The sequence below is a fragment of the Sturnus vulgaris genome, unplaced genomic scaffold (assembly GCF_052056855.1).
Source record: "Sturnus vulgaris isolate bStuVul1 unplaced genomic scaffold, bStuVul1.hap1 Scaffold_195, whole genome shotgun sequence".
Lineage (NCBI taxonomy): Eukaryota > Metazoa > Chordata > Aves > Passeriformes > Sturnidae > Sturnus > Sturnus vulgaris.
Window position 1 is genome coordinate 17,182,016 of NW_028276170.1, and position 109,848 is coordinate 17,291,863.

Genomic DNA, 109,848 nt, shown 5'->3' on the forward strand with positions numbered 1-109,848 from the left:
ACCATGACCGTGACAAAACCATGACCGTTAGCATGAGATGTTGGAGATCAGGAGATGACCATGAGGTGACAACAATATGACCATGGCTGTGAAATAATTGTGGCCACAGGAAGACTACAACCATGAGATGATGGTGATAAGGAGATGACCATGATAATGAGATGATGGTGATAAGATGATTATGACCATGAGGTGACCATGAGGTGACCATGAGATGACCATTAGGCTGAGTTGACCATGAGCATAAGATGATGAAGGTCAGGAAATGACCATGGCTGTGATGATGACACAACTTTGATGGTGAGATAACCATGGGCATGAGATATTGAAACCAAGAGAGGACCATGACAGGGCTGTGACCATGAGATAGCCAACACACAGCCATGTGGTGCCCAGGATCATGATGCATCCCTACCATGACCATGAGACAACCATGGCCATGAGGTGATCAAGAAATGTCCATGACTGTGACCATGACATGATGACAACTGTGAGATGAAAATGGGCATGAGGTATTGTGACCAAGAGATGACCACGGCATGCCCATGACCATAACATGATCCTGGCCATGAGGTGACCATGAGCATGAGATGATGGTGATTGGGAGATGACCATAAGATGACCATGAGTGACCATGAGATGACCACGACCCGGCTGTGGTCTGGATCTCCTCAGATCCTGCCACTCTCCTCCCCTCCTGCTTGTTATGAATGAGAAACAACAGTCTCGATATTCAGCAAAATTTAGATTGCTTTATTTGATAGAGAAAGAGCAAACAGCGCTGGGAACCTGAGAGGTCACCGTCCACTCCACACTCCCTCCAACCTTGGTTTGCAGTCTCTACTTATACTGTGCTTTCTCGTTGTAATCAATAATTTTTGTTTTTTTCCTGTCATAATTTTGGCAGGTAAGCAGTGGTGGTCGAATAAGCATCTGCATCCAAACTCACAAAGCCTCTGGGCAATAGTCAGTCTCACAGATAACCATCTGGTCTTTGTAGACAACCACCAGGGAAATCTGCAAGTCTGGTCCTTGAGAGAGGCAGCAGTGATCAAACAAAGGCAGGAAGGACTATCCAAAAGTGTGATTTTGCAAGCTGGCAGTTGATGTAACTTATTTGGAAAACATAACATAACATAACATAACATAACATAACATAACATAACATAACATAACATAACATAACATAACATAAGAAACATAACATAACATAACAAACATGGTGATTTAAAACAGAATGATTTAATCATATATTTTTATTTATCTGGTGTCCATGCTTCACTTCAGAACATAGCATTCTGGCTCATTCAAATCCAAATTCTTTCGTGAGTAACACATATCTTTTATTAATTATCACAATTTCCCCACTTCTTTTCTTTTATCCCATTGATTCATGTGTTGGCTACAAATTTTGACAGGACTTCTTGTACCAGATTTAATTCATTCACTGCCATTAATTTTGTTGCCTTCTCAGGGTCTATTGGTATTGTAGCAACTTGCATTCCTTGAACCAACGACTGGATTAGTCGAATGAAGCATGGAACAAGACAAGGGATGAACAGTACTCCTAATAATGCACATGTTAACATAAAACCTAATTCCTTCCGCCAATCTCCCCCCAACAGGTTATTCCACCAATTATCATTAAACACAGAGTTCCAGGTTTGTACAGGTACATGGGCTATTTGTTTTATTTCTTCGGCAATTTTAGTAATTACTTCACCATTATCATCAATTTCTATGCAGCATTCAGAATTATTGAACTTCCCACACACTCCCCCTTCTTCAGCTAACAGATAGTCCAGGGCTCGTCGATTTTGATATACTGCTGCTCTAGTTTGGGTAAGTTGTTTAGCCATCAATTCCATTGCTCGGGCTGTGTGCTTGGAAGTAATTTCTACTAGGCCTTGTAGCCTGATAATTCTATTTATCATATAAATTGGAGTGAGATAGCCCCAGCTTCCATCTTGAGCCCCAGAGTACTCAGTAATTTGTTCTGGGGGCCATTCATCATCCTTCCAGATTTGTGTTCCCCCTATGGATGGGCTCTTTTTGTTTGCAGGCAAAGTTTCATACAAGGGAACTCCTAACACACGATTACCCTTTTCCTTTGGCAATGTAAAAAAGGCAGGCTGGATAATCCCTGAGGTACATGTCCCTCTCCATCTGTTTGGTAGGGTATTAGAAGCTCTTTTCCTGCAGATCCAAAATATTCCGTCTGGGACTTTCCAGCTTAGCTGAACTGATTCAGGTCGTTGCCAATAGATTCTTACACTATTCTTATTATACCAGCAGAGTCCTGTAAAATTGTTCTTTATACAATTACCCTTACTTAGCTTTCCTCGATATTTTTTTAGAGTTTTGGGCCACCAAGACTGATTGCTTGCATTTGTAGTCAGGAGAGTCTTACAGGGGGTGTGCCCCACATCTTGGGTAAAGTTACTTCCCTGACGTGTTATAGACGCTTCTCCTGTTACCTCATGACTTAGAACCCACCCTTCAGGTCTATTGATTCCCCTCAATATTTCTGTTTGATTCCACTGTAATAACTGATCTGGGCCTAATCCCTCCCCCCTCCATGGCCATTGCTCAGTCATCTGCATTCCTCCACAGTGATCCAACAGTGACTTCAGTTCAGTAGTAATTTCTCACATTAATTCCACAAATAAATTCTTTCCCAAGGGGGGTAAGTTCCGTTCACTGAGTTGTTGTTTTATTTTCTCATACAAGTTAAAGGTACCCCACGGTTTGTCTGACGTTTCTTCCACCCACTTCCCCCCTCACCTGGGCTAACAGCTCCTGGAAGCCTGCGTCGGTGAGTGGCCCCTCCCCGGCACCACTCTGGGAGCCGCAGAAGGGGCGTAGCAACAGCTACGCCTGGGCGAGTTGTCAGGGAGGGATAAAGAGGTGCAGGAGAGACTTTTTACGGTGCTGGGGGAAGGGATTTATTGAAGGAAAAGGTAACAGGTCCGGAGGTTGGGGGAAAACCTCAAAAGGCAGTTTGAGGGGGTTCTACACAGGCTTAAGTACAGGGGAGGAGCAAGGGGAAGGCACAAAACTCTGGCCAATAACGGGTAACGGGGGGAGGTACAGAAGGTGGGGAAAGGGGTACATTGAGCCAATAAGGCAAACCGAGGGTGGGGATACATACAAGATAACCAATCATGGATACAAGAGGGAATGCTTGACACAGAAACTTCTAGAAAAAATGGAGGGGCTACAAAGGATGGACATCCCGTGGGGCAGGGTTTAGGGTGAGGGACAGGGAAGGTTCCAGATAAAGAGGAGGGGTAGGCCCAAGGCATGAAAGGGAAAAACCATTATGTACTTAACTTAAGGGAAAGAAACTGGGACGAACCATCAACACAGAAGGAAAATTAACATTAAACAACACAACATTTGTCCTTGTTCCTTTCAACACTTTAGTTGTATGTTTTATCAATTCCTCCTTGTAGTGATCTCGCACTCCTCCCTGATCTGAATATCCCCACATACCTTCTTTTGGGAAGCAGAGCTGTGTCTCTCCTACTGGGCAACTTTGGTATGCTGATGGAGCCTACCCTCCTTTTCCCAAATTGGTGGCCACCCAATAACTTTTTCCCATAATAGTACACGTTTCCAACTTGTGCTGATTCTAGCAGAAATTGATGTGTGTGTGGAAGGCAAGGGTGGATACCGTGCATCCCCGTACCCAATTGTCTGGTGACACTTGGAACAAGCATCAGCATTATTTCCTTTTATCATCATTAGCAATAGGATGACTCCCATGACCATTTTCATCCCTCTGCCTCCCTCAAGGCCTACGGGGTTGCTGCCAGTAGCCGAGGTTTGTTTGATCTTCTCGGCAGCAGGGAATATGTCCTGGGCTCTCCCACTTTGTCTTTCTCTTTTGGTAGTGTTTCTTAATTTTGTCCCAAATTTAGCTTTAACATTCCAGTACGAGGTACAGCAGTAACAGCTCGGTATACACAACCCTTCTGACACTCTATTGCCAAAACCTCTGCTCTGGCTTTCTCTTTTCCTCTTGTTCCATTCTCAAATAACTCCCACCAGTTATGATCATCAATTTCGATTTTTCCTCGTGCTGATAGGGTATTTAGCACCTTAACAGCTTCCTTCTGTTCCTTTCTTCTACATTGGACACATAATGTGAATGGGAGATACCCACCATAGGGATGAGACCACCACAGCTCAGGACAATATGGACAACTCTTTTTGATGAACAGGTTACAATCACACCTGGCTTCAGGACAGGTGACTTTCAGTCCTGACTGGGAGACCTTCGAGACAAATTGATCCAGTGCCAACATCGAGAGCTCTGGATTCACCCTTTGAGGTCTCCAGGCTCGGATGTCACTGCCCAACCTGCAGTAGGAGGGGTTACAGGACCCTTGACTCTACTCACATGTGTCCATCCTTTTTCAGGTGTCCTCACAGCTGTTTCAGTTGTTAACAGAACCAAATACAGTCCTTCCCATTTTGGATCTAGATTTTCTTCTTTAATTAACACAGGTTGTCGTGGCCTAATCTTATCTATGGCAAATCTTAGAGGGATGGTTGGAGCCAAAATTCCCCTCTCCTTTAATACTTGTAAATTTTTATTGATTATTATTATGTAATTCTGGAGGGAAGGGTCCTGAACTAAAGCTGGATCAAGTTGTTCTCCTTTAGGGTCAGGCATACCATACAGCATTTCATATGGTGAAATCCCTGTTCTGGAATTTGGCATTGTTCCTATATTAGACAGGGCTAGTGGGAGGCACTTTGTCCATGGCATTTTAGTCTCAATCATTAATTTTTTACAGCTGTTGTTTTAATGTTTGATTCATCCTTTCAACCCTGCCAGAACTCTGAGGGTGCCAAGGTGTGTGATACTCCCAGCTGATGCCCAGGGCCGGGGTCAGTGACTGCAGCACCTTTGATGTAAAGTGCGTCCCCTGCTCTGAGTCTATGGCTCGAACCAGGCCATACCTTGGGATTATGTGTTCCAACAATATTTTGGCTACCACTTGTGATGTGGCTCTAGCTGCAGGGTATGCCTCGACCCAGTGGGTTAATTTGTCTATTTTCACCAGTGGATATTTCCATCTTCCTATTTTTCATAATTCTGTAAAATCTATTTCTATTCTTTCAAAGGGTCTGTAAGCAAATTTCCATTCTCCTTGGATGGACCTTGTAGCATATCTTTTTAATTAATTTTCTGAACAAGTTAACCAAGTCTGGATGCTCTGCTTTGCAATATCAAAAATGGCAATGCATCCAAAAAAATTTAAATATTGGTCTTCTAGCACTCTGGTTCCAAAATGAGTTCGTTGATGTAATTGTTCAGTAATTTGTCTGGCCTGGGTTTTGAGTAAACTTTCCCTGCAATCTGCTAAAACCTATTAATTCTCATGCAGTTCTGCCCTTAATTTCTTTATCGCTTATTTTTACTGAAGAGTAATTGTCCACACAATCACATTCTAAATTTTCATCCTGGTTCCTCATATAGGAATTGTCCAGGACTTTCAGCAGTTGCTGCTTTTAGCTCTAAGTCTGGGGAAGTGATTAGAATAGCTTCATATTTTAATATTCGGGTATCAGTTAGCCATTTCTTGGCTTTTTGATTCAGAATTCCCCTCACATTATGGGGGTGTGGACCACTAGGGTCACCCCAAAGGTGACTTTTCAGGCTTCTTCCATTAAAAGTGCTGTGGCCACTGGGGCCTGCAGACATGTGGGCCAAGCCCGACTGACAGGGTCGAGCAGTTTAGAATAAAATCCCACTGGCTTTCGACTGCCTGCCCATTCCTGGCTGAGCACCCCATGTGCTGTTTGATCAGAGGTGTTTACAAACAATTGAAATGGTCTCTCCAAATACGGGAGACTGAGTACAAGGGGCTTGAATTCAAGCATGTCTGACCTTTTCTAAACTTTTGTCATCCTCCTCTGCCCATTTCAGGCGATTACTGGTAAGTTTTTTATATAGAAATTTCACTTTCTCACTAAATCCCTCTATTCATTGATGACAGTATCCCAGCAGTCCCAACATTTTCCTCACTTCTTTTTTAGTCTTTGGAGTCCCAGGCTTAGTATTCCAGACACTCTGTTAGGATCCAATTTCTTTTTCCCTTTACTTAACCAATGACCTAAATATTCTACTTCTGGTTCTGTGAATTGCAATTTAGCTTTGCATACCTTCAAACCCTGCTGTGCCAAAAAGTTTAAAAGTCATATAGTCCCATTTCTAGTAGATTTCTGGTCTTTTTTCTGCTATTAATAGATCATCTACATATTGTAAGCATTTCACCCCTTCTGGTAGCTCAAAAGATTGCATTAATTCTTCTAGGGCTGCCCAAAGGCATTGGGGGAGTCTGTAAAGCCCTGAGGCAATACTGTCCAACGCAGTTGTCGTTTCCTGCCTTTATCAGGATATTCCCATTCAAAGGCAAAGCAATCTCTGCTACTTTCCTCTAACGGGCATGCCCAGAAGGCATCTTTTAGATCTATTACACTATACCAAGTGTAGCCAGGGGACAGCTGGCTTAAGAGGGTGTAAGGGTTTGCTCCTATAGGAAATTTGATGACAGTTCGCTGATTTATAGCCCTCAAATCCTGTACCCATCTGTAATTCCCGTCTGTCTTTTTGACAGGCAGAATAGGAGGATTATGTGGGGACATACATGGTTCTGAAATCTCTTGTTGCAAAAGGTTTTCTGTGACAGGCTGTGTCGAGAGCCTGGTGCAGGAATGGCTGGAAGAGAAAGGCCATAGTCAGATCAACTTGGTGAGGCTAGCAAAGTAGGCCTCGGCTTCAAGGACACAGTGTCCTTGAGATGAGGAAGGCACGTACAATTGAGAAAGACAGGACGCAGATGAAGAACTAAAAGAGCTCTACTAGCCACAGGAATGCAGAAGTGCTTGGCCAAGCAGCACAATTGACGCAGATAGCAGATAGACCAATGATGAGCTCAGATTCTGCACTATGCATGAGCTGATTAAGCACTGTATTTAATCAACACTCCATGTACCAATAAACGAGACTTTGTGGATGACCATCTGGTGTCCGCGTCTCCCTTCGCCGACAAATGGTGACCCCGACGTCCCCCCGTCGCTAAAGAAAACGGGGGAGAACGCGCCACGGTCGGTGAAGTAGAGTTGGGGCCTGCCGCAACCGGGTCGGTGTCAAACGACGTAGGGAAGACACCCCCAGGAGCTACAAAGGTGGTCTTGGGCCATACGTGCTGCCGAAGCCGGAGAGTTGCAACAGCGCTGACGACAAAAAATGTACAGGCAAGCAGCATATGATTTATTTATAGTGCATTTAGGAAAGTTGGGGATAAAAGAGATTAATCCCAGGAAGGACGTACCGGGGTTGTTAGCCTGGGGTTATGCTAAAGGCTTATTCTCTAACCCTCACACCGTGCATGATTTGAATGAGTGGCGTAAGCTAGGGGATGTGTTGTGGGAGGCGGTATTGGAGGATGATAAAACAGCGAAAAAGCTGGGGAAAATCTGGCGGGTAGTTCATAACGCACTACTAAAGCAGCAAGCTGAGAGAAGGGCGGCACAGGAGGCAGTTGAGGCATATAAAAGAAATGCTCAGTATGGCGATAATGAGCCCCGAGCACCTAGCACGACCAGGGTAGAAATACCTGTTGCTGGGGGGTCGGCAGGAATGGCAGACACGGCCAGCTGCGCTTGGCCCTCTGCACCTCCCTTGGAAGAACGAGAGGATGACGCCGCTGCGTCAGCGGAGGAAATTGCAGAGGGCGGGGTACCCCAACCTTACGGTGATAAGTCCCCTTGCCGGCCGGAGTTTAGCGCCCCCGAACCTACAGCTGAGCCAGACCCTGTCCCTGGGGCGGGAAGCGACCTGTGGGAGGAGATGGCTAAACAGCGAAGGGAGGCGTGGAACATGCTGGCCAGACATGGTCTGGAGACCGGGGACGAAGCCGCTGTTGGCGCAGCGAAAGCCTGGGCCTTTCCTGTAACGTACACCCAAGGGGTAAATCAACAGGGACAAGCTGTCCAAGTGGGAGCGTATTCACCTCCCGATTGGAAGCTGTTAGCCCAGCTAAGACAAACAGTGACTCAGTTCGGTTTCCGGAGCGAGCCAGCTAGGCAGATGCTAGATTTCTTGTTCGACACATACTTGTTATTGCCAAATGATTTAAGAAGCATAGTGAAGCTGATTTTCACGCAGCATCAACAGCTGCTGTTTAACGCACACTGGCAAGCCCTTGTTCATGAGGCAGTTGCGGTACAGAGGGGTGCTGGCGATCCGTTGGCTGGAATCACAATGGACGAGTTAATGGGACTGGGACAATACCGCAGGACAGAGGCTCAAATGATTTCGGGGCCCGATAAGGTTAGGGAAGCCATGCGTCTAGTGAGGAGTGCCATTGATCAGGTCAAGGATAGCTCAGGCATACCTATGTATATGGGAATAAAACAAGGAAGGGAGGAGTCCTTTGGAACTTTTGTAGACAAGGCCGCCGAAGCTATCGAGAAGGCAGGAGTCCCAGAGTATATGAGAGGGGCCCTACTTAAACAATGTGCGTTGCAGAATAGCAATGAGGCAACAAAGAGGGTATTGTCGACTTTAGGGGCCAATTGGACAATAGAAGAGGCGTTAGAACGAATGGCACTACAACCAACAGGGACGCAGGCCTTCTTGGTCAATGCGCTGAAGGAAATAGGTTTAGGGCTACAAAAACAGGCCGAGTCCACACAGTCGCAGGTGCTAGCCGCTCTTGCTCCGCTCCGTGCTTCTACAGCGGCTCCAGTCACCTCCACCGAGCACCGACCTCCAGCAGCGCGGTGCTATAGATGCGGAGGCGGAGGCCACTTTCGACGGGACTGTCGTGCCTCAGGAGTATGGTGCCAGAACTGCCAAAGCAACACGCATAACACATCAGCTTGCCGCCGCAAGTCGGGAAACTCCCGGCGGAGCGCGCCTGGCAGCCGCGCCCGGACACAAGTAGCCGCCGTGACATCAGCGCCATCTCCTGTCTACAGCCAGCCACAACAGGGAGTTTGGGACTCGACCTGGCAGCCACAGTAAGGACATCCTTGATAACAACACGCCCCGTCAAGGTCTCAACTGGAGTTCGTGGCCCAGTGATCATTAAAGTACAAGCCTGTGGAGGATTAATAGTGGGACGCTCCTCAAGCTCTATTGTAGGACTGTTTGTGCTGACAGGCGTCATCGATGCAGACTACACGGGAGAGATACAAGTAATGGTGTACACTCCCTTCCCTCCCCTTACGATTGAGGCAGGCCAGCGTATCGCCCAATTTATTCCGCTCCCACAAATGAGCCGGGGTATGCAACCGCTAAAACAGACCCCACGTGGAGACCAAGGGTTCGGATCCTCTGGTATTGCGATGCTCACAATGGACTTGCACAGTAGACCCAAAAAGAAAGTGAGATTAACCTATGCAGGACGCTCCATAGAAATGATGGGACTCTTGGATACTGGGGCAGATACCAGCATTGTTTCTCCAGAAAAATGGCCTCACGATTGGCCGTCACTGCAGACCACGGATACCGTAACGGGCGTAGGAGGGTTCACCCTCGCCAGAAAGACACCCGCAATAAAGGTCACCATAGATGGGCAGGATCTAGTGACTGTGTTATCGGTAGTCGCGTTACCACCATCAGTGCATTGTTTAATAGGAAGGGACATTCTAGCCCAGCTTGGGGTGGTGCTATCCAATGAGCACCCTTTGGGGTAATCGCCATTGCTTGGACTTTCCCGATCCCGATCACCTGGACTACCGATGAGCCAGTAATGGTTAAGCAATGGCCTCTAAAAAGGGAAAGTCTAATACAAGCACATCAACTCGTGGAGGAACAATTCCAACAAGGACACTTAAAACTCTCTACGAGCCCATGGAACACACCAATCTTTGTGATCAAAAAGAAGTCAGGAAAATATCGTCTTTTGCATGACCTAAGAGCAGTAAATGCGCAGATGGAGGCAATGAGGGCATTGCAGCCAGGCCTTCCCAATCCAGCAATGCTCCCGCAGCATTGGCCTCTTCTGATTATTGATCTAAAGGACTGCTTTTTTACTATAGCCTTGCACCCCCAGGACACTAAAAGATTTGCATTCACCTTGCCGGCAATAAACAGGGGGGAACCCGATAAGAGATATGAATGGACTGTTCTTCCACAAGGTATGAAAAATTCGCCTACTCTGTGCCAATTGTATGTTGATGCGGCCTTACAACCCCTGAGGCAAAAATGGCCCGACACAATCATCTACCATTACATGGATGACATCCTGTTTGCCCAGGAAACAGCATTCACGGATGCCCAAATGCAGGAGATTCAAGCTACTCTGGCGGAGGCATCCCTCGTGATAGCTCAAGAAAAGATACAGCGAACTACACCGTGGAAGTACCTAGGGTGGTCTATCACAAATCAAATCGTACAACCGCAAAAGCTCCAGCTCGCAACAAAAATCACCAGTCTCAATGAGGCCCAACGATTACTAGGAGATCTGCAGTGGCTCAAACCAATAGTTGGGATACCCAACTCCTTGCTAGACTCCCTTAGGCCACTGCTCAAGGGGACTGACCCAACCACACCTGTGACCATGACCCCACAACAAAAGGACGCTCTCGACGGCATTATACGCTGTGTCGATGAAGGGTTTGTCTCCCGCCGAGATGTATCCTCACCCATAGATCTTACCATTTGGAGTACTCCCGACCACCTACTCGGAGCACTCACACAGACTCAAAAGAAAACGGGGGAGATGCAGGTACTAGAGTGGATAACCCCACCTTTACAGGCAAAAAGGACAATCAGCACAAAAATCGAACAAATAGCTACCTTGATTCGTAAGGGTCGGGTAAGGATTATGGAAATCACCGGACTAAGCCCGACAGTAATCTATTTGCCCATGAAGAAGGAGGACTTAGATTGGTACCTCCTCAACTCAGGAGATCTACAAACAGCCTTGCTGGAAGTCGGAGCAGCCGTCCACACCGGACCGCTGACGCCACGACACCTTCAGTGGTTAGGAAACTGGGACTGGGTATCAAAGCCAATGCGCTCGGAGCAGCCGATAGCAGGCGCTGTCACAGCTTTCACAGATGCTGGGAAAAGGACAAGAAGAGCAGCTGTCACTTGGAAAGAAGGCCCTCGATGGAAAAGTCAGACAATGGATGCTACTCCGGAAGACAGCTTACAAACATTGGAGTTGCTTGCCGTTGTATGGGCATTAAGTGAACTGCAAGGGCCTCTGAATGTGGTTACTGACTCATTTTATGTAGCAGGAGTAGCACAGAGAATTGAGGACGCCTCGGTAAAAGAGGTGCAAAACAGAAGACTCTACGAGCTCTTATGCCAACTGAAGCGAGTAGTAGGGGCAAGAACGAAGCCCTACTGTATTATACATGTTAGAAGTCACAAGTGGGACGTAGGCTTGGGAGAGGGCAACGCTAGGGCGGATAGATTGGTCATGAATGTAGCAGATGACAGAGTGATTGAAGCGAGGGAGTCACATGCACGATTTCACCAAAATGCCAAAGGGATGGTGCGCAAGTTTAAAGTAAGCACACAAGAAGCAAAAGCCATAGTGAAAGCCTGCCCCATTTGCAGTCATCATAACAGTGGGATAGGCCTTGGGTGCGGAGTAAACCCTCGGGGCCTGGAGAGTAACGAAATTTGGCAGATGGACGTCACACACGTAGCAGAGTTTGGGAGGCTCAAGTATGTGCACGTTACGATAGATACTTATAGTAAGTATGTCTGGGCTACAGCGCAGACAGGGGAAAAGACAATCCATGTAATTAGACACCTGACAAGTTGCTTTGCAGTTATGGGAACGCCTAGGGAGGTAAAGACCGACAACGGGCCGGCGTATGTCAGCAGGAAAGTAAGTCAGTTTATGAGGTTCTGGGGAATTAAACACATCACAGGAGTACCACACTCGCCCACGGGACAGGCTATAGTAGAAAGAGCCAACGGGACACTCAAACAATATTTACTCAAACACAAGTCCATAGGTGATCCACAGGAAAGACTAGCCAAAGCTCTCTATGTGATGAATTATCTGTGTGTGTTTGGGGATGAGTCGGAGCCGCCTGCAATCAGGCATAGAGGGAAAAGGGAAGGCAACAAAGAAGAGCGTACGAAGGCATGGGTGAAGTACCGGGACCCAAAGACAGGGATATGGAACGGCCCTGCGGAAGTGGTATATTGGGGCAGAGGGTATGTTTGTGTTTCTACCCCCACAGGAACAGTTTGGGTCCCTGCTAGGTGGGTGAAGCCCATTCTAGATGACCGAACTGGTGGAAAGGTTCCTGCGGAGACCGTTGACCCCAGCCGACCAGGAGCGGGTTCAGCAGAAGTTGACGTCGATCTCACAGCCCTATTTGCGGGAGCTAGCACAGTATAACAGCGCTGCCCGTGAGGCACTGAGACAGACGCCACCGAACTGGGCCGATTGGATCGAGAGCCATGCCTACCAAGAAGACCAGCCTCTTAGCAGTCGTCCTTGTTACGCGTGTGGAGGGCAGCTGTGTGAGGCCTGGGTGGCTCTAAAGTGCGGGGGCTGTGGGGACTGTTCGTGGGTAGAACAGAGAACGGTGTTTAGATTGTGGTGCCGAAGGTGCCAGGGGGAAGACCTAAGAAACTCAGATTGGGGTTGGGCCCTAGAGAGAGAAGCAGGTGCGCCGTATGCACAGATTCGGAGCCTATACGAGACACCAGAGCAGCTCCTGTTAGCGTGGGCCCGGTGGGAATTTACCAACTGGATCACGAGGCAGCGAAGCAGCGCAGGCTCGCGCATCCTCGCCGGAAGGTGCAGACACAAGGTGCCGCACCTGCCTTGGTCCTGGATAGGGCCATTTAAGCCCGATACAGACCCAGAAGAGATATTAGATCAGTGCATAGAAAAAGTAAAGCAGTGGCAGATAGCAAAAGGCAACCCAAAGCACAAAAGAAGTCGGCTACCAAAGAATTCAAAACGAAAATGAGCATTGCACCGCTTATGCTTATTACGCTTGCTTACGCACAAGCTTCCCCAATGCAGCATGCGCCTCGAGAAAACGTATGGGTAACATTTGCCAACATAACAAAGCAAGAGTCAATCTGCCTAAGTTTGGGGGGAGTACAAAATCCATTCAGGACATGCCTGGTAGGGTTACCAGTCTGGAGACCAAGAGAGTTCACGGGATATGTCGCTAACGATACCTTAATTGCCCTAACTGATGGCAACCTAACCCAGTCCTGTGTAGTCGACACCTCCGAACCGGCACAGCACGATGGATGTTGGCAATGCCGAATTGTCTTATCCTTAAATCGCACCCTGGCTTCGCCTCCAGAGGAACTTGACCTCTTTGGGAGCACTAGCACCACTATAGGAAACAAAACAGGAGGGTGGTTCAGTTTCGAACCACTAAACCCCAGCCATCTCAATACACCAAGTGAGTTTTGGGCGACTCTCGACTCCGCCCTTCAGCCAAGCAGTATCCACCTACAACTTTACTCCCAGTGTAACGGCAGCAACATCACCGAGCCCAGAGCATTGCCCCCGGGAATATTCCTAATCTGTGGGGACCGCGCTTGGAATGGCATCCCCGTAAGACCACAAGGGGGGCCTTGCTACTTGGGGAAACTAAACATGTTTCACCCCAATGTAACTGCCCTCATGCAGCTCACAAATATAACATCTAGGAGAAAGCGTAGTTTACACGACCTCGACTGCACCGCCGTAGGGCCACCAAACTTTTGGAACGAGTTCACAGAGGTAGCGCTCGCCACCGTCCTCCCCGGGGCAGCGGCTCTCAAAGCTATGACCCTAGCCAGGAAATTAGGGTGTTGGGCTAAAGACGAACTCAACACCACCTCCCAGGTTCTAGACATGATGGCCAGGGACGTCTCGAGCGTGAACCACGCAGTCTTACAAAACAGAGCAGCCATTGATTTCCTACTCCTAGCTCAGGGGCATGGTTGCGAGGAGTTCGAGGGAATGTGCTGCATGAATTTATCTGACCACTCTGAGTCCATCCACAAAAAGATACGAGACATGCAGCAGAAATTACACAACCTAAAAGAAGAAGATGGTTGGGGCATCGACGAGTGGTTAAAAAGCCTAGGCCTTGGGGGATGGATTCGAACCGTCATTAAGTATGATGTTATGGTTTTAGGTATATTCTTGTGCTTAGCTTTGTTGCTACCTTGCTTAATAACTTGCTTACAAAATTTCATTCAAAAGACTGTTAGCAAAGCTTGGCAGGCCACTCTTCTAGCTCAAAAAGAAAACGGGGGAAGTGTAGAGAGCCTGGTGCAGGAATGGCTGGAAGAGAAAGGCCATAGTCAGATCAACTTGGTGAGGCTAGCAAAGTAGGCCTCGGCTTCAAGGACACAGTGTCCTTGAGATGAGGAAGGCACATACAATTGAGAAAGACAGGACGCAGATGAAGAACTAAAAGAGCTCTACTAGCCACAGGAATGCAGAAGTGCTTGGCCAAGCAGCACAATTGACGCAGATAGCAGATAGACCAGTGATGAGCTCAGATTCTGCACTATGCATGAGCTGATTAAGCACTGTATTTAATCAACACTCCATGTACCAATAAACGAGACTTTGTGGATGACCATCTGGTGTCCGCGTCTCCCTTCGCCGACAAGGCTGAAGGCCCGGGCTCCCTTCTAATGATATTGGATATTGACAAACTCGGATTGGCAAATCAGGATCAGTGATTTTCACTTTGATGGGTTTCATTTTTAACTTTCCTATTTCCCCAGGGGTGTGCCACACCTCAGCACATATTTGTTCCTCATCTTTTTGGTTAAGGCATAAATTTTAAGTTGCCCTTGGGATACTTCAATTTTCAAATCCAATGCTATTATTAAATCCTTCCCCAATAAATTATTTTTTGTCTCTGACAGTAACAGCAGATCATTTAATCGAATATTGCTTTGGTTCTCAATTTATACATTTTTAATAACAAGGATCCGAAACGGCTTACCCGGCGCTTTCTTAAGGGGGTCCCAGGTGGTTCTCAGAGGGCTCCGGGGGATCGCAGCGGGGATCCAGAGGGATCCAGAGGAATTCTGTGGAATTCCGCCGTCCCCTCCCCCACCGCGCTCCCTCGGTCTCTTTCGCTTTCGCGTCCCAACCTGAGAGGCCGGGATCTACCTGGCGCCGGGTGACGTCACTCAGATGTCGGGCTGCCATTGGCGGACAGGAAATATCGGCGCCAATGGCGGGGCAGGAGGCGGCTCCGGCGGCGGGGCCAGGCTGGGTCAGGTCCGGGCGGGCTCGAAGCGGAGCGGCGCCATGGCTGCAACGCTGGGGCTGCTCTTGGGGCTGCTCTTGGCGGGGCCGGGGGGCGCGACGAAAGGTGAGTGGGACCCTTGAAATGACGACCCCCCTGAACGTCCGTTTCCGGGCACCAGGAAACCCCTAAACCTTCATTCCCGGGTAGGGGAACGCCTGGAATCCGCATTTTGGGTCCTGTGACCCCCCCTTAATCCCCTTCCCCAGCACCAAGACCCCCCTGTACCCCCATTTCTGGGCATGGGGACTCTTTTGAGTACCAATTTCCGGGCACCGGGACACTCCTGAACCCCCTCATCTGGCCCCGGGACCCCCTTAAACCCTCATTCCTGGGGATCAGGATTCCTTTGAACCCCGAATCGCAGACCGGCAAACGCCCTGAACTTCCATTTCCGGGCACCGGGAACCCCCTTAACCTTCATCCTCGGGTACGGGACCCCACCCCCCCACCCCCCCGCCTATTTTGGGTCCTATGACCCCCCCATCCCCTTCCGCGGTTTCAGGACCCCCCTGTACCCCCATTCCTGGGCACGGGGACCCCCATGAGCACCAATTTCCGGGCACCGGGATCCCCCTGTTACCCCCTTATCTGGCACCGGCACCCCCATGAACCCCCATTCCTGGGGATCTGGATCCCTTTGAACCCCGAATCGCGGATCGGGAACCCCCCTGAACTTCCATTTCCAGGCACTGGGATCCCCCTAAACTTCATTCCCGGGTACGGGAAACACTCCATCGCCCCATTTTGGGACCTGTGACCCTCCCCCCAAGCCCTTTCCCGGTATGAGGACCCCCCTGTACCCCCTTAACTGGCACCAGCACTTCCCTGAACCATTCCTGGGGATCAGGATCCCTTTGAACCCCGAATTGCAGACCAGGAACCCCCCTGAACCCCCTTCCTGGGCACCAGAAACCCCTAAACTTTCATTCCCAGGCAGGAAAACTCCCCTGAATCCCCTGTTTGGGTCCTGTGATTCCCATACACTTCCCCAGCACCAGGACCCCCCTGGAACCCCTTATCTGGCCCCGGGACCCCCCTGAATCCTCATCCATGGGGATCAGGATCCTTTAAACCCCGAATCGCAGCATGGGAGCCCTTCTGACCCCCATTCCTGGGCACTGGGACATCCCTGAATCTCCATTTCCGGGCCTGGGACCCCCCTGCACCTCATTTTCCGGCATCCCGCTTTTCCCAGGCCCCATTCCCGCCCTTTTCCTTGATCTTTGGCCTCCTAGAATTCCCAACTTTCGTGTCCCCCCCCGTTTTCCACTCCCGCCGCTTCCCGAAATGGCGTCCCAGAGGGTCCCCGGCGTCCCAGGGGTCTCAACAGGGTCGCAGCGGGGATCCAATGGGATCCAGATGAACTCCCTGGAATTCCCCCTTTCCCGCATCCCCTCCCCCACCGCTCTCCCTCGGTCTCTTTCCTGTCTCCCAGGCTGAGCCTTCAGGATCCACTCGCCTCTCCCATCCCCAGACCCCCCTTTCCCGTGACCCAGGGAACCCCTGGCCCCCCATTCCTGCCTTTCCCAGCTCCCAGGGCCCCCATTCCCTCAACACCGGGGACCTCTGGACCCTCTTTCCTGGGCACAGGGACCCCCTGGACCCCCCATCCCACCTCTCCCAGACCTTTCCTTGAACCTTGGACCCTTCCCGGCTCTCCCCGTTCACCTTCCTGCCCCCCCAATCTCTGCATCCCCCCAGTTCTTCACCTCCTTCTCCTCCTGCAGGGGGTCCCAGGGCTCCAGGAAGGTCCCTGGGGGGTCGTGGAGGGTCCCAGGGAGGATTCTGGACTCTGGGATGTGCCTGAATTTCCTGTCCTGGGCACTGGTGCACCCTGCACTCCCTTATCCAGTACCAATCCCCACTACACTCCCTTTCCCATCTATCCCACCCTCTCCAGCCTCAGACTCCCCTTTTCCTTGACCCTGAGACCTCCTGGACCCCCATTCCTGCTTCTCTCAGTCCCAGCCCTGATTTCTGTCTGCATTAAGGACCTCTGAGCCCCCCATTCCAGCCATGCGAGGTGTGCCCACCTTGTGACCCCCTTTCCTTATCACTGGAGCCTCCTGGCCCCCCTTTCTTGGGCACAGGGATCCCCTGGAACCCCCATCCCACCTCTCCCAGTCTTTGTATCCCCCATTTTTTGACACTGGGAGTCCCCTGAGCACCCGTTCCTGGACACTGGGTCCCCATGCATCCCATTCCCGGCTCTCCCGGTTCCTCTTTCATTGATCCATGACCCCCTCAATCCCCCCAAATCTCTGTGTCCCCCCAGTTCTCCACTCTCTGCGTTACCTGTCTGTGGCGGTGTCAGAGCCCAGCCCGGGGATCCCTGAGTTCATGATGATTGGGTACCTGGATGGGATCCCCTTCGAGCGCTACGACAGCGAGCGGGGCCGGGCAGAGCCGCTGACACAGTGGATAAAGGATGGAGCCGAGCCGGGATATTGGGATAGGATGACTGAGACCTGCAAGAGGAATGAGCACTTGGATGCCTGGAACCTGGAGACACTGCGGGACCGGTACAACCAGAGCAGGGGTGAGTGGGGGGATCAGTGGGGCTGGGATGGGATCTGTGGGGCTGGGATAGATCTGTGGGTTGGGTTGTGGATCCGTGGGCCTGGGGTGTGGATCCATAGGGCCTGAATGTGGATTCACAGGGTGCCAAGGGGCTGAGATGAGGATCCATTAGGTTGGTATGGGATATCCTGTAATCCATGGGTGTGAGTGGGGATCCATGGGGTTGGGATGGGATCTGTGGGGTTGGTTTGGGATCCATGGGTTGGGATGTGGATCCATGGGGTTAGGATGAAGCTCTCTGGGTCTCCATCAGACTCTGAGGCTCCATAGGGTTTGAATGGGGCTCTGTGGGGCTGGGACACAATTCCATGGGTCTCTGTGGGTACAATCCCCGCAGGTCTCCACACATTGTTGGTAGTTTACGGCTGTGACCTCCTGTCTGACGGGAGCATCCGTGGATCCTACCAGGATGGCTACGACGGGTGGGATTTCCTCTCCTTTGACCTGGGATCCGGGAGATTCGTGGCGGCCGACAGCGCTGCTGAGATCACCAGGAGGCGCTGGGAACATGAGAACAAGGCTGAGAGGGAGATAATTACCTGGGGCACGAATGCCCGGAATGGCTCCAGAAATACGTCAGATATGGGCAGAAGGAGCTGGACCGCAAAGGTGGGAGCAGAATTCCTGTGGGAATGTGGGCTATGGAAGATTTGGGACCATGGGAATTCCAGGGAAAGATCTCACCCCCATTGCATTCCAGTGGGAATTCCATGGACAGGTCTCACCCCCATCCCATTCCAGTGGGAATTCCAGGGAAAGATCTCACCCCCATCCCATTCCAGTGGGAATTCCATGGACAGGTCTCACCCCCATCCCATTCCAGTGGGAATTCCAGGGAAAGATCTCACCCTCATTCCATTCCAGTGGGAATTCCACAGACAGGACTCACCCCCATTCCATTCCAGTGGGAATTCCATGGACAGATCTCACCCCCATTGCATTCAAGTGGGAATTCCAGGGAAAGATCTCACCCCCAACCCATTGCTGTGGGAATTCCATGGACAGGTCTCACCCCCATCCTATTCCAGTAGGAATTCCATGGTTGAATCTCACCCCTGTCCCATTCTCATGGAATTCCAGGGGCAGATTTTACCACCATCCCATTCCATCCCGAATTCCAGGGACAGATCTCACCCCCATCCCATTCCAGTGGGAATTCCATGGACAGATCTCACCCCTGTCCCATTCCCAAGGAATTCCATGGGTACATTTTAACCCCATGCCATTCCAATCTGAATTCCATGGGCAGTTCTCACCCACATCAATTTCCAGTGGGAATTCCATGGGCAGATGTGTCCTCTATCTCGTTTTACTGGGAATTCCATTTCCAGATCTCACCCCCATGCTATTGCAGTAGGAATTCCATGGACAGGTCTCACCCCCATCCCATTCAAGTGGGAAATCCATGGGCAGATCTCACCCCTGTCCCATTCCAGTGGGAATTCCATGGGCAGATTTAAACCCGTCCCATTCCAGTGGGAATTCGATGGGCAGTTCTCACCCATCCCATTCCAGTGGGAATTCCAGGGTGTCCTGGTTTTGGGCAAATTTGGGGGAAAACCTCCAGAAGGAGCCCCCAGACAGCAAACCCCACGACTCCTCCCCCCCACCCCACCGGGTTCGGGTAGAATTTCCTCGGAGAAGAGTGGGAGAAAAAACCTGTTTATTTAACAAGCAAGACACTCCCCAGCACAGGGAAAAAGACAACACCAGATGACAAAAAAACTCTTTCACCGTTCTGAAGGGATGACAAAGTCAGTCTCTCTGGCGAGTGGTCACTCAGTTATCAGTCTCCGGTGCTGGGGAATGACTGCTGCAGGTGACAGAGTGTAGACTCCCGGTGTTTCTTGGGGTTTCCCAGGTCCCCGTCCGGAACAGGTTCAGATGGTATCCAGGAGAGGGAGGGGACGGGGTGGAAGAGAAAACAGTCCAGGGAAAAAGTTGGACTGCCTAGCAGAACTAACTAATAAGAAAAAATCAAGGGCAAAGCGATGGAAAGAAAAAGAGGCAGAAGCGAGCAAGCAGGCAAGCAAGCAGAGCTAAAACCTCTCCTAAACATAGACCATGGGGGAGGTGAGCCGGCTGATAACAGGACAAAACAAAGCTTCACTCTCAGAGTCAGTCCTGGAAGCACAGGACATAATACCAAACATAAACAGGACACACGATTGGAGATAGGAACACCATAACATCACCCTAGGACACAGGGACAGATCTCACCCACATCCCATTCCACTGGGAACTCCATGGGTGAATCTCACCCCGTCCCATTTTCATGGATTTCCAGGGGCAGATTTTACCACCATCCCCTTCCAGTGGGAATTTGTGGGGCAGATCTCACCCCGTCCCATTCCCATGAATTTCCATGGGCAGATTTCAACCCCATCCCGTTCCAATCTGAATTCCATGGGCAGATCGCACCCCATCCATTTCCAGTGGGAATTCCAGGGGTAGATCTCTCCCCCGTCCCATTTTACTGGGAATTCCATGTCCGGATCTTACCCTTATCCCATTCCTGTGGGAATTCCATGAGTAGAGGTCACCCCATCCCATTCCCATAGAATTCCATTGGCAGATCTCTCTCTCATCCTAATATAGTGGGAATTCCATGGGCAGATGTCTTCTCCATCTGATTCCAGTGGAAATTCCATGGGGAGATGTCATCCCCATCCTATTCCAGTGGGAATTCCAGGGCCAGATATCACCCATGGACTCAATCGAATTCCATGGATATCTCTCACCGTTATCCCATTCCAGAGCCCCCTGATGTCCATGTGTCTGGAAAAGAGGAACACGGGACGCTGATCTTGTCCTGCCACGCGTACGGATTCTACCCCAGCTCCATCCAAGTCAACTGGATGAAGGGGGATGAAATCTGGGATCAGGAGACGGAGTGGGGCGGGATCGTCCCCAACAGTGACGGCACCTTCCACACCTGGGCCAGGATCGAGGCGCGGCCGGAGGAGCGGGAGCAGTACCGGTGCCGGGTGGAGCATCCCGGAATGTTGGAGCCTGGGATCTACGCTTGGGGTGAGGCTGGGAATGTGGAATGTGGGAATTGGGAATTGGGAATTCCCAAATGGGGATTTCCCTCCCTTTCCTCACCGTCCTGCATTTCCCAGATCCAACATCTGGTGGGAATCTCACCGTGGTGGTCGCCGTGTCCATCATCGCTGCCATCATCATCCTCATTGCCCTCATTGGATTCATTGTCTGGAAGCGCCAATCCGGTAACACACGGGATGGGGGCCGGGAAGGGGCACGGATCCACCCGGCACTGTTCTGGGAATCCTGTGCCACCAACACTGATCCCACTGTTTTTCCACAGGGAGGAGGGACAGGACTGGATACAACATAGCAGCTGGTGAGTACCAGTGGTGGATCCAGCTCTGGATCCCCTCTTTGTGGATCCTAGGATGGACCCTGGGGTTAATCCCAGTGTGTGATCCATGCTGGAATCTCATGGATCTTCTCTTTCTGCAGGACAAGATGTGGGAACCAACGGCTTGAATGCAGGTACAGAGTGGGATCAGGGTGAGATTCCAGAGGAGGACTGGGGCAGGATGGACTGATTGGGATCATGGAGGAATTCTGGATCAGAGCAGGATCAGATGGAATTGTGGAGTGGGATTGGGGCTGGATTCTGAAATAGGGATGGCGATGGATGGATGGATGGATGGATGGATGGATGGATGGATGGATGGATGGATGGGGCAGGATGAGGGAGGGATTCCAGAGGCCTACTCGGGCAGGATTGGAGGGGGATCAGGTAGAATTCTGGAGGAGCTCCTGCTCTCCATGGGCTCCAGCCAGGTCCATCCTGCCGGATGCAGACAGGGACAGGGTGGCACCGTGACACTTTCTCATCCCAGCAGGAATCACCGCCTGAGCGATCCATGGAGCTGGATCCAGCCCCTTCCCTCTTCCCAGGAAACCAAGGGCTGCCAGCAGAACTCATCCTGCTGCTCCCACACACCCACAGCTTTTGCTAATGGATCCATTTCTGATTTTCCAGTGTTTTGAAGCCTGGAAGCAGAAATATTCCCAATGTTTTAGTTCTGCTGTGAAATTATCCTGGTTTGGGGCTGTAAATCCTGCTTGGGGCAATACATCTGAGTTCCCTCCTCCAGTGTCTGGCAATTCCTCTCTGGGAGCCAGGAACGTGGATGGGGACACTGGGGATAGGGATGGGGACAGCAGGAATGAGAATGGGGACACCAGGAAGAGCATTCGGACACCAAGAATGGGAATGGGGACACCAGGAACAGGTTGGGAACAGCACGAGCAGGACCATGACAGCCGGATTGGAATTGGGACTTGCCAGCCACATCCAACTCCATCCCCCAGGATTCATTTCCTGCTCCGTGTCCCATGTCCCAGGTCTCCCCAGGAGGGTTTGGCCACGTTGGGCTCCTGGAGGGGCAGTGGGATGGGGGGAGGGGTCAGGCCAGGCCTCACTGTCCCCAAAGGTCCTTGAGTGTCCCAAAATCGGGGCTCAGGATCTTGGAGAAGTTCCCTGGCCATGACACGAGCACGAGATGGCCGTGAGATGAGAGTGACCATGACACAACCACGGCCCTGACCATGAAATGATTTGGACCAAGAGATGACCATTGGTTGGCCATGGCACAACCATGGCCTTGAGGTGACCCTGATGTGGTCATGGCCATGTGATGACCATGAGGTGACCATGACATGATCATGAGGTGACCATTACAGTGAGATGACCACATGCATAAGATGATGGTGATCAGCAAAGGACCATGACCATGAGATGGCCATGACCATGAGATGACCACAAGATGATGGTGACCATGAGATGACCACAAGATGTCCTTGACACCACAATGGCCATGAAATACTGAAGGCTGTGAGATGACCATGACAGGATCTTGACCTAGAGGTGGCCATGAGATGACCCCAACACACCACGGCTGTGTGCTGATCAAGACCATGAGATGATCATGACACAACCATGGCTGTGAGATGATTGTGACCATGAGGTGACTGTGAGAGGACCATTAGGTGACCATGACCATGGGATAATGGTGATGACCATAACTGTAGGAAAGAAGGAACGCCTTACAGAATAAGGACCTTTTCTATCTTTGTTAAATCCTGTGCACTTCCGTTCATTTTATCCACCAGCTGCGGGTCAGATGGCCAGAGAGTGGGGTGGTGGGCAGCTCGTGTGTGAGGGAGTGATGGGCTGGGAAGCTGCGTGGACACCACAGGATCAGAGAGCTGATTCTGTGAAGGGACTCGTCAACAGCGACACCGCAGTGACAGGCAGCCAATGCGGGCTTGCTTCAGACAAGTTTGGGTTAAGTTTCAGTTAAGTCTGAATGACACAGCCAGAGCAACATAAATGATGGACCTACCTAACTGGGAAAGGACAATTTAGCCAACCTGAGGAGCAAACAGCAGCAGTCCCCAGGCAAGTACTCAGTGAAGTTAAAAATTTTGGTTCAAAGCAATGGTCCATGTATCAGATGGCAGCAATCCTAACTCAGAGTATACTAATATTAGGCAAGAGCCAGGAGAGACATACATGGAATTTATAGAGCGGTTAAAACAAGCATTGGAAAAACCAATCCCTGATGCTAGGACCAGGAACAAGCTGTTAGAGACATTGGCAGTAGCTCATGGTAACTCCGAGTGTCCAAAGGTGTTGCACGCCCTGCCACGAGAACCACCACCAATGATCCTCCAGATGATCGAGGCGTGCAATCGTCTCGGGATGAATGTGGCAGCAGGACAGACCCAGGCCATGGGGCAGGGAGTTGCAAAAGCCCTGGTGGCTGTGCAGTTTCCTTTTAAAACACCACAATCACAATAACAACCCACTTGCTTTCGATGTGTTCCACAGGGACATTTCTGAAAAGACTGTCCACAGAGAAAAGGGAGACACCCAGTTCCTGGTCAAAACCAACCCCAGGCTAAACAGTTTTCTTCTAAAGGCAACTTCCCCAGGCTGCCATCAAAAAACTTGCACTGGAGCACGAGCCAGCCTCGCGCTGTGACAGAAATCCACAAGCTGATGATGCTGATGACCATCAGTGTTAGTAAAAGAGCCTGAAACAAATCAAATGTTAGGACCATTTCAGTTAATAACTGGGGGAGGGATACGGTTGTGTCTCCACAGATAGAGGACCTCGGTGGATACCAGCCAAAACCATCAAACCTTACCTACAGCCAATAAAGGACTGCCCACCAGAAAGTTCCAGTACTCCCAACTCCTAACAGCGAGCCTTTAGCGAACATAACACCCCAGGAGACTTTATCTTTATCTGTTCCCACCCCAAATAACCCCTTTTCAACATGGCTGGTAGGTCTGGCAATAGATGAGTGGCCAGTAAATAAAAAGGCCATCTGTAATATGCAAAGGAACAGTCCCATTGGTAAGCTGAAATACAATCCTGTAGATTTTTGGGACTCGTGGCCTCTCAGCCTTCCACATGCACCATTAGAGGCTCAAGAATTGGAACTGTTTGGCTCAATTCAAATGGATTACTGCAATAGCTTTCGTTATGGATAAAGAATTCAATTGGTAAGATGTAATGGTACTAAGTATTCAAGTCCTCAGAGAGAGAGTCAAAGAGTTACAAATTAATGATGACAAAGACTGGTTTGATGGAGTCTTTAAAAGTTGGGGAATCAAGGAGTGCGTGTTGTCCATAATGAAAACGGGGTTACTTATCTTCATAATTGTCATTTTGTAGTGTTAGTTTTTCCTTGTCTGTTAGAATGTTTCTACAGAGTTTTACAAAAATCTTTCAGTTCTATTTTTACTGTTAAGCAGAAAGGGGGAGATGTGGGGGTCAGCCTGACCAGTATCCCAGGACAGGCAACCATCACCAAAGAAGAATGATATCCCAACCCTAAACCTGGGGAGGCATTTGTTAAGTTGTGGTGACCCCAGAGGAATGTTAGGAAGAGTTATGGGATTGCCTATGTTAATACCTCATGCATATTCCTAACCCTCATTTCCCCGTTAATTATCACCTCTCCCAGTTCCAGAATGTTCTCCCTTCCTTGTATCCCCATTGGCCCTCAGCTGATGCAATGTTCCACCCAAGCTACCCCATTGGATCCTACCTTCCCTTACTCCACCTCTGCCCCACTTTCCCCTTTCCCCATTGGACCCTAAGCTCAACTCCACCCCCTCTCTTACCCCATATTTACACCTTGGACCTCCCTGTATCTTTGTCTTCAACCCCAGGCTCCTAAAGTTACCTTGTCCCCTTGGTTATTGTATTTGGATTTTTGGGCCTCATCCCACGTTTCCTTTCATTATTATTGAAGTGTTTTATGTTTCTGAGTCGTGGTTGTCGTTCCGCTCTTCTTTAATTTTTGCCATTTCTGCCCTGATATCTGCAAAGCCTAAAAAGGATTGTTGGGGACCACTGTCAACCCCTGATATGAGATGACCATGACAGAACTATGGCCATGAGGTGACCATGACACAACCATCACCTTGAGATGACCATTACAGTGAGATGACAATGGACATGAGATGATGGGGATCAGGAGATGACCATGAGGTGACCACAATATGACCACGGCTATGAAATAATTGTGGCCACAGGATGACCACGACCATGAGATGATGGTGATAAGGAGATGACCATGACCACGAGATGACCATGACGATGAGGTGACCATGAGATGCCCATTAGGGTGAGCTGACCATGAGCATGACATGATGGATATCAGGAAATAAACGACCATGACTGTGCTGATGACATGACTGTGACTGTGAGATGACCAAGAGATGACCATGAGATGATCATATCCATGACCATGAGAGGACTGTGACCATGAGATGACGATGACACAACCATAGTCATGAGGTGATCAAGAAATGTCCATGATTGTGACCATGACATGCTGACAACTGTGAGATGACCATGGGCATGAGGTATTGTGTCCAAGAGATGACCACGGCATGCCCATGACCATAACATGATCCTGGCCATGAGGTGACCATGAGCATGAGATGATGGTGCTTAGGAGATGACCATAAGATGACCATGAGTGACCATGAGTGAACATGAGCTGGCCTTGAAGATGACCATGAGATGACCATGACCCGGCCATGGTCTGGATCGCCTCAGATCCTGTCACTCACCTCCCACTTATTATGAATGAGAAACAACAGTCTCAATATTCAGCAAAATTTAGATTGCTTTATTTGATAGAGACGGAGCATGCAGCGATGGGGAATGTGAAGGGTCACCGTCCACTCCACGCTCCACCAAACCCTATTTTGTAGCGTCTTCTTATACTGTGGTTTCTCGTTGTAATCAATAATTTTTAGTATTTTGCTGTCATAATTTGGGCAGGTAAGCAGTGGTGGTCGAAGAAGCATCTGCATCCAAACTCACAAAGCCTCTGGGCGATAGTCAGTCTCACAGATAACCATCTGGTCTTTGTAGACAACCACCAGGGAAATCTGCAAGTCTGGTCCTTGAGAGAGGCAGCAGTGATCAAACAAAGGCAGGAAGGGCTATCCAAAAGTGTGATTTTGCAAGCTGGCAGTTGATGTAACTTATTTGGGAAACATAACATACGTAACATAACATAACATAACATAACATAACATAACATAACATAACATAACATAACATAACATAACATAACATAACATAACATAACATAACATAACATAACATAACATAACATGGTGATTTAAAACAGAATGATTTAATCATATATTTTTCTTTATCTATTGTCCATGCTTCACTTCAGACCTTAGTATTCTGGCTCATACAAATCGCAATACTTTTGTGAGTAACACAAATCTTTTATTAATTATCACAATTTCACCACTTCTTTTCTTTTATCCCATTGATTCATGTGTTGGCTACAAATTTTGACAGGACTTCTTGTACCAGATTTAATTCATTCACTGCCATTAGTTTTGTTGCCTTCTCAGGGTCTATTGGTATTGTAGCAACTTGCATTCCTTGAACCAACGACTGGATTAGTCGAATGAAGCGTGGAACAAGACAAGAGATGAACAGTACTCCTAATAATGCACATGTTAACATAAAACCTAATTCCTTCCACCAATCTCCCCCCAACAGGTTATTCCACCAATTATCATTAAACATAGAGTTCCAGGTTTGTACAGGTACATGGGCTATTTGTTATATTTCTTCGGCAATTTTAGTAATTACTTCACCATTATCATCAATTTCTATGCAGCATTCAGAATTATTGAACTTCCCACACACTCCCCCTTCTTCAGCTAACAGATAGTCCAGGGCTCGTCGATTTTGATATACTGCTGCTCTAGTTTGGGTAAGTTGTTTAGCCATCAATTCCATTGCTCAGGCTGTTTACTTGGAAGTAATTTCTACCAGGGCTTGTAGCCTGATAATTCTATTTATCATATAAATTGGAGTGAGATAGCCCCAGCTTCCATCTTGAGCCCCAGAGTACTCAGTAATTTGTTCTGGGGGCCATTCATCATCCTTCCAGATTTGTGTTCCCCCTATGGATGGGCTCTTTTTGTTTGGAGGCAAAGTTTCATACAAGGGAACTCCTAACACACGATTACCCTTTTCCTTTGGCAATGTAAAAAAGGCAGGCTGGATAATCCCTGAGGTACATGTCCCTCTCCATCTGTTTGGTAGGGTATTAGAAGCTCTTTTCCTGCAGATCCAAAATATTCCATCTGGGACTTTCCAGCTTAGCTGAACTCATTCAGGTCGTTGCCAATAGATTCTTACACTATTCTTATTATACCAGCAGAGTCCTGTAAAATTGTTCTTTATACAATTACCCTTACTTAGCTTTCCTCAGTATTTTTTTAGAGTTTTGGGCCACCAAGACTGATTGCTTGCATTTGTAGTCAGGAGAGTCTTACAGGGGGTGTGCCCCACATCTTGGGTAAAGTTACTTCCCTGACGTGTTATAGATGCTTCTCCTGTTACCTCATGACTCAGAACCCACCCTTCAGGTCTATTGATTCCCCTCAATATTTCTGTTTGATTCCACTGTAATAACTGATCTGGGCCTAATCCCTCCCCCCTCCATGGCCATTGCTCAGTCATCTGCATTCCTCCACAGTGATCCAACAGTGACTTCAGTTCAGTAGTAATTTCTCACATTAATTCCACAAATAAATTCTTTCCCAAGGGGGGTAAGTTCCGTTCACTGAGTTGTTGTTTTATTTTCTCATACAAGTTAAAGGTACCCCACGGTTTGTCTGACGTTTCTTCCACCCACTTCCCCCCTCACCTGGGCTAACAGCTCCTGGAAGCCTGCGTCGGTGAGTGGCCCCTCCCCGGCACCACTCTGGGAGCCGCAGAAGGGGCGTAGCAACAGCTACGCCTGGGCGAGTTGTCAGGGAGGGATAAAGAGGTGCAGGAGAGACCTTTTACGGTTCTGGGGGAAGGGATTTATTGAAGGAAAAGGTAACAGGTCCGGAGGTTGGGGGGGAACCGCAAAAGGCAGTTTGAGGGGGTTCTACACAGGCTTAAGTACGGGGGAGGAGCAAGGGGAAGGCACAAAACTCTGGCCAATAACGGGTAACGGGGGGAGGTACAGAAGGTGGGGAAAGGGGTACATTGAGCCAATAAGGCAAACCGAGGGTGGGGATACATACAAGATAACCAATCATGGATACAAGAGGGAATGCTTGACACAGAAACTTCTAGAACAAAGGAAGGGGCTACAAAGGATTGACATCCCGTGGGGCAGGGTTTAGGGGGAGGGACAGGGAAGGTTCCAGATAAAGAGGAGGGGTAGGCCCAAGGCATGAAAGGGAAAAACCATTATGTACTTAACTTAAGGGAAAGAAACTGGGACGAACCATCAACACAGAAGGAAAATTAACATTAAACAACACAACATTTGTCCTTGTTCCTTTCAACGCTTTAGTTGTATGTTTTATCAATTCCTCCTTGTAGTGATCTCGCACTCCTCCTTCATCTGAATATCCCCACATACCTTCTTTTGGGAAGCAGAGCTGTGTCTCTCCTACTGGGCAACTTTGGTATGCTGATGGAGCCCACCCTCCTTTTCCCAAATTCGTGGCCACCCAATAACTTCTTTCCATAATAGTACACGATTCCAGCTTGTGCTGATTCTAGCAGGAATTGATGTGTGTGTGGAAGGCAAGGGTGGATACCGTGCATCCCCGTACCCAATTGTCTGGTGACACTTGGAACAAGCATCAGCATTATTTCCTTTTATCATCATTAGCAATAGGATGACTCCCATGACCATTTTCATCCCTCTGCCTCCCTCAAGGCCTACGGGGTTGCTGCCAGTAGCCGAGGTTTGTTTGATCTTCTCAGCAGCAGGGAATATGTCCTGGGCTCTCCCACTTTGTCTTTCTCTTTTGGTAGTGTTTCTTAATTTTGTCCCAAATTTAGCTTTAACATTCCAGTGCGAGGTACAGCAGTAACAGCTCGGTATACACAACCCTTCTGACACTCTATTGCCAAAACCTCTGCTCTGGCTCTCTTTTCTCCTCTTGTTCCATTCTCAAATAACTCCCACCAGTTATGATCATCAATTTCGATTTTTCCTCGTGCTGATAGGGTATTTAGCACCTTAACAGTTTCCTTCTGTTCCTTTCTTCTACATTGGACACATAATGTGAATGGGAGATACCCACCATAGGGATGAGACCACCACAGCTCAGGACAATATGGACAACTCTTTTTGATGAAGGGGTTACAATCACACCTGGCTTCAGGACAGGTGACTTTCAGTCCTGACTGGGAGACCTTCGAGACAAATTGATCCGGTGCCAACATCGAGAGCTCTGGATTCGCCCTTTGAGGTCTCCAGGCTCGGATGTCACTGCCCAACCTGCAGTAGGAGGGGTTACAGGACCCTGGACTCTACTCACACGTGTCCATCCTTTTTCAGGTGTCCTCACAGCTGTTTCAGTTGTTAACAGAACCAAATACAGTCCTTCCCATTTTGGATCTAGATTTTCTTCTTTAATTAACACAGGTTGTCGTGGCCTAATCTTATCTATGGCAAATCTTAGAGGGATGGTTGGAGCCAAAATTCCCCTCTCCTTTAATACTTGTAAATTTTTATTGATTATTATTATGTAATTCTGGAGGGAAGGGTCCTGAAATAAAGCTGGATCAAGTTGTTCTCCTTTAGGGTCAGGCATACCATACAGCATTTCATATGGCGAAATCCCTGTTTTGGAATTTGGCATTGTTCGTATATTAGACAGGGCTGGTGGGAGGCACTTTGTCCATGGCATTTTAGTCTCAATCATTAATTTTGACAGCTGTTGTTTCAATGTTTGATCCATCCTTTCAACCCTGCCAGAACTCTGAGGGTGCCAAGGTGTGTGATACTCCCAGCTGATGCCCAGGGCCGGGGTCAGTGACTGCAGCACCTTTGATGTAAAGTGCGTCCCCTGCTCTGAGTCTATGGCTCGAACCAGGCCATACCTTGGGATTATGTGTTCCAACAATATTTTGGCTACCACTTGTGATGTGGCTCTAGCTGCAGGGTATGCCTCGACCCAGTGGGTTAATTTGTCTATTTTCACCAGTGGATATTTCCATCTTCCTATTTTTCATAATTCTGTAAAATCTATTTCTATTCTTTCAAAGGGTCTGTAAGCAAATTTCCATTCTCCTGATGGACCTTGTAGCATAACTTTTAATTAGTTTTGTGAACAAGTTAACTAAGTCTGGATGCTCTGCTTTGCAATATCAAAAATGCCAATGCATCCAAAAAAATGTAAAAATTGTTCTGCTAGCACTCTCGTTCGCCAAAGAGATCACTGATGTAATTGTTCAGTAATTTGTCTGGCCTGGGTTTTGAGTAAACTTTCCCTGCCATCTGCTAAAACCTATTAATTCTCATGCAGTTCTGCCCTGAACTTCTTTATCGTTTCTTTTTACTGAAGAGTAATTGTCCACACAATCACATTCTAAATTTTCTCCTGGTTCCTCATACAGGAATTGTGCAGGACTTTGAGCAGTTGCTGCTTTTAGCTCTAAGTCTGGGGAAGTGATTAGAATAGCTTCATATTTTAATATTCGGGCATCAGTTAACCATTTCTCGGCTTTTTGATTCAGAATTCCCCTCACATTATGGGGGTGTGGACCACTAGGGTCGCCCCAAAGGTGACTTTTCAGGCTTCTTCCATTAAAAGTGCTGTGGCCACTGGGGCCTGCAGACATGTGGGCCAAGCCCGACTGACAGGGTCGAGCAGTTTAGAATAAAATCCCACTGGCTTTCGACTGCCTGCCCATTCCTGGGTGAGCACCCCATATGCTGTTTGATCAGAGGTGTTTACAAACAATTGAAATGGTCTCTCCAAATATGGGAGACTGAGTACAAGGGGCTTGAATTCAAGCATGTCTGACCTTTTCAAAACTTTTGTCATCCTCCTCTGCCCATTTCAGGGGATTACTGGTAATTTTTTTATATAGAAATTTCACTTTCTCACTAAATCCCTCTATTCATTGATGACAGTATCCCAGCAGTCCCAACATTTTCCTCACTTCTTTTTTAGTCTTTGGAGTCCCAGGCTTAGTATTCCAGACACTCTGTTAGGATCCAATTTCTTTTTCCCTTTACTTAACCAATGTCCTAAATATTCTACTTCTGGTTCTGTGAATTCTAATTTAGCATTGCATACCTTCAAACCCTGCTGTGCCAAAAAGTTTAAAAGTCATACAGTGCCATTTCTACTAGATTTCTGGTCTTTTTTGTGCTATTAATAGGTCATCTACATATTGTAGCCATTTCACCCCTTCTGGTAACTCAAAAGACTGCATTAATTCTTCTAGGGCTGCCCAAAGACATTGGGGGATTCTGTAAAGCCCTGAGGCAATACTGTCCAGCGCAGTTGTTGTTTCCTGCCTTTATCAGGATCTTCCCATTCAAAGGCAAAGCAATCTCTGCTACTTTCCTCTAACGGGCATGCCCAGAAGGCATCTTTTAGATCTATTACACTATACCAAGTGTAGTCAGGGGACAGCTGGCTTAAGAGTGTGTAAGGGTTTGCTCCTATAGGAAATTTGTTGACAGTTCGCTGATTTATAGCCCTCAAATCCTGTACCAATCTGTAATTCCCGTCTGTCATTTTGACAGGCAGAATAAGAGGATTATGTGGGGACATACATGGTTCTGAAATGTCTTGTGGCAAAAGGTTTTCTGTGACAGGCTGAAGGCCCGGGCTCCCTTCTAATGATATTGGATATTGACAAACTCGGATTGGCAAATCAGGATCAGTGATTTTCACTTTGATGGGTTTCATTTTCAACTTCCCTATTTCCCCAGGGGTGTACCACACCTCAGCACATATTTGTTCCTCATCTTTTTGGTTAAGGCATAAATTTTAAGTTGCCCTTGGGATACTTCAATTTTCAAATCCAATGCTATTATTAAATCCTTCCCCAATAAATTATTTTTTGTCTCTGATAGTAACAGCAGATCATTTAATCTATTTTTTAATTGCGTCTGTATTTATACATTTTTAATAACAAGGATCCGAAACGGCTTACCCGGCGCTTTCTTAAGGGGGTCCCAGGTGGTTCTCAGAGGGCTCCGGGGGATCGCAGCGGGGATCCAGAGGGATCCAGAGGAATTCTGTGGAATTCCCCGACCTCCCCTCCCCCCACCGCGCTCCCTCGGTCTCTTTCGCTTCCGCGTCCCAACCTGAGAGACCGGGATCTACCTGGCGCCGGGTGACGTCACTCAGATGTCGGGCTGCCATTGGCGAACAGGAAATAGCGCCGCCAATCGCGAGGCACGACGCTGCTCTGAGGGCGGGGCCAGTGCTGGGGGTGGGGCCAGTGATGGAAGCGGATCCAGGCGGGCTCGAAGCGGAGCAGCGCCATGGCTGCAGCGCTGGGGCTGCTCTTGGGGCTCTTGGGGCTGCTCTTAGGGGGCCCGGGGAGAGCGAGGAAAGGTGAGTGGGACTCTTGAAATCGCGACCCCCCTGAACGTCCCTTTCCGGGCACCAGGAAACCCCTAAACCTTCATTCCCGGGTAGGGGAACGCCTGGAATCCGCAGTTTGGGTCCTGTGACCCCCCCTTAATCCCCTTCCCCAGCACCAAGACCCCCCTGTACCCCCATTTCTGGGCATGGGGACTCTTTTGAGCACCAATTTGCGGGCACTGGGACACCCCTGGACCCCCTCATCTGGCCCCGGGACCTCCTTAAACCCTCATTCCTGGGGATCAGGATCCCTTTGAACCCCGAATCGCGGACCGGGAAACTCCCTGAACTTCCATTTCGGGGCACCGGGAACCCCCTTAACCTTCATCCTCGGGTACGGGAAATCCCCCCCTCGCCTATTTTGGGTCCTGTGACCGCCCCATCCCCTTCCCCGGCATCAGGACCCCCCTGTACCCCCATTCCTGGGTACGAGGACCCTCTTGAACAGCAATTTCGGGGCACCGGGAACCCCCTAAACTTTCATTCCCGGGTAGGGAAAATCCCCTGAATCCCCTGTTTGGGTCCTGTGATTCCCATACACTTCGCCAGCACCGGGACCTCCCTGGAATCCCTTATCTGGCACCGGGACCCCCCTGAATCCTTATCCTGGGGATCAGGATCCTTTAAACCCCGAATCGCAGCATGGGAGCCCTTCTGACCCCCATTCCTGGGCACTGGGACATCCCTGAATCTCCATTTCCGGGCCTGGGACCCCCCTGCGCCTCATTTTCCGGCATCCCGCTTTTCCCAGGCCCCATTCCCGCCCTTTTCCTTGATCTTTGGACCTCCTAGAATTCCCAACTTTCGTGTCCCCCCCCGTTTTCCACTCCCGCCGCTTCCCAAAATGGCGTCCCAGAGGGTCCCCGGTGTCCCAGGGCTCTCAGGAGGGTCGCAGCGGGGATCCAATGGGATCCAGATGAACTCCCTGGAATTCCCCCTTTCCCTCGTCCCCTCCCCCACCGCTCTCCCTCGGTCTCTTTCCTGTCTCCCAGGCTGAGCCTTCAGGATCCACTCGCCTCTCCCATCCCCAGACCCCCCTTTCCCGTGACCCAGGGAACCCCTGGCCCCCCATTCCTGCCTTTCCCAGCTCCCAGGGCCCCCATTCCCTCAACACCGGGGACCTCTGGACCCCCTTTCCTGGGCACAGGGACCCCCTGGATCCCCCATCCCGCCTCTCCCAGACCTTTCCTTGAACCTTGGACCCTTCCCGGCTCTCCCCGTTCTCCTTCCTGCCCCCCCAATCTCTGCATCCCCCCCGTTCTTCACCTCCTTCTCCTCCTGCAGGGGGTCCCAGGGCTCCAGGAAGGTCCCTGGGGGGTCGTGGAGGGTCCCAGGGAGGATTCTGGACTCTGGGATGCGCCTGAATTTCCTGTCCTGGGCACTGGTGCACCCTGCATTCCCTTATCCAGTACCAATCCCCACTACACTCCCTTTCCCATCTATCCCACCCTCTCCAGCCCCAGACTCCCCTTTTCCTTGACCCTGAGACCTCCTGGACCCCCATTCCTGCTTCTCTCAGTCCCAGCCCTGATTTCTGTCTGCATTAAGGACCTCTGAGGCCCCCATTCGAGCCATGCCAGGTGTGCCCACCTTGTGACCCCCTTTCCTTATCACTGGAGCCTCCTGGACCCCCTTTCCTGGGCACAGGGATCCCCTGGAACCCCTATCCCACCTCTCCCAGTCTTTGTATCCCCCTTTTTTCGACATTGGGAGTCCCCTGAATGACCATTCCTGGACACTGGGTCCCCATGCATCCCATTCCTGGCTCTCCCGGTTCCCCTTTCATTCATCCATGACCCCCTCAATCCCCCCAAATCTCTGTGTCCCCCCAGTTCTCCACTCTCTGCGTTACCTGTCTGTGGTGGTGTCAGAGCCCAGCCCGGGGATCCCCCAGTACATGGACATTGGGTACCTGGATGGGATCCCCTTCGTGCGCTGTGACAGCGAGCGGAGCCGGATGGAGCCACTGACACAGTGGATAAAGGATGGAGCCGAGCCGGGATATTGGGATGGCCAGACCCAGATCTGTGAGCAGAACCAGCACATGACTGCTGGGAACCTGGAGACAGCGCAGGACCGGTACAACCAGAGCAGGGGTGAGTGGGGGCATCTGTGGGGCTGGGATGGGATCTGTGGGGCTGGGATGGTATCTGTGGGGCTGGGATAGATCTATGAGTTGGGTGGTGGATCCGTGGGGCTGGGGTGTGGATCCATAGGGCCTGAATGTGGATTCACAGGGCGCCAAGGGGCTGAGTTGGGGATCCATTAGGTTGGTATGGGATATCTTGTGATCCATGGGTGTGAGTGGGGATCCACGGGGTTGGGATGGGATCTGTGGGGTTGAGATCCATGGGTTGGGATGTGGATCCATGGGGTTAGGATGAGGCTCTGTGGGTCTCCATCAGACCCTGGGGCTCCATAGGGTTGGAATGGGGCTCTGTGGGGCTGGGACACAATTCCATGGGTCTCTGTGGGTACAATCCCCCCAGGTCTCCACACGTGGTTGCGAGTTATTGGCTGTGACCTCCTGTCTGACGGGAGCATCCGTGGATCTGAGCAGTATGGCTACGACGGGTGGGATTTCATCTCCTTTGACCTGGGATCCGGGAGATTCGTGGCGGCCGACAGCGCTGCTGAGATCACCAGGAGGCTTTGGGAACATGAGAACGTGGCTGAGAGGAAGATAAATTACCTGGGGCAGGTCTGCCCGGAATGGCTCCAGAAATATGTCGGATATGGGCAGAAGGAGCTGGACCGCAAAGGTGGGAGCAGAATTCCTGTGGGAATGTGGGCTATGGAAGATTTGGGACCATGGGAATTCCAGGGAAAGATCTCACCCCCATCCCATTCCAGTGGGAATTCCATGGACAGGTCTCACCCCCATTGCATTCCAGTGGGAATTCCATGGACAGGTCTCAGCCCCATCCCATTCCAGTGGGAATTCCAGGGAAAGATCTCACCCCCATCCCATTCCAGTGGGAATTCCATGGACAGGTCTCACCCCCATCCCATTCCAGTGGGAATTCCAGGGACAGATCTCACCCCCATCCCATTCCAGTGGGAATTCCATGGACAGGTCTCACCCCCATCCCATTCCAGTGGGAATTCCAGGGAAAGATCTCACCCCCATCCCATTCCAGTGGGAATTCCATGGACAGGTCTCACCCCCATCCCATTCCAGTGGGAATTCTACAGACAGGACTCAGCCCCATCCCATTCCAGTGGGAATTCCAGGGAAAGATCTCACCCTCATTCCCTTCCAGTGGGAATTCCACAGACAGGACTCACCACCATCCCATTCCAGTGGGAATTCCATGGACAGGTCTCAGCCCCATCCCATTCCAGTGGGAATTCCAGGGAAAGATCTCACCCCCATCCCATTCCAGTGGGAATTCCATGGACAGGTCTCACCCCCATCCCATTCCAGTGGGAATTCCAGGGAAAGATCTCACCCCCATCCCATTCCAGTGGGAATTCCATGGACAGGTCTCACCCCCATCCCATTCCAGTGGGAATTCCACAGACAGGACTCAGCCCCATCCCATTCCAGTGGGAATTCCAGGGAAAGATCTCACCCTCATTCCCTTCCAGTGGGAATTCCACAGACAGGACTCACCACCATCCCATTCCAGTGGGAATTCCATGGACAGGTCTCACCCCCATTGCATTCAAGTGGGAATTCCAGGGAAAGATCTCACCCCCAACCCATTCCAGTGGGAATTCCATGGACAGGTCTCACCCCCATCCTATTCCAGTAGGAATTCCATGGTTGAATCTCACCCCTGTCCCATTCTCATGGAATTCCAGGGGCAGATTTTACCACCATCCCATTCCAACCCGAATTCCAGGGACAGATCTCACCCCCATCCCATTCCAGTGGGAATTCTATGGGCAGATCTCACCCCTGTCCCATTCCCAAGGAATTCCATGGGTACATTTTAACCCCATGCCATTCCAATCTGAATTCCATGGGCAGTTCTCACCCACATCAATTTCCAGTGGGAATTCCATGGGCAGATGTGTCCTCTATCTCGTTTTACTGGGAATTCCATGTCCAGATCTCACCCCCATGCTATTGCAGTAGGAATTCCATGGGCAGGTCTCACCCCCATCCCATTCAAGTGGGAAATCCATGGGCAGATCTCACCCCTGTCCCATTCCCATGGAATTCCATGGGCAGATTTAAACCCGTCCCATTCCCGTGGGAATTCGATGGGCAGTTCTCACCCATCCCATTCCAGTGGGAATTCCAGGGTGTCCTGGTTTTGGGCAAATGTGGGGGAAAACCTCCAGAAGGAGCCCCCAGACAGCAAACCCCACGACTCCTCCCCCCCACCCCACCGGGTTCGGGAAGAATTTCCTCGGAGAAGAGTGGGAGAAAAAACCTGTTTATTTAACAAGCAAGACACTCCCCAGCACAGGGAAAAAGACAACACCAGCTGACAAAAAAACTCTTTCACCGTTCTGAAGAGATGACAAGTTCAGTCTCTCTGGCGAGTGGTCGCTCAGTTATCAGTCTCCGGCGCTGGGGAATGACTGCTGCAGGTGACAGAGTGTAGACTCCTGGTGTTTCTTGGGGTTTCCCAGGTCCCCGTCTGGAACAGGTTCAGATGGTATCCAGGAGAGGGAGGGGACGGGGTGGAAGAGAAAACAGTCCAGGGAAAAAGTTGGACTGCCTAGCTGAACTAACTAATAAGCAAAAAGCAAGGGCAAAGCGAAGGAAAGAAATAGAGGCAGAAGCGAGCAAGCAGGCAAGCAGGCAAGCAAGCCGAGCTAAAACCTCTCCTAAACATAGACCATGGGGGAGGTGAGCCGGCTGATAACAAGACAAAACAAAGCTTCACTCTCAGAGTCAGTCCTGGAAGCACAGGACATAATACCAAACATAAACAGGACACACGATTGGAGATAGGAACACCATAACATCACCCTAGGACACAGGGACAGATCTCACCCACATCCCATTCCACTGGCAACTCCATGGGTGAATCTCACCCCTGTCCCATTTTCATGGATTTCCAGGGGCAGATTTTACCACCATCCCCTTCCAGTGGGAATTTGTGGGGCAGATCTCACCCCGTCCCATTCCCATGAAATTCCATGGGCAGATTTCAACCCCATCCTGTTCCAATCTGAATTCCATGGGCAGATCGCACCCCATCCATTTCCAGTGGGAATTCCAGGGGCAGATCTCTCCCCCGTCCCATTTTACTGGGAATTCCATGTCCGGATCTTAGCCTTATCCCATTCCTGTGGGAATTCCATGAGTAGAGGTCACCCCATCCCATTCCCGTAGAATTCCATTGGCAGATCTCTCTCTCATCCTAATATAGTGGGAATTCCATGGGCAGATCTCTTCTCCATCTGATTCCAGTGAAAATTCCATGGGGAGATGTCATCCCCATCCCATTCCAGTGGAAATTCCATGCGCAGATCTCACCCATGGACTCAATCGAATTCCATGGATGTCTCTCACCGTTATCCCATTCCAGAGCCCCCTGATGTCCATGTGTCTGGAAAAGAGGAATATGGGACGCTGATCTTGTCCTGCCACGCGTACGGATTCTACCCCAGCTCCATCGCAGTCAACTGGATGAAGGGGGATGAAATCTGGGATCAGGAGACGGAGTGGGGCGGGATCGTTCCCAACAGCGACGGCACCTTCCACACCTGGGCCAGGATCGAGGCGCGGCCGGAGGAGCGGGAGCAGTACCGGTGCCGGGTGGAGCATCCCGGAATGTCGGGGACAGGGATCTACGCTTGGGGTGAGGCTGGGAATGTGGAATGTGGGAATTGGGAATTTGGAATTCCCAAATGGGGATTCCCCTCCCTCTCCTCACCATCCTGCTTTTCCCAGACCCGACTTCTGGCGGGAATCTCGTCGTGGTGGTCGCCGTGTCCATCATCGCTGCCATCATCATCCTCATTGTCCTCATTGGATTCATTGTCTGGAAGCGCCAATCCGGTAACACACGGGATGGGGGCCGGGAAGGGGCACGGAACCACCCGGCACTGTTCTGGGAATCCTGTGCCACCAACGCTAATCCCACTGTTTTTCCACAGGGAGGAGGGACAGGACTGGATACAACATAGCAGCCGGTGAGTACCAGTGGTGGATCCAGCTCTGGATCCCCTCTTTGTGGATCCTAGGATGGGCCCTGGGGTTAATCCCAGTGTGTGATCCATGCTGGAATCTCATGGATCTTCTCTTTCTGCAGGACAAGATGTGGGAACCAAGGGCTTGAATGCAGGTACAGAGTGGGATCAGGGTGAGATTCTAGAGGAGGACTGGGGCAGGATGGACTGATTGGGATCATGGAGGAATTCTGGATCAGAGCAGGATCAGATGGAATTGTGGAGTGGGATTGGGGCTGGATTCTGAAATAGGGATCGCGATGGATGGATGGATGGATGGATGGATGGATGGATGGATGGATGGATGGATGGATGGATGGATGGGGCAGGATGAGGGAGGGATTCCAGAGGGCTACTCGGGCAGGATTGGAGGGGGATCAGGTAGAATTCTGGAGGAGCTCCTGCTCTCCGTGGGCTCCAGCCAGGTCCATCCTGTGGGATGCAGACAGGGACAGGGTGGCACCGTGACACTTTCTCATCCCAGCAGGAATCAACGCCTGAGCGATCCATGGAGCTGGATCCAGCCCCTTCCCTCTTCCCAGGAAACCAAGGGCTGCCAGCAGAACTCATCCTGCTGCTCCCACACACCCACAGCTTTTGCTAATGGATCCATTTCTGATTTTCCAGTGTTTTGAAGCCTGGAAGCAGAAATATTCCCAATGTTTTAATTCTGCTGTGAAATTATCCTGGTTTGGGGCTGTAAATCCTGCTTGGGGCAATAAATCTGAGTTCCCTCCTCCAGTGTCTGGCAATTCCTCTCTGGGAGCCAGGAACGTGGATGGGGACACTGGGGATAGGGATGGGGACAGCAGGAATGAGAATGGGGACACCAGGAAGAGCATTCGGACACCAGGAATGGGAATGGGGACACCAGGAACAGGTTGGGAACAGCACGAGCAGGACCATGACAGCCGGATTGGAATTGGGACTTGCCAGCCACATCCAGCTCCATCCCCCAGGATTCATTTCCTGCTCCGTGTCCCATGTCCCAGGTCTCCCCAGGAGGGTTTGGCCACGTTGGGCTCCTGGAGGGGCAGTGGGATGGGGGGAGGGGTCAGGCCAGGCCTCACTGTCCCCAAAGGTCCTTGAGTGTCCCAAAATCACAGCTCGGGATCTTGGAGAAGTTCCCTGGCCATGACACAAGCACGAGATGGCTGTGAGATGAGAGTGACCATGACACAACCACGGCCCTGACCATGAAATGATTTGGACCAAGAGATGACCATGGGTTGGCCATGGCACAACCCTGGCCTTGAGGTGACCCTGATGTGATCATGGCCATGTGATGACCATGAGGTGACCATGACATGATCATGAGGTGACCATTACAGTGAGATGACCACATGCATAAGATGATGGTGATCAGGAAAGGACCATGACCATGAGATGGCCATGACCATGAGATGACCACAAGATGATGGTGACAATGAGATGACCAGAAGATGACCTTGACACCACCATGGCCATGAAATACTGAAGGCTGTGAGATGACCATGACAGGATCTTGACCTAGAGGTGGCCATGAGATGACCCCAACACACCATGGCTGTGTGCTGATCAAGACCATGAGATGATCATGACACAACCATGGCTGTGAGATGATTGTGACCATGAGGAGACTGTGAGATGACCATTAGGTGACCATGACCATGAGATAATGGTGATGACCATAACTGTAGGAAATAAGGAACGCCTTACAGAATAAGGACCTTTTCTATCTTTGTTAAATCCTGTGCACTTCTGTTCATTTTATCCACCAAAAGGCACTCTGGGAAGGGCTCAGCTGCGGGTCAGATGGCCAGAGAGTGGGGTGGTGGTCACCTCGTGTGTGAGGCAGTGATGGGCTGGGAAGATGCATGGACACCACAGGATCAGAGAGCTGATTCTGTGAAGGGACTCGTCAACAGCGATACCGCAGTGACAGGCAGCCAATGCGGGCTTGCTTCAGACAAGTTTGGGTTAAGTTTCAGTTAAGTTTGAATGACACAGCCAGAGCAGCATAAATGATGGACCACCTAACTGGGAAAGGACAATTTAGCCAACCTGAGGAGCAAACAGCAGCAGTCATCAGGCAAGTACTCGGTGAAGTTAAAAATTTTTATTAAAAGCATTGGTCCATGTACCAGATGGCAGCAATCTTAACTCGGAGTATACTAATATTAGGCAAGAGCCTATTGGAATTTGTAGACCAGTTCACACAAGCATTGGAAAAACAAATTCCCGATGCTAGGACCAGGAACAAGCTGTTAGAGACATTGGCAGTAGCTCATGGTAACTCCGAGTGTCCAAAGGTGTTGCACGCCCTGCCACGAGAACCACCACCAATGATCCTCCAGATGATCGAGGCGTGCAATCGTCTGGGGATGAATGTGGCAGCAGGACAGGCCCAGGCCATGGGGCAGGGAGTTGCAAAAGCCCTGGTGGCTGTGCAGTTTCCTTTTAAAACACCACAATCACAATAACAACCCACTTGCTTTCGATGTGTTCCACAGGGACATTTCTGAAAAGACTGTCCACAGAGAAAAGGGAGATACGCAGTTCCTGGTCAAAACCAACCCCAGGCTAAACAGTTTTCTTCTAAAGGCAATTTCCCCAGGCTGCCATCAAAAAAACTTGCACTGGAGCATGAGCCGGCCTCGCGCTGTGACAGAAATCCACAAGCTGATGATGCTGATGACCATCAGTGTTAGTAAAAGAGCCTGAAACAAATCAAATTTTAGGATCATTTCGATTAATAACTGGGGGAATGGATGGGGTTGTTTCTCCACAGATAGAGGACCTCGGTGGTACCAGCCAAAACCATCAAACCTTACCTACAGCCATTAAAGGACGACCCACTGGAATGTTCCAGTACTCCCAACTCCTAACAGAGAGCCTTTAGCGAACATAACACACCAGGAGACTTTATGTTTATCTGTTCCCACCCCAAATAACCCCTTTTCAACATGGCTGGTAGGTCTGGCAATAGATGAGTGGCCAGTAAATAAAAAGGCCATCTGTAATATGCAAAGGAACAGTCCCATTGATAAGCTGAAATACAATCCTGTAGATTTTTGGGATTTGTGGCCTCTCAATCTTCCACATGCACCATTAGAGGCTCAAGAATAGGAAGTGTTTCAGTTCAAATGGATTACTGCAATACCTTTTGTTATGGATAAAGAATTCAATTGGTAAGATGTAATGGTGGTAAGTATTCAAGTCCTCAGAGAGAGAGTCAAAGAGTTACAAATTAATGATGACAAAGACAGGTTGGATGGTGTCTTTAAAAGTTGGGGAATCAAGGAGTGCGTGTTGTCCATAATGAAAACGGGGTTACTTATCTTCATAATTGTCATTTTGTAGTGTTAGTTTTTCCTTGTCTGTTAGAATGTTTCTACAGAGTTTTACAAAAATATTTCAGTTCTATTTTTACTGTTAAGCAGAAAGGGAGAGATGTGGGGGTCAGCCTGACCAATATCCCAGGACAGGCAACCATCACCAAAGAAGAATGATATCCCAACCCTAAACCTGGGGAGGCATTTGTTAAGTTGTGGTGACCCCAGAGGAATGTTAGGAAGAGTTATGGGATTGCCTGTGTGAATACCTCATGCATATTCCTAACCCTCATTTCCCCGTTAATTATCACCTCTCCCAGTTCCAGAATGTTCTCCCTTCCTTGTATCCCCATTGGCCCTCAGCTGATGCAGTGTTCCACCCAACCTACCCCATTGGATCCTACCTGCCCTTACTCCACTTCTGCCCCACTTTCCCCTATCCCCATTGGACCCTAAGCTCAACTCCACCCCCTCTCTTACCCCATATTTACACCTTGGAGCTCCCTGTATCTTTGTCTTCAACCCCAGGCTCCTAAAGTGACCTTGTCCCCTCGGTTGTTGTATTTGGATTTTTGGGCCTCATCCCACGTTTCCTTTCATTATTATTAAAGTGTTTTATGTTTCTGAGTCGTGGTTGTCGTTCCGCTCTTCTTTAATTTTTGCCATTTCTGCCCTGATATCTGCAAAGCCTAAAAAGGATTGTTGGGGACCACCCTCGACCCCTGATATGAGATGACCATGACAGAACTATGGCCATGAGGTGACCATGACACAACCATCACCTTGAGATGACCATTACAGTGAGATGACAATGGACATGAGATGATGGGGATCAGGAGATGACCATGAGGTGACCACAATATGACCACGGCTATGAAATAATTGTGGCCACAGGATGACCACGACCATGAGATGATGGTGATAAGGAAATGACCATGACCACGAGATGACCATGACGATGAGGTGACCATGAGATGCCCATTAGGGTGAGCTGACCATGAGCATGACATGATGGATATCAGGAAATAAACGACCATGACTGTGCTGATGACATGACTGTGACTGTGAGATGACCAAGAGATGACCATGAGATGACCATATCCATGACCATGAGAGGACTGTGACCATGAGATGACGATGACACAACCATGGCCATGAGGTAATCAAGAAATGTCCGTGACTGTGACCATGACATGATGACAACTGTGAGATGACCATGGGCATGAGGTATTGTGTCCAAGAGATGACCACGGCATGCCCATGACCATAACATGATCCTGGCCATGAGGCGACCATGAGCATGAGATGATGGTGATTGGGAGATGACCATAAGATGACCATAAGTGACCATGAGTGAACATGAGCTGGCCTTGAAGATGACCATGAGATGACCATGACCCGGCAATGGTCTGGATCTCCTCAGATCCTGTCACTCACCTCCCGCTTATTGTGAATGAGAAACAACAGTCTCAATATTCAGCAAAATTTAGATTGCTTTATTTGATAGAGAAACAGCAAACAGTGCTGGGGAATGTGAGGGGTCACCATCCACTCCACACTCCCTCCAACCTTGGTTTGCAGCCTCTACTTATACTGTGCTTTCTCGTTGTAATCAATAATTTTTGGTTTTTTGCTGTCATAATTTTGGCAGGTAAGCAGTGGTGGTCGAAGAAGCATCTGCATCCAAACTCACAAAGCCTCTGGGCGATAGTCAGTCTCACAGATAACCATCTGGTCTTTGTAGACAACCACCAGGGAAATCTGCAAGTCTGGTCCTTGAGAGAGGCAGCAGTGATCAAACAAAGGCGGGAAGGACTATCCAAAAGTGTGATTCTCCAAGCTGGCAGTTGATGTAACTTATTTGGAAAACATAACATACGTAAAATAACATAACATAACATAACATAACATAACATAACATAACATAACATAACATAATATAACATGGTGATTTAAAACAGAATGATTTAATCATATATTTTTCTTTATCTAGTGTCCATGCTTCACTTCAGACCTTAGTATTCTGGTTTATACAAAGCACAATTCTTTTGTGAGTAACACAAATCTTTTTCCAATTATCACAATTTCCCCACTTCTTTTCTTTTATCCCATTGATTTGTGTTTTGGTTACAAATTTTGTTGGTAGTTCTTGTGCTCAATTTAATTCATTCACTGACAGCAGTTTTGTTGCCTTCTCAGGGTCTATTGGTATTGTAGCAACTTGCATTCCTTGAACCACCGACTGGATTAGTCGAATGAAGCATGGAACAAGACAAGGGATGAACAGTACTCCTAATAATGCACATGTTAACATAAAACCTAATTCCTTCCGCCAATCTCCCCCCAACAGGTTATTCCACCAATTATCATTAAACACAGAGTTCCAGGTTTGTACAGGTACATGGGCTATTTGTTATATTTCTTCTACAATTTTAGTAATTACTTCACCATTATCATCAATTTCTATGCAGCATTCAGAATTATTGAACTTCCCACACACTCCCCCTTCTTCAGCTAACAGATAGTCCAGGGCTCGTCGATTTTGATATACTGCTGCTCTAGTTTGGGTAAGTTGTTTAGCTATCAATTCCATTGCTCGGGCTGTTTGCTTGGAAGTAATTTCTACTAGGCCTTGTAGCCTGATAATTCTAGTTATCATATAAATTGGAGTGAGATAGCCCCAGCTTCCATCTCGAGCCCCATAGTACTCAGTAATTTGTTCTGGGGGCCATTCATCATCCTTCCAGATTTGTGTTCCCCCTATGGATGGGCTCTTTTTGTTTGCAGGCAAAGTTTCATACAAGGGAACTCCTAACACTTGATTGTCTTTCTCTTCTGGTAATGTAAAAAAGGCAGGCTGGATAATCCCTGAGGTACATGTCCCTCTCCATCTGTTTGGTAGGGTATTAGAAGCTCTTTTCCTGCAGATCCAAAATATTCCGTCTGGGAATTTCCAGCTTAGCTGAACTGATTCAGGTCGTTGCCAATAGATTCTTACACTATTCTTATTATACCAGCAGAGTCCTGTAAAATTGTTCTTTATACAATTACCCTTACTTAGCTTTCCTCAGTATTTTTTTAGAGTTTTGGGCCACCAAGACTGATTGCTTGCATTTGTAATCAGGAGAGTCTTACAGGGGGTGTGCCCCACATCTTGGGTAAAGTTACTTCCCTGACGTGTTATAGATGCTTCTCCTGTTACCTCATGACTTAGAACCCACCCTTCAGGTCTATTGATTCCCCTCAATATTTCTGTTTGATTCCACTGTAACAACTGATCTGGGCCTAATCCCTCCCCCCTCCATGGCCATTGTTCAGTCATCTGCATTCCTCCACAGTGATCCAACAGTGACTTCAGTTCAGTAGTAATTTCTCATATTAATTCCACAAATAAATTCTTTCCCAAGGGGGGTAAGTTCCGTTCACTGAGTTGTTGCTTTATTTTCTCATACAAGTAAAAACTTCCCCCACTGTTTGTCCTTGTTCCTTTCAACACTTTAGTTGTATTTTTTATCAATTCCTCCTTGTAGTGATCTCGCACCTGATCTGAATATCCCCACATACCTTCTTTTGGGAAGCAGAGCTGTGTCTCTCCTACTGGGCAACTTTGGTATGAGATGGAGCCCACCCTCCTTTTCCCAAATTCGTGGCCACCCAATAACCTTTTCCCATAATAGTGCACGTTTCCAACTTGTGCTGATTCTAGCAGAAATTGATGTGTGTGGAAGGCAAGGGTGGATACCGTGCATCCCCGTACCCAATTGTCTGGTGACACTTGGAACAAGCATCAGCATTATTTCCTTTTATCATCATTAGCAATAGGATGACTCCCATGACCATTTTCATCCCTCTGCCTCCCTCAAGGCCTACGGGGTTGCTGCCAGTAGCCGAGGTTTGTTTGATCTTCTCGGCAGCAGGGAATATGTCCTGGGCTCTCCCACTTTGTCTTTCTCTTTTGGTAGTGTTTCTTAATTTTGTCCCAAATTTAGCTTTAACATTCCAGTACGAGGTACAGCAGTAACAGCTCGGTATACACAACCCTTCTGACACTGTATTGCCAAAACCTCTGCTCTGGCTCTCTTTTCTCCTCTTGTTCCACTCTCAAATAACTCCCACCAGTTATGATCATCAATTTCGATTTTTCCTCGTGCTGATAGGGTATTTAGCACCTTAACAGTTTCCTTCTGTTCCTTTCTTCTACATTGGACACATAATGTGAATGGGAGATACCCACCATAGGGATGAGACCACCACAGCTCAGGACAATATGGACAACTCTTTTTGATGAACAGGTTACAATCACACCTGGCTTCAGGACAGGTGACTTTCAGTCCTGACTGGGAGACCTTCGGGACAAATTGATCCGGTGCCAACATCGAGAGCTCTGGATTCGCCCTTTGAGGTCTCCAGGCTCGGATGTCACTGCCCAACCTGCAGTAGGAGGGGTTACAGGACCCTGGACTCTACTCACACGTGTCCATCCCTTTCCAGCTGTCCTCACAGCTGTTTCAGTTGTTAACAGAACCAAATACAGTCCTTCCCATTTTGGATCTAGATTTTCTTCTTTAATTAACACATGTTGTCGTGGCCTAATCTTATCTATGGCAAATCTTAGAGGGACGGTTTGAGCTAAAATTCCCTTCTCCCTTAATTCTTACAAATTTTTATTGATTATTATTATGTAATTCTGGAGGGAAGGGTCCTGAACTAAAGCTGGATCAAGTTGTTCTCCTTTAGGGTCAGGCATACCATACAGCATTTCATATGGTGACATCCCTGTTTTCCAATTTGGCATTGTTCCTATATTAGACAGGGCTGGTGGGAGGCACTTTGTCCATGGCATTTTAGTCTCAATCATTAATTTTGACAGCTGTTGTTTTAATGTTTGATTCATCCTTTCAACCCTGCCAGAACTCTGAGGGTGCCAAGGTGTGTGATACTCCCAGCTGATGCCCAGTGCCGGGGTCAGTGACTGCAGCACCTTTGATGTAAAGTGCGTCCCCTGCTCTGAGTCTATGGCTCGAACCAGGCCATACCTTGGGATTATGTGTTCCAACAATATTTTGGCTACCACTTGTGATGTGGCCCTAGCTGCAGGGTATGCCTCGACCCAGTGGGTTAATTTGTCTACTTTTACTAGTAAATATTTCCATCTTCCTATTTTTCATAATTCTGAAAAATCTATTTGTATTCTTTCAAAGGGTCTGCAAGCAAATTTCAGTCCTCCTGATGGATTTGTGGCATAACTTTTAAATTAATTTTCTGACAAGTTAAACAATCCTGAATGCTCCGTTTTGCAATATCAAAAATGGCAATGTATCCAAGAAAATTTAAATATTGGTCTTCTAGCACTCTGGTTCCAAAATGAGTTCGTTGATGTAATTGTTCAGTAATTTGTCTGGCCTGGGTGTTGAGGAAAATTTCCCTGCCATCTGGTTAAACCTATTAATTCTCATGCAGTTCTGCCCTGAACTTCTTTATCGTTTCTTTTTACTGAAGAGTAATTGTCCACACAATCACATTCTAAATTTTCTCCTGGTTCCCCATACAGGAATTGTCCAGGACTTTGAGCAGTTGCTGCTTTTAGCTCTAAGTCTGGGGAAGTGATTAGAATAGCTTCATATTTTAATATTCGGGTATCAGTTAGCCATTTCTTGGCTTTTTGATTCAGAATTCCTCTCACATTATGGGGGTGTGGACCACTAGGGTCGCCCCAAAGGTGACTTTTCAGGCTTCTTCCATTAAAAGTGCTGTGGCCACTGGGGCCTGCAGACAGGTGGGCCAAGCCCGGCTGACAGGGTCGAGCAGTTTAGAATAAAATCCCACTGGCTTTCGACTGCCTGCCCATTCCTGGCTGAGCACCCCATGTGCTGTTTGATCAGAGGTGTTTACAAATAACTGAAATGGTCTCTCCAAGTCTGGGAGACTGAGTACAGGGGCTTGAATTCAAGCATGTCTGACCTTTTCTAAACTTTTGTCATCCTCCTCTGCCCATTTCAGGCGATTACTGGTAATTTTTTTATATAGAAATTTCACTTTCTCACTAAATCCCTCTATTCATTGATGACAGTATCCCAGCAGTCCCAACATTTTCCTCACTTCTTTTTTAGTCTTTGGAGTCCCAGGCTTAGTATTCCAGACACTCTGTTAGGATCCAATTTCTTTTTCCCTTTACTTAACCAATGACCTAAATATTCTACTTCTGCTTCTGTGAATTCTAATTTAGCTTTGCATACCTTCAAACCCTGCTGTGCCAAAAAGTTTAAAAGTCATATAGTGCCATTTCTAGTAGATTTCTGGTCTTTTTTGTGCTATTAATAGATCATCTACATATTGTAACCATTTCACCCCTTCTGGTAGCTCAAAAGATTGCATTAATTCTTCTAGGGCTGCCCAAAGACATTGGGGGATTCTGTAAAGCCCTGAGGCAATACTGTCCAACGCAGTTGTTGTTTCCTGCCCTTATCAGGATCTTCCCATTCAAAGGCAAAGCAATCTCTGCTACTTTCCTCTAACGGGCATGCCCAGAAGGCATCTTTTAGATCTATTACACTATACCAAGTGTAGCCAGGGGACAGCTGGCTTAAGAGGGTGTAAGGGTTTGCTACTACAGGAAATTTGATGACAGTTCGCTGATTTATAGCCCTCAAATCCTGTACCCATCTGTAATTCCCGTCTGTCTTTTTGACAGGCAGAATAAGAGGATTATGTGGGGACATACATGGTTCTGAAATCTCTTGTGGCAAAAGGTTTTCTGTGACAGGCTGAAGGCCCGGGCTCCCTTCTAATGATATTGGATATTGACAAACTCGGATTGGCAAATCAGGATCAGTGATTTTCACTTTGATGGGTTTCATTTTTAACTTCCCTATTTCCCCAGGGGTGTACCACACCTCAGCACATATTTGTTCCTCATCTTTTTGGTTAAGGCATAAATTTTAAGTTGCCCTTGGGATACTTCAATTTTCAAATCCAATGCTATTATTAAATCCTTCCCCAATAAATAATTTTTTGTCTCTGATAGTAACAGCAGATCATTTAATCTATTTTTTAATAGGGTCTGTATTTATACATTTTTAATAACAAGGATCCGAAACGGCTTACCCGGCGCTTTCTTAAGGGGGTCCCAGGTGGCTCTCAGAGGGCTCCGGGGGATCGCAGCGGGGATCCAGAGGGATCCAGAGGAATTCTGTGGAATTCCGCCGTCCCCTCCCCCCACCGCGCTCCCTCGGTCACTTTCACTTTCCTCTTCGAACCTGTGAGACCGGGATCTACCCGGCGCCGGGTGACGTCACTCAGATGTCGGGCTGCCATTGGCGGACAGGAAATAGCGGCGCCAATGGCGGGGCAGGAGGCGGCTCTGGGGGCGGGGCCAGAGCTGGGGCGGGGCCAGACTGGGTCAGGTCCGCGCGGGCTCGAAGCGGAGCAGCGCCATGGCTGCAGCGCTGGGGCTGCTCTTGGGGCTGCTCTTGGCGGGGCCCGGGGAGCGCGAGGAAAGGTGAGTGGGACCCTTGAAATCGCGACCCCCCTGAACGTCCCTTTCCGGGCACCAGGAAACCCCTAAACCTTCATTCCCGGGTAGGGGAACGCCTGGAATCCGCATTTTGGGTCCTGTGACCCCTCATTAATCCCCTTCCCCAGCATCCAGACCCCCCTGTACCCCCATTTCTGGGCATGGGGACACTTTTGAGTACCAATTTGCGGGCAGTGGGACACTCCTGAACCGCCTCATCTTGCACCGGGACCCCCTTAAACCCTCATTCCTGGGGATCAGGATCCCTTTGAACCCCGAATCGCGGACCGGGAAACGCCCTGAACTTCCATTTCGGGGCACCGGGAACCCCCTTAACCTTCATCCTCGGGTACGGGACCCCCCCCCGCCTATTTTGGGTCCTATGACCCCCCCATCCCCTTTCCCGGCATCAGGACCCCCCTGTACCCCCATTCCTGGGCACGGGGACCCCCCTGTACCCCCATTCCTGGGCACGGGGACCCCCATGAGCACCAATTTCCGGGCACCGGGATCCCCCTGTACCTCCTTATCTGACACCGGCACCCCCATAAACCCCCATTCCCGGGGATCAGGATCCCTTTGAACCCCGAATTGCAGACCAGGAACCCCCCTGAACCCCCCTTCCTGGGCAGCGGGAACCCCCTAAACTTTCATTCCCGGGTAGGGAAAATCCCCTGAATCCCCTGTTTGGGTCCTGTGCTTCCCATACATTTCCCCAGCACAGGGACCCCCCTGGAACCCCTTATCTGGCACCGGGACCCCCCTGAATCCTCATCCCTAGGGATCAGGATCCTTTAAACCCCGAATCGCAGCATGGGAGCCCTTCTGACCCCCATTCCTGGGCACTGGGACATCCCTGAATCTCCATTTCCGGGCCTGGGACCCCCCTGCGCCTCATTTTCCGGCATCCCGCTTTTCCCAGGCCCCATTCCCGCCCTTTTCCTTGATCTTTGGACCTCCTAGAATTCCCAACTTTCGTGTCCCCCCCCGTTTTCCACTCCCGCCGCTTCCCGAAACGGCGTCCCAGAGGGTCCCCGGTGACCCAGGGCTCTCAGGAGGGTCGTAGCGGGGATCCAATGGGATCCAGATGAACTCCCTGGAATTCCCCCTTTCCCCCATCCCCTCCCCCACCGCTCTCCCTCGGTCTTTTTCCTGTCTCCCAGGCTGAGCCTTCAGGATCCGCTCGCCTCTCCCATCCCCAGACCCCCCTTTCCCGTGACCCAGGGACCCTCTGGCCCCCCATTCCTGCCTTTCCCAGCTCCCAGGGCCCCCATTCCCTCAACACCGGGGACCTCTGGACCCCCTTTCCTGGGCACAGGGACCCCCTGGATCCCCCATCCCGCCTCTCCCAGACCTTTCCTTGAACCTTGGACCCTTCCCAGCTCTCCTGGGTCTCCCCATTCTGCTTCCTGCCCCCCCAATCTCTGCATCCCCCCGTTCTTCACCCCCTCCTCGTCCTGCAGGGGGACCCAGTGGCTCCAGGAAGGCCCCTGGGGGGTCGTGGAGGGTCTCAGGGAGGATTCTGGGCTCTGGGACCCCCTGAATTTTAAGTCCTGGGCACTGGAACCCCTCTGCACTCCCTTATCCCATACCATTTCCCTCCTGCACCCATTTCCCATCCATCCCATCTTTCCCTTTTCCAGACTCCCCTTTTCCTTGACACTGAGACCCCCTGGACCACCATTCCTGATTTTTTTAGCCCCTTGCTCCCCGTTCCCTCTGCATCAAAGACCCCCTGAGCTACCCATTCCATCCATCCCGGGTCTCCCTGCCTTGTGACTCCTCTTTCCTTGGCATTGGGGACCCCTGGACTTTCTTTCCTCAGCACAGGAATCCCCTAGAACCCCCATCCCACCTCTCCCCATGCTTGTATTCCCCTTTCCTTGACACTGGGCGTCCCCTGAGCACCCGTTCCTGGACACTGGGTCCCCATGCACTCCCTTCCCACCTCTCCCAGTTCCTCTTTCATTGATCCATGACCCCCTCAACCCCCCCAAATCTCTGTGTCCCCCCAGTTCTCCACTCCCTGCGTTACCTGTCTGTGGCGGTGTCAGAGCCCAGCCCGGGGATTCCTGAGTACGTGACCGTTGGGTACCTGGATGGGATCCCCTTCGAGCGCTACGACAGCGAGCGGGGCCGGGCGGTGCCACTGACACAGTGGATAAAGGATGGAGTCGAGCCGGGATATTGGGATAGGATGACTGAGACCTGCAAGAGGAACGAGCACATGGATGCCAGGAACCTGGAGACACTGCGGGACCGGTACAACCAGAGCAGGGGTGAGTGGGGGCATCTGTGGGGCTGGGATGGGATCTGTGGGGCTGGGATAGATCTATGGGTTGGGTTGTGGATCTGTGGGGCTGGGGTGTGGATCCATAGGGCCTGAATGTGGATTCACAGGGTGCCAAGGGGCTGACTTAGGGATCCATTAGGTTGGTATGGGATATCTTGTGGTCCGTGGGTGTGAGTGGGGATCTGTGGGGTTGGGATGGGATCTGTGGGGTTGGGATGGGATCTGTGGGGTTGGGATGTGGGTCCTTGGGGCTGGGATGAGGCCCTGTGGGTCTCCATCAGACTCTGAGGATCCATAGGGTTGGAATGGGGCTCTGTGGGGCTGGGACACAATTCCATGGGTCTCTGTGGGTACAATCCCCCAGGTCTCCACACGAGGTTGCGAGTTTACGGCTGTGACCTCCTGTCTGACGGGAGCATCCGTGGATCCTACCAGGATGGCTATGATGGGCGGGATTTCCTCTCCTTTGACCTGGGATCCGGGAGATTGGTGGCGGCCGACAGCACTGCTGAGATCACCAGGAGGCGCTGGGAACATGAGAACGAGGCTGAGACGCGGAGAAATTACCTGGGGCAGGTCTGCCCGGAATGGCTCCAGAAATACGTCGGATATGGGCAGAAGGAGCTGGACCGCAAAGGTGGGAGCAGAATTCCTGTGGGAATGTGGGATATGGAAGATTTGGGACCATGGGAATTCCAGGGAAAGATCTCACCCCCATTGCATTCCAGTGGGAATTCCATGGACAGGTCTCACCCCCTTCCCATTCCAGTGGGAATTCCATGGACAGGTCTTACCCCCATCCCATTTAAGTGGGAGATCAATGGGCAAATCTCACCCCTGTCCCATTCCCATGGAATTCCATGGGCAGATTTCAACCCGTCCCATTCCAGTGGGAATTCCAGGGAAAGAGCTCACCCTCATCCCATTCCAGTGGGAACTCCATGGGTGAATCTCACCCCTGTCCCATTCCCATGGAATTCCATGGGCAGATTTCAACCCGTCCCATTCCAGTGGGAATTCCAGGGACAGATCTCACCCACATCCCATTCCAGTGGGAACTCCATGGGTGAATCTCACCCCTGTCCCATTTTCATGGAATTCCAGGGGCAGATTTTACCACCATCCCCTTCCAGTGGGAATTCCTGGGGCAGATCTCACCCCGTCCCATTCCCATGAAATTCCATGGGGAGATGTCATCCCCATCCCATTCCAGTGGGAACTCCAGGGCCAGATCTCACCCATGGACTCAATCGAATTCCATGGATGTCTCTCACCGTTATCCCATTCCAGATCCCCCTGATGTCCATGTGTCTGGAAAAGAGGAACACGGGACGCTGATCTTGTCCTGCCACGCGTACGGATTCTACCCCAGCTCCATCGCAGTCAACTGGATGAAGGGGGATGAAATCTGGGATCAGGAGACGGAGTGGGGCGGGATCGTTCCCAACAGCGACGGCACCTTCCACACCTGGGCCAGGATCGAGGCGCGGCCGGAGGAGCGGGAGCAGTACCGGTGCCGGGTGGAGCATCCCGGAATGTCAGAGCCCGGGATCTACGCTTGGGGTGAGGCTGGGAATGTGGAATGTGGGAATTGGGAATTTGGAATTCCCAAATGGTGATTTCCCTCCCTTTCCTCACCGTCCTGCATTTCCCAGATCCAACATCTGGTGGGAATCTCACTGTGGTGGTCGCTGTGTCCATCATCACTGCCATCATCATCCTCATTGTCCTCATTGGATTCATTGTCTGGAAGCGCCAATCCGGTAACACACGGGATGGGGGTCGGGAAGGGGCATGGATCCACCTGGCACTGTTCTGGGAATCCTGTGCCACCAACACTGATCCCACTGTTTTTCCACAGGGCGGAGGGACAGGACTGGATACAACATAGCAGCTGGTGAGTACCAGTGGTGGATCCAGCTCTGGATCCCCTCTTTGTGGATCCTAGGATGGACCCTGGGGTTAATCCCAGTGTGTGATCCATGCTGGAATCTCATGGATCTTCTCTTTCTGCAGGAAAAGATGTGGGAACCAACGGCTTGAATGCAGGTACAGAGTGGGATCAGGGTGAGATTCCAGAGGAGGACTGGGGCAGGATGGACTGATTGGGATCATGGAGGAATTCTGGATCAGAGCAGGATCAGATGGAATTGTGGAGTGGGATTGGGGCTGGATTCTGAAATAGGGATCACGATGGATGGATGGATGGATGGATGGATGGATGGATGGATGGATGGATGGATGGATGGATGGGGCAGGATGAGGGAGGGATTCCAGAGGCCTACTGGGGCAGGATTGGAGGGGGATCAGGTGGAATTCTGGAGGAGCTCCTGCTCTCCATGGGCTCCAGCCAGGTCCATCCTGCCGGATGGAGACAGGGACAGGGTGGCACCGTGACACTTTCTCATCCCAGCAGGAATCACCGCCTGAGCGATCCATGGAGCTGGATCCAGCCCCTTCCCTCTTCCCAGGAAACCAAGGGCTGCCAGCAGAACTCATCCTGCTGCTCCCACACACCCACAGCTTTTGCTAATGGATCCATTTCTGATTTTCCAGTGTTTTGAAGCCTGGAAGCACAAATATTCCCAATGTTTTAGTTCTGCTGTGAAATTATCCTGGTTTGGGGCTGTAAATCCTGCTTGGGGCAATAAATCTGAGTTCCCTCCTCCAGTGTCTGGCAATTCCTCTCTGGGAGCCAGGAACGTGGATGGGGACACTGGGGATAGGGATGGGGACAGCAGGAATGAGAATGGGGACACCAGGAAGAGCATTCGGACACCAAGAATGGGAATGGGGACACCAGGAACAGGTTGGGAACAGCACGAGCAGGACCATGACAGCCGGATTGGAATTGGGACTTGCCAGCCACATCCAGCTCCATCCCCCAGGATTCATTTCCTGCTCCGTGTCCCATGTCCCAGGTCTCCCCAGGAGGGTTTGGCCACGTTGGGCTCCTGGAGGGGCAGTGGGATGGGGGGAGGGGTCAGGCCAGGCCTCACTGTCCCCAAAGGTCCTTGAGTGTCCCAAAATCGGGGCTCAGGATCTTGGAGAAGTTCCCTGGCCATGACACGAGCACGAGATGGCCGTGAGATGAGAGTGACCATGACACAACCACGGCCCTGACCATGAGATGATTTGGACCAAGAGATGACCATGGGTTGGCCGTGGCACACCCATGGCCTTGAGGTGACCCTGATGTGATCATGGCCATGTGATGACCATGACATGATCATGAGGTGACCATTACAGTGAGATGACCACATGCATAAGATGATGGTGATCAGGAAAGGACCATGACCATGAGATGGCCATGACCATGAGATGACCACAAGATGATGGTGACAATGAGATGACCACAAGATGACCTTGACACCACCATGGCCATGAAATACTGAAGGCTGTGAGATGACCATGACAGGATCTTGACCTCGAGGTGACCATGAGATGACCACAACACACCACGGCTGTGTGCTGATCAAGACCATGAGATGATCATGACACAACCATGGCTGTGAGATGATTGTGACCATGAGGTGGCTGTGAGATGACCATTAGGTGACCATGAGCATGAGATAATGGTGATGACCATAACTGTAGGAAAGAAGGAACGCCTTACAGAATAAGGACCTTTTCTATCTTTGTTAAATCCTGTGCACTTCCGTTCATTTTATCCACCAAAAGGCACTCTGGGAAGGGCTCAGCTGCGGGTCAGATGGCCAGAGAGTGGGGTGGTGGTCACCTCGTGTGTGAGGCAGTGATGGGCTGGGAAGATGCATGGACACCACAGGATCAGAGAGCTGATTCTGTGAAGGGACTCGTCAACAGCGACACCGCAGTGACAGGCAGCCAATGCGGGCTTGCTTCAGTCAAGTTTGGTTAAGTTTCAGTTAAGTCTGAATGACACAGCCAGAGCAGCATTAATGATGGACCACCTAACTGGGAAAGGACAATTTAGCCAACCTGAGGAGCAAGCAGCAGCAGTCCCCAGGCAAGTACGTGGTGAAGTTAAGGATTTTTGTTTAAAGCATTGGTCCATGTATCAGATGACAGCAATCCTAACTCAGAGTATACTAATATTAGGCAAGAGCCAGGAGAGACATACATGGAATTTATAGAGCGGTTAAAACAAGCATTGGAAAAACCAATCCCTGATGCTAGGACCAGGAACAAGCTGTTAGAGACATTGGCAGTAGCTCATGGTAACTCCGAGTGTCCAAAGGTGTTGCACGCCCTGCCACGAGAACCACCACCAATGATCCTCCAGATGATCGAGGCGTGCAATCGTCTCGGGATGAATGTGGCAGCAGGACAGACCCAGGCCATGGGGCAAGGAGTTGCAAAAGCCCTGGTGGCTGTGCAGTTTCCTTTTAAAACACCACAATCACAATAACAACCCACTTGCTTTCGATGTGTTCCACAGGGACCTTTCTGAAAAGACTGTCCACAGAGAAAATGGAGACATCCAGTTCCTGGTCAAAACCAACCCCAGGCTAAACAGTTTTCTTCTAAAGGCAATTTCCCCAGGCTGCCATCAAAAAAACTTGCACTGGAGCACGAGCCAGCCTCGCGCTGTGACAGAAATCCACAAGCTGATGATGCTGATGACCATCAGTGTTAGTAAAAGAGCCTGAAACAAATCAAATGTTAGGACCATTTCAATTAATAACTGGGGGAGGGATACGGTTGTGTCTCCACAGATAGAGGACCTCGGTGGATACCAGCCAAAACCATCAAACCTTACCTACAGCCATTAAAGGACTGCCCACCAGAAAGTTCCAGTACTCCCAACTCCTAACAGCAAGCCTTTAGCGAACATAACACCCCAGGAGACTTTATGTTTATCTCTTGCCACCCCAAATAACCCCTCTTCAACATGGCTGGTAGGTCTGGCCATAGATGAGTGGCCAATAAATAAAAAGGCTATTCATAATATACAAAGGAACAGTCCCGTTGGTAAGCTGAAATACAATCCTGTAGATTTTTGGGATTCGTGGCCTCTCAATCTTCCACATGCACCATTAGAGGGTCAAGAATTGGAACTGTTTGGCTCAGTTCAAATGGATTACTGCAATAGCTTTCGTTATAGAAAAAGAGTTCAATTGGTAACATCTAATGGTGCTAAGCCCCAAATTGTAAAACCAGATGAACCAGCACTGTGGGATGTTTCTCCCCACCATCCAAGGTATAAAAATGAGAGCCTATGGTGCAATTATACCTCACGACATCCATCTAAATCGACGCCCCTTTGCAATTACCAGCAGGCACGTTTCTTATTTGTGGGGACAGAGCATGGCCTGCCATTCCATCTCGTATTAAAGGCAGCCCATGTAGCTTTGGTAGGCTTGCTTTACTAACTCCCAATGTCACAATGCTAATTGGCAATGACAAAAATAGGAAAAAAAAGTGTTTGCACATCTCTTCCAATCCAACTGTAACAGTAAATTAGATTTTTGGAGTAGAGGACAGAGGATTGTTGCCTCTGCTCTTGTACTGTGGGTAGGTGCTGCACAAGCAGTAACACAATTAGGAAAATTAGGATGTTGGTTATGTAAACAAACCAACGCTACTTCTATCTCTAAATGATCTTTTAACAGATGCTGACAGCCTAAGACACACAACATTACAAAACAGAGCTGCCATAGATTTCTTGCTGTTGGCACACGGATGCCAAGACCTCGAAGGCATGTGCTGCATGAACCTTTCAGACCATAGTGAGTCTATACACAAAAGTATTCAAGTCCTCAAAGATGGGAGTCAAAGATTTACGAACCGTGGCCATGAGGTGATCAAGAAATGTCCGTGACTGTGACCATGACATGACGATGACTTTGAGATGAACATGGGCATAAAGTATGGTGACCAAGAAATCACCACGGCATGCCCATGACCATAACATGATGCTGACCATGAGGTGACCATGAGCACGAGCTGATTTTGACCAAGACGTGACCACAATGCAACCATGGCCATGTGGTGATCTGGGCCATGAGATGAGCATGACTGTGACCATAATACAACCACAGCCATGGAATGATCAAGGTCAAGATATGATTCTGACCATGAGTTGATCAAGGGACAACCATGACCATGACACGGCCACAGCTGTGAGATGACCATGATGTGATTGTGTCCATGAGATGACCATGAGGTAACAATGAGATGACCATGAGCATGAGATGATTGTGACCAAGAGGTGTCCATGAGATGACCACAACACACCATGGCCATGTGGTGATCAAGACCATGAGATGATCATTATGATGAGATGACCACAACCACTGAAGAACCATGACTGTGACACAACCACAACTGTAAGATGACCATGATGTGATTGTGGCGATGAGATGACCACAGCATGACCATGAAATGACCATGAGATGACCATGACCATGTGTCTTGGTTTCAAAGACAGGTATTTGTTAAGGGAAGACGAGAACCCCTTTTTCTGAGATGTAGAGTTCAACCCCCTCCCTTCTAATTATAGTTTCAAATCAGAGGCTTTCAGGCAGAAGATATGGGGATAGGAAAAACAGTTCTTTACTGATATATCTAACAAGGCAAACAGCAAAAACAACAACAGCTATAAAAACTGACAACAAAACAGAGCAGTATAGCTCAGTTCCAATCCCTTTATGGCCACAGGCTCCCTCTCCCTGCGCTCAGTTACCGGTGTTGAGGGCAGGGCAGGTCCCGCGCAGTTGAGGAGGGCTGGAGTGACGGTGGCAGCGGCCCGGGGTGCGAGGGATGGAGGAGCGACTCCCCCCTCACGGTGTTGGTGGTGGTGCTCAGCAGAGTGCCCAGAGTTAGTAGGATGAAGTGGGAAAGCAGCAGAGCGATGTCCGACAGCAGGGAACGTGGCTCCCGGCGCTGGGATGGCGGGGAGGATGCTTGGTAGGAGACCCAGCCGTCTTCTTTCCATGAGCGAGCAAGAGAAGGAGAGAATGAGAGCGAGCCCAGGCCCCTGTCCCACCTTTCCTTTTCCAGTCTCCCGCTATCTCCCACGCACCTCTGAGAGAAAACTACTGCTACTAAGGTGTAGCCACAAATACTCAGCATAACAATGGGAAAAATTCCACAGAAAGAAAAGGGAACAATTCAACCCCCAACACCATGCAATGATGTCCTGGTGTACAATGCAAAAATGTGTATTCTATCACCATCTCTTAAAATGTGGGAGGGGTGGTGATCCTTATCTCTGTGGGAGATATCCTCTGCTGATGTGCCATCTGATAAGATCTCGGGATGATCATCGTTATCTATTCACAACCCATCCTTCCTCCAGAAGATATATTCTGTTAATGGGCCATTAAGTCCTATTGTGTGACTGATAAGATTACATCATCCCATTGGGAGATGCCCCAACCAGGGGCAGGAGCCAAGCCTTTCCTACCTAGATAAAAAACTGGGGTTTGGGACCCGAGGGCAGACCTTTCTACTGGATCCCAGAGGAAAGTCGGACCTTTTTCCACATCATTGCTGGATCTTCGGAGGAAAACTGCACCTTCTACAGGAGCACTGCTTCAACAGAACCACATCTGTCATCCAGGAGGACTGCAGCCACCATTTATAGGGACTGCTACCAACACCCTGACTGACAGGGTGTCAGGTTGTATTTCTGACTGTGTTGGTGGTTGTTTCTTTTATATTATTGCATGTATTTTATTTTTTCTCTTTTCTCCTATTAAATTGTATTACTGACTTGGAGTCTCGCACTGGTTTTACTTTCAAACCAACACACCATTACAGTGAGATGACCACAAGCATAAGATGATGGTGATAAGGACCACGACCATAAGATGGCCATGACCATGAGATGACCACAAGATGATGGTGACAATGAGATGACCACAACACACCATGGCTGTGTGCTGATCAAGACCATGAGATGATCATGACACAACCATGGCTGTGAGATGATTGTGAACATGAGGTGACTGTGAGATGACCATTAGGTAACCATGACCATGAGATAATGGTGATGACCATAACTGTAGGAAAGAAGGAACGCCTTACAGAATAAGGACCTTTTCTATCTTTGTTAAATCCTGTGCACTTCCGTTCATTTTATCCACCAAAAGGCACTCTGGGAAGGGCTCAGCTGCGGGTCAGATGGCCAGAGAGTGGGGTGGTGGTCACCTCGTGTGTGAGGCAGTGATGGGCCGGGAAGATGCATGGACACCACAGGATCAGAGAGCTGATCCTGTGAAGGGACTCTTCAACAGCGACACCGCAGTGACAGGCAGCCAATGCGGGCTTGCTTCAGTCAAGTTTGGGTTAAGTTTCAGTTAAGTTTGAATGACACAGCCAGAGCAGCATAAATGATGGACCACCTAACTGGGAAAGGACAATTTAGCCAACCTGAGGAGGAAGCAGCAGCAGTCCCCAGGCAAGTATGCGGTGAAGTTAAAATTTTTTGTTTAAAGCATTGGTCCATGTATCAGATGGCAGCAATCTTAACTCGGAGTATAATAATATTAGGCAAGAGCCTATTGGAATTTGTAGACCAGTTCACACAAGCATTGGAAAAACAAATTCCCGATGCTAGGACCAGGAACAAGCTGTTAGAGACATTGGCAGTAGCTCATGGTAACTCCGAGTGTCAAAAGGTGTTGCACGCCCTGCCACGAGAACCACCACCAATGATCCTCCAGATGATTGAGGCGTGCAATCGTCTCGGGATGAATGTGGCAGCAGGACAGGCCCAGGCCATGGGGCAGGGAGTTGCAAAAGCCCTGGTGGCTGTGCAGTTTCCTTTTAAAACACCACAATCACAATAACAACCCACTTGCTTTCGATGTGTTCCACAGGGACATTTCTGAAAAGACTGTCCACAGAGAAAAGGGAGATACCCAGTTCCTGGTCAAAACCAACCCCAGGCTAAACAGTTTTCTTCTAAAGGCAATTTCCCCAGGCTGCCATCAAAAAAACTTGCACTGTAGCACGAGCCGGCCTCGCGCTGTGACAGAAATCCACATGCTGATGATGCTGATGACCATCAGTGTTAGTAAAAGAGCCTGAAACAAATCAAATTTTAGGATCATTTCGATTAATAACTGGGGGAATGGATGGGGTTGTGTCTCCACAGATAGAGGACCTCGGTGGTACCAGCCAAAACCATCAAACCTTACCTACAGCCATTAAAGGACGACCCACTGGAATGTTCCAGTACTCCCAACTCCTAACAGCGAGCCTTTAGCGAACATAACACCCCAGGAGACTTTATGTTTATCTGTTCCCACCCCAAATAACCCCTTTTCAACATGGCTGGTAGGTCTGGCAATAGATGAGTGGCCAGTAAATAAAAAGGCCATCTGTAATATGCAAAGGAACAGTCCCATTGATAAGCTGAAATACAATCCTGTAGATTTTTGGGATTTGTGGCCTCTCAATCTTCCACATGCACCATTAGAGGGTCAAGAATAGGAAGTGTTTCAGTTCAAATGGATTACTGCAATACCTTATGTTATGGATAAAGAATTCAATTGGTAACATGTAATGGTGCTAAGTATTCAAGTCCTCAGAGAGAGAGTCAAAGAGTTACAAATTAATGATGACAAAGACAGGTTGGATGGTGTCTTTAAAAGTTGGGGAATCTAGGAGTGCGTGTTGTCCATAATGAAAACGGGGTTACTTATCTTCATAATTGTCGTTTTATATTGTTAGTTGTTCCTTGTCTGTTAGGATGTTTTTATAAAGTTTTACAAAATTTTTAGTTCTATTTTTACTGTTAATCAGACATGGGGAGATGTGGGGGTCAGCCTGACCAGTATCCCAGGACAGGCAACCATCACCAAAGAAGAATTATATCCCAACCCTAAACCTGGGGAGGCATTTGCTAAGTTGTGGTGACCCCAGAAAAAAGTAACAAAGAGTTATGGGATTGCCTGTGTGAATACCTCATGCATATTCCTAACCCTCATTTCCCAGTTAATTATCACCTCTCCCAGTTCCAGAATGTTCTCCCTTCTTTGTATCTCCATTGGCCCTCAGCTGATGCAATGTTCCACCCAACCTACCCCATTGGATCCTACCTGCCCTTACTCCACCTCTGCCTCACTTTCTCCTATCCCCATTGGACCCAAAGCTCAACTCCACCCCCTCTCTTTCCCCATATTTACACCTTGGAGCTCCCTGTATCTTTGTCTTCAACCCCAGGCTCCTAAAGTGACCTTGTCCCCTCGGTTGTTGAATTTGGATTTTTGGGCCTCATCCCACGTTTCCTTTCATTATTATTAAATTGTTTTATGTTTCTGAGTCGTGGTTGTCGTTCCGCTCTTCTTTAATTTTTGCCATTTCTGCCCTGATATCTGCAAAGCCTAAAAAGGATTGTTGGGGACCACCCTCGACCCCTGATATGAGATGACCATGACAGAACTATGGCCATGAGGTGACCATGACACAACCATCACCTTGAGATGACCATTACAGTGAGATGACAATGGACATGAGATGATGGGGATCAGGAGATGACCATGAGGTGACCACAATATGACCACGGCTATGAAATAATTGTGGCCACAGGATGACCACGACCATGAGATGATGGTGATAAGGAGATGACCATGACCACGAGATGACCATGACCATGAGGTAACCATGAGATGCCCATTAGGGTGAGCTGACCATGAGCATGACATGATGGATATCAGGAAATATCGACCATGACTATGCTGATGACATGACTGTGACTGTGAGATGACTAAGAGGTGATCATGAGATGACCATATCCATGACCATGAGAGGACTGTGACCATGAGATGACGATGACACAACCATTGCCATGAGGTGATCAAGAAATGTCCGTGACTGTGACCATGACATGCTGACAACTGTGAGATGACCATGGGCATGAGGTATTGTGACCAAGAGATGACCACGGCATGCCCATGACCATAACATGAAAATGGGCATGAGGTGACCATGAGCATGAGATGATGGTGCTTAGGAGATGACCATAAGATGACCATGAGTGACCATGAGTGAACATGAGCTGGCCTTGAAGATGACCATGAGATGACCATGACCCGGCAATGGTCTGGATCTCCTCAGATCCTGTCACTCACCTCCTGCTTATTATGAATGAGAAACAACAGTCTCGATATTCAGCAAAATTTAGATTACTTTATTTGATAGAGAAACAGCAAACAGCGCTGGGAACCTTAGAGGTCACCGTCCACTCCACACTCCCTCCAACCTTGGTTTGCAGCCTCTACTTATACTGTGCTTTCTCGTTGTAATCAATAATTTTTGGTTTTTTGCTGTCATAATTTTGCCAAGTAAGCAGTGGTGGTCGAAGAAGCATCTGCATCCAAACTCACAAAGCCTCCGGGCGATAGTCAGTCTCACAGATAACCATCTGGTCTTTGTAGACAACCACCAGGGAAATCTGCAAGTCTGGTCCTTGAGAGAGGCAGCAGTGATCAAACAAAGGCAGGAAGGACTATCCAAAAGTGTGATTTTGCAAGCTGGCTGTAGATATAACTTATTTGGAAAACATAACATATGTAACATAACATAACATAACATAACATAACATAACATAACATAACATAACATAACATAACATAACATAACATAACATAACATAACATAACATAACATAACATGGTGATTTAAAACAGAATGATTTAATCATATATTTTTCTTTATCTAGTATCCATGCTTCACTTCAGACCTTAGTATTCTGGCTCATACAAATCGCAATACTTTTGTGAGTAACACAAATCTTTTATTAATTATCACAATTTCCCCACTTCTTTTCTTTTATCCCATTGATTCATGTTTTGGCTACAAATTTTGACAGGACTTCTTGTACCAGATTTAATTGATTCACTGCCATTAGTTTTGTTGTCGTCTAAGGGTCTATTGGTATTGTAGCAACTTGCATTCCTTGAACCACCGACTGGATTAGTCGAATGAAGCATGGAACAAGACAAGGGATGAACAGTACTCCTAATAATGCACATGTTAACATAAAACCTAATTCCTTCCGCCAATCTCCCCCCAACAGGTTATTCCACCAATTATCATTAAACGCAGAGTTCCAGGTTTATACAGGTACATGGGCTATTTGTTATATTTCTTCTACAATTTTAGTAATTACTTCACCATTATCATCAATTTCTATGCAGCATTCAGAATTATTGAACTTCCCACACACTCCCCCTTCTTCAGCTAACAGATAGTCCAGGGCTCGTCGATTTTGATATACTGCTGCTCTAGTTTGGGTAAGTTGTTTAGCCATCAATTCCATTGCTCGGGCTGTTTGCTTGGAAGTAATTTCTACTAGGCCTTGTAGCCTGATAATTCTATTTATCATATAAATTGGAGTGAGATAGCCCCAGCTTCCATCTTGAGCCCCATAGTACTCAGTAATTTGTTCTGGGGGCCATTCATCATCCTTCCAGATTTGTGTTCCCCCTATGGATGGGCTCTTTTTGTTTGCAGGCAAAGTTTCATACAAGGGAACTCCTAACACTTGATTGTCTTTCTCTTCTGGTAATGTAAAAAAGGCAGGCTGGATAATCCCTGAGGTACATGTCCCTCTCCATCTGTTTGGTAGGGTATTAGAAGCTCTTTTCCTGCAGATCCAAAATATTCCATCTGGGACTTTCCAGCTTAGCTGAACTGATTCAGGTCGTTGCCAATAGATTCTTACACTATTCTTATTATACCAGCAGAGTCCTGTAAAATTGTTCTTTATACAATTACCCTTACTTAGCTTTCCTCGATATTTTTTTAGAGTTTTGGGCCACCAAGACTGATTGCTTGCATTTGTAGTCAGGAGAGTCTTACAGGGGGTGTGCCCCACATCTTGGGTAAAGTTACTTCCCTGACGTGTTATAGATGCTTCTCCTGTTACCTCATGACTCAGAACCCACCCTTCAGGTCTATTGATGCCCCTCAATATTTCTGTTTGATTCCACTGTAATAACTGATCTGGGCCTAATCCCTCCCCCCTCCATGGCCATTGCTCAGTCATCTGCATTCCTCCACAGTGATCCAACAGTGACTTCAGTTCAGTAGTAATTTCTCGCATTAATTCCACAAATAAATTCTTTCCCAAGGGGGGTAAGTTCCGTTCACTGAGTTGTTGTTTTATTTTCTCATACAAGTTAAAGGTACCCCACGGTTTGTCTGACGTTTCTTCCACCCACTGCCCCCCTCACCTGGGCTAACAGCTCCTGGAAGCCTGCGTCGGTGAGTGGCCCCTCCCCGGCACCACTCTGGGAGCCGCAGAAGGGGCGTAGCAACAGCTACGCCTGGGCGAGTCGTCAGGGAGGGATAAAGAGGTGCAGGAGAGACCTTTTACGGTTCTGGGGGAAGGGATTTATTGAAGGAAAAGGTAACAGGTCCGGAGGTTGGGGGGGAACCGCAAAAGGCAGTTTGAGGGGGTTCTACACAGGCTTAAGTACGGGGGAGGAGCAAGGGGAAGGCACAAAACTCTGGCCAATAACGGGTAACGGGGGGAGGTACAGAAGGTGGGGAAAGGGGTACATTGAGCCAATAAGGCAAACCGAGGGTGGGGATACATACAAGATAACCAATCATGGATACAAGAGGGAATGCTTGACACAGAAACTTCTAGAACAAAGGAAGGGGCTACAAAGGATGGACATCCCGTGGGGCAGGGTTTAGGGTGAGGGACAGGGAAGGTTCCAGATAAAGGGAAGGGGCTTAGGATGACTGACTAGGACAAGGGCGGGGAAGGGAAAAACCATTATATACTTAACTTATGGGAAAGAAACTGGGATGAACCATCAACACAGAAGGAAAATTAACATTAAACAACACAACATTTGTCCTTGTTCCTTTCAACACTTTAAATGTATTTTTTATCAATTCCTCCTTGTAGTGATCTTGCACTCCTCCCTGATCTGAATATACCCACATACCTTCTTTTGGGAAGCAGAGCTGTGTCTCTCCTACTGGGCAACTTTGGTATGCTGATGGAGCCCACCCTCCTTTTCCCAAATTCGTGGCCACCCAATAACTTCTTTCCATAATAGTACACGATTCCAGCTTGTGCTGATTCTAGCAGGAATCGATGTGTGTGTGGAAGGCAAGGGTGGATACCGTGCATCCCCGTACCCAATTGTCTGGTGACACTTGGAACAAGCATCAGCATTATTTCCTTTTATCATCATTAGCAATAGGATGACTCCCATGACCATTTTCATCCCTCTGCCTCCCTCAAGGCCTACGGGGTTGCTGCCAGTAGCCGAGGTTTGTTTCATCTTCTCGGCAGCAGGGAATATGTCCTGGGCTCTCCCACTTTGTCTTTCTCTTTTGGTAGTGTTTCTTAATTTTGTCCCAAATTTAGCTTTAACATTCCAGTGCGAGGTACAGCAGTAACAGCTCGGTATACACAACCCTTCTGACACTCTATTGCCAAAACCTCTGCTCTGGCTTTCTTTTTTCCTCTTGTTCCATTCTCAAATAACTCCCACCAGTTATGATCATCAATTTCGATTTTTCCTCGTGCTGATAGGGTATTTAGCACCTTAACAGTTTCCTTCTGTTCCTTTCTTCTACATTGGACACATAATGTGAATGGGAGATACCCACCATAGGGATGAGACCACCACAGCTCAGGACAATATGGACAACTCTTTTTGATGAAGGGGTTACAATCACACCTGGCTTCAGGACAGGTGACTTTCAGTCCTGATTGGGAGACCTTCGAGACAAATTGATCCGGTGCCGACATCAAGAGCTCTGGATTTGCCCTTTGAGGTCTCCAGGCTCGGATGTCACTGCCCAACCTGCAGTAGGAGGGGTTACAGGACCCTTGACTCTACTCACACGTGTCCATCCTTTTTCAGGTGTCCTCAAAGCTGTTTCAGTTGTTAACAGAACCAAATACAGTCCTTCCCATTTTGGATCTAGATTTTCTTCTTTAATTAACACAGGTTGTCGTGGCCTAATCTTATCTATGGCAAATCTTAGAGGGATGGTTTTAGCTAAAATTCCCTTCTCCCTTAATTCTTGCAAATTTTTATTGATTATTATTATGTAATTCTGGAGGGAAGTGTCCTGAACTAAAGCTGGATCAAGTTGTTCTCCTTTAGGGTCAGGCATACCATACAGCATTTCATATGGTGAAATCCCTGTTTTCCAATTTGGCATTGTTCGTATATTAGACAGGGCTGGTGGGAGGCACTTTGTCCATGGCATTTTAGTCTCAATCATTAATTTTGACAGCTGTTGTTTCAATGTTTGATTCATCCTTTCAACCCTGCCAGAACTCTGAGGGTGCCAAGGTGTGTGATACTCCCAGCTGATGCCCAGGGCCGGGGTCAGTGACTGCAGCACCTTTGATGTAAAGTGCGTCCCCTGCTCTGAGTCTATGGCTCGAACCAGGCCATACCTTGGGATTATGTGTTCCAACAATATTTTGGCTACCACTTGTGATGTGGCTCTAGCTGCAGGGTATGCCTCTACCCAGTAGGTTAATTTGTTACCATTACTAGTAAATAGTTCCATCTTCCTATTTTTGGGAATTCTGTAAAATCTATTTGTATTCTTTCAAAGGGTGTGTAAGCAAATTTCCATTCTCCTGATGGACCTTGTAGCATAACTTTTAATTAATTTTGTGAACAAGTTAACCAAGTCTGGATGCTCTGCTTTGCAATATCAAAAATGGCAATGCATCCAAAAAAATTTAAATATTGGTCTTCTAGCACTCTGGTTCCAAAATGAGTTCGTTGATGTAATTGTTCAGTAATTTGTCTGGCCTGGGTTTTGAGTAAACTTTCCCTGCCATCTGCTAAAACCTATTAATTCTCATGCAGTTCTGCCCTTAATTTCTTTATCGCTTATTTTTACTGAAGAGTAATTGTCCACACAATCACATTCTAAATTTTCTCCTGGTTCCCCATACAGGAATTGTCCAGGACTTTGAGCAGTTGCTGCTTTTAGCTCTAAGTCTGGGGAAGTCATTAGAATAGCTTCATATTTTAATATTCGGGTATCAGTTAGCCGTTTCTCGGCTTTTTGATTCAGAATTCCCCTCACATTATGGGGGTGTGGACCACTAGGGTCGCCCCAAAGGTGACTTTTGAGGCTTCTTCAATTAAAAGTGCTGTGGCCACTGGGGCCTGCAGACATGTGGGCCAAGCCCGGCTGACAGGGTCGAGCAGTTTAGAATAAAATCCCACTGGCTTTCGACTGCCTGCCCATTCCTGGGTGAGCACCCCATGTGCTGTTTGATCAGAGGTGTTTACAAACAATTGAAATGGTCTCTCCAAATACGGGAGACTGAGTACAAGGGGCTTGAATTCAAGCATGTCTGACCTTTTCTAAACTTTTGTCATCCTCCTCTGCCCATTTCAGGCGATTACTGGTAATTTTTTTATATAGAAATTTCACTTTCTCACTAAATCCCTCTATTCATTGATGACAGTATCCCAGCAGTCCCAACATTTTCCTCACTTCTTTTTTAGTCTTTGGAGTCCCAGGCTTAGTATTCCAGACACTCTGTTAGGATCCAATTTCTTTTTCCCTTTACTTAACCAATGACCTAAATATTCTACTTCTGGTTCTGTGAATTGCAATTTAGCTTTGCATACCTTCAAACCCTGCTGTGCCAAAAAGTTTAAAAGTCATATAGTCCCATTTCTAGTACATTTCTGGTCTTTTTTCTGCTATTAATAGATCATCTACATATTGTAACCATTTCACCCCTTCTGGTAGCTCAAAAGACTGCATTAATTCTTCTAGGGCTGCCCAAAGGCATTGGGGGATTCTGTAAAGCCCTGAGGCAATACTGTCCAACGCAGTTGTCGTTTCCTGCCTTTATCAGGATATTCCCATTCAAAGGCAAAGCAATCTCTGTTACTTTCCTCTAACGGGCATGCCCAGAAGGCATCTTTTAGATCTATTACACTATACCAAGTGTAGCCAGGGGACAGCTGGCTTAAGAGGGTGTAAGGATTTGCTACTACTGGAGATTTGATGACAGTTCGCTGATTTATAGCCCTCAAATCCTGTACCAATCTGTAATTCCCGTCTGTCTTTTTGACAGGCAGAATAAGAGGATTATGTGGGGACATACATGGTTCTGAAATCTCTTGTTGCAAAAGGTTTTCTGTAACAGGCTGAAGGCCCGGGCTCCCTTCTAATGATATTGGATATTGACAAACTCGGATTGGCAAATCAGGATCAGTGATTTTCACTTTGATGGGTTTCATTTTTAACTTCCCTATTTTCCCAGTGATGTACCACACCTCAGCACATATTTGTTCCTCATCCTTTTGGTTAGGGCATAAATGTTAAGTTGCCCTCGGGATACTTCAATTTTCAAATCCAATGCTATTATTTAATCCTTCCCCAATAAATTATTTTTTGTCTCTGACAGTAACAGCAGATCATTTATTCGAATTTTGCTTTGGTTCTCAATTTATACATTTTTAAAAACAAGGATCCGAAACGGCTTACCCGGCGCTTTCTTAAGGGGGTCCCAGGTGGCTCTCAGAGGGCTCCGGGGGATCGCAGCGGGGATCCAGAGGGATCCAGAGGAATTCTGTGGAATTCCGTCGTCCCCTCCCCCACCGCGCTCCCTCGGTCGCTTTCGCTTCCGCGTCCCAACCTGAGAGACCGGGATCTACCCGGCGCCGGGTGACGTCACTCCGATGTCGGGCTGCCATTGGCGGACAGGAAATAGCGGCGCCAATGGCGTGGCCGGAGGCGGCTCTGGGGGCGGGGCCAGTGCTGGGGGACGGGCCCGCAGCGGAGCAGCGCGATGGCTCCAGCGCTGGGTCTGGGGCTGCTCTTGGGGCTCCTGGGGCTCCTCTGGGATCCGGGGGGCGCGACGAAAGGTGAGTGGGACCTCTGAAATCGCGACCACTCTGTACACCCCTCCCACCGGTATCCCCGTTTTGTGTCCTGTGACCCCCCCATCCCATTCCCCAGCACCAGGACCCCCCCTGTACTCCCTCATCTGGCACCGGGACCCCGCTGAAATTCCATTCCTGAGGATCAGGATCCCTTTGAACCCCGAATCGCGGACCGGGAACCCCCCTGAACTTCCCATATCGGGCACCGGGACCCCCCAAACCTTCATTCCCGGGTAGGGGAAACCCCTCCATAGCCCATTTTGGGTCCTGTGACCCCCCCCCCCCCCAAGCCCTTCCTCGGCGCTAGGATCCCCTGTACCCCCATTTCTGGGCACGGGGACTCCGTTGAGCACCAATTTCCGGCCACCGGGACCCCCCTGTAGTCCCTTATCTGGCACCGGGTCCACCCTGAACCCCCATTCCTGGGCACACAGACACCCCTGAATCTCCATTTCCGGCCTTGGGACCCACCTGCTCCTCCTTTTCCGGCATCCTGCTTTTCCCAGACCGCAGATCCGCTTTTTTCCTTGACCTTTGGACCCTCTGGACCTCCCACCTTTCCGCGTCCTCCCCGTTTTCAACTCCCGCCGCTTCCCGAAACGGAGTCCAAGAGGGTCCTGGCGTCCCAGGGCTCTCAGAAGGGTCGCAGCGGGGATCCAATGGGATCCAGATGAACTCCTTGGAATTCCCCCTTTCCCCCAACCCCTCCCCCACCGCTCTCCCTCGGTCTCTTTCCTGTCTCCCAGGCTGAGCCTTCAGGATCCACTCGCCTCTCCCATCCCCAGACCCCCCTTTCCCATGACCCCGGGACCCCCTGAACCCCCATTCCTGCCTTTCCCAGCTCCCAGGGCCCCCATTCCCTCAACACCGGGGACCTCTGGACCCTCTTTCCTGGGCACAGGGACCCCCTGGATCCCCCATCCCACCTCTCCCAGACCTTTCCTTGAACCTTGGACCCTTCCCGGCTCTCCCCGTTCTCCTTCCTGCCCCCCCAATCTCTGCATCCCCCCAGTTCTTCACCTCCTTCTCCTCCTGCAGGGGGTCCCAGGGCTCCAGGAAGGTCCCTGGGGGGTCGTGGAGGGTCCCAGGGAGGATTCTGGACTCTGGGATGCTCCTGAATTTCCTGTCCTGGGCACTGGTGCACCCTGCACTCCCTTATCCAGTACCAATCCCCACTACACTCCCTTTCCCATCTATCCCACCCTCTCCAGCCTCAGACTCCCCTTTCCCTTGACCCTGAGACCTCCTGGACCCCCATTCCTGCTTCTCTCAGGCCCAGCCCTGATTTCTGTCTGCATTAAGGACCTCTGAGCCCCCCATTCCAGCCATGCCAGGTGTGCCCACATTGTGACCCCCTTTCCTTATCACTGGAGCCTCCTGGACCCCCTTTCCTGGGCACAGGGATCCCCTGGAACCCCTATCCCACCTCTCCCAGTCTTTGTATCCCCCTTTTTTCGACATTGGGAGTCCCCTGAATGACCATTCCTGGACACTGGGTCCCCATGCATCCCATTCCTGGCTCTTCCGGTTCCCCTTTCATTGATCCATGTCCCTCTCAATCCCCCCAAATCTCTGTGTCCCCCCAGTTCTCCACTCTCTGCGTTACCTGTCTGTGGCGGTGTCAGAGCCCAGCCCGGGGATCCCCCAGTACATGGACATTGGGTACCTGGATGGGATCCCCTTCACACGCTATGACAGCGAGCGGGGCCGGGTGGAGCCGCTGACACAGTGGATAAAGGATGGAGTCGAGCCGGAATATTGGGATGGCCAGACCCAGATCTGTGAGCTGAGCCAGCACGTGGCTGCCAGGGACCTGGATAATCTGCGGGACCGGTACAACCAGAGCAGGGGTGAGTGGGGGCATCTGTGGGGCTGGGATGGGATCTGTGGGGCTGGGATAGATCTATGAGTTGGGTTGTGGATCCGTGGGGCTGGGGTGTGGATCCATAGGGCCTGAATGTGGATTCACAGGGTGCCAAGGGGCTGAGTTGGGGATCCATTAGGTTGGTATGGGATATCTTGTGATCCATGGGTGTGAGTGGGGATCCGTGGGGTTGGGATGGGATCTGTGGGGTTGGGTTGGGATCCATGGGTTGGGATGTGGATCCATGGGGTTAGGATGAAGCTCTCTGGGTCTTCATCAGACACTGAGGCTCCATAGGGTTGGAATGGGGCTCTGTGGGGCTGGGACACAATTCCATGGTTCTCTGTGGGTACAATCCCCCCAGGTCTCCACACATGGTTGGTAGTTTACGGCTGTGACCTCCTGTCTGACGGGAGCATCCGTGGATCTGAGCAGTATGGCTACGACGGGTGGGATTTCCTCTCCTTTGACCTGGGATCCGGGAGATTCGTGGCGGCCGACAGCGCTGCTGAGATCACCAGGAGGCGCTTGGAACATGAGAACGTGGCTGAGAGGCGGATAAATTACCTGGGGCAGGTCTGCCCGGAATGGCTCCAGAAATACGTCAGATATGCGGAGAAGGAGCTGGACCGCAAAGGTGGGAGCAGAATTCCTGTGGGAATGTGGGCTATGGAAGATTTGGGACCATGGGAATTCCAGGGAAAGATCTCACCCCCATCCCATTCCAGTGGGAATTCCATGGACAGGTCTCACCCCCATCCCATTCCAGTGGGAATTCCATGGACAGGTCTCACCCCCATCCCATTCCAGTGGGAATTCCACAGACAGGACTCAGCCCCATCCCATTCCAGTGGGAATTCCAGGGAAAGATCTCACCCCCATCCCATTCCAGTGGGAATTCCATGGACAGGTCTCACCCCCATCCCATTCCAGTGGGAGTTCCATGGACAGGTCTCACCCCCATTGCATTCAAGTGGGAATTCCAGGGAAAGATCTCACCCCCAACCCATTCCAGTGGGAATTCCATGGACAGGTCTCACCCCCATCCCATTCCAGTGGGAATTCCATGGACAGGTCTCACCCCCATCCCATTCCAGTGGGAATTCCATGGACAGGTCTCACCCCCATCCCATTCCAGTGGGAATTCCAGGGAAAGATCTCACCCTCATTCCCTTCCAGTGGGAATTCCACAGACAGGTCTCACCCCCATCCCATTCCAGTGGGAATTCCAGGGAAAGATCTCACCCCCATCCCATTCCAGTGGGAATTCCAGGGAAAGATCTCACCCTCATTCCCTTCCAGTGGGAATTCCACAGACAGGACTCACCACCATCCCATTCCAGTGGCAATTCCATGGACAGGTCTCACCCCCATCCCATTCCAGTGGGAATTCCATGGACAGGTCTCACCCCCATTGCATTCAAGTGGGAATTCCAGGGAAAGATCTCACCCCCAACCCATTCCAGTGGGAATTCCATGGACAGGTCTCACCCCCATCCTATTCCAGTAGGAATTCCATGGTTGAATCTCACCCCTGTCCCATTCTCATGGAATTCCAGGGGCAGATTTTACCACCATCCCATTCCAACCCGAATTCCAGGGACAGATCTCACCCCCATCCCATTCCAGTGGGAATTCCATGGACAGATCTCACCCCTGTCCCATTCCCAAGGAATTCCATGGGTACATTTTAACCCCATGCCATTCCAATCTGAATTCCATGGGCAGTTCTCACCCACATCAATTTCCAGTGGGAATTCCATGGGCAGATGTGTCCTCTATCTCGTTTTACTGGGAATTCCATGTCCGGATCTTACCCTTATCCCATTCCTGTGGGAATTCCATGAGTAGAGGTCACCCCATCCCATTCCCATAGAATTCCATTGGCAGATCTCTCTCTCATCCTAATATAGTGGGAATTCGATGGGCAGATGTCTTCTCCATCTGATTCCAGTGGAAATTCCATGGGGAGATGTCATCCCCATCCTATTCCAGTGGGAATTCCAGGGCCAGATCTCACCCATGGACTCAATCGAATTCCATGGATGTCTCTCACCGTTATCCCATTCCAGAGCCCCCTGATGTCCATGTGTCTGGAAAAGAGGAACACGGGACGCTGATCTTGTCCTGCCACGCGTACGGATTCTACCCCAGCTCCATCGAAGTCAACTGGATGAAGGGGGATGAAATCTGGGATCAGGAGACGGAGTGGGGCGGGATCGTTCCCAACAGCGACGGCACCTTCCACACCTGGGCCAGGATCAAGGCGCGGCCGGAGGAGCGGGAGCAGTACCGGTGCCGGGTGGAGCATCCCGGAATGTCAGAGCCCAGGATCTACGCTTGGGGTGAGGCTGGGAATGTGGAATGTGGGAATTGGGAATTTGGAATGCCCAAATGGGGATTCCCCTCCCTCTCCTCACCATCCTGCTTTTCCCAGACCCGACTTCTGGCGGGAATCTTGTCGTGGTGGTCGCTGTGTCCATCATCGCTGCCATCATCATCCTCATTGTCCTCATTGGATTCATTGTCTGGAAGCGCCAATCCGGTAACACACGGGATGGGGGCCGGGAAGGGGCACGGATCCACCCGGCACTGTTCTGGGAATCCTGTGCCACCAACACTGATCCCACTGTTTCTCCACAGGGAGGAGGGACAGGACTGGATACAACATAGCAGCTGGTGAGTACCAGTGGTGGATCCAGCTCTGGATCCCCTCTTTGTGGATCCTAGGATGGACCCTGGGGTTAATCCCAGTGTGTGATCCGTGCTGGAATCTCATGGATCTTCTCTTTCTGCAGGACAAGATGTGGGAACCAACGGCTTGAATGCAGGTACAGAGTGGGATCAGGGTGAGATTCCAGAGGAGGACTGGGGCAGGATGGACTGATTGGGATCATGGAGGAATTCTGGATCAGAGCAGGATCAGATGGAATTGTGGAGTGGGATAGGGGCTGGATTCTGAAATAGGGATCACGATGGATGGATGGATGGATGGATGGATGGATGGATGGATGGATGGATGGATGGATGGGGCAGGATGAGGGAGGGATTCCAGAGGGCTACTCGGGCAGGATTGGAGGGGGATCAGGTAGAATTCTGGAGGAGCTCCTGCTCTCCATGGGCTCCAGCCAGGTCCATCCTGTGGGATGCAGACAGGGACAGGGTGGCACCGTGACACTTTCTCATCCCAGCAGGAATCACCGCCTGAGCGATCCATGGAGCTGGATCCAGCCCCTTCCCTCTTCCCAGGAAACCAAGAGCTGCCAGCAGAACTCATCCTGCTCCTCCCACACACCCACAGCTTTTGCTAATGGATCCATTTCTGATTTACCAGTGTTTTGAAGCCTGGAACCACAAATATTCCCAATGCTTTAGTTCTGCTGTGAAATTATCCTGCTTTCGGGCAATAAATCCTGCTTGGGGGCAATAAATCCTGCTTTGAGCAATAAATCCGAGTTCCCTCCTCCAGTGTCTGGCAATTCCTCTCTGGGAGCCAGGAACGTGGATGGGGACACTGGGGATAGGGATGGGGACAGCAGGGACAGAGATGGGAACAGCAGGAATGAGAATGGGGACACCAGGAAGAGCATTTGAACACCAGGAATGGGAATGAGGACACAGGAGCACCATGGGTACACCAGGAACAGGTTGGGGACAGCACGAGCAGGATGTGACAGCAGGACTAGAACTGGAACGTGCCAGCCACATCCAGCTCCATTCCCCAGGATTCATTTCCTGCTCTGTGTCCCATGTCCAAGGAGTCCCCAGGAGGGTTTGGCCACGTTGGGCTCCTGGAGGGGCAGTGGGATGGGGGGAGGGCTCAGGCCAGGCCTCATTGTCCCCAAAGGTCCTTGAGTGTCCCAAAATCACGGCTCGGGATCTTGGAGAAGTTCCCTGGCCATGACACGAGCACGAGATGGCCGTGAGATGAGAGTGACCATGACACAACCACGGCCCTGACCATGAGATGATTTGGACCAAGAGATGACCATGGGTTGGCCATGGCACAACCCTGGCCTTGAGGTGACCCTGATGTGGTCATGGCCATGAGATGACCATGAGGTGACCATGACATGATCATGAGGTGACCATTACAGTGAGATGACCACAAGCATAAGATGATGGTGATCAGGAAAGGGCCATGACCATGAGATGGCCGTGACCATGAGATGACCACAAGATGATGGTGACAATGAGATGACCACAAGATGTCCTTGACACCACCATGGCCATGAAATACTGAAGGCTGTGAGATGACCATGACAGGATCTTGACCTAGAGGTGGCCATGAGATGACCACAACACACCATGGCTGTGTGCTGATCAAGACCATGAGATGATCATGACACAACCATGGCTGTGAGATGATTGTGACCATGAGGAGACTGTGAGATGACCATTAGGTGACCATGACCATGAGATAATGGTGATGACCATAACTGTAGGAAAGAAGGAACGCCTTACAGAATAAGGACCTTTTCTATCTTTGTTAAATCCTGTGCACTTCCGTTCATTTTATCCACCAAAAGGCACTCTGGGAAGGGCTCAGCTGCTGGTCAGATGGCCAGAGAGTGGGGTGGTGGGCACCTCGTGTGTGAGGCAGTGATTGGCTGGGAAGATGCGTGGACACCACAGGATCAGAGAGCTGATTCTGTGAAGGGACTCGTCAACAGCGACACCGCAGTGACAGGCAGCCAATGCGGGCTTGCTTCAGACAAGTTTGGGTTAAGTTTCAGTTAAGTTTGAATGACACAGCCAGAGCAGCATAAATGATGGACCACCTAACTGGGAAAGGACAATTTAGCCAACCTGAGGAGGAAGCAGCAGCAGTCCCCAGGCAAGTACGTGGTGAAGTTAAAAATTTTTATTAAAAGCATTGGTCTATGTACCAGATGGCAGCAATCTTAACTCGGAGTATAATAATATTAGGCAAGAGCCTATTGGAATTTGTAGACCAGTTCACACAAGCATTGGAAAAACAAATTCCCGATGCTAGGACCAGGAACAAGCTGTTAGAGACATTGGCAGTAGCTCATGGTAACTCCGAGTGTCCAAAGGTGTTGCACGCCCTGCCACGAGAACCACCACCAATGATCCTCCAGATGATCGAGGCGTGCAATCGTCTGGGGATGAATGTGGCAGCAGGACAGGCCCAGGCCATGGGGCAGGGAGTTGCAAAAGCCCTGGTGGCTGTGCAGTTTCCTTTTAAAACACCACAATCACAATAACAACCCACTTGCTTTCGATGTGGTCCACAGGGACATTTCTGAAAAGACTGTCCACAGAGAAAAGGGAGATACCCAGTTCCTGGTCAAAACCAACCCCAGGCTAAACAGTTTTCTTCTAAAGGCAATTTCCCCAGGCTGCCATCAAAAAAACTTGCACTGGAGCACGAGCCAGCCTCGCGCTGTGACAGAAATCCACAAGCTGATGATGCTGATGACCATCAGTGTTAGTAAAAGAGCCTGAAACAAATCAAATGTTAGGACCATTTCAGTTAATAACTGGGGGAATGGATGGGGTTGTGTCTCCAGAGATAGAGGACCTCAGTGGATACCAGCCAAAACCATCAAACCTTACCTACAGCCATTAATGGACTGCCCACCAGAAAGTTCCAGTACTCCCAACTCCTAACAGCGAGCCTTTAGCGAACATAACACCCCAGGAGACTTTATGTTTATCTGTTCCCACCCCAAATAACCCCTCTTCAACATGGCTGGTAGGTCTGGCCATAGATGAGTGGCCAGTAAATAAAAAGGCCATTCATAATATACAAAGGAACAGTCCCATTGGTAAGCTGAAATACAATCCTGTAGATTTTTGGGACTCGTGGCCTCTCAATCTTCCACATGCACCATTAGAGGCTCAAGAATTGGAACTGTTTGGCTCAGTTCAAATGGATTCCTGCAATAGCTTTCGTTATAGAAAAAGAATTCAATTGGTAACATGTAATGGTGCTAAGCCCCAAATTGTAAAACCAGATGAACCAGCACTGTGGGATGTTTCTCCCCACCATCCAAGGTATAAAAATGAGAGCCTATGGTGCAATTATACCTCACGACATCCATCTAAATCGACGCCCCTTTGCAATTACCAGCAGGCACGTTTCTTATTTGTGGGGACAGAGCATGGCCTGCCATTCCATCTCGTATTAAAGGCAGCCCATGTAGCTTTGGTAGGCTTGCTTTACTAACTCCCAATGTCACAATGCTAATTGGCAATGACAAAAATAGGAAAAAAAAGTGTTTGCACATCTCTTCCAATCCAACTGTAACAGTAAATTAGATTTTTGGAGTAGAGGACAGAGGATTGTTGCCTCTGCTCTTGTACTGTGGGTAGGTGCTGCACAAGCAGTAACACAATTAGGAAAATTTGGATGTTGGTTATCTAAACAAACCAACACTACTTTTATCTCTAAATGATCTTTTAACAGATGTTGACAGCCTAAGACACACAACATTACAAAACAGAGCTGCCATAGATTTCTTGCTGTTGGCACACGGATGCCAAGACCTCGAAGGCGTGTGCTGCATGAACCTTTCAGACCATAGTGAGTCTATACACAAAAGTATTCAAGTCCTCAAAGATGGGAGTCAAAGATTTACGAACCGTGGCCATGAGGTGATCAAGAAATGTCCGTGACTGTGACCATGACATGACGATGACTTTGAGATGAACATGGGCATAAAGTATGGTGAGCAAGAAATGGCCACGGCATGCCCATGACCATAACATGATCCTGACCATGAGGTGACCATGAGCACGAGCTGATTTTGACCAAGACATGACCACAATGCAACCATGGCCATGTGGTGATCTGGGCCATGAGATGACCATGATTGTGACCATAATACCACCACAGCCATGGAATGATCAAGGTCAAGATATGATTCTGACCATGAGTTAATCAAGGGACAACCATGACCATGACACGGCCACAGCTGTGAGATGACCATGATGTGATTGTGTCCATGAGATGACCATGAGGTAACAATGAGATGACCATGAGCATGAGATGATTGTGACCAAGAGATGTCCATGAGATGACCACAACACACCATGGCCATGTGGTGATCAAGACCATGAGATGATCATTATGATGAGATGACCACAACCACTGAATAACCATGACTGTGACACAACCGCAACTGTAAGATGACCATGATGTGATTGTGGCGATGAGATGACCACGGCATGACCATGAAATGACCATGAGATGACCATGACCATGTGTCTTGGTTTCAAAGACAGGTATTTGTTAAGGGAAGACGAGAACCCCTTTTTCTGAGCTGTAGAGTGCTACCCCCTCCCTTCTAATTATTATAGTTTCAAATCAGAGGCTTTCAGGCAGAAGATACGGGGATAGGAATAACAGTTCTTTACTGATATATCTAACAAGGCAAAGAGCAGAAACAACAACAGCTATAAAAACTGACAACAAAACAGAGCAGTATAGCTCAGTTCCAGTCCCTTTATGGCCACAGGCTCCCTCTCCCTGCGCTCAGTTGCCGGTGCTGGGGGCAGGGCAGGTCCCGCGCAGTTGAGGAGGGCTGGAGTGACGGTGGCAGCGGCCCAGGGGTGAGAGGGATGGAGGAGCGACTCCCCCCTCACCGTGTTGGTGGTGGTGCTCAGCAGAGTGCCCAGAGTTAGTAGGATGAAGTGGGAAAGCAGCAGAGCGATGTCCGACAGCAGGGAACGTGGCTCCCGGCGCTGGGATGGTGGAGAGGATGCTTGGTAGGAGACCCAGCCGTCTTCTTTCCATGAGCGAGCGAGAGAAGGAGAGAATGAGAGCGAGCCCAGGCCCCTGTCCCACCTTTCCTTTTCCAGTCTCCCGCTATCTCCCACGCCCCCGTGAGAGAAAACTACTGCTACTAAGGTGTAGCCACGAATACTCAGCATAACAATGGGAAAAATTCCACAGAAAGAAAAGGGAATAATTCAACCCCCAACACCATGCAATGATGTCCTGGGGTACAATGCAAAAATGTGTATTCTATCACCATCTCTTAAAATGTGGGAGGGGTGGTGATCCTTATCTCTGTGGGAGATATCCTCTGCTGATGTGCCATCTGATAAGATCGGGGGATGATCATCGTTATCTATTCACAACCCATCCTTCCTCCAGAAGATATATTCCGTTAATGGGCCATTAAGTCCTATTGTGTGACCGATAAGATTACATCATCCCATTGGGAGATGCCCCAACCAGGGGCAGGAGCCAAGCCTTTCCTACCTAGATAAAAAACTGGGGTTTGGGACCCGAGGGCAGACCTTTCTACTGGATCCCAGAGGAAAGTCGGACCTTTTCCACATCATCGCTGGATCTTCGGAGGAAAACTGCACCTTCTACAGGAGCACTGCTTCAACAGAACCACATCTGTCATCCAGGAGGACTGCAGCCACCATTTATAGGGACTGCTACCAACACCCTGACTGACAGGGTGTCAGGTTGTATTTCTGACTGTGTTGGTGGTTGTTTCTTTTATATTATTGCATGTATTTTATTTTTTCTCTTTTCTCCTATTAAATTGTATTACTGACTTGGAGTCTCGCACTGGTTTTACTTTCAAACCAACACACCATTACAGTGAGATGACCACAAGCATAAGATGATGGTGATAAGGACCACGACCATAAGATGGCCATGACCATGAGATGACCACAAGATGATGGTGACAATGAGATGACCACAACACACCATGGCTGTGTGCTGATCAAGACCATGAGATGATCATGACACAACCATGGCTGTGAGATGATTGTGACCATGAGGTGACTGTGAGATGACCATTAGGTGACCATGAGCATGAGATAATGGTGATGACCATAACTGTAGGAAAGAAGGAACGCCTTACAGAATAAGGACCTTTTCTATCTTTGTTAAATCCTGTGCACTTCCGTTCATTTTATCCACCAAAAGGCACTCTGGGAAGGGCTCAGCTGCTGGTCAGATGGCCAGAGAGTGGGGTGGTGGTCACCTCGTGTGTGAGGCAGTGATGGGCCGGGAAGATGCATGGACACCACAGGATCAGAGAGCTGATCCTGTGAAGGGACTCGTCAACAGCGACACCGCAGTGACAGGCAGCCAATGCGGGCTTGCTTCAGACAAGTTTGGGTTAAGTTTCAGTTAAGTTTGAATGACACAGCCAGAGCAGCATAAATGATGGACCACCTAACTGGGAAAGGACAATTTAGCCAACCTGAGGAGGAAGCAGCAGCAGTCCCCAGGCAAGTACGTGGTGAAGTTAAAGATTTTTGTTTAAAGCATTGGTCCATGTACCAGATGGCAGCAATCCTAACTCGGAGTATAATAATATTAGGCAAGAGCCAGGAGAGACATACATGGAATTTATAGAGCGGTTAAAACAAGCATTGGAAAAACAAATCCCTGATGCTAGGACCAGGAACAAGCTGTTAGAGACATTGGCAGTAGCTCATGGTAACTCTGAGTGTCCAAAGGTGTTGCACGCCCTGCCACGAGAAACACCACCAATGATCCTCCAGATGATCGAGGCGTGCAATCGTCTCGGGATGAATGTGGCAGCAGGACAGGCCCAGGCCATGGGGCAGGGAGTTGCAAAAGCCCTGGTGGCTGTGCAGTTTCCTTTTAAAACACCACAATCACAATAACAACCCACTTGCTTTCGATGTGGTCCACAGGGACATTTCTGAAAAGACTGTCCACAGAGAAAAGGGAGATACCCAGTTCCTGGTCAAAACCAACCCCAGGCTAAACAGTTTTCTTCTAAAGGCAATCTCCCCAGGCTCCCATCAAAAAATCTTGCACTGTAGCACGAGCCGGCCTTGCACTGTGACAGAAATCCTCAAGCTGATGATGCTGATGACCATCAGTGTTAGTAAAAGAGCCTGAAACAAATCAAATGTTAGGACCATTTCAGTTAATAACTGGGGGAAGCGATAGGGTTGTGTCTCCACAGATAGAGGACCTCGGTGGATACCAGCCAAAACCATCAAACCTTACCTACAGCCATTAAAGGACGACCCACCGGAATGTTCCAGTACTCCCAACTCCTAACAGCGAGCCTTTAGCGAACATAACACCCCAGGAGACTTTATGTTTATCTCTTGCCACCCCAAATCACCCCTCTTCAACATGGCTGGTAGGTCTGGCCATAGATGAGTGGCCAGTAAATAAAAAGGCCATTCGTAATATACAAAGGAACAGTCCCATTGGTAAGCTGAAATACAATCCTGTAGATTTTTGGGATTCGTGGCCTCTCAGCCTTCCACATGCACCATTAGAGGCTCAAGAATTGGAACTGTTTGGCTCATTTCAAATGGATTACTGCAATAGCTTTCGTTATAGAAAAAGAGTTCAATTGGTAAGATGTAATGGTGCTAAGTATTCAAGTCCTCAGAGAGAGAGTCAAAGAGTTACAAATTAATGATGACAAAGACAGGTTGGATGGTGTCTTTAAAAGTTGGGTAACCAAGGGGTGGGTGTTGTCCATAATGAAAACGGGGTTACTTATCTTCATAATTTTCATTTTGTAGTGTTAGTTTTTCCTTGTCTGTTAGAATGTTTCTACAGAGTTTTACAAAAATCTTTCAGTTCTATTTTTACTGTTAAGCAGAAAGGGGGAGATGTGGGGGTCAGCCTGACCAGTATCCCAGGACAGGCAACCATCACCAAAGAAGAATGATATCCCAATCCTAAACCTGGGGAGGCATTTGTTAAGTTGTGGTGACCCCAGAGGAATGTTATGAAGAGTTATGGGATTGCCTGTGTGAATACCTCATGCATATTCCTAACCCTCATTTCCCCGTTAATTATCACCTCTCCCAGTTCCAGAATGTTCTCCCTTCCTTGTATCTCCATTGGCCCTCAGCTGATGCAATGTTCCACCCAACCTACCCCATTGGATCCTACCTTCCCTTACTCCACCTCTGCCCCACTTTCCCCTATCCCCATTGGACCCTAAGCTCAACTCCACCCCCTCTCTTACCCCATATTTACACCTTGGACCTCCCTGTATCTTTGTCTTCAACCCCAGGCTTCTAAAGTGACCTTGTCCCCTCGGTTGTTGTATTTGGATTTTTGGGCCTCATCCCACGTTTCCTTTCATTATTATTAAAGTGTTTTATGTTTCTGAGTCATGGTTGTCGTTCCGCTCTTCTTTAATTTTTGCCACTTCTGCCCTGATATCTGCAAAGCCTAAAAAGGATTGTTGGGGACCACCCTCGACCCCTGATATGAGATGACCAGGACAGAACTATGGCCATGAGGTGACCATGACACAACCATCACCTTGAGATGACCATTACAGTGAGATGACAATGGACATGAGATGATGGGGATCAGGAGATGACCATGAGGTGACCACAATATGACCACGGCTATGAAATAATTGTGGCCACAGGATGACCACGACCATGAGATGATGGTGATGACCATGACCATGAGATGACCATGACGATGAGGTGACCATGAGATGCCCATTAGGGTGAGCTGACCATGAGCATGACATGATGGATATCAGGAAATAAACGACCATGACTGTGCTGATGACATGACTGTGACTGTGAGATGACTAAGAGATGATCATGAGATGACCATATCCATGACCATGAGAGGACTGTGACCATGAGATGACGATGACACAACCATGGCCATGAGGTGATCAAGAAATGTCCATGATTGTGACCATGACATGCTGACAACTGTGAGATGACCATGGGCATGAGGTATTGTGTCCAAGAGATGACCACGGCATGTCCATGACCATAACATGATCCTGGCCATGAGGCGACCATGAGCATGAGATGATGGTGCTTAGGAGATGACCATAAGATGACCATGAGTGACCATGAGTGAACATGAGCTGGCCTTGAAGATGACCATGAGATGACCATGACCCGGCCATGGTCTGGATCTCCTCAGATCCTGTCACTCACCTCCCGCTTATTATGAATGAGAAACAACAGTCTCAATATTCAGCAAAATTTAGATTGCTTTATTTGATAGAGACGGAGCATGCAGCGATGGGGAATGTGAGGGGTCACCGTCCACTCCACGCTCCAGCAAACCCTATTTTGTAGCGTCTTCTTATACTGTGGTTTCTCATTGTAATCAATAATTTTTAGTATTTTGCTGTCATAATTTGGGCAGGTAAGCAGTGGTGGTCGAAGAAGCATCTGCATCCAAACTCACAAAGCCTCTGGGCGATAGTCAGTCTCACAGATAACCATCTGGTCTTTGTAGACAACCACCAGGGAAATCTGCAAGTCTGGTCCTTGAGAGAGGCAGCACTGATCAAACAAAGGCAGGAAGGGCTATCCAAAAGTGTGATTTTGCAAGCTGGCAGTTGATGTAACTTATTTGGAAAACATAACATAACATAAACATAACATAACATAACATAACATAACATAACATAACATAACATAACATAACATAACATAACATAACATAACATAACATAACATAACATGGTGATTTAAAACAGAATGATTTAATCATATATATTTCTTTATCTAGTGTCCATGCTTCACTTCAGAACATAGCATTCTGGCTCATACAAACCCCAATATTTTATGATTAACACATATCTTTTATTAATTATCACAATTTCCCCACTTCTTTTCTTTTATCCCATTGATTCATGTGTTGGCTACAAATTTTGACAGGACTTCTTGTACTAGATTTAATTCATTCACTGCCAGCAGTTTTGTTGTCGTCTCAGGGTCTATTGGTATTGTAGCAACTTGCATTCCTTGAACCACCGACTGGATTAGTCGAATGAAGCATGGAACAAGACAAGGGATGAACAGTACTCCTAATAATGCACATGTTAACATAAAACCTAATTCCTTCCACCAATCTCCCCCCAACAGGTTATTCCACCAATTATCATTAAACACAGAGTTCCAGGTTTATACAGGTACATGGGCTATTTGTTTTATTTCTTCTGCAATTTTAGTAATTACTTCACCATTATCATCAATTTCTATGCAGCATTCAGAATTATTGAACTTCCCACACACTCCCCCTTCTTCAGCTAACAGATAGTCCAGGGCTCGTCGATTTTGATATACTGCTGCTCTAGTTTGGGTAAGTTGTTTAGCCATCAATTCCATTGCTCGGGCTGTTTGCTTGGAAGTAATTTCTACTAGGCCTTGTAGCCTGATAATTCTATTTATCATATAAATTGGAGTGAGATAGCCCCAGCTTCCATCTTGAGCCCCATAGTACTCAGTAATTTGTTCTGGGGGCCATTCATCATCCTTCCAGATTTGTGTTCCCCCTATGGATGGGCTCTTTTTGTTTGCAGGCAAAGTTTCATACAAGGGAACTCCTAACACACGATTACCCTTTTCCTTTGGCAATGTAAAAAACGCAGGCTGGATAATCCCTCAGGTACATGTCCCTCTCCATCTGTTTGGTAGGGTATTAGAAGCTCTTTTCCTGCAGATCCAAAATATTCCATCTGGGACTTTCCAGCTTAGCTGAACTGATTCAGGTCGTTGCCAATAGATTCTTACACTATTCTTATTATACCAGCAGAGTCCTGTGAAATTGTTCTTTATACAATTACCCTTACTTAGCTTTCCTCGATATTTTTTTAGAGTTTTGGGCCACCAAGACTGATTGCTTGCATTTGTAGTCAGGAGAGTCTTACAGGGGGTGTGCCCCACATCTTGGGTAAAGTTACTTCCCTGACGTGTTATAGATGCTTCTCCTGTTACCTCATGACTCAGAACCCACCCTTCAGGTCTATTGATGCCCCTCAATATTTCTGTTTGATTCCACTGTAATAACTGATCTGGGCCTAATCCCTCCCCCCTCCATGGCCATTGCTCAGTCATCTGCATTCCTCCACAGTGATCCAACAGTGACTTCAGTTCAGTAGTAATTTCTCGCATTAATTCCACAAATAAATTCTTTCCCAAGGGGGGTAAGTTCCGTTCACTGAGTTGTTGTTTTATTTTCTCATACAAGTTAAAGCTACCCCACGGTTTGTCTGACGTTTCTTCCACCCACTTCCCCCCTCACCTGGGCTAACAGCTCCTGGAAGCCTGCGTCGGTGAGTGGCCCCTCCCCGGCACCACTCTGGGAGCCGCAGAAGGGGCGTAGCAACAGCTACGCCTGGGCGAGTTGTCAGGGAGGGATAAAGAGGTGCAGGAGAGACCTTTTACGGTTCTGGGGGAAGGGATTTATTGAAGGAAAAGGTAACAGGTCCGGAGGTTGGGGGGGAACCGCAAAAGGCAGTTTGAGGGGGTTCTACACAGGCTTAAGTACGGGGGAGGAGCAAGGGGAAGGCACAAAACTCTGGCCAATAACGATTAACGGGGGGAGGTACAGAAGGTGGGGAAAGGGGTACATTGAGCCAATAAGGCAAACCGAGGGTGGGGATACATACAAGATAACCAATCATGGATACAAGAGGGAATGCTTGACACAGAAACTTCTAGAACAAAGGGAGGGGCTACAAAGGATTGACATCCCGTGGGGCAGGGTTTAGGGTGAGGGACAGGGAAGGTTCCAGATAAAGAGGAGGGGTAGGCCCAAGGCATGAAAGGGAAAAACCATTATGTACTTAACTTAAGGGAAAGAAACTGGGACGAACCATCAACACAGAAGGAAAATTAACATTAAACAACACAACATTTGTCCTTGTTCCTTTCAACACTTTAATTGTATGTTTTATCAATTCCTCCTTGTAGTGATCTCGCACTCCTCCCTGATCTGAATATCCCCACATACCTTCTTTTGGGAAGCAGAGCTGTGTCTCTCCTACTGGGGAACTTTGGTATGCTGATGGAGCCCACCCTCCTTTTCCCAAATTGGTGGCCACCCAATAACTTTTTCCCATAATAGTACACGTTTCCAACTTGTGCTGATTCTAGCAGGAATTGATGTGTGTGGAAGGCAAGGGTGGATACCGTGCATCCCCGTACCCAATTGTCTGGTGACACTTGGAACAAGCAGCAGCATTATTTCCTTTTATCATCATTAGCAATAGGATGACTCCCATGACCATTTTCATCCCTCTGCCTCCCTCAAGGCCTACGGGGTTGCTGCCAGTAGCCGAGGTTTGTTTAATCTTCTCAGCAGCAGGGAATATGTCCTGGGCTCTCCCACTTTGTCTTTCTCTTTTGGTAGTGTTTCTTAATTTTGTCCCAAATTTAGCTTTAACATTCCAGTGCGAGGTACAGCAGTAACAGCTCGGTATACACAACCCTTCTGACACTCTATTGCCAATACCTCTGCTCTGGCTTTCTTTTTTCCTCTTGTTCCATTCTCAAATAACTCCCACCAGTTATGATCATCAATTTCGATTTTTCCTCGTGCTGATAGGGTATTTAGCACCTTAACAGTTTCCTTCTGTTCCTTTCTTCTACATTGGACACATAATGTGAATGGGAGATACCCACCATAGGGATGAGACCACCACAGCTCAGGACAATATGGACAACTCTTTTTGATGAAGGGGTTACAATCACACCTGGCTTCAGGACAGGTGACTTTCAGTCCTGATTGGGAGACCTTCGAGACAAATTGATCCGGTGCCGACATCAAGAGCTCTGGATTTGCCCTTTGAGGTCTCCAGGCTCGGATGTCACTGCCCAACCTGCAGTAGGAGGGGTTACAGGACCCTGGACTCTACTCACACGTGTCCATCCTTTTTCAGGTGTCCTCACAGCTGTTTCAGTTGTTAACAGAACCAAATACAGTCCTTCCCATTTTGGATCTAGATTTTCTTCTTTAATTAACACAGGTTGTCGTGGCCTAATCTTATCTATGGCAAATCTTAGAGGGATGGTTGGAGCCAAAATTCCCCTCTCCTTTAATACTTGTAAATTTTTATTGATTATTATTATGTAATTCTGGAGGGAAGGGTCCTGAAATAAAGCTGGATCAAGTTGTTCTCCTTTAGGGTCAGGCATACCATACAGCATTTCGTATGGTGAAATCCCTGTTTTGGAATTTGGCATTGTTCGTATATTAGACAGGGCTGGTGGAAGGCACTTTGTCCATGGCATTTTAGTCTCAATCATTAATTTTGACAGCTGTTGTTTTAATGTTTGATTCATCCTTTCAACCCTGCCCGAACTCTGAGGGTGCCAAGGTGTGTGATACTCCCAGCTGATGCCCAGGGCCGGGGTCAGTGACTGCAGCACCTTTGATGTAAAGTGCGTCCCCTGCTCTGAGTCTATGGCTCGAACCAGGCCATACCTTGGGATTATGTGTTCCAACAATATTTTGGCTACCACTTGTGATGTGGCTCTAGCTGCAGGGTATGCCTCGACCCAGTGGGTTAATTTGTCTATTTTCACCAGTGGATATTTCCATCTTCCTATTTTTGGGAATTCTGTAAAATCTATTTGTATTCTTTCAAAGGGTGTGTAAGCAAATTTCCATTCTCCTGATGGACCTTGTAGCATAACTTTTAATTAATTTTCTGAACAAGTTAACCAAGTCTGGATGCTCTGCTTTGCAATATCAAAAATGCCAATGCATCCAAAAAAATTTAAATATTGGTCTTCTAGCACTCTGGTTCCAAAATGAGTTCGTTGATGTAATTGTTCAGTAATTTGTCTGGCCTGGGTTTTGAGTAAACTTTCCCTGCCATCTGCTAAAACCTATTAATTCTCATGCAGTTCTGCCCTGAACTTCTTTATCGCTTATTTTTACTGAAGAGTAATTGTCCACACAATCACATTCTAAATTTTCTCCTGGTTCCCCATACAGGAATTGTGCAGGACTTTCAGCAGTTGCTGCTTTTAGCTCTAAGTCTGGGGAAGTGATTAGAATAGCTTCATATTTTAATATTCGGGTATCAGTTAACCATTTCTTGGCTTTTTGATTCAGAATTCCCCTCACATTATGGGGGTGTGGACCACTAGGGTCGCCCCAAAGGTGACTTTTCAGGCTTCTTCCATTAAAAGTGCTGTGGCCACTGGGGCCTGCAGACATGTGGGCCAAGCCCGACTGACAGGGTCGAGCAGTTTAGAATAAAATCCCACTGGCTTTCGACTGCCTGCCCATTCCTGGCTGAGCACCCCATGTGCTGTTTGATCAGAGGTGTTTACAAATAACTGAAATGGTCTCTCCAAGTCTGGGAGACTGAGTACAAGGGGCTTGAATTCAAGCATGTCTGACCTTTTCTAAACTTTTGTCATCCTCCTCTGCCCATTTCAGGCGATTACTGGTAATTTTTTTATATAGAAATTTCACTTTCTCACTAAATCCCTCTATTCATTGATGACAGTATCCCAGCAGTCCCAAAATATTCCTCAAGTCTTTTTTAGTCTTTGGAGGTCCCAGGCTTAGTTTTCCAAACACTCTGTTAGGATCCAATTTCTTTTTCCCTTTACTTAACCAATGTCCTAAATATTCTACTTCTGGTTCTGTGAATTGCAATTTAGCTTTGCATGCCTTCAAACCCTGATGTCCTAAAAAGTTTAAAAGTCATATAGTCCCATTTCTACTAGATTTCTGGTCTTTTTTCTGCTATTAATAGATCATCTACATATTGTAACCATTTCACCCCTTCTGGTAGCTCAAAAGATTGCATTAATTCTTCTAGGGCTGCCCAAAGACATTGGGGGAGTCTGTAAAGCCCTGAGGCAATACTGTCCAACGCAGTTGTCGTTTCCTGCCTTTATCAGGATATTCCCATTCAAAGGCAAAGCAATCTCTGCTACTTTCCTCTAACGGGCATGCCCAGAAGGCATCTTTTAGATCTATTACACTATACCAAGTGTAGTCAGGGGACAGCTGGCTTAAGAGGGTGTAAGGGTTTGCTCCTATAGGAAATTTGATGACAGTTCGCTGATTTATAGCCCTCAAATCCTGTACCAATCTGTAATTCCCGTCTGTCTTTTTGACAGGCAGAATAGGAGGATTATGTGGGGACATACATGGTTCTGAAATCTCTTGTTGCAAAAGGTTTTCTGTGACAGGCTGAAGGCCCGGGTTCCCTTTTAATGATATTGGATATTGACAAACTCGGATTGGCAAATCAGGATCAGTGATTTTCACTTTGATGGGTTTCATTTTTAACTTTCCTATTTCCCCAGGGGTGTGCCACATCTCAGCACATATTTGTTCCTCATCCTTTTGGTTAGGGCATAAATTTTAAGTTGCCCTTGGGATACTTCAATTTTCAAATCCAATGCTATTATTAAATCCTTCCCCAATAAATTATTTTTTGTCTCTGACAGTAACAGCAGATCATTTAATCTATTTTTAAATTGCGTCGGTATTTATATATTTTTAATAACAAGGATCCGAAACGGCTTACCCGGCGCTTTCTTAAGGGGGTCCCAGGTGGTTCTCAGAGGGCTCCGGGGGATCGCAGCGGGGATCCAGAGGGATCCAGAGGAATTCTGTGGAATTCCGCCGTCCCCTCCCCCACCGCGCTCCCTCGGTCTCTTTCACTTTCGCGTTCGAACCTGAGAGACCGGGATCTACCCGGCGCCGGGTGACGTCACTCAGATGTCGGGCAGCCATTGGCGGACAGGAAATAGCGCCGCCAATGGCGAGGCAGGAGGCTGCTCTGAGGGCGGGGCCAGCGATGGGGGCGGGGCCAGGCGGGCTCGAAGCGGAGCAGCGCGATGGCTCCAGCGCTGGGGCTGCTCTTGGGGCTGCTCTTGGGGGGCCCGGGGAGCGCGACGAAAGGTGAGTGGGACCCTTGAAATCGCGACCCCCTGAACGTCCGTTTCCGGGCACCAGGAACCCCCTAAACCTTCATTCCCGGGTAGGGGAACGCCCGGATTCCGCAGTTTGGGTCCTGTGACCCCCCCCCCCTTAATCCCCTTCCCCAGTACCGAGACCCTCCTGTACCCCCATTTCTGGGCATGGAGACCCTCTCTTGAGCACCAATTTGCGGGCACTGGGACACTCCTGTACCCCCTCATCTGGCACCGGGACCCCCTTAAACCCTCATTCCTGGGCATCAGGATCCCTTTGAACCCCGAATCGCGGACCGGGAAACTCTCTGAACTTCCATTTCGGGGCACCGGGAACCCCCTGGAACCCCTTATCTGGCCCCGGGACCCCCCTGAATCCTCATTCCTGGGGATCAGGATTCTTCTATACCCAGAATAGCGGCACGGGAACTGCCCTGAACCCCCATTCCTTGGCACTGGGACATCCCTGAATCTCCATTTCCGGGCCTGGGACCCCCCTGCACCTCATTTTCCGGCATCCCGCTTTTCCCAGGCCCCATTCCCGCCCTTTTCCTTGATCTTTGGACCTCCTAGGATTCCCAACTTTAGTGTCCCCCCGCCGTTTTCCACTGCAAATGCTTCCCAAAACGGCGTCCCAGAGGGTCCCCGGTGTCCCAGGGCTCTCAGGAGGGTCGCAGCGGGGATCCAATGGGATCCAGATGAACTCCCTGGAATTCCCCCTTTCCCCCATCCCCTCCCCCACCGCTCTCCCTCGGTCTCTTTCCTGTCTCCCAGGCTGAGCCTTCAGGATCCACTCGCCTCTCCCATCCCCAGACCCCCCTTTCCCGTGACCCAGGGACCCCCTGGCCCCCCATTCCTGCCTTTCCCAGCTCCCAGGGCCCCCATTCCCTCAACACCGGGGACCTCTGGACCCTCTTTCCTGGGTTCAGGGACCCCCTGGATCCCCCATCCCGCCTCTCCCAGACCTTTCCTTGAACCTTGGACCCTTCCCGGCTCTCCCCGTTCTCCTTCCTGCCCCCCCAATCTCTGCATCCCCCCCGTTCTTCACCTCCTTCTCCTCCTGCAGGGGGTCCCAGGGCTCCAGGAAGGTCCCTGGGGGGTCGTGGAGGGTCCCAGGGAGGATTCTGGACTCTGGGATGCTCCTGAATTTCCTGTCCTGGGCACTGGTGCACCCTGCACTCCCTTATCCAGTACCAATCCCCACTACACTCCCTTTCCCATCTATCCCACCCTCTCCAGCCCCAGACTCCCCTTTCCCTTGACCCTGAGACCTCCTGGACCCCCATTCCTGCTTCTCTCAGTCCCAGCCCTGATTTCTGTCTGCATTAAGGACCTCTGAGGCCCCCATTCGAGCCATGCCAGGTGTGCCCACCTTGTGACCCCCTTTCCTTATCACTGGAGCCTCCTGGACCCGCTTTCCTGGGCACAGGGATCCCCTGGAACCCCCATCCCACCTCTCCCAGTCTTTGTATCCCCCTTTTTTCGACACAGGGAGTCCCCTGAGCCCCCATTCCTGGACACTGGGTCCCCATGCATCCCATTCCCGGCTCTCCCGGTTCCCCTTTCATTGATCCATGTCCCCCTCAATCCCCCCAAATCTCTGTGTCCCCCCAGTTCTCCACTCTCTGCGTTACCTGGACGTGGTGGTGTCAGAGCCCAGCCCTGGGATTCCTGAGTACGTGACCGTTGGGTACCTGGATGGGATCCCCTTTGCGCGCTATGACAGCGAGCGGGGCCGGGCGGAGCCGCTGACACAGTGGATAAAGGATGGAGCCGAGCCGGGATATTGGGATGGCCAGACCCAGATCTGTGAGCAGCACCAGCACGTGCATGCCAGGAACCTGGAGACACTGCGGGACCGGTACAACCAGAGCAGGGGTGAGTGGGGGCATCCGTGGGGCTGGGATGGGATCTGTGGGGCTGGGATAGATCTGTGGGTTGGGTTGTGGATCCGTGGGGCTGGGGTGTGGATCCATAGGGCCTGAATGTGGATTCACAGGGTGCCAAGGGGCTGACTTAGGGATCCATTAGGTTGGTATGGGATATCCTGTGATCCATGGGTGTAAGTGGGGATCCTTGGGGTTGGGATGGGATCTGTGGGGTTGAGATCCATGGGTTGGGATGTGGATCCATGGGGTTAGGATGAGGCCCTGTGGGTCTCCATCAGACTCTGAGGCTCCATAGGGTTGGAATGGGGCTCTGTGGGGCTGGGACACAATTCCATGGTTCTCTGTGGGTACAATCCCCCCAGGTCTCCACACGTGGTTGCGAGTTTACGGCTGTGACCTCCTGTCTGACGGGAGCATCCGTGGATCCTTCCAGTTTGGCTACGACGGGTGGGATTTCATCTCCTTTGACCTGGGATCCGGGAGATTCGTGGCGGCCGACAGCGCTGCTGAGATCACCAGGAGGCGCTGGGAACATGAGAACGAGGCTGAGATGTGGATAAATTACCTGGGGCACATCTGCCCGGAATGGCTCCAGAAATACGTCGGATATGGGCAGAAGGAGCTGGACCGCAAAGGTGGGAGCAGAATTCCTGTGGGAATGTGGGCTATGGAAGATTTGGGACCATGGGAATTCCAGGGAAAGATCTCACCCCCATCCCATTCCAGTGGGAATTCCATGGACAGGTCTCACCCCCATCCCATTCCAGTGGGAATTCCATGGACAGGTCTCACCCCCATTCCATTCCAGTGGGAATTCCATGGACAGGTCTCACCCCCATCCCATTCCAGTGGGAATTCCAGGGAAAGATCTCACCCCCATCCCATTCCAGTGGGAATTCCATGGACAGGTCTCACCCCCATCCCATTCCAGTGGGAATTCCATGGACAGGTCTCACCCCCATCCCATTCCAGTGGGAATTCCATGGACAGGTCTCACCCCCATCCCATTCCAGTGGGAATTCCACAGACAGGACTCAGCCCCATCCCATTCCAGTGGGAATTCCAGGGAAAGATCTCACCCTCATTCCCTTCCAGTGGGAATTCCACAGACAGGTCTCACCCCCATCCTATTCCAGTAGGAATTCCATGGTTGAATCTCACCCCTGTCCCATTCTCATGGAATTCCAGGGGCAGATTTTACCACCATCCCATTCCAACCCGAATTCCATGGACAGATCTCACCCCTGTCCCATTCCCAAGGAATTCCATGGGTACATTTTAACCCCATGCCATTCCAATCTGAATTCCATGGGCAGTTCTCACCCACATCAATTTCCAGTGGGAATTCCATGGGCAGATGTCTCCTCCATCTCGTTTTACTGGGAATTCCATGTCCAGATCTCACCCCCATGCTATTGCAGTAGGAATTCCATGGGCAGGTCTCACCCCCATCCCATTCAAGTGGGAAATCCATGGGCAGGTCTCACCCCCATCCCATTCAAGTGGGAAATCCATGGGCAGATCTCACCCCTGTCCCATTCCCATGGAATTCCATGGGCAGATTTAAACCCGTCCCATTCCAGTGGGAATTCGATGGGCAGTTCTCACCCATCCCATTCCAGTGGGAATTCCAGGGTGTCCTGGTTTTGGGCAAATTTGGGGGAAAACCTCCAGAAGGAGCCCCCAGACAGCAAACCCCACGATTCCTCCCCCCCACCACCGGGTTCGGGAAGAATTTCCTCAGAGAAGAGTGGGAGAAAAAACCTGTTTATTTAACAAGCAAGACACTCCCCAGCACAGGGAAAAAGACAACACCAGCTGACAAAAAAACTCTTTCACCGTTCTGAAGGGATGACAAAGTCAGTCTCTCTGGCGAGTGGTCACTCAGTTATCAGTCTCTGGCGCTGGGGATGACTGCTGCAGGTGACAGAGTGTAGACTCCTGGTGTTTCTTGGGGTTTCCCAGGTCCCCGTCTGGAACAGGTTCAGATGGTATCCAGGAGAGGGAGGGGACGGGGTGGAAGAGAAAACAGTCCAGGGAAAAGGTTGGACTGCCTAGCTGAACTAACTAATAAGGAAAAAGCAAGGGCAAAGCGATGGAAAGAAAAAGAGGCAGAAGCGAGCAAGCAGGCAAGCAAGCCGAGCTAAAACCTCTCCTAAACATAGACCATGGGGGAGGTGAGCCGGCTGATAACAGGACAAAACAAAGCTTCACTCTCAGAGTCAGTCCTGGAAGCACAGGACATAATACCAAACATAAACAGGACACACGACTGGAGATAGGAACACCATAACATCACCCTAGGACACAGGGACAGATCTCACCCACATCCCATTCCACTGGGAACTCCATGGGTGAATCTCACCCCTGTCCCATTTTCATGGATTTCCAGGGGCAGATTTTACCAGCATCCTCTTCCAGTGGGAATTTGTGGGGCAGATCTCACCCCGTCCCATTCCCATGAAATTCCATGGGCAGATTTCAACCCCATCCCGTTCCAATCTGAATTCCATGGGCAGATCGCACCCCATCCATTTCCAGTGGGAATTCCAGGGGCAGATCTCTCCCCCGTCCCATTTTACTGGGAATTCCATGTCCGGATCTTAGCCTTATCCCATTCCTGTGGGAATTCCATGAGTAGAGGTCACCCCATCCCATTCCCATAGAATTCCATTGGCAGATCTCTCTCTCATCCTAATATAGTGGGAATGCGATGGGCAGATGTCTTCTCCATCTGATTCCAGTGGAAATTCCATGGGGAGATGTCATCCCCATCCCATTCCAGTGGGAATTCAAGGGACAGGTCTCACCCCCATCCCATTCAAGTGGGAATTCCAGGGTCAGATCTCACCCATGGACTCAATCGAATTCCATGGATGTCTCTCACCGTTATCCCATTCCAGATCCCCCTGATGTCCATGTGTCTGGAAAAGAGGAACACGGGACGCTGATCTTGTCCTGCCACGCGTACGGATTCTACCCCAGCTCCATCGCAGTCAACTGGATGAAGGGGGATGAAATCTGGGATCAGGAGACGGAGTGGGGCGGGATCGTTCCCAACAGTGACGGCACCTTCCACACCTGGGCCAGGATCGAGGTGCGGCCGGAGGAGCGGGAGCAGTACCGGTGCCGGGTGGAGCATCCCGGAATGTCGGGGCCCGGGATCTACGCTTGGGGTGAGGCTGGGAATGTGGAATGTGGGAATTGGGAATTTGGAATGCCCAAATGGGGATTCCTCTCCCCCTCCTCACCATCCTGCTTTTCCCAGACCCGACTTCTGGCGGGAATCTCGTCGTGGTGGTTGCTGTGTCCATCGCTGCCATCATCATCCTCATTGTCCTCATTGGAATCATTGTCTGGAAGCGCCAATCCGGTAACACACGGGATGGGGGTCAGGAAGGGGCACGGATCCACCCGGCACTGTTCTGGGAATTCTGTGCCACCAACGCTGATCCCACTGTTTCTCCACAGGGAGGAGGGACAGGACTGGATATAACATAGCAGCCGGTGAGTACCAGTGGTGGATCCAGCTCTGGATTCCCTCTGTGCAGATCCCAGGATGAATCCTGGGGATAATCCCAGTGTGTGATCTGTTCTGGAATGTCATGGATCTTCTCTTTCTGCAGGAAATGATGTGGGAACAACAGCTTGACCACAGGTATGGAGCGGGATGAGGGTGGGATTCCAGAGAGGGATCGGGGCAGGATTGGACTGATTGGGATCAGGGAGGGATTCTGGATCAGAGCAGGGGTCCAGGGCAGGATCAGATGGAATTGTGGAGTGGGATCACAGCTGGATTCTGGAGCGGGATCAGGTGGGATGGATGGGGTAGGATTGGTGCAGGGTGGATGGGGCAGGATTTGTGTGAGATGGATGGGGCAGGATTGGTTGGGATGGGGGGAGGGGTCAGGCCAGGCCTCGTTGTCCCCAAAGGTCCTTGAGTGTCCCAAAATCACGGCTCGGGATCTTGGAGAAGTTCCCTGGCCATGACACAAGCACGAGATGGCCGTGAGATGAGAGTGACCATGACACAACCACGGCCCTGACCATGAGATGATTTGGACCAAGAGATGACCATGGGTTGGCCATGGCACAACCATGGCCTTGAGGTGACCCTGATGTGATCATGGCCATGAGTTGACCATGAGGTGACCATGACATGATCATGAGGTGACCATTACAGTGAGATGACCACAAGCATAAGATGATGGTGATCAGGAAAGGACCATGACCATGAGATGGCCATGACCATGAGATGACCACAAGATGATGGTGACAATGAGATGACCACAAGATGTCCTTGACACCACCATGGCCATGAAATACTGAAGACTGTGAGATGACCATGACCGGATCTTGACCTAGAGGTGGCCATGAGATGACCCCAACACACCATGGCTATGTGCTGATCAAGACCATGAGATGATCATGACACAACCATGGCTGTGAGATGATTATGACCATGAGGAGACTGTGAGATGACCATTAGGTGACCATGAGCATGAGATAATGGTGATGACCATAACTGTAGGAAAGAAGGAACGCCTTACAGAATAAGGACCTTTTCTATCTTTGTTAAATCCTGTGCACTTCCGTTCATTTTATCCACCAAAAGGCACTCTGGGAAGGGCTCAGCTGCGGGTCAGATGGCCAGAGAGTGGGGTGGTGGGCACCTCGTGTGTGAGGCAGTGATGGGCCGGGAAGATGCATGGACACCACAGGATCAGAGAGCTGATTCTGTGAAGGGACTCGTCAACAGCGACAGCGCAGTGACAGGCAGCCAATGCGGGCTTGCTTCAGTAAAGTTTGGGTTAAGTTTCAGGTAAGTCTGAATGACACAGCCAGAGCAGCATAAATGATGGACCACCTAACTGGGAAAGGACAATTTAGCCAACCTGAGGAGCAAACAGCAGCAGTCCCCAGGCAAGTACTCAGTGAAGTTAAAAATTTTGGTTCAAAGCATTGGTCCATGTATCAGATGGCAGCAATCCTAACTCAGAGTATACTAATATTAGGCAAGAGCCAGAAGAAACACACATGGAATTTATAGAGCGGTTAAAACAAGCATTGGAAAAACCAATCCCTGATGCTAGGACCAGGAACAAGCTGTTAGAGACATTGGCAGTAGCTCATGGTAACTCCAAGTGTCCAAAGGTCTTGCATGCCCTGCCACGAGAACCACCACCAATGATCCTCCAGATGATCGAGGCGTGCAATCGTCTCGGGATGAATGTGGCAGCAGGACAGGCCCAGGCCATGGGGCAAGGAGTTGCAAAAGCCCTGGTGGCTGTGCAGTTTCCTTTTAAAACACCACAATCACAATAACAACCCACTTGCTTTCGATGTGTTCCACAGGGACATTTCTGAAAAGACTGTCCACAGAGAAAAGGGAGATACCCAGTTCCTGGTCAAAACCAACCCCAGGCTAAACAGTTTTCTTCTAAAGGCAATTTCCCCAGGCTGCATTCAAAAAAACTTCCATCAGAGCGCGAGCCAGCCTCGCGCTGTGACAGAAATCCACAAGCTGATGATGCTGGTGACCATCAGTGTTAGTAAAAGAGCCTGAAACAAATCAAATGTTAGGACCATTTCAGTTAATAACTGGGGGAAGCGATAGGGTTGTGTCTCCACAGATAGAGGACCTCGGTGGATACCAGCCAAAACCATCAAACCTTACCTACAGCCATTAAAGGACTGCCCACCAGAAAGTTCCAGTACTCACAACTCCTAACAGCGAGCCTTTAGCGAACATAACACCCCAGGAGACTTTATGTTTATCTCTTGCCACCCCAAATCACCCCTCTTCAACATGGCTGGTAGGTCTGGCCATAGATGAGTGGCCAGTAAATAAAAAGGCCATCTGTAATATACAAAGGAACAGTCCCATTGGTAAGCTGAAATACAATCCTGTAGATTTTTGGGATTCGTGGCCTCTCAATCTTCCACATGCACCATTAGAGGCTCAAGAATTGGAACTGTTTGGCTCAGTTCAAATGGATTACTGCAATAGCTTTCGTTATAGAAAAAGAATTCAATTGGTAACATCTAATGGTGCTAAGCCCCAAATTGTAAAACCAGATGAACCAGCACCATGAGATGAGCATGACTGTGACCATAATACAACCACAGCCATGGAATGATCAAGGTCAAGATATGATTCTGACCATGAGTTGATCAAGGGACAACCATGACCATGACACGGCCACAGCTGTGAGATGACCATGATGTGATTGTGTCCATGAGATGACCATGAGGTAACAATGAGATGACCATGAGCATGAGATGATTGTGACCAAGAGATGTCCATGAGATGACCACAACACACCATGGCCATGTGGTGATCAAGACCATGAGATTATCATTATGATGAGATGACCACAACCACTGAAGAACCATGACTGTGACACAACCACAACTGTAAGATGACCATGATGTGATTGTGGCGATGAGATGACCATGAAATGACCATGAGATGACCATGACCATGTGTCTTGGTTTCAAAGACAGGTATTTGTTAAGGGAAGACGAGAACCCCTTTTTCTGAGATGTAGAGTTCAACCCCCTCCCTTCTAATTATAGTTTCAAATCAGAGGCTTTCAGGCAGAAGATACGGGGATAGGAAAAACAGTTCTTTACTGATATATCTAACAAGGCAAAGAGCAGAAACAACAACAGCTATAAAAACTGACAACAAAACAGAGCAGTATAGCTCAGTTCCAATCCCTTTATGGCCACAGGCTCCCTCTCCCTGCGCTCAGTTGCCGGTGCTGAGGGCAGGGCACGTCCCGCGCAGTTGAGGAGGGCTGGAGTGACGGTGGCAGCGGCCCGGGGTGCGAGGGATGGAGGAGCGACTCCCCCCTCACCGTGTTGGTGGTGGTGCTCAGCAGAGTGCTCAGAGTTAGTAGGATGAAGTGGGAAAGCAGCAGAGCGATGTCCGACAGCAGGGAACGTGGCTCCCGGTGCTGGGATGGCGGGGAGGATGCTTGGTAGGAGACCCAGCCGTCTTCTTTCCACGAGCGAGCGAGAGAAGGAGAGAATGAGAGCGAGCCCAGGCCCCTGTCCCACCTTTCCTTTTCCAGTCTCCCACTATCTCCCACGCCCCCGTGAGAGAAAACTACTGCTACTAAGGTGTAGCCACAAATACTCAGCATAACAATGGGAAAAATTCCACAGAAAGAAAAGGGAACAATTCAACCCCCAACACCATGCAATGATGTCCTGGTGTACAATGCAAAAATGTGTATTCTATCACCATCTCTTAAAATGTGGGAGGGGTGGTGATCCTTATCTCTGTGGGAGATATCCTCTGCTGATGTGCCATCTGATAAGATGGGGGGATGATCATCGTTATCTATTCACAACCCATCCTTCCTCCAGAAGATATATTCCGTTAATGGGCCATTAAGTCCTATTGTGTGACTGATAAGATTACATCATCCCATTGGGAGATGCCCCAACCCGGGGCAGGAGCCAAGCCTTTCCTACCTAGATAAAAAACTGGGGTTTGGGACCCGAGGGCAGACCTTTCTACTGGATCCCAGAGGAAAGTCGGACCTTTTTCCACATCATTGCTGGATCTTCGGAGGAAAACTGCACCTTCTACAGGAGCACTGCTTCAACAGAACCACATCTGTCATCCAGGAGGACTGCAGCCACCATTTATAGGGACTGCTACCAACACCCTGACTGACAGGGTGTCAGGTTGTATTTCTGACTGTGTTGGTGGTTGTTTCTTTTATATTATTGCATGTATTTTATTTTTTCTCTTTTCTCTTATTAAATTGTATTACTGACTTGGAGTCTCGCACTGGTTTTACTTTCAAACCAACACACCATTACAGTGAGATGACCACAAGCATAAGATGATGGTGATAAGGACCGCGACCATAAGATGGCCATGACCATGAGATGACCATAAGATGATGGTGACAATGAGATAACCACAACATGACCATGACACCACCATGGCCATGAAATTCTGAAGGCTGTGAGACAACCATGACACGATCTTGACCTCGAGGTGGCCATGAGATGACCACAACACACCATGGCTGTGTGCTGATCAAGACCATGAGATGATCATGACACAACCATGGCTGTGAGATGATTGTGACCATGAGGTGACTGTGAGATGACCATTAGGTGACCATGAGCATGAGATAATGGTGATGACCATAACTGTAGGAAAGAAGGAACGCCTTACAGAATAAGGACCTTTTCTATCTTTGTTAAATCCTGTGCACTTCCGTTCATTTTATCCACCAAAAGGCACTCTGGGAAGGGCTCAGCTGTGGGTCAGATGGCCAGAGAGTGGGGTGGTGGGCATCTCGTGTGTGAGGCAGTGATTGGCTGGGAAGATGCGTGGACACCACAGGATCAGAGAGCTGATCCTGTGAAGGGACTCGTCAACAGCGACACCGCAGTGACAGGCAGCCAATGCGTGCTTGCTTCAGACAAGTTTGGGTTAAGTTTCAGTTAAGTTTGAATGACACAGCCAGAGCAACATAAATGATGGACCACCTAACTGGGAAAGGACAATTTAGCCAACCTGAGGAGCAAACAGCAACAGTCCCCAGGCAAGTATGTGGTGAAGTTAAAATTTTTTGTTTAAAGCATTGGTCCATGTACCAGATGGCAGCAATCTTAACTCGGAGTATACTAATATTAGGCAAGAGCCTATTGGAATTTGTAGACCAGTTCACACAAGCATTGGAAAAACAAATTCCCGATGCTAGGACCAGGAACAAGCTGTTAGAGACATTGGCAGTAGCTCATGGTAACTCTGAGTGTCCAAAGGTTTTGCACGCCCTGCCACTAGGACCACCACCAATGATCCTCCAGATGATCGAGGCGTGCAATCGTCTCGAGATGAATGTGGCAGCAGGACAGGCCCAGGCCATGGGGCAGGAAGTTGCAAAAGCCCTGGTGGCTGTGCAGTTTCCTTTTAAAACACCACAATCACAATAACAACCCACTTGCTTTTGATGTGTTCCACAGGGACATTTCTGAAAAGACTGTCCACAGAGAAAAGGGAGATACCCAGTTCCTGGTCAAAACCAACCCCAGGCTAAACAGTTTTCTTCTAAAGGCAATTTCCCCAGGCTGCCATCAAAAAAACTTGCACTGGAGCACGAGCCGGCCTCGCGCTGTGACAGAAATCCACAAGCTGATGATGCTGATGACCATCAGTGTTAGTAAAAGAGCCTGAAACAAATCAAATGTTAGGACCATTTCAGTTAATAACTGGGGGAATGGATGGGGTTGTGTCTCCACAGATAGAGGACCTCGGTGGTACCAGCCAAAACCATCAAACCTTACCTACAGCCATTAAAGGACTGCCCACCAGAAAGTTCCAGTACTCCCAACTCCTAACAGCGAGCCTTTAGCGAACATAACACACCAGGAGACTTTATGTTTATCTCTTGCCACCCCAAATAACCCCTCTTCAACATGGCTGGTAGGTCTGGCAATAGATGAGTGGCCAATAAATAAAAAGGCTATTCATAATATACAAAGGAACAGTCCCATTGGTAAGCTGAAATACAATCCTGTAGATTTTTGGGATTCGTGGTCTCTCAATCTTCCACATGCACCATTAGAGGCTCAATAATTGGAACTGTTTGGCTCAGTTCAAATGGATTACTGCAATAGCTTTCGTTATAGAAAAAGAGTTCAATTGGTAACATCTAATGGTGCTAAGCCCCAAATTGTAAAACCAGATGAACCAGCACTGTGGGATGTTTCTCCCCACCATCCAAGGTATAAAAATGAGAGCCTATGGTGCAATTATACCTCATGACATCCATCTAAATCGACGCCCCTTTGCAATTACCAGCAGGCACGTTTCTTATTTGTGGGGACAGAGCATGGCCTGCCATTCCATCTCGTATTAAAGGCAGCCCATGTAGCTTTGGTAGGCTTGCTTTACTAACTCCCAATGTCACAATGCTAATTGGCAATGACAAAAATAGGAAAAAAAAGTGTTTGCACATCTCTTCCCATCCAACTGTAACAGTAAATTAGATTTTTGGAGTAGAGGACAGAGGATTGTTGCCTCTGCTCTTGTACTGTGGGTAGGTGCTGCACAAGCAGTAACACAATTAGGAAAATTAGGATGTTGGTTATGTAAACAAACCAACGCTACTTCTATCTCTAAATGATCTTTTAACAGATGTTGACAGCCTAAGACACACAACATTACAAAACAGAGCTGCCATAGATTTCTTGCTGTTGGCACACGGATGCCAAGACCTCGAAGGCATGTGCTGCATGAACCTTTCAGACCATAGTGAGTCTATACACAAAAGTATTCAAGTCCTCAAAGATGGGAGTCAAAGATTTACGAACCGTGGCCATGAGGTGATCAAGAAATGTCCGTGACTGTGACCATGACATGACGATGACTTTGAGATGAACATGGGCATAAAGTATGGTGACCAAGAAATGACCACGGCATGCCCATGACCATAACATGATCCTGACCATGAGGTGACCATGAGCACGAGCTGATTTTGACCAAGACATGACCACAATGCAACCATGGCCATGTGGTGATCAGGGCCATGAGATGACCATGACTGTGACCATAATACAACCACAGCCATGGAATGATCAAGGTCAAGATATGATTCTGACCATGAGTTGATCAAGGGACAACCATGACCATGACACGGCCACAGCTGTGAGATGACCATGATGTGATTGTGTCCATGAGATGACCATGAGGTAACAATGAGATGACCATGAGCATGAGATGATTGTGACCAAGAGATGTCCATGAGATGACCACAACACACCATGGCCATGTGGTGATCAAGACCATGAGATGATCATTATGATGAGATGACCACAACCACTGAAGAACCATGACTGTGACACAACCACAACTGTAAGATGACCATGATGTGATTGTGGCGATGAGATGACCACGGCATGACCATGAAATGACCATGAGATGACCATGACCATGTGTCTTGGTTTCAAAGACAGGTATTTGTTAAGGGAAGACGAGAACCCCTTTTTCTGAGCTGTAGAGTGCTACCCCCTCCCTTCTAATTATTATAGTTTCAAATCGGAGGCTTTCAGGCAGAAGATACAGGGATAGGAATAACAGTTCTTTACTGATATATCTAACAAGGCAAACAGCAGAAACAACAACAGCTATAAAAACTGACAACAAAACAGAGCAGTATAGCTCAGTTCCAGTCCCTTTATGGCCACAGGCTCCCTCTCCCTGCGCTCAGTTACCGGTGCTGAGGGCAGGGCAGGTCCCGCGCAGTTGAGGAGGGCTGGAGTGACAGTGGCAGTGGCCCAGGGGTGAGAGGGATGGAGGAGCGACTCCCCCCTCACGGTGTTGGTGGTGGTGCTCAGCAGAGTGCCCAGAGTTAGTAGGATGAAGTGGGAAAGCAGCAGAGCGATGTCCGACAGCAGGGAACGTGGCTCCCGGCGCTGGGATGGCGGGGAGGATGCTTGGTAGGAGACCCAGCCGTCTTCTTTCCACGAGCGAGCGAGAGAAGGAGAGAATGAGAGCGAGCCCAGGCCCCTGTCCCACCTTTCCTTTTCCAGTCTCCTGCTATCTCCCACGCCCCCGTGAGAGAAAACTACTGCTACTAAGGTGTAGCCACGAATACTCAGCATAACAATGGGAAAAATTCCACAGAAAGAAAAGGGAGCAATTCAACCCCCAACACCATGCAATGATGTCCTGGGGTACAATGCAAAAATGTGTATTCTATCACCATCTCTTAAAATGTGGGAGGGGTGGTGATCCTTATCTCTGTGGGAGATATCCTCTGCTGATGTGCCATCTGATAAGATCGGGGGATGATCATCGTTATCTATTCACAACCCATCCTTCCTCCAGAAGATATATTCCGTTAATGGGCCATTAAGTCCTATTGTGTGACTGATAAGATTACATCATCCCATTGGGAGATGCCCCAACCAGGGGCAGGAGCCAAGCCTTTCCTACCTAGATAAAAAACTGGGGTTTGGGACCCGAGGGCAGACCTTTCTACTGGATCCCAGAGGAATGTTGGACCTTTTCCACATCATCGCTGGATCTTCAGAGGAAAACTGCACCTTCTACAGGAGCACTGCTTCAACAGAACCACATCTGTCATCCAGGAGGACTGCAGCCACCATTTATAGGGACTGCTACCAACACCCTGACTGACAGGGTGTCAGGTTGTATTTCTGACTGTGTTGGTGGTTGTTTCTTTTATATTATTGCATGTATTTTATTTTTTCTCTTTTCTCCTATTAAATTGTATTACTGACTTGGAGTCTCGCACTGGTTTTACTTTCAAACCAACACACCATTACAGTGAGATGACCACAAGCATAAGATGATGGTGATAAGGACCACGACCATAAGATGGCCATGACCATGAGATGACCACAAGATGATGGTGACAATGAGATGACCACAACACACCATGGCTGTGTGCTGATCAAGACCATGAGATGATCATGACACAACCATGGCTGTGAGATGATTGTGACCATGAGGTGACTGTGAGATGACCATTAGGTGACCATGAGCATGAGATAATGGTGATGACCATAACTGTAGGAAAGAAGGAACGCCTTACAGAATAAGGACCTTTTCTATCTTTGTTAAATCCTGTGCACTTCCGTTCACTTTTATCCACCAAAAGGCACTCTGGGAAGGGCTCAGCTGTGGGACAGATGGCCAGAGAGTGGGGTGGTGGGCACCTCGTGTGTGAGGCAGTGATGGGCCGGGAAGATGCATGGACACCACAGGATCAGAGAGCTGATCCTGTGAAGGGACTCGTCAACAGCGACACCGCAGTGACAGGCAGCCAATGCGGGCTTGCTTCAGACAAGTTTGGGTTAAGTTTCAGGTAAGTCTGAATGACACAGCCAGAGCAGCATAAATGATGGACCACCTAACTGGGAAAGGACAATTTAGCCAACCTGAGGAGGAAGCAGCAGCAGTCCCCAGGCAAGTACTCAGTGAAGTTAAAATTTTTTGTTTAAAGCATTGGTCCATGTATCAGATGACAGCAATCTTAACTCGGAGTATAATAATATTAGGCAAGAGCCTATTGGAATTTGTAGACCAGTTCACACAAGCATTGGAAAAACAAATTCCCGATGCTAGGACCAGGAACAAGCTGTTAGAGACATTGGCAGTAGCTCATGGTAACTCCGAGTGTCAAAAGGTGTTGCACGCCCTGCCACGAGAACCACCACCAATGATCCTCCAGATGATCGAGGCGTGCAATCGTCTCGGGATGAATGTGGCAGCAGGACAGGCCCAGGCCATGGGGCAGGGAGTTGCAAAAGCCCTGGTGGCTGTGCAGTTTCCTTTTAAAACACCACAATCACAATAACAACCCACTTGCTTTCGATGTGTTCCACAGGGACATTTCTGAAAAGACTGTCCACAGAGAAAAGGGAGATACCCAGTTCCTGGTCAAAACCAACCCCAGGCTAAACAGTTTTCTTCTAAAGGCAATTTCCCCAGGCTGCCATCAAAAAATCTTGCACTGTAGCACGAGCCGGCCTCGCGCTGTGACAGAAATCCTCAAGCTGATGATGCTGATGACCATCAGTGTTAGTAAAAGAGCCTGAAACAAATCAAATTTTAGGATCATTTCGATTAATAACTGGGGGAATGGATGGGGTTGTTTCTCCACAGATAGAGGACCTCGGTGGTACCAGCCAAAACCATCAAACCTTACCTACAGCCATTAAAGGACGACCCACTGGAATGTTCCAGTACTCCCAACTCCTAACAGCGAGCCTTTAGCGAACATAACACCCCAGGAGACTTTATGTTCATCTGTTCCCACCCCAAATAACCCCTTTTCAACATGGCTGGTAGGTCTGGCAATAGATGAGTGGCCAGTAAATAAAAAGGCCATCTGTAATATGCAAAGGAACAGTCCCATTGGTAAGCTGAAATACAATCCTGTAGATTTTTGGGATTCGTGGCCTCTCAATCTTCCACATGCACCATTAGAGGGTCAAGAATAGGAAGTGTTTCAGTTCAAATGTATTACTGCAATACCTTTTGTTACGGATAAAGAATTCAATTGGTAAGATGTAATGGTGCTAAGTATTCAAGTCCTCAGAGAGAGAGTCAAAGAGTTACAAATTAATGATGACAAAGACAGGTTGGATGGTGTCTTTAAAAGTTGGGGAATCAAGGAGTGCGTGTTGTCCATAATGAAAACGGGGTTACTTATCTTCATAATTGTCGTTTTATATTGTTAGTTGTTCCTTGTCTGTTAGGATGTTTTTATAAAGTTTTACAAAATTTTTAGTTCTATTTTTATAGTTAATCAGACATGGGGAGATGTGGGGGTCAGCCTGACCAGTATCCCAGGACAGGCAACCATCACCAAAGAAGAATTATATCCCAACCCTAAACCTTGGGAGGCATTTGTTAAGTTGTGGTGACCCCAGAAAAAAGTAACAAAGAGTTATGGGATTGCCTGTGTGAATACCTCATGCATATTCCTAACCCTCATTTCCCAGTTAATTATCACCTCTCCCAGTTCCGGAATGTTCTCCCTTCTTTGTATCTCCATTGGCCCTCAGCTGATGCAATGTTCCACCCAAGCTACCCCATTGGATCCTACCTGCCCTTACTCCACCTCTGCCCCACTTTCTCCTATCCCCATTGGACCCAAAGCTCAACTCCACCCCCTCTCTTTCCCCATATTTACACCTTGGAGCTCCCTGTATCTTTGTCTTCAACCCCAGGCTCCTAAAGTGACCTTGTCCCCTCGGTTGTTGAATTTGGATTTTTGGGCCTCATCCCATGTTTCCTTTCATTATTATTGAAGTGTTTTATGTTTCTGAGTCGTGGTTGTCGTTCCGCTCTTCTTTAATTTTTGCCATTTCTGCCCTGATATCTGCAAAGCCTAAAAAGGATTGTTGGGGACCACCCTCGACCCCTGATATGAGATGACCATGACAGAACTATGGCCATGAGGTGACCATGACACAACCATCACCTTGAGATGACCATTACAGTGAGATGACAATGGACATGAGATGATGGGGATCAGGAGATGACCATGAGGTGACCACAATATGACCACGGCTATGAAATAATTGTGGCCACAGGATGACCACGACCATGAGATGATGGTGATAAGGAGATGACCATGACCATGAGATGACCATGACCATGAGGTGATCATGAGATGCCCATTAGGGTGAGCTGACCATGAGCATGACATGATGGATATCAGGAAATAAACGACCATGACTGTGCTGATGACATGACTGTGACTGTGAGATGACTAAGAGATGATCATGAGATGACCATATCCATGACCATGAGAGGACTGTGACCATGAGATGACGATGACACAACCATGGCCATGAGGTGATCAAGAAATGTCCGTGACTGTGACCATGACATGCTGACAACTGTGAGATGACCATGGGCATGAGGTATTGTGACCAAGAGATGACCACGGCATGCCCATGACCATAACATGATCCTGGCCATGAGGCGACCATGAGCATGAGATGATGGTGATTGGGAGATGACCATAAGATGACCATAAGTGACCATGAGTGAACATGAGCTGACCTTGAAGATGACCATGAGATGACCATGACCCGGCCATGGTCTGGATCTCCTCAGATCCTGTCACTCACCTCCCGCTTATTATGAATGAGAAACAACAGTCTCGATATTCAGCAAAATTTAGATTGCTTTATTTGATAGAGAAACAGCAAACAGTGCTGGGGAATGTGAGGGGTCACCGTCCACTCCACACTCCCTCCAACCTTGGTTTGCTGCCTCTTCTTATACTGTGGTTTCTCATTGTAATCAATAATTTTTGGTTTTTTGCTGTCATAATTTGGGCAGGTAAGCAGTGGTGGTCGAAGAAGCATCTGCATCCAAACTCACAAAGCCTCTGGGCAATAGTCAGTCTCACAGATAACCATCTGGTCTTTGTAGACAACCACCAGGGAAATCTGCAAGTCTGGTCCTTGAGAGAGGCAGCAGTGATCAAACAAAGGCAGGAAGGGCTATCCAAAAGTGTGATTTTGCAAGCTGGCAGTTGATGTAACTTATTTGGATAACATAACAAACATAACATAACATAACATAACATAACATAACATAACATAACATAACATAACATAACATAACATAACATAACATAACATAACATAACATAACATAACATAACATAACATATAACATAACATAACATATAACATAACATTACATGGTGATTTAAAACAGAATGATTTAATCATATATTTTTCTTTATCTAGTGTCCATGCTTCACTTCAGACCTTAGTATTCTGGCTCATACAAATCGCAATACTTTTGTGAGTAACACAAATCTTTTATTAATTATCACAATTTCACCACTTCTTTTCTTTTATCCCATTGATTCATGTGTTGGCTACAAATTTTGACAGGACTTCTTGTACCAGATTTAATTCATTCACTGCCATTAGTTTTGTTGCCTTCTCAGGGTCTATTGGTATTGTAGCAACTTGCATTCCTTGAACCAACAACTGGATTAGTCGAATGAAGCGTGGAACAAGACAAGGGATGAACAGTTCTCCTAATAATGCACATGTTAACATAAAACCTAATTCCTTCCGCCAATCTCCCCCCAACAGGTTATTCCACCAATTATCATTAAACATAGAGTTCCAGGTTTGTACAGGTACATGGGCTATTTGTTATATTTCTTCGGCAATTTTAGTAATTACTTCACCATTATCATCAATTTCTATGTCCTGGGCTCTCCCACTTTGTCTTTCTCTTTTGGTAGTGTTTCTTAATTTTGTCCCAAATTTAGCTTTAACATTCCAGTACGAGGTACAGCAGTAACAGCTCGGTATACACAACCCTTCCGACACTCTATTGCCAAAACCTCTGCTCTGGCTTTCTCTTTTTCTCTTGTTCCATTCTCAAATAACTCCCACCAGTTATGATCATCAATTTCGATTTTTCCTCGTGCTGATAGGGTATTTAGCACCTTAACAGTTTCCTTCTGTTCCTTTCTTCTACATTGGACACACAATGTGAATGGGAGATACCCACCATAGGGATGAGACCACCACAGCTCAGGACAATATGGACAACTCTTTTTGATGAAGGGGTTACAATCACACCTGGCTTCAGGACAGGTGACTTTCAGTCCTGACTGGGAGACCTTCGAGACAAATTGATCCGGTGCCGACATCGAGAGTTCTGGATTCGCCCTTTGAGGTCTCCAGGCTCGGATGTCACTGCCCAACCTGCAGTAGGAGGGGTTACAGGACCCTGGACTCTACTCACACGTGTCCATCCTTTTTCAGGTGTCCTCACAGCTGTTTCAGTTGTTAACAGAACCAAATACAGTCATTCCCATTTTGGATCTAGATTTTCTTTTTTCCATACTTTAATTAACACATGTTGTCGTGGCCTAATCTTATCTATGGCAAATCTTAGAGGGATGGTTTTAGCTAAAATTCCCTTCTCCCTTAATTCTTGCAAATTTTTATTGATTATTATTATGTAATTCTGGAGGGAAGTGTCCTGA

General features: G+C 48.8%; 5 protein-coding genes and 1 pseudogene across 10 annotated transcripts; all 6 read left to right on the top strand.

Moving 5' to 3' along the window:
- Positions 1-7,657: 7,657 nt before the first annotated feature.
- Positions 7,658-9,301, top strand: LOC148218148 (endogenous retrovirus group K member 8 Gag polyprotein-like). Its single transcript, XM_088158053.1, has 2 exons — positions 7,658-8,857; positions 9,263-9,301. Exons 1-2 carry the CDS (start codon positions 7,658-7,660, stop codon positions 9,299-9,301), a joined length of 1,239 nt encoding a protein of 412 aa, XP_088014179.1.
- Positions 9,302-15,248: 5,947 nt separating this feature from the next.
- LOC148218149 (class I histocompatibility antigen, F10 alpha chain-like) lies at positions 15,249-21,994 on the top strand (annotated as a pseudogene). Its single transcript, XR_015800635.1, has 8 exons — positions 15,249-15,348; positions 17,561-17,824; positions 18,203-18,474; positions 20,623-20,895; positions 20,988-21,095; positions 21,194-21,229; positions 21,349-21,399; positions 21,741-21,994. The product of XR_015800635.1 is annotated as a class I histocompatibility antigen, F10 alpha chain-like (transcript).
- A 10,709-nt stretch (positions 21,995-32,703) lies between these two features.
- On the top strand, positions 32,704-39,678 carry LOC148218150 (class I histocompatibility antigen, F10 alpha chain-like). 3 transcript variants are annotated; one of them, XM_088158248.1, is made up of 8 exons: positions 32,704-32,776; positions 34,639-34,902; positions 35,296-35,568; positions 38,299-38,571; positions 38,664-38,771; positions 38,870-38,905; positions 39,025-39,075; positions 39,429-39,674. In XM_088158248.1, exons 1-8 carry the CDS (start codon positions 32,704-32,706, stop codon positions 39,440-39,442), a joined length of 1,092 nt encoding a protein of 363 aa, XP_088014374.1. In that variant the 3' UTR covers positions 39,443-39,674. The 3 variants fall into 3 exon arrangements, with proteins under 3 accessions (XP_088014374.1, XP_088014372.1, XP_088014373.1); XM_088158246.1 differs by lacking the exon at positions 32,704-32,776 and having other exon boundaries at positions 34,642-34,902; positions 39,025-39,057; positions 39,426-39,678; XM_088158247.1 differs by lacking the exon at positions 32,704-32,776 and having other exon boundaries at positions 34,642-34,902; positions 39,025-39,057; positions 39,429-39,678.
- A 10,010-nt stretch (positions 39,679-49,688) lies between these two features.
- On the top strand, positions 49,689-54,727 carry LOC148218151 (class I histocompatibility antigen, F10 alpha chain-like). Its single transcript, XM_088158054.1, has 9 exons — positions 49,689-49,753; positions 51,232-51,275; positions 51,784-52,047; positions 52,426-52,698; positions 53,352-53,624; positions 53,717-53,824; positions 53,923-53,958; positions 54,078-54,110; positions 54,478-54,727. Exons 1-9 carry the CDS (start codon positions 49,689-49,691, stop codon positions 54,489-54,491), a joined length of 1,110 nt encoding a protein of 369 aa, XP_088014180.1. The 3' UTR covers positions 54,492-54,727.
- Positions 54,728-69,769: 15,042 nt separating this feature from the next.
- On the top strand, positions 69,770-75,230 carry LOC148218152 (class I histocompatibility antigen, F10 alpha chain-like). 3 transcript variants are annotated; one of them, XM_088158216.1, is made up of 8 exons: positions 69,770-69,880; positions 71,485-71,748; positions 72,127-72,399; positions 73,835-74,107; positions 74,200-74,307; positions 74,406-74,441; positions 74,561-74,593; positions 74,954-75,225. In XM_088158216.1, exons 1-8 carry the CDS (start codon positions 69,805-69,807, stop codon positions 74,968-74,970), a joined length of 1,080 nt encoding a protein of 359 aa, XP_088014342.1. In that variant the 5' UTR covers positions 69,770-69,804; the 3' UTR covers positions 74,971-75,225. The 3 variants fall into 3 exon arrangements, with proteins under 3 accessions (XP_088014342.1, XP_088014341.1, XP_088014340.1); XM_088158215.1 differs by having other exon boundaries at positions 73,835-74,307; positions 74,954-75,230; XM_088158214.1 differs by having other exon boundaries at positions 73,835-74,307; positions 74,957-75,230.
- Positions 75,231-90,324: 15,094 nt separating this feature from the next.
- Positions 90,325-96,096, top strand: LOC148218153 (class I histocompatibility antigen, F10 alpha chain-like). The gene is made up of 7 exons (XM_088158240.1): positions 90,325-90,408; positions 92,034-92,297; positions 92,671-92,943; positions 95,212-95,484; positions 95,577-95,681; positions 95,780-95,815; positions 95,935-96,096. The coding sequence occupies exons 1-7, from the start codon at positions 90,345-90,347 to the stop codon at positions 95,958-95,960; spliced, it is 1,041 nt and encodes a 346-aa protein (XP_088014366.1). The 5' UTR covers positions 90,325-90,344; the 3' UTR covers positions 95,961-96,096.
- Positions 96,097-109,848: the final 13,752 nt, after the last annotated feature.

Coding starts and splice junctions, on each gene's coding strand:
- LOC148218148 (XM_088158053.1), top strand. CDS start 7,658: ATGGCAGACACGGCCAGCTGCGCTTGGCCCTCTGCACCTCCCTTGGAA. Junction 8,858..9,262: donor GGGACTGTCGTGCCTCAGGA/GTATGGTGCCAG, acceptor CGATTGAGGCAG/GCCAGCGTATCGCCCAATTT.
- LOC148218150 (XM_088158248.1), top strand. CDS start 32,704: ATGGCTGCAGCGCTGGGGCTGCTCTTGGGGCTCTTGGGGCTGCTCTTA. Junction 35,569..38,298: donor GAAGGAGCTGGACCGCAAAG/GTGGGAGCAGAA, acceptor ATCCCATTCCAG/AGCCCCCTGATGTCCATGTG. Junction 38,906..39,024: donor TGGATACAACATAGCAGCCG/GTGAGTACCAGT, acceptor CTCTTTCTGCAG/GACAAGATGTGGGAACCAAG.
- LOC148218151 (XM_088158054.1), top strand. CDS start 49,689: ATGGCTGCAGCGCTGGGGCTGCTCTTGGGGCTGCTCTTGGCGGGGCCC. Junction 52,048..52,425: donor CCGGTACAACCAGAGCAGGG/GTGAGTGGGGGC, acceptor ACAATCCCCCAG/GTCTCCACACGAGGTTGCGA. Junction 53,959..54,077: donor TGGATACAACATAGCAGCTG/GTGAGTACCAGT, acceptor CTCTTTCTGCAG/GAAAAGATGTGGGAACCAAC.
- LOC148218152 (XM_088158215.1), top strand. CDS start 69,805: ATGGCTCCAGCGCTGGGTCTGGGGCTGCTCTTGGGGCTCCTGGGGCTC. Junction 69,881..71,484: donor TCCGGGGGGCGCGACGAAAG/GTGAGTGGGACC, acceptor GTGTCCCCCCAG/TTCTCCACTCTCTGCGTTAC. Junction 71,749..72,126: donor CCGGTACAACCAGAGCAGGG/GTGAGTGGGGGC, acceptor CAATCCCCCCAG/GTCTCCACACATGGTTGGTA.
- LOC148218153 (XM_088158240.1), top strand. CDS start 90,345: ATGGCTCCAGCGCTGGGGCTGCTCTTGGGGCTGCTCTTGGGGGGCCCG. Junction 92,298..92,670: donor CCGGTACAACCAGAGCAGGG/GTGAGTGGGGGC, acceptor CAATCCCCCCAG/GTCTCCACACGTGGTTGCGA. Junction 92,944..95,211: donor GAAGGAGCTGGACCGCAAAG/GTGGGAGCAGAA, acceptor ATCCCATTCCAG/ATCCCCCTGATGTCCATGTG.